General features: G+C 41.2%; 1 protein-coding gene across 2 annotated transcripts; it reads left to right on the top strand.

Annotated features, from left to right (window-relative positions):
• Positions 1-63,436: 63,436 nt before the first annotated feature.
• Positions 63,437-133,562, top strand: LOC111869609 (microtubule-associated protein tau). Of its 2 annotated transcripts, XM_033753499.1 has the most exons (9): positions 63,437-63,538; positions 74,401-77,281; positions 79,239-79,282; positions 88,165-88,321; positions 93,579-93,787; positions 94,721-94,906; positions 103,324-103,365; positions 123,678-123,857; positions 132,614-133,562. In XM_033753499.1, exons 1-9 carry the CDS (start codon positions 63,452-63,454, stop codon positions 132,677-132,679), a joined length of 3,852 nt encoding a protein of 1,283 aa, XP_033609390.1. In that variant the 5' UTR covers positions 63,437-63,451; the 3' UTR covers positions 132,680-133,562. The 2 variants fall into 2 exon arrangements, with proteins under 2 accessions (XP_033609390.1, XP_033609391.1); XM_033753500.1 differs by lacking the exon at positions 103,324-103,365.
• The last annotated feature ends 10,617 nt before the right edge of the window (positions 133,563-144,179 follow it).

Here is a 144,179-nt window from a genome sequence, read left to right as displayed (position 1 = left end):
GACTTTAGAAGCGGCGGTGATCAGTGTTTTAATTACAGCAGCGACAGATGAACGAAAGCTCTTTACTTCGAAGAAATAAAGTGTCCAGGGATATTAAAAGGGGAAGCCATGGTCAGAACTTTCTAAAAACATAAAAATTAGAATATACAAAACTATAATTTTGCCTGTGGTTCTGTATGGGTGTGAAACTTGGTCTCCAACACTAAGGGAGAAACATGGACTGAGGGTGTTTGAGGACAGAGTGCTGAGGAGAATATTAGAACCGATGACACAAGAAGTGACGGGAGGTTGGAGAAAACTGGATAATGAGGAACTTCATAACTTGTACAGTTCGTCAAGTGTAATTACTCTTGGAATGGTGAAGTCTAGGAGAAAGCGAGGGACAGGGCATGTAGTACGAATGAGGGAGAAGAGGGCTGCATATAGGGTATTGGTGGGGAAACCAGAAGTAAAGATACCACTGGGAAAACCAAGACGTAGGTGGGTGGACAATATAAAAAAGGATCTTAGAGAGATAGAATGGGATGGTATGGACTGGATTGATCTGGCTCAGGTTAAGGACCATTGGAGGGTTATTGTGAACACGGTAATGAACCTTCGGGTTCCATAAAATGCTGGGAAGTTCTTGAGTAGCTGCACAAGTTGAGACATGTCAAGAAGGGCTCCTCTTCATGAGTGAGCCATGTTCAGAGTCTTAACGTTCGCTTGAAGGGTCTAAAGAAAGTTGTGAAGAATTTCAACAATGGCAGTTGGCAATACGGCCTAGAATCTAGCAGTTACAAATTCAGAACCTTACAGATGCAACGGATTTTTATTTAAAACTAAGTTTTAAATGTGAAAGTACCCCTATGAATAAATATCATTGTTGTACTTAAAAATATAATATTTATCTCTTCGTCAGGATTCCTGGGATATTTTAAATGACAGAAGGTAATGCAAGTTACCAAGTTCTTCACTCTGATAGAACAACAGAAATAATAAGATTCGAATGTTATGAAATATGCTGCAAAATCTGTAGAATACATAGTGAAGTGGGATGCAGGTTCTGTAAATGCAATGCTCGGAGCCGGACAGAGTGGAGCGGTGAGACATAGGACAGAATTAACCGTCAGCTGACTTCGCTGACCTTCAGCTGTTTAGCATCACTTTGCGAGGGGACTTTAACCAACCTATGGCTTGTTTAACGGCGTCGTGCCAATTAGTCTCTTATTCACTGCTCGTGTTAATAGGCAATGCAAAGAATGAAACAGAAACTTGGAGATAATTGTTTTAGGGTCTCCCTATGTGTTCTTTGCGAGGCAGAGTCCTTTGTAGAGTGCTGTAATGAATATTTATCGACATCTTAATATAATAATTAGCGAATTTAAACTTGACTTTATATGTTCAAATATTTAAAAATAGAAATTTAATTAAAGTGTAATTGACTGTTCTGCTAGAAGTCTTGTTTAATTATAATTTTAATTTTGTGTCCCTTTTATTTTCATTTGACAACCTCTGTGGCCTAGTGGTCAGAGTTCCTGGCTACAGATTAGGAGGTCCTGGGTTCAATTCCCGGCGCTACCAGATTTTCTGAGAAGTAGTGGATCTGGAACGGGGTCCACTCAGCCTTGTGAGGATAATTGAAGAGATATTTCAAGGAACTAGCGGCTCCGGTCTAGAAAACCGAAATTAACGGCCATGGGGATCCGTTACGCTGACCACGTGACACCCTCTATCCGCAAAAGTTAGCACTAACTTTGCCGACAAACAGCCATCTCTCGGTCAGTATAGTTCGCTTGCGGACTACAGGCCACGGATTTTGTTTTAGGTTTTTTTTCCCATTTGATGCGTTCGAAACGAACGGTTGCAAAAATGCGACTGTTAACTTCGCCATATTTTTCTGTCCGTCCTTCCGCATGACAAGTGGAGAACCAGTGAACAGATTTTTATGAAAGGTGATATTGACTTTTCTGAACTGTATTGACATATTCCAGTTTCATTTGAAATCAGAAAACAACAGCGGCTACTTTACATGTAGACCTGTGTGTTTCTGCGCGAAACGTCTCCGTAAGTTGCCAGATACCTACTGCAGCGAAACACATTGCGAGTAAAGCTGTCTTGCCTCATGCCCGATACACTGTCTGCGCAGGCCCTAGGGTTATCGAGATGTCTGAACTGAGGTGAACAAACGCGCTAGCATCTTTACGTTCTACGTATATTTCCTAACTTGTTTCCTTTCCAATTTAATTTCTTTATGTTACTGGCTGCCGGTCACGGTAGCCGAACGGTCTGAGGCATGCACTGTCTTCGCTCGCTCGGAAGCCGAGATCGTGGGTTCGAATCCCACTCACTGCATGGATGTTTGTGTCCGTTTTTCTGTGTTTGTCTACAGGTAGAGGCCTTGCGACGAGCTGATCACTCGCCCAAGGAGTCCTACCGTATGTGTAAGATCTAGAAAAACCGAAGTGAACGGAGTTCATGGAGGTAGGCCTAGGCCCATTGGGGCTGTAGTGCCAAGAAAAAAAAAATGTTACTGGCTCTTTCATAATAATGACGATCAAATACACTCACGTCACTGTCGTCTAGTTGTTAATAGTTCTATTCAACGTTACGTGCTGGCTGCTTCACTGCTTCATGAAACGGGGAAAATATATAAGTGTACACGTATGATAACTGGAAGCAGAGTTACAAGAAATTTGTGGCCCCTCGGACTAACATATTATTTAAATGAAGTTTCTGTGTTGGCAGTACTACCACCATGCATTTTCATACCACACACCAGTAGCCTGTGATGTTGGTTTTGTGTAGAAAATGTATGAATGAATTTAAAGAAATACCATGGCACACTTTCTGTAGTCACTGTTAGTTGTGTAGATGAAACAAGTGCGAGAGCCTGGCTGTGTGTCCGTACATAGCTAATAAGACTTAGTTACCTCTACAGTCAGTGAGATAAAGCTGGTTCTTGTGACCAGCCACTGTATCACCAGATAAGAAAGCCGTTTCCCGTAAGACGACATGAAACGTTTTGCACAAACTTTCTCAAGTCTGTGTTTGTGTCAAGAGAAGAATATCTGACGGCTGTTTAGTTACTTAACTTGATTTTAGGGAGTCCTTCGAGAACTCTTCAGGGAGGTACTCTAATGTAACGAAATTTAACCAGAATCTCTGTAACTTATAATAGTACTCCCAATTCCATGTTTCAACATACGTACAGAGTTGTCTTAATATCCAGGTTATTGGATCCATTTTAACTGCTACCTCTGTATGATGGAGACACCCGAATATTTTGTACAGTGCCAAAGCAACAGCACAAACACACGCATGTCAGAACCAACTTCCATCTGGAGGGGGACCCTAAATTTTAGAAATGTCGGCAGGACGAGTTCTGCCTATTTCTTGTCGTCCAGACAGTCGCAGCAGTTACACGTTGTAAAGGGAAACATAGTGCAACTTAAAATCAAGGTTAGCGGCTTAACTACAGAAGAGAATATAGCGATGAAGTAAGAGAAGAAACCGGTAGGGCAGTTTCATAATGATTTCTCGGTTAAATACTTGTTGGGCTTTCCTTCAGAACAACAGGGCGTTGTTTGTCCAGACTAATTTCAGAGGGACCGAACTGTATTCATAGCTATGTTTTGATACTTACAAAAGTTGGAACGGAAAAACAGATCAATTACGTTGTGAACGTATTGATGTTTCATGACGAAATACAAGTGCATTTTGTAATTTAATTTAATAGATCTGAGTGTTCTCTTTTGTGGTATATTCAAAACAGTTTTGTTTTCGTGAAAGATTTTTTTCTGTTAATTAACACTTTATAAATACTTTATTTACTTCACTTTCCGAAATATATATATTACTGGACTTTGTTGCTGTCTCGTCACCAAAATGCAGGGCAAAATCATGACATAGAGATAGGTAACAAATGTTCTGAAAATGTGGCACAGCTCAGATATTTGGGAACGACGGTAACAAATCAAAACCTGATTCAGGAGGGAATTAAGAGGAGATTCAACTCGGATAATGCTTGCTACCATTCAGTCGAAAACCTTTTGTTTTCTCGTCTGCTGTCCAAAAACTTAAAAATTAGAATATACACAACTATAATCTTGCTTGTGGTTCTGTATGGGCGTGAAATTTGGTCTCTGACATTAAGAGAGGAAATATAGACTGAGGGTGTTTGAGGACAGGGTGTTGAGGAGAATATTTGGACCGAAGAGAGATGAAGTGACAGGAGGTTTTAGAAAACTGCATAATAAGGAGCTTCATAACTTATACTCTTCGCCAAGTATAATTAGAACGATCAAGTCAAAGAGTAAGAGATGGGCAGGGTATGTAGCACAAATGGGGGAGAAGAGGATTGAATATAGGATATTGGTGGGAAAGCCGGATGGAAAGAAACCACTGGGAAGACCAAGGCGTAGGTGGGTGGATAATATTAAAATGGATCTTAGAGAGATAGTTTGGGATGCTATGGATTGGATTGATCTGGCCCATGATAGGGACCAGTAGAGGGCCCTTGTGAACATGGTAATGAACCTTCGGGTTTCATAAAATGCTGGAAAATTATTGAGCGGCTTCTCAAGAAGGGCTCAGCCCCATGAGTGTGGGACTGCCCGTCCAGATTACCAGAAAATTGTTCATGTATCATTTGTGATAGGAAAAGAATGACGAAATGTTTTATGCAATATTCGGCCAAAGAAACCGTTTGTAAAACATTTTCGCAGTTGGAAAGCTCCCTAATATTAGAATAGTGTTTCTAGAGATATATTGTGAAGATGAGAACTGGATAAAGTCAACCCGGCGAGGCGTTTGAGAAGTCAGCGATGAGGTTTAGGGTTCCATAAAAGGAGGGCAATTCCTTGATCACGTGAATAAGTATCAGCTGCTCAAGGGAAATCTGTACTTATCGCCATGAAGGTACGCATTTTATTTGAAATTACTTTGTCGGTGAAGTTGAGGCGAGAGAATCTGCCAAGTGATGATCTACAGACGTGAGTCTATTTAGGGCAATTCCTTGATCACGTGAATAAGTATCAGCTGCTCAAGGGAAATCTGTACTTATCGCCATGAAGGTACGCATTTTATTTGAAATTACTTTGTCGGTGAAGTTGAGGCGAGAGAATCTGCCAAGTGATGATCTACAGACGTGAGTCTATTTAGGGCAATTCCTTGATCACGTGAATAAGTATCAGCTGCTCAAGGGAAATCTGTACTTATCGCCATGAAGGTACGCATTTTATTTGAAATTACTTTGTCGGTGAAGTTGAGGCGAGAGAATCTGCCAAGTGATGATCTACAGACGTGAGTCTATTTCGTTATGGCCGTTTTACGAACGTTTGAAGCAATTAGGGGGAATGGAATTGAGTGGAACACTTTAGTTACTGGTATATGGGGCTGATGTCAAAGTGATTAGACAGAAACATAAGTACCACAAAGAAAGCACGCTTTTGCACTAAACAGTGTATTCCGGAGAGATTCCGATGATTCGGAGGAACATGGGGCCTCCATCTTCAGTGTCGAAGAGGCATGTGGCAAACCAAGCTGTCTGCTTCCACTGGCATCTTGCTTGTCCTACACTTCGACCCTGAAGATGGAGGCATAGTGTTCTTCCGAAACTTCTGGCTGTCTCCGAACTACACGGCGTGGCAACCCAGAAGAACAGCGTACTGTTCGTAGTCACTGCCGTGGGAACTTAGTTCCAGAAATTTTACATTGCGGTCCGTCCTCAGTAAGCCCATGTTTTGCCTTCTACTGCCGCTCTGAGTGCTTCCCATGCTTGCTACTGTTTTGTACATCGCTTACAGTTATGTGTATTTTTTGTATAAACTGACATACTTCACATAATACCACACGCAGAAACTATGTCGTTTACTTATCTAAGTTTATGTCTTCCTGTTTTAAAACTGTCTCCTTCCTTTTTACATTATAATAACAACTTCATATTTCAGTTAATGCCAATGAGTCATTTCATTCATTACTTGTAAAACTGTAAAAAATATATAACTTTTTATTGTCTTTGTTTTTGAGTAAATTCATTGCCGTTGTACTGTTACTTTGTTGGCAGCTGTTGTTTCTTTAACATGAAGTTTACAAAATAATTTTATGTTCGTGTTATTAGCTCACTACATTATATATAAGTAAGGTCCCGACAGTCTATAACAGTAACCGATACGCAGTACAGCACTACAGATCTGCAGGAGAAGAAGCACTGAGGAGGGCAATTATAAGGCCGATACATCTGTGCATGCTGAGAAAGAAGAAAATGTAAAGTTCTGAGGTTATGAAATCGAAACATCGACAGAGTTAAGGAACACCATGGCAATGTTTTTAATTTAAAATTGTTAGGAAGGAGCAGGGCATGTAGGACGAATGGGGGAGAAGATGAATGCATATAGGATATTGGTGGGAAATCCAGGAGGAAAGAGACCACTGGGAAGACCAAGGCGTTGGTGGGTGGACAATATTAGAATGACTCTTAGAGAGATAAGATGGGATGGTCTGGATTGGATTGGTCTGGCTCAGGATAGGGACCAGTGGAGGGCTCTTGTGAACACGGTAATGAACCTTCGGGTTACATAAAATGTTGGGAAATTCTTGAGTAGCTGCAGAATTGAAGGATCCTCAAGAAGGGCTCAGCTCCATAAGTAAGTAAGTAAGTACGTAAGTAAGGAAGAAGGGTCAGTGTAGAAACAGACGTAGGGAAAACTAATAATAAGTGCATCCATGGCTCGTCATCAGATAACAGAACACATACGTGATATAGGCTATAGATCTATAATAAATCCTATGAAAATGTGACAAACAGAAAATATTTGGAACGACAGTAAGAAACCATAATCGTGTTCACGGAACTAATAGCTGATTAAATTCTGGAAATGCTTAATACCATTCAACTCAGAATATTTGATTCTCTCTGAAATCTTAATTTTTAAAAATATACTAATCTACTCGTATAATTTTATTTGTCCTTTCGTATGTGTACGATATTTCGTGTCTCAAGCTAAATAGTGTTCGAGAACGAACTTCTCAGGACAATATTTGAACCTGGAAGGAAGAAGCAACACGAGTTTGGACAGAGATGCATAATAAAGAGCTTTATAATTTGTAGCCTTCGTCAGATACTATTATCATGATCGAATCAAGTACCGGTAAATAAGATCTAAAAGTTTCTGATAATGGTACATCAGTACAAATATTATGTTCTTGACATCATCCATCGTCCTATCTTTATCTAAAAACCATCATCATCATCACCAAGACGATGGATAATGTCCAAAAACATAATATTTGTACTAATGTACCATCGTAGTGTTCTAAAAAAAATAAACAGGGCCGTGTTTTTATATAAAGACAGGACGATGGATAATGTCCACGAACCTGATATTTGTACAAGTACCGGTAACGTCTGATAGGCGGAACGTATATTGTTCGTAAAAAGTGTGAGATATAATTGGAAAGTTTTTCATGGGAAATCAGAATGGAACGGATCTCTTGGGAGATTAGTAGCGTACGTGGGAGATTGTGGACTACATTCTCCTGATTAAGGACGGGCGGACATAAAACGGCAATGAACATTCGAGTTCGAGGAACATGTGGAATTTGTTCGCTACTGAGCCAGTGTTCTCAAGAATGACTGCTTCATGCAGCTAAACAAAAATAAGTCGTGGAAGACGTTATACTGTCAGATTTTAAAATATTATCCAAGGCTTGAGGGGGAGGGACTAAAGAAAACGGCGATGAACCTCAACGGAGAGGGGAGGGTTTGAGCTCGGTGTCTCCCTATACGAGTAATGACCCCTACATCTCACAAAACGGTAATGCAGCTTATTTGCATTCAGGGATATTCGATTAAAACCTAGCCCAGGGAATGGGTATCACAACTCAGTTTATGGTCGTCTCCTCAGTCCTTCGAGGCTAATTGTGCGGTGTACCTTCACACAGGCCACTATCGCCCCCCCCTCCCTCAATCTCCACTCACTGTCATCCTCACAATCTCCCTCACAACGCAGTCACAGTAACCCTTATATCTTGCTCACTCTTAACACGCACATAAAATTTCGAATTATATCTGCATCTCATCTGTTGTCCTCACACGCCATTCATAATCATTCTCACGGCCATCTGCAGTCACCCTTACATCCCTTCTTAAATTTTAAGTTGGTTATTTAGCGGCTCTGTCGGTATCGTGACTAAGATGACTGATGAATGCGAAGCGTTTGGCGGGTTGAGAATTAACAAGGTAAACAGAAGTACTCGGAGAAAACCTCCCCGGTGCCAGTTTGCCAACCACAAATCTCACACGACCAGACCTCAAATCGAAACAATGCTGTCGCTGTGGAAAGCCACCTCAGTTCTCATCTTCAAGTAGCGTTCACACTCGGTATCACATCGCGTTTATTGCTATCCCCACAGACCCGACGCTATATAGTCTGAATTCTGATGGTGTCTTTAAATAATGATCTAGAAGCAATCCGAAACATCCTCACATCTCGTTCATCAGTATCCTCGTATGTACGTATGTCACAAGCAGCCTAATATCTCGGTCATTGTAATCCTCACATACCTTACACAATCATCTTAATGTCTCGTAATATTTTAGGTTTTCACGGCGGTGACTATGAAAAGAGCAGTCTTCTGGGATGTAGCGCCGTGTAGATATTGTGTTAACCGACGTTTCTGAGGAACGTATCGTCTCCATCTTCAGGTCAGAAGATACGTTCCCCCGAAACGTCGGTTAACACAATATCTACACTGCGCCACATCCCAGAAGATTGCTCTCTTCATCTTAATGTCTCATTCATTTTTATCCTCACATAACATTAACCCTCATTCTCACATCTGTTACGATGCTACAGAACTTTGTATTTTATTAAACGAATCAGTGAACGTTCAACCTTCGTCCTAGATTTGAAGGAATTCTAAGGTTCGAACCTATTCTGCAAGTTTCTTTTGTCATCCTACTAAAGGATCTGAATTCTCCGCGCGCGCGCAAATTGTTACGCATGTGTGCTGTTCGTCCGAAGATTGCAGGGTAATGGGAATCGGAACAGCAATGCTCGCTACAGTGACATCTCTGGACAGGGCAGGAACTAGGTGGTGGATGTTATCGAGACCGTGTGAGATTCGATGGGAATTCAGTTTCGGGAAATTCCAAGAGATGGGGCTTGTATACCTAATTGAAGCTTCAAAATATTTTCAGTGTTCATTATGAACAAATTTTTAACCTATCTGCATGTTTACAGTGACAGAAGCAGAGAATATTCTGCCTTGCACTGAACACTATAGCCCCCACCTCACTTAGAACATCAGTACGCCGCGGATGTGTACGATCTACAGTTAATTTCAAGTGTAACGACGGCGAGATTGGCGTGAATCACAGAACTGGCACCTTCCATGTTTTTCGATTTCTTTCCTACTAGTGTGGCAGCTTTTTTAACGTATAAGTTCTCTTACACTCCAGTAAATAGAGTAAATATATATCAAAGTAAATATAATAACTTCGCAAGAAAAAATCAAAATCAGTAACGGAATCAATATACAGAGTGATTGACGAAGTTTTACCCCCTCTTAGGGAGGGCATTCCTGAGGTAATTTGGAACAACAAATTTTAATTGTACTAATGGTATCAAACTCATAATTAAAGAGATACAGTAATTTGAAAACTGGCGAAAAATCTTTTTTCTTCGAATTTCAGTCAAAACAAATTAGAAATACAATACAAGCACTTTTTAAATCGTCAATGTTTTAGGAAAGAAGCATTCTAAAACCATTTTTTTCTTCAATTTCTTAATTTTGCATTGTACAACATTTTTCATCGATATGTAATAAATAATTTATTAATGTTTCACTGGATATGCTTGTTATTATTGAGGTTGAAGTGCTAAAGACCAGCATGCGGAAAAGAATCGTGACATTTATTTTATTTATTTATTCTATCCCCAATTTGAGGAAAGGAGAAATGTTTTATAAGGAAAGACCATGGGAAATATGTCACACACATGTAAGAGGTGACACTGGTCTGGACATATGGTTTGGTTAGGGAAGTATAAATGCACGCAGAGATTTAGTGAGGAAACATCTTGTGAAATGTCTATATACCGAATAGGAGGTAGTAGGATAACACTGAAATAGGTCTTAGGAAGATGGGATATGAGGTTGGGAGGTGGATGGAATTAGCTCAGTATCATGGCCAATGGTTGACTTTGGTAGTATCGGTGTTGGAGCTTGGATTTCTTTTTCTACAGCATTAGTTATATTGGAACCTTCTACATTAAAGCATTACCCGACATATGGAACATGAGTCTTATAGTATTGTTTCAAAATCATTACAAATTCAAAATTTTATACATGAAATTAATTTCCTATTTTCGACAAATTAAAATATTTAATCCGGTGAAATAGCATCTCTCATCTCTGGAAAAGTTGATGTTTGCATCATCCGCAGTTCTTCGAATGCTGGTTGGCACGCCTCACTGCTTGTCGGGACCTATGTCATAAGTGTAGAGTGGTACGTACCACAATTGTTCCATTCATTAGTGAGGTGAATATTTTGTATTTTAATTATCACAACGTGTTCTTTAAACACCAACAGGCGCTTCAGGCCTACTGGACTATGCGTAAAAAGAACGCATTTCGACAACCTTATAGAGGAATATGTCACTGAAATGAATTTCCTAGCCTAGTGGTATATAGCCCCTGGTTTTAGGGTCTCCCGTCCTGTAAAACTGTGTAGGGAGAAGGTTGGACTCCAGTGCGGACGAGGCGAAGCATATTGGTTGTGGAGCCTGAGGGGCACACATTATAGATATCATAAATTGTGTACAAAAGCAAAATGATCATAACAGAAAGCATGGAATACGAAAGTTATTATGTAGCATCAGAATTCCTGTACAGACCTATACCATTTATTGGGCATGAAAAGAAATAAAATTGTATACCATAGATGGGCACGGTACAATTACTTCTGAGCGTATGGATAGGAGTCCGGTTGCCGGCATCTAATAAAAAGGGGGGGCTTACTGCAGGCTGGTACGTCGTTACTTACATTCCTATGAAGGTGGCGGTTTCGCTCGCGTTCAAACGTTTGCCACCTTCAATCAGTCTCGCACTCACATTACACCGTATGCAAAGCACGTTCATCAGACGTCAAGACCTCGCCAATGGCCACTGTTTCACAGAGTCCCGGAAAATTGTGAACTGACCGGTATAGGTACTTTGTTGAATCAGTACAACCAGATCTGTTTTATAGTCCATAATACAACTGTTGTCCTTCATCAACCGCCAATCCATTTTTTATATTTCAGAATTTTTGGCCTACTTTCCTTGTTTTAAGAAATATAGGTAGGCTTATGAAAGCACCATGCTGTCTGTATGTCTGTGAATTTTGAATTTCTGAATCGGTCTCTTTGAAACTTGGTATGTATATCACGGAAACTGAGCCCATCTCAGTGGCTTACTTCATAAATCCCTCCCATCGGTATGTGTGTATATCCCCTTATCGTTACTAGGAAACTTCTCGGTATAAACGTTACTGCGGCAACGAATACACACGCAACAGTAGAAGAATTGTTGGACTTGTCGTTTTTTATGCGGTTCGTGTCGTATCAAAGGAAAGTAGGTGTTCAGTTCTTCCCAGAACTTCTTGTTTAAGTTGTGTACACGTGGAATAATTCGGAGGTATAGGAGAGAGCAAGCAGAACAATCATTATCAGTGCAGTGGTTATCAGATAGCGCAGCGGTATAGCAACTGGTTACATGCTGGATGACCCAGGGATCGGCTTTTGAATTCCGATAGGGTCACGAATTTTCTCTTCTCCACGTCTTCCAGGCCGACTCTGGGGCCCACTCAAACCCTATCCAATGGGTACCGGGGGCTTTTTCCCCGGGGGTAAAGCGGCCGGGGCGTGAAGGTGACCACTCACCCCAAACTAGTGCCAAGGTCAAGAAAATGTGGATCTATACATCCACTCTCCCACCCTTCATGGTATAGTGCTTGATTACTTAGCCACAGGGACAACTTACCTTAGGGATTATTAATGGAAAAGATGTTATTGTTTTGTTAGTTAGTCCAATGTTATCTGAGCATGTATTATTTTCTAATTGACCTCTGATTATCATATATTAAAGGTAAAAACGCAAAGTAGTCCCTGTGCTTAACTAATTAGACACCACACCGTGAAGACGCATAGGGGAGTGGAGGTGTAGCTGTCATTCATGACCACGCATCTGATGGACGTGAGCTGTGAATTTTACGTTCCAGCCGTTTTACCCGCGGAGAAAGAAGGTATGTAGATGAGGTATTTGTAGAGAAGTACCTATCTTCCAAACTACACTTCATCACAACACATAAGACCATATTATGATTGTCTTTTTGGATATTAACAATCGTTGTGTTTTTATTTAATAACCACGCTTCGGAGTCTGGACTTTTTGTGTCCTTTCTCAGAAATCCTGCTCATTTGGGCCACATCGACAGAGCTACCCCTTTCTCCGGAGATAGGGCTGACTATTGTCCTGTCTTAAATTGTCGCGACGAAGTGTAGTTTGGTATACCTCACTTTCCTGCCCATTTACATACCTTAATAAAAATCTGTAGCTATAGTCACTATCTCCGAAAATAAGGAGTTGCTCTATCGATTGGGTCAAATTGAGCATGTTTTTTACCCGAGAACGGAGACAAGAGTCCAGCCTCGAAACGTCGTTTTAAATAAAATAGGACGGTGGATAATGTTCAATAAGTCATTGTATTAATATGCCATCGTCAATAACTTTTAGGTCCTATTTACTGTAATTTTAGAACCCATCACCTTGTGAACATCACATCTCATGCCATTACACATTTGTGTTCAGCAATCCAGTTAGGCTTTGCTGAGTGTTCACACACGCTACAATTTTTTTTTTTATCGTTTTCAGTTTATGTACATAGTCTTTTCAGTCATGGTGCCTTACAGGCGCGTAACCCCATGTCGTTGTGACGGTTGTTGTGTTACGTTTCCAATTATTATTATTATTATTATTATTATTACTACTACTACTACTACTACTACTACTACTACTACTACTACTACTACTACTACTACTATTGCTAGTGGAGTGGGACCAAGTCCCTTTTACCGCGGCCACCTCTGGCCTATTGTACCAGCCCCAGATGATAGGTGAGGGTGAAGGAAACCTGCCCCAGCGCCACTTTGTCCACAAGTCCTACATGACCTGACCCGGGCTCGAACCCTGGCCGCCGCGGTGGGAAGCTAGCGACTAACCGCTTGAGCTATGGCGCTACGTTTCCAATTAGTGTGCTCTAGACATCCCGTCCATTTAGAATTGTCGATATGTCCTTTCATATGATAATTTACAGATAATCAGAAATTGTGGGAACATGATCATATTAATTCACNCCGCCCGCCCCAAATCATAAAATATTGCTGCATTTGATGGAGACCTTGGTAGTAGAGAATTCCGTCACTCATCTGGAAATTTATGGATTTCAACACGTAGTTCACGGCGGTGAACGCCAGGTGTCAGGGATATTGTGTCTAGAGCATTGGCCAGCAGCTGTCCTTCGCTGGTGAGGGAAAGAGAGGGATGAAACGGTGGAGGCAATAGAGACAGAAATGAAGATAAATGCGCAAAATAAGGAGGAAGAGGGAATGAAGAATATTTTCAGTGCATTCTCTGCCGTTAGTCTAGCTGATACATTACGACACGTAAGTTCTCTTCTAGCTCGTGGAAACACAGATCGCAGTGCCCCACTCAAAAGGGGTCATCTCTCTGATGATAGTGATGATGACGGCAATAACAAATATTGTTATGGTGATGAATGTGATGATGGGGGCACGCAGTAGTGTAGTTGGTTGAGGCATTATGCTACAAGCCGAAAGGCAGCGGGATCGGATCCCGATGAGGTGCATTTTTTCAATTTACCTAATCCTTCCAGCCGCAGTATGACCCTGGGCTATACTCAGCCTCTAACAGAAATGAGTACCAGGAATATTTCTGGGGAGTAAAGCGCGACCGGCGCGTAAGGCTGACAACCTCACCGCCATCTGTGACCCGATTGTCTAGAAAATGTGGGAGCCTCAACATCTCACAACCATGTGGGTCTCCACGGCCTGTTACAGGGATACATTTACTTTTTCTTTACTTTTTTATATGTTGATGATGATTATAATAATAATTATAATTATCATTTATAAACTGCTCAGCAGGACCAAAAGAGTCATATAGGCAGATAAAGAAATAGGCTCGCAGTTCAACAGCAACAGCAACAAGTAACATTAGAAGAGTGTACAAATGTACACAATAAGACCTGAAGGAGAAAAAGACAAAAAGAAACCTTAAGCGAAGCAAAAGAAGAGTTATACGTTAGTTAGTTATTGGAGAGGGTGGGTTTCCCCATGCACTGAGACCAGTATTGGTCCATTGTGCTTCCCTCTATGATATTCTACCAGTCTCTATACCCTACCGATACTGGTGCGTACCATCAGTCCCGACCGAGCCAGCGAGTTCGGCCTCTACTGGCTTTGCCGTATCTATAATGCTTCCCCCATCTATCAGAGGTCTTAGAGACTACTGTTGGGCGGGAAATGTCCTTGAATTTAGCTCACTGACCTCCTTTGGAGATATGAGGTTCTTTTACATGCCGTAAAGCTACGACACGGGACCCACGGCTTAAAGTCCCTCCCCGAGGACTTGTTCCCTGAATTTTTCCTCCCTTAAAAATTCCACGACCTCCGCCGGGTTTGAACCCGCGTACCAGGAGTCATGAGGTGGGAACGTTACCTCTAGACTACGGAGGCCGCTGAGTTATACGTTAAATAATCTTTCTATGTTGTCACGTATTAGGGATGTAGTGACTAGTAGTAATGGGTTCTAGATCTGGCGATTGGGTTTAGTGGAACTTGACAGTGACAATACTGAGGACCCACTTGTTCCACACGTCTTCTACTCCTCTATTTGTAGCCCTTTGTTTCGCCAGATTCTTCTGTGATTAGAATTTAAAATAATATTCACATACAATTTTTGTGTCAAATTAAAAAAAACCATTATTGTACAGATTGAACCGAAATGACATGAATAAAAATACACATAGTCCTCGCGTAACGCTGTCCCGCATGGAGTTGTTCCATTATTACAACGATACTATTTTCACGTCAAGGTTCCACACAACGTCATGTTAACTCCTTATGCGTCGTTGTTTATTCAAGGGTTTCAGAAGATGGTCGAAGAGGCGAGTTACTGGCTCAATCAAGTATTTAATGTTGATGAAACCGGAGCGTCATCCACCTTTCGCTCTCTTCATATTTGGCCATCAGTGGATACCTTATATCATGTTAAATCTTAAATAAACACTATTCTAGGTTATAATTGCCTATATGTATAGCCAAGGATATACAAGTGTTTACAGTCGCTTTCGTATTGTCTGTATTTTAATGCATGTTATGGGAGAGGAGAAAGACTAAGGAACATCACCTGTTTATTTCATAAATTTCTTATGGTAACAATTTTCCCCTTTAACGTCGTGTCACGTAACATCGCAATTTACAAGAACGTATACACGACGTTAACTGACGACTTAACTATAGTGATGATATTGTTACACGTATGAGCGACTATGGACGGGGTTTGGATTGATAATTGGATTTATTTAACACTTACAGATCGTAACTACAAGTAACTACAGAGCTAGCACTAATTCACACTTAACACTTCACTACAGCACGTACTAGGTGTTCTCAGTCTGCTATATCTTCACCGGTTTTCGCCTGGTAACGGCTCCATCGCCGTAGCTTCCTCATCTTCCGTGTTCACGTCCTTACTGGTCGGCAACTGTCTCTAAACTAACTAAACTCTAGACTTGTCCTTCTTATAAGATCTCGGGACGGACCGCATAGGAAACACCGCTTCCAATAGTTCTAGCGTTGAGTCATGCAGATGTCTCACAGACCGCTTAGAGAACACCGCTTCCCAGTTCATTGTTGTGTGTTAGGAATCTGTCGAGTAGCAACGGATGTTGTTTACAGGGTCATTTCTTAGCAACAGGTCTACATGCTACAATATTATCACGTATAGGTGGTAGTTTCGGATGATTGGATTTATTAGCACTTCAGTTACAATCTCTCTTGATCACATTTAAATGCGGTGCTATCGCTTATTTACACATACTGGTCCTTCCTGGTAACGCAATCAAACACGGGAACTAGCGCTTCAGATCACTCCAAATATTACACAGGAATAAAGCCTTCCAGTCACACTTCATATGTTGACTTTTTATTCCTCTTCTACGACGAACTTAGAACCCAGAACTGTCACTGTCACTTCTAGTTCCAATTCGCTCTGAACTTACAAAGTCAAAGTCAAAGCCAAAGCCAAAGTTAAAGTAACATTGTGACTGACGGTCAGTCAGCCAGCCAGTAAGTCTGGGTGTCAAGCCCCATCTGGGACACATCACCAGATATTTATTACTGTTTGACAGTTACACTCTTGTTTTTGTGGGGTTCCCTCTCTGACGAGAGGACGGGTCTGTCTTTTGTATTTTTCGTTGCCTCCTACGACTCGCAGGTTCACGGTGGAGGTACTCGACCCCGTATCCACACAGGTAAATTCAAAATCAAGTCTGACTCAAGCTGTCATTATATAACCGCAGCACGGACCGCATAGGAAACACGATTCCATTGTTGATTATATAGGCCGCACAGAAAACACGTCACGTGATATCTCGTCAGTCCACTGGTGCGCTGACTGTCGCCTAGCAACGAGCTATAACATTCGTCTTATTGTAACGCACTCAACTGAAGGTTGTTTAGAGGTCGTTGCCTAAGAACCCTCTGGCCGCCCACGTTACAACGTTTGATGGTGTATCACTGTGATATACCCAAGGACATACTGACACCACAGAAGTTAATTCTGTTAAGCCATCGGAGACCAGTAATGCTTTCATTTAATATTTTCAGCACTGCATATTGAATGACGCTAGTTTTACTTTCATCTCGTGAGATCACTTGATTTTTACACTAGATTCGTTGAAATGGGTGAAGATGTGACCTCTAGACATGCTGTCTAGCTTCTTAGCTTCATTAAAGCTTCGAAGTAGTTCTCAAATCTTTTCTGGAGCACACACACATGCACTGAAGACACCATGCCTCATTTCGAGAGGTCATTTGACTTTTGAAAACGAGATTTTCATTAACGCAATTGTTAGTTTATATTATTATTTGGATAAATGATATGAACTCCGCCCCAAGTGCAAACAATATATTATATGTCCTTGATCTTGCTCTCTTCCACACTACATGTTGATAATAACAACGAAAAGAAGACTGTGTTTTTAAATGTTAAATTTTAAACTAAGTGCAGTGTAACAGCAACGTGAGTGTATACACCTGATGATGGCAGTTTGAGGCCGAAACATGTAGTGTAAAGGAGAGCAAGATCAAGGACATATAATATATTGTTTGCACTTGGGACGGAGTTCATATCATTTATCGTATAGAGTGCAACAGGATGCTTAAATATAATATTACTATTTGGATTTTAATTTGAAGTACTAATTTCTGCGTTAGGCTATCCATAGTTTCCATTTTGCATATATGGATTAATATTATGTTTAGTAAGACGGCATTAGAATATCTGCATTACAAATATTTAAACCAGTAAAATAAGACGCATATTATTCAAATCGTCATGCATATGGACCTAATATTAGATTCCGGTGAGATAATTATACGCGACTGTCGAAATAACTACATTGTTTTTTTTATTTAATTAATTCGCTTAGTGGGGGGTGGAGTCCAACTGGGTCCACTCGGCACGGCGGCCACTGATTGGTCTATTGTAGCCTGCCATGGGTGATTATGACGATGGAGAATTTGGTGGAATGAAGATTGGCAGGGGAAACCGAAGTACTCGGAGGAAACATGCCCCAGCGCCACTTTGTCCACCACAAATCCAACTTGACCAGAGTCGGGATCGAACTCGGGCCGCAGCAATGGGAAGCGACTAACCGCTTGAGATATGGCGCGGCCAACTACATTGGTTACTTTCAATAGGTGGATTGAGTTTAAGGTCAGAACGCCACTGAAACGTCAGGTGTGGTTAGGCAGTTGACGTCGGCAAGCTGCTGGAATGCATGGGGATGATCTCATTAGTTAATCCAGTTTCAACGAGATCAGGTCGTCACTGAAAATCTTGGAATAAGATCCCATTAGTGGAGCTGGATTCAATGTTTTAAAGGCGAAAGTTCTGGATTTCCTGAACGCCGCTGACAGACAGGCTGGCGACTGTTGCCATAGAGACGTGGGACTAGCAATAGATCAATAATCGGGTCCAGGCTATAGAACTGAAAGACGGTTCCTGGTTCGAGCCTAGATCCTGTGCCTATTTCTGTAATGGGTCTTTTGGTCAAGTCGGCTTGCTCCGAAGGTCGTGAAATGAAACAGAATAGGCTAACCGTCCTAATGCGGGGCTTCCCAGCCGTTTTGAATTCAGCTCAGGTTTCTTCATTCTGTGAGATAAGAAATCTATGAAGTGCACGCGAGCAGCGGACAGCTCGATTTACGGCAATTACTTAGGTTTCGCGCACGTAAATGTATAGCTGAGTCGGTACAAAGATGGGTTATAGGAGGAGGGACCGGCGTTCGACTGCCGGCAATGGCAAGAGATTTTTCTCCTCTCCACAGCGACTATACCGGCTCTGAAACCAACCCAGCCTCTTACGCAATGGATAACGGGGGCACTTACCCCGGGATAAAGCGGTAGGGGCTTGAAGCTGACAATTTACCTCCATCTAGTGCCGAGAAAAGAATGGTGGAGCTATACCTCCACTCACCCATATGTCTTTAAGGAATGGTGCTTAATTAATTAGGCACAAGGACAGCTTTATGTTTTTACTGAGACAAGCTCATTCTAACGTGTCGGGCTGGGTAGCATCCTAACCTCCCTAAACTTAACGGTGGAAACATTTTGTATTGTTGCGTGTTTGGTAGGCAACGCGACAAGAAATTGTGCGGGCTCTCGGATTTGAACGAATATTTATTGGACAGTCACTCTTACACTCACACTGACAGTTAACCTCCGCTTATAACGTCGTCAGACGTTTCCTCTTCACTATTATAGTTACGTGCACCGCTGATCTTGGTGAAGTGTCTTCTGCTCAGAGCTCAACTGCCCTTGGGCCCGTCAGATACGAAACTCTCCTATTCTAGTCGGATAAGAACTCTCTCTGCTAAAGTCGAATACAAACTCTACTGGTCTCAAAGTCAAAGTCATATTGCGACTGACGGTCAGTCAGTCAGTAAGACTTGGTGTCGAGCCCATCTGGGGCTCATGACCAGATATTTATTACTGCTTGACCGTTACGGTCTTGTTTTTTGGGGCGCCCTCTCTGACGAGAGGACGGGTCTGCCTTTTATATATGCCGCTGGTCCTTGCCAGTGTAGTCTTTCTCGGGTCTGAGTCCCTTGGGACTCTCGACCGTATTTTACTGTCTCAGTTTTGAGACTTCCCTGTTCGTCGCCTCCTACGACTTGCAGGGTCACGGTGGAGGTATTCGATCCCTCCTCCACACGGGTCTCTACTGGTCTCTGGCCGACGTTGGACTGCTATAACTTGCACTCGGACTGAATAGGGAATACCCTGTTGAGGGGTTAATTTCGCCCTCTGCAACGCAAACAATGCTTCAAACAATTCGTTGTTGCGGGAATACGTGTCTGCCTCAAACAATTCTTTTGTAACGGTGGAAACCCTATTGTTAGACTTTCATTTCCGGGGCAACAATCTCATAGGCTTCGCTGCCTAGGAATTGCTAGCCGTTGTATAGCAATGAATGCGTTCTAATTCCAAATATTCCGGCCCTAGGCGGCACGCCACAGTATTCTGGATATTTCCCAGTTAATGGAAAAGGTGTAACATAATATTCTTACTTTGCATTTCATGTAGACAGCAAAAAGTGGAGCACAAACTGAGACCAACACAGTAAAATAGGCCTCTGCAGTATAATATTATAATATTCTTATAATGAAACCCATACCTTTAGACAATAAGTAAAATTGCTAGACCTGTGAATATTACATAAGTTCTCTCCTTTGCAAGAAATGTATGTAATGACCACGAAATGTAGAAGTCTTATTCACACGGTTAATGATCGAAGTCTCATACATCCAAATCAAAACGTAGTTCAGATCTGGATGCAGCCATCTCAGCTGTTTCCGACCTGTTCCGCATGTATCTGCAGCGAAGTCGAGTGGAGAAGGGAACTTGCATATGCAATGGAGAGTAGGAATCAGTCACAGAGAACTTCGTCTGAAGTCAGGTCTGCCGCTCATTATTCACCTTCTTCTACCTTAATCCTTACATTTATTAACTGCTCGGTGGAGGTTATCTAAGTTTCACAGATTCCTCTGCGCATAAATGAGCCCCAGGAATGTAAGAGTGCCGTGGTGGATTTGTACAACACTTAAAACGCTACAATGTTCATAGAACTGTTAGGAAAATCTGTTTTAACAAGCTAAAAATATGCCACGATGGTGTAGTAATACAATTACTGAGTTTCTGGACATTATCTATCGTACAGAGAAGTTGGTTTTTCGGACTTTATCCATTGTCCTATTTTGTAAGATAACCAAGAAAAACACGACGTTTCTGAAACTGGAGCTGTTTCCGTCCTCAGGTGAGGGAAAACACCTATTCTGTTGGGTCCCTCACCTGAGGACGGAAAAAGATCCAGTTTCCGAAACGTCGTGTTTTTCTTAGTTATCTTAAAAACCAGGACGATGGATAAGCCCGAAAATCCAATATCTCTGTGTGTTATACACCATCGTCAGAATCCTATAGTAACTAATTATCTATCGTCTTTCCGGAGATAGGGACTAGCTCTATCGATTGGGCCCAGCTAAGTATGCTTTTACCCCTGTCTCCGAAGCGTTGTTTTTAAATAAAAGATATGGCAATGGATAATGTTCTAAAACTCAATAATTGTATTAAATCAGTGTTAGTTTAACTGAAAATGAAGTTTGCAGCACTGAAAAATACACCGCATTTGAACAGTACGAACCTTCCCATAATTGAGCCTGTCTGGTTTGCATTGTCTTTTGTATAGTGATTGACCTGTGACACCTTTAACATGGCTACTAAATTGACAGAATGCATCCAATAAGAAGAACTATCTGTGATCCGATTTTTATTGTATGAAAAGTGGTGAAATTTTGTGAAGGAATAACAATAATACGATTATCGTGTGCAGGTCTCTAAAATACTTTCTCTCTGTAATATATATGTTTTTGTTGAGAGGCGCACTGCTGATCTCTTTTGTTTCTTTACAGGTGAGAGCGTCGCGGAGGGACACTGCGATGTACAGTGAGTGTTTTATCACCCTATATCATAGTGCAAGAAAAGCTGTCTCATAAGACTCCCCTACAATACGTATAGTTTAATTCATAGGTTTTCTACCCTGTTCTAATTAGCAATGCCCACGCACTATACACGTATAGTATATGGAATTTGGATTTCATTTTAGCAATAGCAAACCTGGAAAGAAGTGGAGATATGTCGCTAGAAGGCTTATTAACGAAAGAGCGCCATGAGATTCGTTGGAAACACTATGAATGTATTATAGACATTCGACGAACTCTCTTCGTGATCCACGGAAGAGCTCTACTGTACTGTCGAGTTCTTTAATTCCTTATTACATAGTTTGATCAGACTTAATAAGTTGTGCTTACATTGTTCTAAGAATTGTTGTAAGAAATTGTTCCATGAAAGAGCCTCATCGTACCAAATATTGATACAAATATGTGAACACAGTACGCCATACTTTTAAAGTTGTAATAAAAGTAAACAGTATCAGTTCTTTCTTATCAGCCGATACACGTATCCGCAAACTTCTCGAAAGTGGAAAGTTTCTCGTCTGCCTGTGCGTAATGGATTTCGACCTTGAGACGAAAATCGGGCATAAAAGCACCGTCAAACATATTGTGACGCATAGATCTATTGTTAAGCAACGCCAGCAACGCATGCTGCTAGCAATATAGGAGCGGTGTTTTCTGTGGTCCGCGTGGCGACCGTTGGTGTGCAACGTGCGAGACACAAGGCCAAGAATACAGGAGCGGTGTTCTTTGTGGTCCGCGCGGCGACCGTTGCTAGGCAACGGGCGATACACGCGGCCAACAATGTAGAAGTTGTGTTTTTCATTGGCTCCGTGCCGAAGCTGTATAACGAGAGTCTGTAAGCTAGAGAGATTACAGAATTGGATTAGAGAACTATTATTATTATTATTATTATTATTATTATTATTATTATTATTATTATTATTATTATTATTATAGAATTGGAATTGGGAGGCCAGATGTTGTAAGAGAATTGTTGTGGAAGTCAGGGAACCAAGAGAATGGGAATACAACGGAGTACAACGGCGTACAACAGAACTGGAATTGCAATTGCGTAGTTATCGATAGGAGACAGCCACGGGAAGTTAGTAGTTGAAGAAGAATTAGAAGCCAACTTCTGAAGACTTAGCAAGTGATTAGAAGATGTAGTTACAGTGCTACTGCTTTAATTACGTTACCAGGATACGACTAGTGAACAATGGGAATCCTAGTGCGTGTGTAACGGTGAACTTTAAATTGTGTAAATCAGCGATAGCCTTGCGTTGCTTGTAAGTACGAGAGTATTGTATAGGATGTTAGTAAATCCAATCGTCCAATCCAAACCCCTTCTATAGTCACTAATAAATCTGACAATATTTTCAAAAAAGAAGAGCTGAATAGTAGTATACTGATTGAAGACCTGTGACACTACTTGGTCAGTCTTCATGATTTCCTTCTGAACAAATTTCCGATTTGTGTCGTATCCATTATCACTGAAAAAAACTAGTTGATCCTCCTTAGAAACGATCTCTTTGCCTTAAAATTATTATTTTCACTGCTATGGTATGGTATAGTTCCATAGGTTATTACCAACATTTCGGCTAAACTACTGTTTCTGTCTTCGTGACAAGGGCACTCGATAGAGTAGTTGATTGAGGCACAATGCTACAAGCCGGAAGGTGTCGGTTTCGAGTCTCGATGAAGTCATCGGATATTTTAAATTTACCCAATCCTTCTAGCAGCACTATGGCCCTGGGGTCGACTCAGCCTCTAAGAGAAATCATTTCCGGGAATCTTCCCGGGGTTAAAGGACGACTGGCTCGTAAGGCTGACAACCTTACCGCCATCTGTGAGCCGATTGTCTAGAAAATGTGGGAACCTCGACGTCTTACAACCCTATGGGTCTTCACGGCCTGTTACAGAGATAACTTTACCTCTTTCTACCTTTAAAAAGGTGGTTTAAATTCGACTGCAAACAGGAGAAAATGCTTTAGAACAGTATAACTTCCTTCAGCTGGAAGAGCTAAAAACTATTGAACTTCGGCCCGGTGTTTTCATTTACCTACATTCCTCAGTGTTATCCTTTCTGTATAGGTTAGTATATGGATGTTCACGAAATTGGGCCATCTAATTGAAGAGTTATTGGTGGGCGAAAAATAGACAACCCTCATGAAAATATGACATCATAAGCTGCGCTTTCATTATGGTATAAATAAAGTAGGCCAGGGGTGGGTCCTACACTTATTTAATGAGGATTGTGTGGACACACCCTGCCGCCCCACCCATTGGCTGTATGCTGCTGTTTCATACACTAAAGCTTACTGCAACACTGGCAGCAGTCAGCAGCCAGACCTACTGCAGCTCTGCAGACCTACTCATTCTAGTGGTCGATACTTTGGAGGATAGGCCGTTGTGCGACGTCTCTCACCGTTCATTTTTCTAAAGACATTAATCTTGATAGAAGGGTCACTTGAAAAGAACAGAGGACGCTCCTGTAATCTGACAAACTCTGAAGCGATAAACTGCCCAGTTGAACCGTAAGCACTCGCGATAAAAGGACCAAGATGGAAAAGGGCGTTCGTCTGCTCAATAATGCATTAGCACAATTCCCAGCCGTGCTTTTTGCAGTTTATTTAGCTTCATTAAGCTACGTTTATAAGCGGCATTTCAACAAAACACAAACTGAATTAGATAAAAAGGGAACAATTCGTATTTCAGAATATACTAATGCACAACGTCAAATTTCAACAGAATTTTGGAACGGTGTATGATATATATGGAGGTCATTTATGGCCTTGTTTAAAGTAGGCTTCGGTTAGTAAAAGTAGAGGAAAAAAAAGCTATCCCTGTAACAGGCCGTGAAGGCCCATACGGTTGTGAGACGTTAAGGGTCCCACATTTTACCTTGACAATCGGCTCAAAGATGGCGGTAAGGTTGTCAGCCTTACGCACCGGCCGCGCTTCACTCCCCAGGAAAATTATTTAATTTATTCCTGGTACTTAGAGGCTGAGTCGACCCCAGGGCCATAGTGCGGCCGGAAGGGTTAGGTTATTTGAAAAAAACCAATGACCTCATCGGGACTTGAACCCCCGACCTTCCGGCTTGTAGCATAGTACCTTAACCACCACGCTACCGCGTACCCCCATATTCGGTTAGTGTAACTGATAATTAAAATGGCTAGCAAAAATTATGCACAGATCTGTCATGTCGAATTTAACCAGAATGCGATTAACGGTTTTTGAACACATTTATGATCTTGGGTGACACAGGATTTGTTACGGTTCAGTATGGCTGAAAATTGGGTGTGCCCGAAATATAATAATGAAATCTCCAATGTCGAATTAAAAAATAATTCCAAGAATGTTTTAGGCGCCGACACCAGGTGAACCACAGACGAAGAGACATTAACTTAAAAAAAAGCATCCTTTTGTTACCTTGTGAAGAATGCACAACGAAAAGTTACCCAAGAGCTGAGTGCGACGACCGAGCCACGCAAGGGAATAGCATGTGCGATAACTAATTGTGCAAAATAATAATGTTCACATTGTAAAATGCAAATCATGTAAGAACATTATTTCAGGGCTGTTCAATACTATTGTCAAGTGTCCGGGGTTCTGTGACTAATCATAATGGCTTCTGAATTGGATTTATTGTCAATTCTCTTTACAATCTCTTTTAGTCACAGTCAATTTACAATAACTCACAATGAATGAATACCTAAGATTTGTTCCATTCTGGCTGGACTACGACTGTTTTCTCTGTTTTCTCTCTGACTTACGAATGTATTACGAATGAATCACGAATGAATCCTCATGTCCTACTAAAGTGTCCTGAATGTTCTCACATGTCCCCCCCCTCTATAAGTCCTCCATTTTTGCGTGCTTATTCGTTGCTGTGGAAACCTTCCTTGATTCCGCAGCAACGGTCTGGGTTCCACAAGTTTACACCTGTGCGTTTTCGTATCCATGGACACGTTTGTTAAAGACTCAACTATGGTTTGTGTTCACAAATCATATCTCCATGACAACGTGTTTGCCAATTCATTTCCTTGAAACGCCTACATGTCACGCTATATTTTGACAAGACCAAGCGAGCTTACTATAAGTAAGTTAAGAGGAAAATGGCGCTCATGCGTTGTTGCGGAAGACGCCTGAAACCAGCACAGACATATGTGCAGACTGATAAACGCGCATGGTGCACTTAATAGAATAGAACATATCTGATTACTTTGTTTACATAGAAGGATAATGTTATGTGCCAATTACTAATCAATTTAATGTTGTGGATCCACTTTAAGAAGATATATAAAGCCAGGATGTTTATAATGTAACACTATTTGTGCTTCTGCAGCCAACGTAGAAGAAATATTTTCCAGAATTTACCAAGAGACGTTACCTATGTCTCATCGACATATCAAGTTACCTACGTGTATATACGTAAATCCAATAGAATGATTTCCACAGGAAGCCTGGTCACATCAATGACACCTTTATGTTCATAATAGTAATACGATCAGGAGTAGGGGTAGCGTAGTCAGTACAGTGACAGGCTACGGGCTGGACGACTGAGGGGTAGAGTTCGAGTCCCGGTGGTGGCAAGAATTTTCTCTTCCCCAACTGGTGCGGACCGGCACTGGGGTCCACCCAACTTCCTATCCAGTGGGTACCGTGGGCCGTTTCCCCGGGTTTAAAGCGGTAGGGGCGTGAAGCTGACCACTCACCTCTAATTAATGCCGTTGTCAAGAAAATATGAATCTATACAACCACTCCCTCCATACGCCTTCATTGTGTAGTACTTAAATTCGTTGAGCACAGGCACAACTTTACCTTTTATAGTAATACTACGTAGTATAACCTATATGAAATATTGTATTTGAGCTCATGTAGTGTTCATGTAAATTAGTATAGGCTTACGGAGTTTGGAGCATATAACCTATATATTGATTGGGTCTGTATTTAATCTTCACAGTTTACATAAATGTATGTTCTAATACACTGTGGCGTGCCGCCAAAAGGCCGGAATGGTTGAGGAGATAAGAGTTTATATCCTAGGCAACGACCAGCTTTCCCGTTGCAACGCCTTGGAATCCGAATGCTAACAAACCTAAGCAGCGAATTGTTCGAGGCAGCTGCATGACAACGGTTAGGAAAACCCGTAGCGACGCTAGCTAACTAGTGAAGTTACCGCTACAACGAAAAAAAAAAAACACTAGCTACCGGCGGATAGAACACGTGAAACGGGACCCTTGAACACGGTGTCTTCGAGCCCGTCCGACGGTAAGTATAAGGGAAGCTCAGGTCGGAATTGAGACCAGATTACATCGAGATACGAAGAGATTACAACGAGCCGAGATTAGCGGTGCAAGAAGCGTTGTAACATTGGAGAAGAATCGTCTAAAGGACTTTATAAGTGGAATAATTTTACTTGCGAATGCAAAAGTAACCGTCCAATAAAATATTCTTTCAAATCCGAGAACCCACACAATTTCTTTTCGCGTTTCCTAGCATACACGCGACAATACGTTGGTTTAAATGGTAACATGTTTGCTTATATATATGCGAATTCCTCAATCAAATGAGATTCACACAGAATACAGTATTTTGCAAATATTTTAACATAACATCAGTGTAAAACCGTAAGATTTGCGTCTTTCAGACTTATTTAAGATTTGAGGTTTTCACAGCGGTCACCATGAAAAATGCCGTCTTCTGGGATGTGGCGTCATGTAGATCTTATGTGAAACGACGTTTAGGAGGAACTTTTGGTTCCTCGTCGCGGATTTTTCTACCCTGGAGATGGAGGCGATACGTTCCTCCGAAACGTCGCGTCACACAAGCTCTATACGGCACCACATCACAGAAGACGGCATTCTTCTTTGAAAGCTGTTTTAGGTTTGAATTATATAAAAGTATGTCCATTCATATTGGATTAATTACAATTGTATTTTAGCATTTAACCCATTTCAGCCAGTTCCAACATAGCGGTGTTCGCCGCTGCATGGAAATGATATATGCAATCTAATCTCTATTGAAGCCGTATTACCTGGAAAACGAATTTCCCACCGCTTTATGGCATACATCGTAACATTGGTGCGTAGTCGTTCAGTAGAGTATGATTACTGCCTGATTTGTTTTCCGGACGCAGGATACGTATTTCTGTGTGCGAGTAAAGAAAAAGGAGAAATGACCAATTTCGATATTCGTCCTGTTTCGGAGTGTTGACGTCGTGTAAGTGTAGGCTGGCTTATATCTGACCTTTCGGAGATCCCTACTGTCTCCAGCTGCAAGGCGAAAAATTCGTAGAAAACCGTCGGCATCATTTAGGGGTCACACATAAGAGGATCAGCGTGTCTATGGTGCCTGTGCTTGTTGTTGTATCCGGATGTTTTTACGAAACTTGAGAAGTCTGTATTTTGGGTTCAGGATGAATTACAAACAGGTGCTGTTAGCGCAGGTCACCTTAGCGCGTATCGATTGTCGGGACTGAGCGAGAGGGAAACCCGCCATACAATTACCTAATGCGTCACTTCCTGTTTCGTGTTAATCCTACTCGTTGATGCAGTGTAGCGTCTCTCATCGGTCGCATTTTGACGAACAACCGATGTGGAGAGGCTAACTTTGGACACGTGGAGGTATTTAATTTGTCCCTCTTTATTCTGCGGATAAAAGACCGAAAGAACTATGTATTTTATTTCATTTATTTTCTAATTTATTTTGTAGGTTTGTAATCCAGGTGTAGCAGATCATATTTTCTTTTGTTTTCCTGCATGAGTTTGTTCTGCACAGTGAACAAAGTGACATCACTGAAATTAATTACACACTTTTATGAAATATAAAATTAACACAAATATTGATAATAATATATAAGCAAGAGTCCTTTTGGAGAAGCTAGTAGTAGCTCAGCTGTTTATGAAATTTCCCGCCTTTTAAGGAGCCTGAAGATTGAAGAATGCCGTCTTCTGTGATATGGCGCCGTATAGATATTGTGTAAACCGACGTTTCGAGGGAACCTACCTCCATCTTCATGGTAGAAAAAAATCCGCGAACGAGGAACCAGCGTGAGCAGGTGGCTGCAGATTGAGTGACCAGTCGAAACACCCAGCTATATAAGAACAGGAATAGATGGAGATTAGTTCACATGGGAAATCAATAGAGAGAAGAGAGGAAGGGTTTATGGAAATTGGCTAGCATGTAGTAGGACAGAGCCTGCCCTCTCCTTGCTATTGATTTCACATGTGGCGTACTGTACCTCCCTTCCTGTTCTTATATAGCTGGGTGTTTTCGACTGGTCACTCAGTCTGCAGCCACCTGCTCACGCTGGTTCGTCGCTCGCGGATTTTTTCTTTTACGCTGAAGATGGAGGTGATATGTTCTTTCGAAATGTCGGTTTACACAACATCTACACGGCGACACATCCCAGAAGAACGGCATTCTTCATGGTCACCGCCGTGGAAACCTCAGATCTTAGAACCTGAAGATTGATTATCATGTTTACAAGAACCTGCGACTGTTGCTTGTCCAGAGCCTTGTAATTCACATTTTTAACTCCATCTCGCCATTTTGCGGCTTCGATGTGCTTCATGCGCCTTCTCAATAATTTCTTCCTCGTCTGGGTTGTGATTTTCACTGTAGTCAGGTGATCCTATTCGATCTACCTCAGGGCTGAGTAGAGGAATGGCAGTTCTAAGTGCTAGCGTGAGACACTTGTTTTAATGCCATACGAAATGATGAACCCCTAGGCTTTGCTTTACATGCTTATTTAATAGTGTCACATTTTCGAGTGACGATAGACGCGGCTTGGATTGGTAACCGCTTTTATTGGACACTTTTACAGCTCGTGACAGTACTTCACAGATCACTGTCGCATACAGACTAGTGTCCCCAGTCACATTGCTTGGCAATTGCTTTCAACGGCAGATATTCAGCTGCCCCCGGGCTCACGTCCTTACAGGGTTACAGGGTGGCGACCATCTCACTCCACCCACATACTCTGACAACTGGTTTCAGTAGGTACTTCTTTCAGCTGCTAGCGTCAGGGCTGGACTGACTTACAAACTGCCAGTCTCCAACGTCAGCTGTTAATTCTCGACTGGCTCGACGTCTCACGACCCTATGTGCCTTCACCGCCTAGTGTAGGGACAGATTTTTTATCAGGCCTCGGAGTCAGAGTCAGAGTTACTTTACGAGTGGCGGTTCCCCGCCTTCAGCTCGTCAAAGTCAAAGTCAGACCCAGAGTTACTTTATGACAGGCAGTGTAGCTCCAATTAGTATGTCCTGACGCCAAGTTCCTAAACCTCTTATGGTCATAGTCCTTATATAACATCCTCTCTGACGAGAGGATTGGTTTGTCTCATATAAATATGCTTGGCCTTGCCGAGCATGCTGGTCGCACATATAGCATGTTAGTGGAAATTCTTGCTTTTTTACCATGCAGGTCCTCTGTCAGTCCAGGCTTTATAAAGCAGATCTTACCCGTCGTACTTATCTTGTGCTATAACGGCAGCTTAGTCAGTTAAACGGTCGTACGCTTGACCACCGCCAAGTTTAAATCTCTTATACATGTTTTCTGTGTGGTTTCGCCTTCTCCTATACTGCGAACATGGTCATTCTCATGATTTTGTATTAAATATGCTTGTTGCATCCATAATTTTGTTATGGTATGCGTATGGAACGTTAAAAGCTGTATGCAAATCGCGGGTCGATGTACACCTTGGAATATTTCCAATGGTGCGGAGAACCTTGTTTTGCAGGCACTGCAATTTTAAGATATAGGTGTCTGCCGTTAATTCCCAGGTGGGACAAGCGTAAGTCATTACTGATCTGATCAGTGCTTTATATAGGGGTAGTTTAATGTTGACGCTTAAACGCTCGATTTTGAATAGGGAGTAGATTCGAATAAATGTTCTGAAGGCCTTGGCTTCAATCATTTCTATGTGAAGTCTCCATATAATCATCTTATAAAATGATCTAGTCAGAGTCAGAGTCAGAGTCAGAGTCAGAGTCAGAGTCAGAGTTACTTTACGACTGGCGGTTTACCACCAATCAGTTTGTCTTGGGGACAAGCCCCTTGAGTCTCACGACCAGAATTGTTTTCCAATTGAACACCTGCGGCCATAGTCCCTATATAACAGCTTTTCTGACGAGAGGATCGGTCTGTCATTTACAGTTGCTGCTGGTCCTCGCTAGTGCAGTCATTCCCATGTCCGAGACCCGCGGGACTCATGCCACATTTTACTGTCTCAAATTCGAGACTCCTCCAATCTGGAGGTTCAGGCCCCCTTATTTATATTCCCCAGGAACAGGGTGGCCCGGTTATGACCCCAGGCACTGGGTTCCCGTTTCATCGCCTCATACGACTCTCAGGGCTACGGTAGAGCTATTCGACCCCTCCTGCACACGGGTATAATATAATCCAGTACCGTTGGTCCGCATGATATAGACTCTGGACGGACCCTACAGTAAATACTTTTTGTTGCAGCTGCGCAATTGCACAGTTACGCAGCCGCAGGGACGGACCGCAGAGAAAACACCGCTACCGACAGTTCTTGTGTAGTTGTGTGAATAACCATTGCTGCGCTGACGTGGCATTTATTGTATCGTAACCTAGTAACGGACATCTCTTCTGGTTTAACTATTCCGGCTTTCAGACGACGTGTCACAGTGTAATGAACTATATAGGTATTGCGCCTTCAAAGAAGACTTTGATTTTTCTCCCATTCTCGGCACGAGTTTAAATAGTTTCTCAGTAACAGCTAATTAAGTTTCACGAAAAGTATTTTTGTAAGTTATCCGATAGAAAGTGCCAACTTCTTCTGATGAGTTGGAAGTCTTGTGTCCCTGGTGCTAGTGTAACGTCCAATTTCTACATGTTAGTTCAGTGAAAATGTCTGTCGTTACTTACACACCAACGTGCTGAGTTCCGTGTGATTTATATTTTATGTAACGCGGCGTGAGAAAGGCGGAGAAACACTGGCGTAAAGAAAGGTCAACAACAGTAGCATGAGGCTGCCTGTCTGTTCCTACTGACGTAACATCGATATTTTGGTCGTCGGTGTGTATCGATTTCCTTTTCCGTTTTGATGTGTAACTTCATGTAACGTGCTGTAACACCTAAATTGACTTACAGGGGGAATTCCTTGAGCTCATGAAAGGTATACCTTCCTTTAGATCTGTTTGTTTGCATTTGACCCAAATTTTCATCACCGTCATCACAAAATCCCGTCACTGAAGTCTATTCCGCGACACAGTAGGCCTGATGTCCGATGTCCGATGTATATTGTCCATTGTCTCGCGTCTCCATAACCTCACAATGCCCGATGAAGAAGAACACTGTCACTTGTTTCATCCATTTTCCTGTCACATCACCAATTCTTATTGTCTGAGTCTTCGTGATTCGACGCCTTTTCAGCTGCCTAGGACATGTAGCGTCGAATTTTAGGAAAGACTGAATGATTTGGAAGAAAATGGTAGTGGCCTATTAAGGTAGTGTTCCAATATTTGTTTTGAGAGACAGCCGGTCTGCGGCCCAAGAATCGAACCCACGACCTCAGAAACACAACGTATGAGTGTTAATAATCGACTCGGGAGATTGCTATAATGACTGAGATTTATTTTTCTTTCCACTCACTTAATGATTCTGCCTTTCGACGCTGAGGTGCCGACAGCTTCATTAAATTAATCACAAATAAATATATAGATATGAAACCGCCTATTTTATTTTAGGATTCAGTTTAATGTTATCCTCCCGTATACTTATGATATTGCAAGTGGTCGCTACCCTTCAGGTTTCAAAATAATGAATGCAGTTCTTAGCTGTACCACGCGTACTCTATACGTATGTTGTTCAAACGTATAGTATACAGACGTAAATATTTTTATTGAATTATAATACAAATTACTATTTCTTCAAACAGATTATGCTCTAGTGAGCACTTAATTCACAGTGTAATTGTTTCGTTAACCGATTTTTACGCAGTCTGCTTATCGCTTTGAAGTATTTTAAGAAATACGTTCTATTGCACATTGTTGTGATGTTAGCTTCTGCCTACATACGAGTATGTCGTGAGAGCGAAGAGCTATTTCTTACAATTTACCTGTGCCCCCTCCACCCCACCCCCCAACTGCTTCCCTCTGTAAGAGCCAGAGCGCTGCGCTGTGGCAGTGTAGTGCGGGACGGCCTACAGATAGGAACTGCTGCGCGACTGGGGTGAGATGCATGCATTACATTAGTTTTGCTGCAAGGCTGGTGGCACACAAAGAGTTTCAGTTTTAGTGGTAATGTAGTTGTATAGTTTCCAATCTGCACCGCATGCAGACAGATCACTCGCTGGCTTTCACTCTGACGTCAATAGTCATGAAATTGTTCAGATTAAAGATAGATGGCTTTAGGCATCGTTGTATGCAAATCAGTTATCCATTACAGATTTTAGGTAAAGAATTCTTAAATTCTTCATATTTATACAGCACGTAAATGACGTAAAAAGGTAAAGCTTTTACCGTATTACAATGCATACACCACTTTCGGAATTATTTTCAGTTGTATCAAGGAAATTACGTATGTAAGATTTGAGATTTTCATGGCGTTTGAAGAATGCCACCTTCAAGAATGTGGTGCCGTGTATATATTGTGTAAACCGACGTTTCGGAGGAACGTACCGCCTCCATCTTCAGGGTATAAAAATCCGCGAGCAGACTGCAGACTGAGTCTGCAGCCACCTGCTCACGCTGGTTCCTCGCTCACGAATTTTTATAACCTGAAGATGGAGGCGATACTTTTCTCCGAAATGTCGGTTTACACAACATCTACACGGCGCCACATCCCAGAAGACGACATTCTTCGAAATTAGGCATGTTCATATAATTTGAATTTATGCTTTACTACATTTTATACGTATAAAGAGAATTAAGCCTGTGTTGCGTAGTTGACGGAAATATTAAACCAAACTTCGCAAATGTCAGTCACAGATACAAAAAATACTGACAGATTATGGTCATACTAACCAAGGACTAACAATAAAGAGTTAATACTTCGTAGATCTGCACTTATTAACATATACTTCATGTAAGATAATCGCATATACGGAACAAATATCATCCAACCCGTCCTTAGATCAAACAAGACTTTTCCATTTAGTAACATTTCCCAACATTGTGTAATGGATTATTGGTAATATCATTTCAGAAGGCTCTGGGAAGCACACAAAGCAAATTTGACACACACATATATATATTCATGTGAATTGAAGCTCCATACTTAAATATGTTACTATTTAGCCTCCATTCCTTTCTTAAGGAGTGGCATACGGCAGCGTAGTTGGTTGAGGGACTATGCTACAAGCCGGAAGGGCGCGGATTCGATTCCCAATAAAGTCATTGAATTTTTCAGTTGACCTACTCCTTCCAGCCACACTATGGTCCTGGTGTTGACTCAGCCTCTAACAGAAATGAGTACCAGAGATTTTCCTGGAGGTAAAAGGCGGCAGGCGCTTAAGGCTGACAACCTGACCGTCATCTGTGAGCCGATCTTCTAGAAAATGTGAGAGCCTCGACGTCTCACAACCCTATGGGTGTCCACGGCCTGTTACAGAAATACCTTTACCTTTTTACCTTTGTTGAGTAAAGATCAGAGAATCCGTAAATATAAACTGAAAATATTAATTCAGGAATCCTATTTGTTATAGACGCACCGATTCCAGAGAAAGCTAATCCTTATTAGAAGAAATACAAATGTAACTTAGAATGGAACTATTTAAAATATATGACAGAGTATGGAAGCATAACAAAGGGCAGTATAAATTCATATGTACATATTCAGACAATAATTTCGCTGTTAATAATAAAATGTTAAGCACTTTGCTTCAATAATTAAAGAGAAGGAAGGAAAGAGTAGTTATATAATTGAATATATACGTATATGTAATTAGCAAATGAATTTTTCTGTCGACCATGTCAAAGAGGAAGTTCTTAACATTTTTGACGGACTCGTTAAAATGATGCGGGACCTGAGGTTCTGAGGATGGTGACTATGAAGAGTAATAGTACATCCTCTGGGATATAACGCTATGCAGTCATCGAAAGTCAACCGATGATTCAGAGGATCATATCGCCTCCACTTTCAACGTCGGAAAGTGAGACAGTCAAGATGGAGGAGATACGATAGTCTCAATCGTCGGTTTATTTTCTGGACTATACGGAGTTATATATATATATACTCGAATATATGGCTCTTTTGATTTAAATAAGCGTATACCCTATTCTGTAAGGCCTATTGCGAAGATAAATTTTTCAGTGGAATTTGAAGTCTTATCTGATACATAGTTATTCCTGTCTATTTCCCAGTAACACGTATCTACTGTCAAGGTCACTAATGGCATCATGCATACATATACACGACAAACGAGCGAATGTATTATTTGCTTGAAACTGAATTGAGACATATACGGACAGGGTTAAGCTAATCAGGAATAAGTGAATTCAAGTACACCTAGCCGCATTATTTACATAGACCTATCAAGTTGCCTCTCGCATTATCACGTTGATTTAAAACTTTCGGGACATAGTTCATACTAAAAGGAAATTTGGTGTTCGTAGTCGTAGTTGTTTGTGAGTGTCCTGTCATATATTCGCCTTATTTCTAAACAAGTTATCAGGTTTAAATTTACAGTATGTTGGGACTCGATTAACGACTAAAGCGGACGTAATATCATAGGCTCGGATAAAGACTACAAATCCATCAGCACACACAACATACCCAACTACGATCCAACGCCAAATATCAAAGTATAAACAACATAAGGGAAGACCCTTGAGAAGCCGCCAGTTGCGCAGCTACTTAAGCACTTCCCAGCGTTTTGTGGAGCCTGAAGTTTCATCACCGTGTTCACAAGAGCCCTCCTGTGGACCCTATCCTGAGCCAGGTCAATCCAGTCCACACCATCCCATCCTATCTCTCTAAGATCCATTGTAATATTGTCCGCCCACCTACACTTGGTCTTCCTAGTGATCTCTTTTTCTTCTGGGTTTACCACCAACATCTTACATGCATTCCTCTCCTCCCCATTTCGTGCTACATGTCATCCTCCTTGGCTTGGTCATTCTAATTATACTCAGCGAGGAATACAAATTATGAGGCTCCTCATTATGTAGTTTTCTCCAACCTCCAATTGCTTCATCTCTCCTAAGACAAAACATTACTGAAACCGGACCCATACCAAACGACAGGTGTGCACTCTTTTTAGCCACGTGATCCAGTAGCCTAGCTTCATTTCTATAGCGCTGTCAGTTCACAACGGCGAAATTGATTCTGACATGACCTTTTTACCTTCAGAAGCTCTTCACCTTGGTTTTATTTGAATGAAGAGTGAAAACACAAAATAACAGACACCTGACCGCAGGAAATCCATATTTTATATGCAAACTTCACTCCATTGCACAGTGAGTTAAGTAATCCCCTCTCGAGGCATGGATGTCTGTCTGCGTTTCTTCTGCGTATAGGTAGCGGCCTTGCGACGGGCTGATCCCCCGTCCAAGGAGTCCCACTGGCTGTATGTAAGGTTCATCGTTTCACTTATAGTCTATCAAATGTTCCGTCTTTAATGCAACATCGTTTCAGAATTATGGGAACAGGCCGGAGTGCCTAGGCAGTCGAGACAGAAGAAGAGAGATGAAGTAAAAGAATTTAAAGAGGCGTGCTTAAGTTTTAAGTAATCATTGTGTATTTAATGTAGATGCAGCCTATGGAGCAGACGTTAGAGGACTAAATGTCTGTCGGCATGGAGTCCGCTGCCTGCTAATTGCAATCCGGAACTCAACCAGGTTATGAGGTTTAATTTGTCGATGGATTGCGTATTTTTAACTCACTGTATAAATGTTTAGCTTACGGCCCTTATTAAAAAAAACAGGAGGAAACTTATGAGATCACCTTGCTGTCTGTCCGTCTTTCTATGTATTCGCCTGTGTCTGTATGTCCCCCCCGATTTTTCTTTAGGAGGCTTATGAGATCACCTTGCAATGTATCTGTGTAATCATTTCATTTTTTGGTTTTCTGTGCGGTCCATATCATATCAAGGGAAATTAGGCCATTGATTCCTCCCTAAACTCCCTGTTTTATTCATTTTTATGTTGGTTATATAACGACGCTGTTAGTATGTAGATTATATATTATTAATGTTCAGATGATTTACAAATCATGAATTTTAAATGGTTAGTGTGTGTAGTATTCATAACAGAACAAATGATGACAGTAATTTGATGGAAAATATCGCCGAATTTATATGACATACATGTACGTAGGTACTCCTAGTGAGATGATACATTTGTTGTAATGAATCCTAGGTAAACTGGTTCTCTGAGTCCAAATGGGTTTGGCTTTTCTCCACTTAGGGTGGGATAGTGGTCAAAGTTCCTGGCTACAGATCCAGAGGTCTTGGTTCAATTTCCGGCGCTACCAGATTTTCTGAGAAGTAGTGGGTCTGGAACGGGGTCCACTCAGCCTCGTAAGGATAATTGAGGAGAAATTTCAAGGAAATAGCGGCTCCGGTCTGTAGTGGGTCTGGAACGGGGTCCACTCAGCCTCGTAAGGATAATTGAGGAGAAATTTCAAGGAAATCGCGGCTCCGGTCTAGAAAACCGAGATTAACAACCGTGGGGAATCGTTGCACTGACCACGTGACACACTCTGTCCGCAAAATTCGCCGACAATTCGGCGGTCGCTCGGTCGGTATAGTTCGCTTGCCACGGAGTTTCAGTTTTGTTTTTAAGGGTTCTGTTACAGGTGTTTATGCTGACGGAGATTAAAATTCACATATAATAACAGGAATTTTCTTAAACTGTTATGTCTTACGATTATACAAGAACAGCGATAGCAGTGAGTAATTAACTTCTGCTAAAACATTCAGAACTATTTAAATGCGCATCGTGGCAATCTTATCAACACAGCATAGCAAAGCGCGACGTGACTTGCCCGTGCGTAGTGATGCTCTTGCGTTCCTATGGTGGACACGTTACCTCTGATCAAGTCTGTTCGGAATCATCAGAAAGACTGAACGTGTACAAAATAAATAGGATCTACTTAGTTTAATTAACATGCAACCACAGTTTCTGAAATGAAGGATGCGGACCGACGTCCAAACACCACCGTGTCATTGTGCACTAATTATATGCTATTTATTCACAGAATGCAGAGAAACGTGTTATATTAAGAAGTAAAATATTGGTCTGAACGCACATAATCTAAATATCCGGTTCATTCGCCGCAAGAGTTTTCACTCGAAATACGAGTATGTGTGACTATTTTAATAAGTTTCCTTTGCAATTTTAACTTGTTAAAAGGCACGATTGGTGAGTTTAAGGGACAGAATGTCGAGGATTATTATATTTATGCTCCTGCTGTATGATTAATGTGATTACTTGGTTTATTCGAGTTTTATTGAAAGTAACCTGAAAGTAAATTTGATTTGTTTCATTCTGGTCCGTCACACTAACAATTATAAATACAAACCACTCCGTCCAATGTGACATGCAAGTTTTTACTACATGAAAACTTATCTCCCTTACACGTTTCGGTCGTTATTGACCATCTTCAGAGGGAACCTCCTTACGAACTGGAAACTACCATCACAATATATTTCATGTAGTAAAAACTTATATGTCACATTAGACGGAGTGGTTTGTATTTATAACCTGAAAGTACTTTTAGGACGTTGAAGGTAAAGGAAGATGACACTTGAACCTAGACAGTATTTCGTAAATTGATTTAAGGGCCTTGGCGTAAACTGATAACGCATGTTCTCAATTTAACGCAATGGCAGAACGGGGACACCTCGGACTGCTTTTGAACATTGCCAGCAGGTATCATGGCACTACATAGTAGCATCCTTATTGAAATCATCCGAGTCCACGAATTATAAAGCTTCACGAAATGTATATATACGAGTATTTTTTGTCATTATCGTCTGCACCATAGTGCACATCACTAAATTCCATAAACCTTCGAGCTATAAAGATCAGTCGCCGGTCATGGTAGTCGAGCGGTCTAAGGCATGCACTGTCTTCGCTCCCTATGAAGCCGGGATCGTAGGTTTCAATCCCACTCAGGACATGAATGTTCAGTGATTGTGTCCGTGCGCGCGCGTTTTTCTGTGTTTGTGTACAGGTACAGGCCCTGCGACGAGCTGATCACCCTCTCAAGGAGCCCTACGGAATGTGTAAGATCTAGTAAAACGAAGTGAAACGGAGAGTTTCATGGAAGTAGGTCAAGGCCCAAATTTGGGCTGTAAATTAGGGCCAGTCAGTAAGGTCTTCTGCTTTATTCGATTTATTATTTTCGGTAGTCTCTAGATCTCAGACCGCCCTATGGTCAACCACTTTTAATTTCAGCGTCAGTTTGGTCGAGACAGCTTCTAAATTCAATCAAAACAAACTGGACATGATGAGATATTACATATAAAAATACAACTCCCGGAGGATTAACCGCATAAGTTTTATATCTCTACGTTTTTAGTTGCTGAACGTGGAAATTTAAAATTTTGATAGAAACGCGTGCAAATGCCTGTGGCGACGGGTGTAATGGTGATAGGGACCAACTTTCCAAACTCCCAGACAGTAGGTTCGTGGGGTAATGACGTGAAATTTTCGTGTGTCGTCTCTATTATTCTGTTTGCAACAAATTGTATCCGACGAAAATATGTTAATTTTATTTGACGACAGTTCTCTTGAATTGAAAACGGTTGAACCCATATATTTAAATCCTTCACATGAAACATTTCATTCACTGATTTTTTTCAAGACATTTATCGATAGCCGCAGAGAAGTGTCACCGTGAATCAGAGAAAGGGGTTGTGTTCATGGCAACAACAACAACAACAACAACAACAACAACAACAACAAGAACAAGAACAACAAGAACAACAACAACAACAGGCAATTTCCTCTAAACTCAAGTTCAAGTTATGAATGGAGTCACGCACGGAAAATTGTTTCTTAACTGTTCTGACAAATTAGGTCATGAACATTGATTCAGGCGTCATCACGAGACAAGCCCTGTGCCCGACGCACCCTTTTTTCATTCTCTCATTTTCTTACTTCCATTATCGTTCCTTCTCCCTCTCTTTATCTTCTTTATTCTTTTGTAAGGAAGTCGTCGAAGTCGAAGGTATTGAGTGAATGTTTTCTGAACCAGAGGTCAGAAGTCAGGCTGTGGGAGGTACTAAATCTGTGCAGAGAATTTCCTTGTGAAGATGATTAAAATTCTTCGGAAATTTCCTTTCCAAGAATTAAAGTGTCCATGGTTAAAAGACTGTTCACAGTTGTTCCCACTGAATGAGTTTGTATATCAATAAACAGGCCCAAATGTAATATATTATTATTATTAAGTCTGTTAAAACAGCTAGAGATATTGACTTTATTGAACTGGCACTTCTTTGCTAGGTCAAACCGCTTTCGAAAAATACATGAATGTGTTTCCGCAAGTCCGAAGAAGGAAGCAATAATTATTTTTTTCAGTACGTTATAGTTAAAATTTGAACCTAGTAACTCATTTTCAGAAAACTCAATACGAAAATCATTTTATTTATTCTAAAGGGTTCTGACGATGGTGTATAACACTTAGAATTACTGGATCTGTTTCCGTCCTCAAGTGAGGGGAGAAGACACCTACTAAGTTGGTTCGCTTAGAAAGAGCTGATCTCAATCACTGGGTCCAGTGATTGAGATTAGCTCTTTCTAAGCGAACCAACTTAGTAGGTGTCTTCTCCCCTCACTTGAGGACGGAAACAGATCCAATTTCTGGAACGTTGTGTTTTCTAGTTTCTAGAATACCGGACGATGGACAAAGTCCAGAAACCCAGTAATTCTGCTCATTTTAATTTATCACCTCCCAATTGCCCGTTATTGACAGTTCCAAAAATGACCACCGTACGAGCTTGCAAGACGGGAGCAACCCTGGCTTCATACATTGCGGGATCTAGCTGTATCTGTGGAAAACATTTAGAGCTGAAACAAAGAAGTGAATAAAATAACGACCAGTCAGAGGCAAGGAAGTTTTTATGCCACCACTGTGTCCAGATCGACTGTGGCCCGTCCAGCGGCCTATAAACTGTATACCGAGAGTGGAGCTGCCCGAGAGTGAAACTGTCCAGTCACAGCCACAGAATCCAGAGAAAAAGAACATGCGGAGTGTTACCTCCACAGACTTCTGCACAGTAGAATCATTATGAATGATTGTTTCTCAGTGGTCTAGTGGCCAGAGCTCCTGACCACAGATCCAGAGGTCCGGGTTCGATTCCCAGCACTACCAGATTTTCCGAGAAGTAGTGAGTCTGGAACGGGGTCCCGTACTCGTGAGGATAATTCAGGAGCTATTTCAAGGAAATAGCTTCTTCGGTCTAGAAAACTGAAATTAACCGCCTTGGGGATTCCTTGCTCTGACCTCGTGACACCCTTTATCCGCTAAAGTTGGCACTAACTTCGCAAACAAGCCGCGGTCGCTCCGCCGGTATAGTACGCTTGTGGACTACATGCCACGGAGTTTCTTGTTTGTTTGTTTTGTTACTCAGACATTTAAACACTTGACGACTACATTAATCTCGATTTGTGTCCGAGTTTGATGTGATACTTGGTGAAATATGTGCATCTAGTATGGAATATTGCGAACTCTGATAGAGATTTTATTGAAACAGTTCTCTCATGAAGTTCTCTGTTTCTTTGCTTGTATTTGTGCATACTTAAAATTTAATACACAACGACGAAGAAAGTATATGACGGTTGTGTGATGTTTGTCTGTAATACTAATCTTTATAAGTTCAAATTGTTTATGAAGACAGACCCATATAATTTATCAGTTACCTTTATAGGTCCCTATTCCTACAGACAGATTCACTGAAAACAAGGGAGGCTGTTTTTGTGACTCCCACATAGAAGTAAGAAATAAGTATGCAAATTTCAATAGATTTCCATCTCCGGTTTGCAGGGAGTCGTTCTTAGCTCTCGGGGATTGGAACTGACACAGCGCTGAACCCGTTCAATACCATACTTACGTCACGTGTTTTTGTGAATATCTGTATAAACAGAATTCCATATGATATTCGCGGAAAGGTTATTTTGTTTTCATAAATTTTCATCTCTACATGATGTGGAAAACATGACAAGCCACAGTCACTTAATCTGAAATAATCACTTAACAGTATTACTTTAAAATGTTCGCCAACGGATTAAGTTGCATTCCGGAAATATTTAGTTTGTTAAAATGATCTTTACAACCTGAAGGATGTTTAAGGACTATTTTTCCGAAATCATAATGTACCAAGGTAACTGATATTTTGGCCACTGATTGTTCTTTGGGTCTAATGAATTTAAATTATAATGGAATCAATCTATTTCGACAGTCTATATGTAACAACAGGGAATGAATTCAATTAATGTTATCATTTATTGACATAATTTTGCCTTGCCTACCTTTATCTTCATATTCAGGAGGTCAAGCATTTCAATCTGAGCATGGAGGCCGGCTCTCAGGACAGTTTTTGGTTCTCCTCAATTCCATCGTGAAAATTTTCGAATGTTATTTCAATACAGGTCAGGATCTCTTCCTGCTACATCTCATGTAGCTAGATAAGCTTTGTTAAATATCCAAAAGATCAGTTACTACGAAACTAGCCCACAGTTTTTTATTCGGGTTGGCCACGTTATCCTCTCTCAGTTTTCAATATTATGTCGAACAATCGGACACAAGGAGAAGGCAAGTATGTCTTTGTTCTTAGTTGTCCTGTAATTGCTATTATGGCTCTACAGCCCTTTGCTGGCCTTGGCCGTCCCCCCCCCCCATACGGCGGAACGCGGTGGCGTATTTGGTTGAGGTACTCTGCTACAAGCTGGTTCGAGCCCCGCTGAGGTGTATTTTTTCAATTTACCTAATCCTTCCAGCCGCACTATGGCCCTGGGGGCAACTCACCCTCTAACAAATGAGTACCAGGAATCTTCGGTGGGGTGTTAAGGGTGGCCGGCGCGTAAGGCTGACAGCCTTGCCGCTATCTGTGAGCCGATTTGTAGACAAAATGTGGAAGCCTCGACGTCTCACAAAACTGTGGGCCTTCACGACCTGTTACAGGGATACCTTTACGTTTACCTTTAACTTGAGCCTATACACAGTTGGTAATACTCCTTTGGAAGGGGATCAGCCCGTCGCAAGGCCGCTACTACATAGGACAACACAAGAAACGCTAAGAAACTAAAATAAATACGTTGACGAGTGTTAGTAGTAATAATTTATTAAATTTTTCTTGTGAAATCCGACAGGGACATCGATGTGGACATATTCTTTAGAAGGACGCAAGCAAAAGAAAACGGATGTATGATTTATAACCTCAAACGTCAAAAGTTACTTCCTTCTTCTTTTTCTTCTCCGTATGTTGAATGAATGAATGTATGAGGGGTAGGCCTCCTCGGCCCTTGCACCGCGACCTACAGTGGTCTATTGTGCTTTTACCTCACGTTGCTCCCACTTGAAGCATAAGGCGTCCGTGAAACGCTTTGTTTCAATCCAGTTTCTTAATCAAAGACACTCGGTAGGACTCCTTGGACGCGTCGTCATCCCGTCATAAGGTCGCTACCTGACACAAACAGAATAAACACAGAGAGACTTCCATGCCTTGAGTTGTATTCAAACGCACGATCCCAGTGTTCGAGCGAGCGAAGACATTTCATGCCTTAAACCGCGCGGCTACTCTGATCGACAGAAGTTGCTGTAGGGTATCTTAATTAAAGTCAGTGGCAAGAGGATTAGCAGAGTTTAATTTAAATTTAATGGGTTAGATTGGCCGGGGTGATAGTAAACCTGGAGAGAGTTATTAGTTTATGTGAAAAGCTAACGATAACCATCACTTGGGGACTGGGTGTTTCATATATAATGGGGGTCAAGTTAATATTTAATAAGGCAATCATTCAGTTAGACTGTGCATATATCAGGCATGACAAAAATGAGCGGTACGTATAAAATTTCATTCGGAAAACCTAAAGGGAAGAAAGTGTTTGGTAGACATACGAGTATATGCATATAACAGAAGAATATGAAAATAGATTCAGAAACTAAAATGTGAAAGTGTGAACTAGATTGAACTGACTTATGGTATTGTCCAGAGTCTGATTCTTTTGAGCGCGATGTTGAAACTTCGGTTACCATCAAATCCATAAACTACGACTTTAATTTTCGCAAGCTGCACTCAGCTCAGAGGACTCAATTAGGTTTAGGAGACCTTTTCAAAGCCCTCAAAATGATCTCATCTCCCATTATAAAATTGTTCGTATAATAGCGATGAAACAGTATTTTCGGCACAAATACTATGTTTTGGACATTATCCATCGCATTGTCCTTATCTAGAAAGGTCCTGTTTATTTTTATAACACAATGTTTCCGAGACTGGATTCTGTATCCATCTTCAGGTAAAAACCTACACAGTTGGGCCCAATCGATAGAGCTAGTCCCTATCCCTAGCTCTATCAATTGGGCTTAATTGAGTAAGGTTTTATCTGGTTCGATCCTGGGTCTGGTCAAGGGGGTTTTGTGGTGAACAAAGTGGCGCTGGGGCGGGTTTTCTCCGAGTACTTCGGTTTCCACTCCCAATCTTCGTTCCACCATCATCATAATCACCTGGGGCAGGCTACAATAGGCCAATTAGTGGCCGCCGTGCCTAGTGAACCCAGTTGGACTCCCCACCCCCCCACTAAGCGAATTAAAAAAAAAGGTTTTAGCTGAAGACGGAGACAGAATCCAGTCTTCAAAACGTTATGTTATGAAAAGTAAACGGCGCTTTTAGATAGAGACAAGACGATTAATAATGTCCAAAAACACAATTTGTACTAATGTACCATTGTCACAAACTTTTATATCTTTTTAGTTTTTTCGGCAGTTTCATAAGCTCTGCCTTAAGTTTTGACTGTACGCTCGGGCGACATTCTTACATTTGTCCATTTGTGGCTCGAAAACACTTAGAATAAAATCCATCAAATCCTCAAGCAATGAAGATATTAATTCGGCACCTAGATTACTGGCTAGCAGTTCGAGTGGGTCAGATTCTCTGTTATAAACTCACAACACTGAGAATCCCAGTGACCGCAGGCAATAGAGGTTCACATTTGGATTGCTTTACTGTAGCAAATGGGCCGTGTCACTTGAAATATAATATGCTATATGTTTATATGAATGTGAACTGTAATTCTGAAATGATACAGGAGCAAGGATGTGTGTTACAAAGTATGATCATGAAAATTTCCATCGTGTTTTAGATTATGTTGGTAAATTGAAATGTCTACTTTCTGCGTAATTTTTAGGCTCGTGATTCTAGCAACATTCTGCGTCCAAACTGAGGCACGTTCAACGAAGACTTGGCGCAGTTAATGACTCAAGAAATTACAGCGCGATAAATTGTTACTGAAATCAGTAACCAATTTAGTATATTACAAACATTTAATTGTTTGTATCTTAAACGTTTTAAAATAGAACCTTGTTATGGTCTGAGGATCATAATTCCAGATTTATGTTCGTGAGGTGAGAGGATTATTCTTGAAGCTTTGTACTATCTGAAATGGATCTTAGATCTCTCGAAAAATGGGCATTACCCAAGACGTAGTTGCAACGTATACAATGTATTTTTTAATCCTTTGAAACATGAAGTTATTCTAAATAATACGTGAAATGTAGTTCGTACGTCACAACACACTGAACCTCCATTACTTAAATAAACGTATTAATGCTGTTTAGGAAAATAAATTATGTTTATCCTAAGAATCATACGAACTATATATAATCTCTTTTAGCTAAATGAAGAATTGTGATTGTTGAACAAGTGGTGTTTATAATTGTCACTATGCATGAAACAGCCGGTCACAATAGCCCTGCATTCTAAGGCATGAGCTGTCTTCGCTCGCTCAGATGCTAGGATCGTGAGTTCGAATCCCAATGAGGGCATGGATATTTGGTGTGTGTATGCGTTTATTCTGTTTGTGTTGTCGTGTGTATAGGTAGCGGCCTTGCGACGGGCTGATCACTCGTCCGAGGAGTCCCACCGTGTGTGAAAAATGATTACGGAGCTGAATAAGAGGCCAGAGCCTTGAATGGGCTGGAAGAGTAAATGAAGAAAAAAAAACAACTATACATGTAATGGTTAAATAAACATGGGAAGTAGCGCAACATGACTCATATCTGTGAAAGCACATTCAGTTTTTCTGCTGCGGTGCGTATGCCCATTGATTAGCAGGAATTTCACAGAGAAGCGAAAATCCATTTCGACATTTCAATAATACTGCACCGTGCTAAAATAAGGTAGTCGATAAATTAAACGAAGTGACTGAGACATTGTAAAGACTGGGCGATGTACGGTCCATGAATACTATGAATACAGTGTCATTTGTCAAACCTCTATAGTCATTGGACGTAAACGAGTCAGTGAAAGTAACTCATGCGCAAGAGTTTTATGGAATTTACAAACGTTCGTCCTTTAGCCATTTCGAAACTTAGACTGCACGAACTTATATTATTGTTTCCCTTTGCCAGATAAACGACTACGGCAATGACGATAATGACGTTAGCTGTAATTGTAATAGGTCTTCGTCTAACAACATTTCCTTCTTATAGGCCTACACTTCGATTGAAGAACCCTCCCATCTCTCAACTCCTTTCCTTCTTGTTGTTGGTGTCTTATACTGTGCTTGCCTAGCTGAACCATGTTCTTCTGCGTCATTCGAAAGGTCTGTTTTCTTTAAATTGTAACTCTGGTACTCTTCCCGATACTTTTGTTGTATCAATTTTCTTTGTATTTCCAAATCATTGTAGTCATTCCATTATGAACCTTCTTCTTCTTCCTCCTCCTTCTCCTCCACCACCTCCTATTCGTGTTGCTCCCACTTGGAGCATAGGGCATCCATTAAAAGCTTCATTTCATTTCAGTTTCTTAATATATGTCTGTCGGTAGGACTCCTGGGACGGGTGATCTGCCCGTTGCAAGGCCACAACCTAAAGCCGGGTCCAGACTTGTTGCGTATCCCTGTATCGTATCTCCGTTGCGTATTGTCCGATGCAACGCGACAAAATTTTGCGTCCAGACTTATTGCGTATCTCCGTTGTGTATCAACCGATGCAACGCGCTAAAATTTCTCCTTGGCAACGAAGAAATGAATCTCAGTCTCGAGCCAGATTTCAGTCAGGGATGACTACACCCAACCTGACGGTAGCAGCGGCCGCGTACATCTATCTTCGCTATAAGGGAAGAAGAACAAAATCACGACGTTTGTGGATATCACCGATCTATGCCAGTAGGAAAGTATACAATGGGTCCAATCTTTTGGCGGACTTAAATTTTCAGTCAGTCAGTGGGATGTACAAAAATTTCACAAGGATGCATCCGTCAGATTGTAATGTTCTGTGTTTCGGGGATTCCAAATAACATCCCTCTTTTTATATTCATCAATTAAATATATAATGCTCTCCTTACTCCACTCCATTCAGAGTATATAAACAGAGAATCACAAACAGAAGAACGTACACTGGTGATGACTTCACTCCAACTGTCTGGAGCTGATAAGCGAAGCGCGATGCAGCCGCCTATACGTCCAGACTGGCACCACTGCAACCCGAGTCGTCCCTTTGATGCGACGGGAAAAGACCGCCAAGCGAGCGAACAGCCCGTTGCGTATCATTTTCCAACGGAAGGATGATACGGGGTACCGTCCACACTGATACGGTACGGAGATACAATACGGGGATACGCAACAAGTCTGGACCCGGCTTAACACGAACACAGAATAAACACAGATATCCATGCCTTCAGTGGGATTCGAATCCACGATCCCAGTGTTTTGAATGAAGACATTTCATGCCTTAGACCGCGCGGCCATGTGAACCTACTGATGAACTAATATTTGGGCACCAAACAGGAATAACCAAGAGTGGGAAGATGCGCTACTGCCAAAATAGACATAGAGTAGTTTCCAAACTCCTTGTTTCGAATAGCCCATTGCTCTTCACATACTGCAACATTCACAAACAAAGCTGGTGTTGAAAAAAACAATGAACATAACAGGCGTTACACTGCTTGACCTTGAAGCGAAAGTTTAACTTAACTAAGCACTACGCCATGAAGCCGTATGGGGAAGTAGATGTACAGGTCCACATTTTCTTGGCCTCGGCACTAGCTGGAGGTGAGTGGACAGCTTCACGCCCCGGCCGCTTTACCCCCAGAAAAAAACCCCCGGTACCCATTGGATAGGAGGTTGAGTGGACCCCAGAGACGGTCTGGACGACGTGGAGAAGAGAAAATTCTTGCCCCACTATGACTCGAACTCCGACCTCTCGGTCGTCCACCCCGTAGCCAGTCGCTATACTTACAACGCTATCCCAGCTAGAGGTAAAATTGATCTTATACCTTAAGCATCGAACTGCGAAGATGTATGGGGGAATTTGAGGTACTGAAACACAGTTCAACTGCGTATTGATACAAGGGAACCTGAAAATATATGCGAGAAGAAGGGGTATTGTATGATAGTAATCGAGGTAATTGAGAAATAATAGCCATTAATCATTTATAAAATGTCTGTCCGTGTTATATTCATCTGAAAGACAGATTATACTACCACCGACTGTTACGATGTCACAAAGAAATGCTTCTCTGTTTTCAATGTTGAATTAAATAATGGTCATTTTGATATGATAGTGTCAGTTGAAGAATACGGAAGGTTTTCACGGGGTCTGTTCTTATAGACAGCTTGCAGCACCGCTTAGTGCAAATTATTATTCCATGAAGTTAGAATCTCTTGATAAATGGCGTTCCATGTAGTTCAAGTTTGACTCTTCGGTGACCTGTAGATGGGAAGTTGATATTAAAATAGATCTTAAGGAAATACAATGAGATATGTGGGCTGGAACTTAACTGATTCGGACTGGAGACCTGTTGGTGGCTGTACCGAACACAGTGATGGACCACCGGGCTCCCTGTAAGCGTGGAATTTCTGATGAAGAGGTTTGCTGCACAGAGTTAACTCAGTCTAATAGGCCTGTACTTAATATTTGTTGTCACCCTGTAATTTCACCAGTTTGTCGTGTATGAGTGCGAAAGTTAGGGTCTCATCCTAACTGCAGAACCTGGACTAAGAGTGTCTGAGAACGCTGTGCCTAGGAGACTAGATGCAAGAGAAAAGAAGCACAGGCAACTTGACGTTTCTGAATATAGCATAATGAGAAGATTAATAATTTGTTCTCTTCACTTCGTTGCGCTGACCTCGCGACACTCTCTATCCGCTAAAGTTGGCACTAACTTCGACGACGAGTGGCGGCAGCTCGGTCGGTGTAGTTCGCTTGCGGACAACAGGCCACGGAGTTTGTTTTTTGTTTTGAGATAGACAGGGAATATAGCACATTTGGGAGAGATGAGAAAGGCGTAGAACGTTTTTTCTGGAGACAGCTTGGGAGACCTGGACGTAGTTGGTGGATTAACACTGAAGATCTTAAAGGGTTGTAGGCTGGATTTATCTGACTTAAGATAGAAACCGGTGGCGGGCTCTTATGAGCAATTTTCAATGTCTTAAAGGGCGGAGAATTTCATGGCTACCTGAACAACTATTTGTTTCTCAAGGGCTCTTCTCCATTGACTTAATTACTTATTCCTCCAATAACAATGTCACATTTTAATACAGGTTTTGTTAAGTAACTGCTAAGCGGCCTCCGTAGTCTAGAGGTAACGTTCCCACCTCATGACTCGTGGTACGCAGGTTCAAACCCGGCGGAGGTCGTGGAATTTTTAAGGGCGGAAAAAATTCAGGTAACAAGTCCTGCGGGAGGGACTTTAAGCCGTGGGTCCCGTGTAGCAGCTTTACGGCACGTAAAAGAACCTCATATCTCCAAAGGAGGTCACTGAGCCAAATTCAGGACATTTCCCGCCCAACAGTAGTCTCTAACGCCTCTGATAGATGGGGGAAGCATTATAGATACCGCCAAGCCAGTAGAGGCCGAACTCGCTTGCTCGGTCGGGACTGATGGTACGCTCAAATATCGGTAGGGTATAGAGACTGGTAGAATATCACAGAGGGAAGCACAATGGACCAATACTAGTCTAAGTGCATGGGGAAACCCACCCTCTCCAATAACTAACTAACTAACTAACTGCTAATATCACATCTTCTGTCAGTTCGTTGTTAAGTCAGTAAGATGCCTAATGGTATTTTCGCAGATGGTTAAGTATTTATTTGAATTATTTTATCTCCGAAGCCATTTTTCGTTTTGGTTGTTAGACATCGCTCATAATGCTTTAACGTCCTCTCAGGTTTAAGACTCTTCTCGTTGTTCGGACCGATCAATACGCGGTCTAGACTGCCGCAGTGCTGCCCCTACAGTCGTTCCCAAAACTCTCCACCTCTGCTCCACAAGATATGCTGCCTGCGGCCAGACGTCATCACCTGAAGCCGAATAAAATGGAAATACGTACAGAGTCAAATTGAAGGTTTGGATGGATGCGGATAGTGATACATTGATTAAAAACCTTGGTGAGGTCTTTGATATTAAGCATTAATAGAATTTCAGAATTGTTAACCATATTGTTAGTTTCTTTTTTTTAAATTCGCTTAGTGGGGGGTGGAATAAAACTGGGTCCATTCGGCACGGCGGCCACTGATTGGCGTATTGTACCTGCCCCGGGTGATTTTGACGATGGAGAATTTGGTGGAATGAAGATTGGCAACCGAAGTACTCGGAAAAAACCCGCCCCAGCGCAACTTTGTCCACCACATAACCAACTTGACCAGAGCCGGGATCGAACCCGGGCCGCTGCGGTGGGAAGCCAGCGACTAACCTCTTGAGCTATATCGCGGCCTACATTGTTAGTTACTTCATTTATTAAAGTTTCAATAACACTTGGCTGTCAAGGTTAACGTGTTCGGATTGTTACTGAATTCTGGTGAAGTTATCCAGTACTAAGTTCAGGAGTTGAGGAATTTAGAAACGCGAATTAAGATCGGAGGTTTCTGTAACGGTGATCTTAATTTCCTATGTTCATGCTTCCATTTTATTGGCAAGGAGTTTCCTAATTAACCATAAAAATGTAATTTTTAATCCCTTGTCATAAAGTTAGCAACATGGCTGCCATAGTACTTTTATAGCCACAAAAATGTAGGTTCTTTAAGTTTTATGTGATAGGTGAAGATATCCCTGTAGTCCGTGGAGGCCCGTAGGGTTGTGAAACATCGAGACTCGCACATTTTCTATACAGTCGGCTCACAGATGGCGGTGAGGTTGTCAGCCTTTCGCGCAAGCCCCTCTTTACCCCCAAGCAAAATTTCTGGTACTCATTTATGTTAGAGGGTGAGTTGTCCCCAGGGCCACAATGCGGATGGAAGGCTTAGGTCACTTGAAAACTCCAGTGTCCTCATCGGGACTCGAACCCGCCACCTTCCGGCTTGTAACATAGTGCCTCAACCACCTACGCTACCGCGTGCCCCTTGTGTTCTAGTATGATTTTTGAAAAAAAAAATTTAAATTCTTGGGACTAAGTCAAAAAATATTCCTCAAAACTACGTACGTTCTCACACATTCTCAGTTTAAGGTGAAAGATGTAGTTTGTTTTAACAGAGTTGAACAGGTAACACATCTTTCATACCTGTATTAGATGGCGACTAACCTCTTGAGCTGTGGCGCGGCCTTTGTCCCATTACGCGTAATGATCTCAAACTTGTTAGTGTTGGCAATCCTGCGGAACCCAGTGAGTGCATTATTCACACATCACCTGGCAAAAGTACACATTCCTATTTATAGCGCGCGGGCAGTTGCTTGTGGCAGCGGGATATTTAAGCTGTAGATATAAAATCAATATTTTCATAATCGCTTCTCCTATATTCTGTGACGTATCTGAGATGTCCATTTTTGTGGGTTTATCTATTAGTCGCGTTCCATTCATGTGACATTTCCGTGAAATAAGGTCACTCTGAATTGTTGAAGGTTCTGAGAACAATCGATAGTTTTAGGGGTTGTCGACCGATCGTTAACCGCGTTGCTCTGATGTACGCCAGATGTTCAGAATCCTGAGATATTCTATATTTTGAACGGTAAATGTTTTTATAAATCAAGGAACATGTGGTGGGCAGAGCATGTAGCACGAATGGGGAAGAAGAGGAATGCATATAGGATATTGGTGGGAAAGCCAGATGGAAAGAAGTAGTTACTACAGGATTCTGACGATGGTGTATAACACACTGATATATTGGGTTTTTGGACTTTATCCATCGTCCTGGTTTTTAAGATAACTAATAAAAACACGACGTTTCGGAAACCGGATCTGTTTCCGTCCTCAGGTGAAGGAAAACACCTATTCTGTTGGGTCCGTTAGAAAGAGCTAGCCACCCAACAGAACGGGTGTTTTCCTTCACCTGAGAACGGAAACAGATCCAGTTTCCGAAACGTCGTGTTTTTATTAGTTATCTTAAAAACCAGGACGATGGATAAAGTCCAAAAACCCAATATAACAGATGGAAAGACACCACTGGGAAGACCAAGGCGTAGGTTGGTGGACAATATTGATGGGGTGATACGGAGTGGATTGATCTGACTCAGGATAGGGACCAATGGAGTGCTCTTGTGAACACGGTATTGAACCTTCGGGTTCCATAAAATGCTGGGATGTTCTTGAGTATCTGCAACAATTGGCGGCTTCTCAAGAAGGGCTCAGCTCCATGAGTGCATGTGTGTGTAAATATTTTTATTATTACATACAATACTCAAGCCGACTGAAATCGAGGACACAGAAAGAGTGCCTGTACTGTACAAGTAAATTTTACCGAAACCACATACCATTCTGAGATATCCAGAACATTTCATGTTGCATATTCGATTAGACGTGGACTGAGCCATTTGTTTCATACGTCAGAAGATTAAAAACGTTAAACCGGTTATCCTGTTTGGTTGTCAGTTGGCATAAGAATTTTCTTGGCTACCAAACATTGCTTGATTGAATACACAGCGGATAATTTGTCTGGGCGTCTGGTAAGGAACAATTAATTTATATAAATGTTGCCATAGTTCCAACTTCTGAGCGTAGTGACAGCAATGAAGTTCTGTCTTTCGTCTACGTGTAAAAATCCTGTTTTCATATTTTAATCCTAATCCTTAAGAAATAAAAATTTTAGAAAATAGTGTTTACGATTCCCAAGCTACCCATTTCTTTAAACGGAGAAAATCATTTCTGCATTTGATAATGTTCCTTAGAGTAGTGTTTCCCAGTGTAACTTGACCTCCGAACGCTTTGGCTCTCGAAGAACTTCTACGGAACGTCTGATAAATTTCTTACACAAGAAACTAAAANACCAAATTCTCCATCATCATAATCACCCGGGGCAGGCTACAATAGGTCAATCAGTGGCCGCCGTGCCGCGTGGACCCACTTGGACTCCGCCCCTCACTAAGCAAAAAAAAAAAATTAGTAGGCCTGCTGATATGGATGAACTATGACGAAGTGGGAAGGTAGTGGCAGGATAACTTCGGAGATGTAGGACTGATCCAAGAACCGAGCAGATGTTCCGTTATATAGTCGTTCACCCAGTCTCGTGTGGGCTCGCTGAAGGGAACACTTCTGCTTTGGGCTTTCAATAATGAAAGGCGTACAGATACAGAATGCTACGCAGCCATGCTTGGTAACCACGGCAACTGATACCGCAGAAACTTCTGGCTGTCTCGACATAGACAAAAGGAAACTGCAGTCTGTTATTTCCCTTAGGAAGACGTGATGGCACAGTTTACAATGAAATGATGCTTTAATACGTTTGAAAATAGGATAGATAATATTACAACCACTGAACGTTTGCCTAATTATATTGCAGTAAAGTCGTGTGTTGTGGAGGCTAAGGGATTAGCGCTCATGCTTCTTATTCCGCAAGTCCTGGCATCGATACTTGGCAGGAGTCCGGTCAACCTGACAGACTTGAATTGGTTTCCTAAGTCACACCAGGCAAATATTGAGATAATGAATTGGGATTAAGTTTATACTGCACTACAATCGTTGCTCTAGTATAGAAATAATCTGTCGAGACAACGGCCGCAACTTTTTTCCGTCACACCCTTATTGGTGTATTCACTCAGCCATCCATTAAAGAAAGAGTGGGTTCATTTGCGGTAAACAGTCACTTTTTCTATCCTATTCTGACTAAACCTAAGACTATACCTGGCAACTTTCAAACTCCACAGTGACGTAATCGTTGGCAGGACTGAAGCCCAAAAATTCTACTGATACTTGCCAAGGTGAATTTCATGGTCTGCGAAACTATTAACAGTATCTCTGAGTCGCCATATATAACGCTTCTTGTTTGACATATATTTTTAGAATAAATATTTATATTCTGCAATAAGGTGGCTGGTGTGCTCCCTTTCCTATGAAAAAACTGCTAATTACCGTGGCAGTGTAGTTATTTCAACAAATTTCAGATTGACAGTCGTATTAAGTAAAGTTTTGCTTGGATTCCTGAAGCAGTGATTATAGAATAAGCAGATTTTCAGTTAAAATGTATGAAACCGACGGCTCCAGGAACATAAGGCCCAAAATATATGTGACAAATCGATGGGTTACAATATTAAATAATAATTTTTTTTCTTTTTGCCTGTGGATCGTGTACCAAGAATGTAGGGATCTACCGGTCTCTTTTTTTTTCTTGACACTACCTCCATAAGCTTCTCCGTTCACTTCGGTTTTTCTAGATCTTACACATTCGGTAGGAATCCTTGGGCGGGTGATCAGCTCGTCGCAAGGCCTCTACCTGTACACAAACACAGAAAAACGCACACACAAACTAAACATCCATGCCCTGAATGCGGTTCGAACCCACGAACCCGGTTTCTAATCGAGCGAAGACAGTACATGACTTAGACCGCTCGGCTACCGTGACCGGTCTCTTACATTTCCTATATTTTAGTTCGTATAAAATTAATATTTATTTTCTCTTATTAAACTGATTTGCAGCCTATGTCTTGCAGTTCATATCAGTCTGGCCTGGAGTGGTGGCTCGCCGGTTCCTTTGGTTAGTGTGTTGTGTCTTCATTCCGTTACGGAAATGGATTACATATCCCTCTCAGCTCGGAGTTCTTAATTAAACCCTAGCTCCCCAATTACGGTACTTAACACGTGCGATTGAAATGGCGCTATTAAGGAAACTTAGAAATAAAGGTGCAGTACATTGTAGAAAGTTGTGTTCTTGTTGACTTCAGAACTGATATCTTGTTCTTGTGCGTTAAATCACGTAGATTGTCACGTATTAAGTAATGTGTCTGTCTCCTGAAGATGTAATTTAGGTTACTGATAGTATGAAACGAAGTTGTTAGAAAAATATTTCGTTGTACGCGGTAGCGTAGTTGGTTGAGGCACTATGCTACAAGCTGGAAGGTCGCGGGTTCAAGTCCCGATGAGGTCATTGGATTTTTTTTCAATTGACCTAATTCTTCCAACCGCACTATGGACCTGGGGTCAACTCAGCCTCTAACAGAAATGAGTACCAGGAATTAATTAAATAATTTTCCTGGGGAGCAGAGCGCGGCCGGTGCGTAAGGCTGACAACCCTACCACCATTTTAGAGCCGATTGTCTAGATAATGTGAGACCCTCAACGTCTCACAACGCTATGGGACTTCACGGCCTGTTACAGGAATAGCTTTACTGTTACTTCACTGTAAAGTGTATAAAATATTTGCGGAGCAAGGGACATTACAGATTAAGAAAAGTGGTAACTTTGCCTCCTTCCTGTCTCATGATGGTTTCTTTCTTGATCGATATGTTCTTCCGAAACGTCGGTTGTTTTCGACGAACTACACGGCGTTCTATTCCAGAAGATAGAATCACCGCTGTGAGAATCTCAAGTCATTCAGACTTCTGTGCCTTGCCTAGTTCTGCTGATAGCATAAAGATAGGAAGATGCGATAGGCTAGACATGGAGTTTTTTTTTAATTCGCTTAGTGGGGGATGGAGTCCAACTGGGCACGGCGGTCAGTGATTGGCCTACTGTAGCCTGCCCCGGGTGATTATGATGATGGAGAATTTGGTGGAATGAAGATTGGCAGGGGAAACCGAAGTACCCGGAGAAATCCCGCCCCAGCGCCACTTTGTCCACCACATATCCCACTTGACCAGACCCGGGATCGAACCCGGGCCGCCACGGTGGGAAGCCAGAGACTAACCGCTTGAGCTATGGCGCGGCCGCTAGACATGTAGTTTTGCTTGAAGAAACAAGAAATGCATATGAAATATTTTTGGTAACGCTTAGAAGTAAACCACTTGGCCGAGGCTATTTATTATAATTTATTTAGTGACACTGTCAGTATGCCAGTCTATATAGCGTCGAATCATTAAATGATAATGAATAATTAATTCAGGATATATTGGCGGAAGCTGTCATGACCTAGTTTAAGGCACTATCAGAGCATTTGCCTGTATGGACCGAGAAAGCCAAAAAGAACCTCAGTCAGATTTGTGTTCCTGCCTAGATTCGACAGGGTAACCTCCCGAACACAACTCTGAAGCCATCCCACCTAACTTGAATAACCGTGGTTGGTATAAGCGTTGCTGAAGTGTCAGAGCAGGCCAACAGTAAGTGCAGACAGACATGCAGACGGACAGACTCGGAGATTCTCTCTTCATTTTGACACATGCTCAACCTTAGTTTTCTTCAGTATTCACCGCGTTCTTATCCGATGGTTTAGCCGTTCTGGATCGATGCTGGATGACTCAGAAAACAAGGTAGATAAGGTCCAGTGTTGTACGTACTGTGCACAGCAGTGTGGACCTTAAGGATACCGTCTGCCTAGAAAAAGAACAGGGTCATATTGTTGACGTGCGTGCCACGCTTATGACTGATTGTGGAACTGGGTCGTACGAGACAGCAATAGTGTTTTGTTTGTATATAAGTTTCTTTGATGGATTAACCCGTATGTAACAGAGTTATTTTTGAGAAGCTAATAGTAGCTCAGTTGGTTACGGATTTTTATGTCTCCCAAAGGTTTGCTACCTTGTTCCGTATTCTGAACAAAATAAATGCAACCTACATCTTCAAACCATATTTCCTTTCGCTTCACTAACATCTACGTTGAGGTCTCCCAAGTATTCTCTTCCTTTTAAGTTTACCAACCGAAATAATGTGTGCATGCTTGCTACACATGCCCCCCATCTCCTTCTCGTTGATTTCATAGCCCCAATAATGACTGGAGAAGAGTGTAAATTATGAAGCTTTTCATTACGCAGTTTTCGCCGCCTCTGGGTTTATTCTTCTCTCTTAAATCCAAATATTCTCCATTCGGATTTGTTTACACATTTTCTGCTCGTTTCTCTTAATGTACACCGAGTTTAAGAATGTTTCCGGCAACAAACGCGTAAACACGGAACATTTCTGCTAGGCTTACGAGTATATCTGTCCCCGGGACGTCAAATCTGTGGTCTCGTTCCTGTGTATCTGGGGTCAAGCAATAAAATAAACTCACCGCGGCGACCTGGGTTCGTTCCCAGGTAATGTCATATGGCATTTTTGGTGGACAGTGTAGTGGTGGGGGGAGTTTTATCCGAGTACTTCGGTATCCACTACCAATTTTCATTCCATCAGCTGCTACATATTTTATTAATCATCCTATCTTCAACGCAATAGCGATGCTTAAATAAGATAGAGTTATCCCTGTGCTTAACTAATTAAACACTACGCCATGAAGACATGTGGTGGAGTGGATGTATATACCCAAGTTTTTATACCTCTGCATTTGTTGGAGGTGAGTGATCACTTTCACGCCCCGGCCGCTTTACCCCTCAGGAAAAAGCCCCTGGTACCCATTGGATAGGAAGCTGGGTGGGCCTCAGCGCCTGTCTGGAATACGTGAAGTGCGAATTCTTGCTCCCACCAGGATTCGAATTCCAACCCCGTGCTCATTCAGCCCGTAGCCATTCGCTATTAAATAACAGAAGCAACTAAAGTAAAGTAAAGCTATCCCCATACAAGGCCGTGAAGGCCCATAGGGCTGTGAGACGTTGAGGGTCCCACATTATCTAGACAATCGGCTCAAAGGTGGCGGTAAGTTTGTCAGCCATACGCGCCGGCCGCTCTTTACTCCCCAGGAAAATTATTTAATTAATTCATGATACTCATTTCTGTTAGAGGCTGAGGCCTAGTGCAGCTGGAAGAATTAGGTCAACTAAAAGAAATCCAATGACCTCATCGGGACTTGAACCCGCGACCTTCCGACTTGTAGCATTGCTCCTCAACCACTACGTCATCGCGTGCCCCCTAACAGAAGCAACAACAGTAGTAAAATACACGCTGTATAGCACCCTTAGGAGCAACTAAACGATCTTCGAATACCAGTTACACAAATTTAAATGCACGAAACTTGTATGCACTACGGTTACTTCCTGACAGGATACTGCGCGAAGTAATTGCGCTGACCAAAATTTCTTATTGAAGAGGGTCATAATTTATGCTCTTCAGTACATATTATTGTGATGATAAAGCCAGGGAGAGTAAGTTGGGCGGTGCATGTAGATCTCATGGCAAATATGAGAAATGCAGACAAATTTATAACTCTGCAGCTTGCTCGGAAATATTATTTGGGCTACGGAGACTTAAGATGGATTTATAGGCGCGTACTAGACAACGCTGGAACTCTGAAATCGCGTATTCAAATCTCACCCGTCGCATGGATGTATTTTTTTATTGCTCCTCCAGCTTAGGGGTTAGGCGTGGCGCTAACAACTCTTCACCGTAAAAAATAAGTATGTTATGAAAATGAACACAAAGCCTCGGACCTGGACGGATTCCTTGGATAAACGACCTAAGTTAAAGAAAATGGATAAGAGATCTGACACTTGGGATGTTCGAAGTTTATACAGGGCAGGTTCGCTCGGGGCAGTGGCAGAAGAAATCTTAAAATATAAGTTAGATTTGCGGGAGTACAGGAGGTCAGATGTGATGGAGGTGGCATTGCACCAGCAGGAGACTGTACATTTTTCTATGGAAAGGAGAATGAAAATCATGAATTAGGTACAGGTTTTTTCGTACATAAGAGAATCGTATCAGCAGTTAAAAGGGTAGAGTTGGTTAGTGATAGAATATCATTGTTATGAATGTTCACGCCCCAACAGAAGATAAAATTGATGACATAAAGGATAGATTCTATGAAGAACTATAATATGTATTTGATAAATTCCCGAAGTACCCTATGAAAATTTTGTTAGGAGATTTCAATGCCAAAGTATGGGGGAAGACATTTTCAAACCAACGATTGGGAATGAGAGTTTGCATGAAATTAGTAATGATAATGGAGTTAGAGTAGTAAATTTTGCCACACCAGTAAATCTTACTGTCAAAAGTACAATGTTCCCACATCGTAACAGCCATAAATTTACTTGGACATCTCCTGATGGGAAGATACACAATCAAATATACCATATTTTGATAGATAGGAGTTGGCACTCAAGTATACTTGATGTCCGATCATTCAGGGCAGCAGATTGTGACACTGACCACTACCTGGTGGTGGCAAAGGTTAGGCTAAGACTGGCAGTGAGCAAACAAACAACACACAGAGTTTATACGGAGAGGTTCAATCTCAAGAAATTAAATGAGGTAGAGGGTAAAGAACACGATTGTGTTGATATCTCAAATAGGTTCCCGACTTTGGAAAACTTGGAAACGGAGGTGGATGTTAATAAATCTTTGGAAACTATTAGAGAGAATATAAAAATGTCTGCCAAAGAGGGTCTAGATTATTATGAACCGAAGAAGCATAAACCATGGTTCGATGAAGGATGCTCAAAATAATTGGATCAAAGAAAGCAGGCCAAATTGCAATGGTTACATGATCCAAGCGAGTTAAATGGAGATAATCTCAACAATATAAGACGTGAAACCAGCAGGCATTTCAGGCACAAAAAGAGGGAATATCTGAGAGACAAAATTGATCAGCTTGCAATGAACAGTAAGAAGAAGAACACTATAGACCGGTATAGAGGAATAAATGACCTTAAGAGGGGATACTAGCCTAGCAGTAATTTAGTGAAGGATGAGAATGGTGATCTGCTTGCAGATTCCCACAACATTTTGAATAGGTGGAGGGACTACTTCTCTCAGTTATTGAATGTACATTTGGTCAGTGCTGTTAGGCAGACAGAAATCCATACAGCTGAGCCGTTAATACCTGATCCTAGCCGTTTTGATTTTGAAGTGCTATTGAAAAATTGAAACGGTATAAATCGCCAGGTAGTGATCAAATTCCGGCAGAACTTATTGAAGCAGGAGGTGAAATATTACATTCTAATATCCACAATCTAATTACGTCCATTTGGCATAAGGAAAAATTGCCTGATCACTGGAAGGAGTCTATTATTGTACCAGTTCACAAGAAGGGTGATAAAACTGATTATAGTTTTTGTCGGGGTATATCATTTCTATCAACTTCATACAAAATGTTATCCAGTATTCTTCCCTCAAAGTTAAGTCCATATATAGATGAAATTATTGGGGATCATCAGTGTGGGTTCCGACGTAACAGATCAACTACAGATCAGATCTTTTGCATTCGTCAGATATTGGAGAAAAAATGGGAGTACGATGAGAAAGTACATCAGCTATTCATAGACTTCAAGAAAGCCTATGATTCAGTTAGGAGGGAAGAATTGTACAATATTCTAATAGAGTCTGGGATGCCCATGAAACTAGTTAGGTTGATTAAAATGTGTTTAAACGAAACTTATAGTAAAGTCCGTGTAGGTAAATTTATGTCTGATAAATTTCCTATCCACAATTGTCTAAAATAAGGAGATGCTTTATCGCCACTCTTTTTCAACTTTACTTTATAATATGCCATTAGGAATGTCAAAGGAAACCAGGTGGGACTGAAATTAAACGGAACACATCAGCTGTTGGCCTATGCCGATGATGTGAATACACTGGGTGATAACGTAGATACCATAAAGAAAAACATACAAACTTTAATTGACGCAAGTAAAAAGGTTGTTCTAGTAGTAAACACTGAGAAAACTAAGTATATGTTGCTGTCTTGTCACCAAATGCAGGGAAAAGTCATTATATAAAGATAGGAAACAGATGTTTGGAAAATGTGGCACAATTAAAATATTTTGGGACAACGATAACGATCGAAACTTGATTCAGGAGGAAATTAAGAGGAGACTGAACTCGGGTAATGCATGCTATAATTCAATCCAGAAACTTTTGTCTTTTCGTCTGCTGTCCAAAAACATAAAAATTAGAATATACAAAACTATAATTTTGCCTGTGCTTCATAACTTGTACTCTTCTCCACGTATGATTAGAATGATCAAGTGAAGGAGGATGAGGTGGGCAGGGTATGTAGCACGAATGGGTGAGACGAGGAATGCATATAGGATATTGTTGGGAAAGCCAGAAGGAAAGAGACCACTACGAAGACTAAGGCGTAAGTGGGTGGATAATATTAAAATGGATCTTGCATAGATAGGATGGGATGGTGTGGATTGGATTGATCTGGAGCAGGATAGGGACGAGTGGAGGGCTCTTGTGAACACAGTAATGAACCTTCGGGTTCCATGAAATGCTGGGAAATTCTTGAGTAGCTGCAGAATTGGCTGCTCCTCCAGAAGGGCTCAGCTCCATGAGTAAGTAAGTAAATAAGTAAGTAAGTAAGTAAGTAAGTGGGGTGCGACCACATCCCTAGTGTTGCGGCCACTTCTGGCCTATTGTGCCAGCCCCAGGTGATAGGTGAGGGTTATTATGGAGCAATTGGTGGAATGAAGATTGGCAGGGGAAACCGAAGTACTCGGAGAATACCTGCCCCAGCACATTTTTGTCCACCACAAATCCCGCTTGACCAGACCCGGGATCGAACCCAGGACGCCGCAATGGGAAGCCAGCGACTAACCGCTTGAGCTATGGCGCGGCCCGTCGCATGAATGTATATCTGCCTCTCTTCTGTGTTTGTGTTATCCTCTGTAGATACAGAACTTGTGATTGGCTGACCCCTGTCCAAGGAGTCACACCATTTGGCTATAAGATTCAGAGTTGCTGAGACTAATTTCGAATGGGAGTAGACCAGAGGGCCAGATCCATTAAGAAAAGTGAAGAAAAGGAGGATTGGTGACAAGTTCTGTTATGCGAAGATAAAATGTATATAAAAAAGGAATGAAATTTGAGGATTTATTATACTATTGTAGCAGCAGCTACAAATTCGTGTCACGTGTAGGTATTAATAAGGGATGCAGTACGATGCTCTCGCATGTAATTTTGACCCTTGTTGCAAGCTTATTTGTTTATATGTGCTTTGTTTCCCTTCTCACAAATAGAATTATCCACATAGGAGCACACTTCCACCATTACGTAGATTATATGTTGAGTTTGCATGGCAGCGAGTTCATTGTGGGTCTTCAATTTGACGAGATATGTAAAATGTACGAGTACTTGTACATTCTTAAGTTGCTGATACAGGACATCTAATAGAGGAATGATCTCAATATCATTAATTTTAGTGAACTTAAAATATTAAATATAATTTATTAATAAATTTAAAAGTCCAGTATGGCCGTCAGTTTACTTAAATAATTATCTGAAATACGAAGTTATGGAATTGAGTATTATGGCTTATTTTGTATTTTTTTCATTAATAGATATTCTGAAAATGCAGTTCCCACACTGAGTTTTTCTTTATTGTTACTAAACCCTTGTGTATGCCACCCTCACATTATGTTTGCGTATGTAGGTGGCGATAAACTGAGTTTCTGCTTCCGTTATCTGTAGATCGGGTACGTGGAATGAATAGTTCTAACTTCGCTGTAGAACAGACACAAGGGGAACTTAAGATAAAACATGATAGTCGTAATGCTAAAAGCAAAAATAAATTTCTTCTCATTTTTGACACACTTGGCATTTATTAGAACGAAAAGAACTGGATCGGTCTTTTACACGGGATTCATTTTGGACTCACAGAATTCGATATACAGAGACCCGACAAAGATCTATTCATATTCTTACGCCAGCTGTGTTTCCAGTTGAATAAAATTAGCACAAGTATGTCCACTGAAGATACTAATAAACTCTGCAACTATTAAAACTTTGTTAAGGAAATGAACGTTGATCATTGAATATGTTTTGAAAAAAACCCTGTTAGAGACGTAGTGTTAGGCTACCTTAGCACGCCATGAGACTTTCTGGGCACTCAGCTTGGACACGATCATTACAAAGATCTGAATTTTCTACCAGCACTTCTCACTGTGAACATAAAATCTGCACCGGCCGTCGAATCACCTAGGAACAGAAACAAAGCTTATCTTGGTTACTGCGCATGTGCGGGAGTTTTATATGCTATTTCGATTCTAATTTCAATTGGTCCACTTTCATTTAGTGAATTACAGATGGTTTTATCACCTCTTTCACCGCCTCTGTGGTCTAGTGGTCTGAGTTCTTGGATACAGATCTAGAGGTTCTGGGTTTGATCCCCGACACCACCAGGTTTCCTGAGAAGTAGTGGGTCTGGAACGGGGTCCACTCAGCCTCGTGAGGATAATTGAGGAGTTATTTCAAAGAAATAGAGTCTCCGGTCTAGAAAACCTAGATTAACGGCCATGGGAATCCGTTGCGCTGACCACGCGACACCCTCTATCCGTTGAAGTTGGCACTAACTTTGCCGACAAGCGGTGGTCGCTCGGTCGGTATAGTTCGCTTGCGGACTACAGGCCACGGAGTTTTTTTATTTGTTTTCTATTACCTCTTTTCGATCAATGAAGCAGACAGGACCAAGATGAGCTCTTGTGATGCTTATAGTATTTCAGCACTAGCTCATCGTTCCACAGAATCATTACGCACAGTCATCACAGAAGGATCTGTAGACGGCAACGAACAGTAATGCCTCCAGCGTAACAGGGCGGCTTGCACTTCCGGTAGTAAACGCACTTCCGGTAAACCGGGCACATTTCGAGTTTATGAATAACAAGTAAAATTAATCACACAAACATGTGTTTATTTGTTTACAGTAATACAAACATTAACCAAATAAAATCCCTATTTAATAATTATTTCGTGATCGTCATAAACTAACTAGAAGTGAAATATTAAACTTAATATTATAAATCGGAGAAGGCCATGCAGCAAGAAGAAGTGCGACAACCAGCGCCACAACAGTTGTTCGGGGCCGGAAGTGACGTCACACCATCCGCGACGCAGGAAGGGGTAAGATTTGTGAGGATAGTCAGGTCACGGTGCTTTATGTGGGACTTACAGTTGAATGAGGTCAAAAGGTCAGCATTATTGCGTGTCTTTTCTTGTTCATCAGACCTAGGCACGTGTTGCATTAAGGGCAGGTTTGAAATTTTCCTTTTCCTTCTTAAACTAGATTTTCTGTTCGTCAAAGATAAACAAAACACTGGCAAGAAAGGTGCAATGAAAAATAAANCAGAATTGTTACACTTATAATGTGAATTGTAACCCTAATTGAGATTACAATTGTCAAGAAAAAATTTATAAAATTAAATAATTTTAAATCTATTAGAAAGTCATTACAAGAATTAAGTATAGTAAATTGCATAGGACATAAAATCAAAGTTAAACTTTAATTATAATTCATATCTTGGGGTCAGATTCAGTCTACTTGGTACGACGGTCACTATTGGGCCTAAAATTAAAACTTAATCTCATTATATCCCCAACTTAAATTTAATATATTGTACATTTCTCATTAATTACGATTTCAAATATTCATCTACTAATTATCGTTTAAATCAGGTCCTTGATATTAAAACAAAATGTAACCGCGTCAAACCATTTAAAGAATTATCTTTTATTTATTTGTCATTATCCGTAATTACGGTGAGAAAGGAAGAAGCACTTGCGAAAGGAAAAAAACATAACTACTCTTTTGGAAAAGTGATAACACTCATCTCATTAACATTACGGGGATAATTATTCAATCAATTTTAAGTAACTGGTTTTATATGCTTGACGCACAAGCTGATTGTCTCCCACCCTTGTATCTGTTTTAAGGAAATGACGTTATTTTATTCCAACCAAAGGAAAGTACCGGAGACGGAAATGAAAGTAAGTATTGCCTTTTGTTGTTTGTTATTGATGATTGTTGTTGATGATGATTATGATGATGACACAAAAGTTTCATCCGAGAGGAAGCTGTTTACTGAAACAGAAAACTTCAGAATTGTATATTTTATTCCGCCAGCTCAATACGTAGTACGGTCACATCATCGATACTTACAGCGTGTTCCGGCTCGTTAAGCCATCGTGAGGTTTTTACTTTCTCTTTTTTTCCCCCTTGGCACTACAGCCCCAGTGGGGCTAGGCCTACCTCCATGAACTTCTCCGTTCACTTCGGTTTTTCTAGATCTTACACATTCGGTAGGACTCCTTGGGCGGGTGATCAGCTCGTCGCAAGGCCTCTACCTGTACACAAACACAGAAAAACGCACACACACAAACTAAACATCCATGCCCTGAGTGGGATTCGAACCCATGACCCCGGTTTCCAAGCGAGGGAAGAAGTACATACCTTAGACGGCTCGGCTACCGTGACCGGCTTTTACTTCCTTACATTCGCCTATATTTATTAATAAAATTTTATACACAACAATATGACCCAAAAATGTTATGTATCATGACTAATTAGTCTTTAGTTCTGAACCTCTACATCTTGAAATGAGCAACGTAATTTCAAATATATTATCGCTCAGGGAAATTCGAAAATTAAAAACTGTTCGAAGTGTAAAACAGACTAGGGAAACGGTTCTGCGAATTGTACAGTAATGTTTTCTAGACTAATAATTGTATAAAGTTTATGAAAATGTTAATTGCTTGTAACATATTGTCGCGTGTTTGCTAGGCAACGCAACAAGAAATTTTTGTGGGTTTCGTATTTGAACGAATTTTATTGGACGGTCACTTTTACACTCACTCTGGCAGTTAATCACATCTTATAACGTCTTCAATGTTACGACACTCTCGCACCGCTATTCTCGGTAAAGTGTCTTCTGTTCTCTTACCTAATACCAATTCTACTCGTCTGAGGTAAAATACAAATTGAACTAGTCTCCAAGTCCAAGTCACATTGCGACTGACGGTCAGTCAGTCAGTAAGTCTTGGCGTCAAGTCCCGTCTGGGGCTCATGACCAGATATTTATTAGGGTTTAACGTTACGGTTTTGTTCTTTTTTTTGTGGGGCGCCCTCTCTGACGAGAAGACAGGTCTGTTTTTTACATGCTACTGGTCCTTGCCAGCGCAGTCTTTCTTGGGTCCGAGTCCCTTGGGACTCGCGACCGTATTTTACTGTCTCAGATTTGAGACTCCCCTTTTCGTCGCCTCCTACGACTCGCTGGGTCACGGTGGAGGCATTCGACCCCGCCTCCACACGGGAAATCTCTTGTCTCTTGTCGCAGTTGGACTCTTATAACTTCCACTCCGACCCAAAAGGGAATACCATTTCGAAGGGTTAACCTCGCCCGCTGCTAACGAAATGCTGCTTCAAACAATTCGTGTGTAACGGTGGAAACGCCACTGTTACGAAGATTGCTAGCCGTTGTATAGCAATGGATGCGTTCTGATTCCAAGCCGTTGTAGAGGGTACATCGCTCGTTGCCTAGGATATCAACACTGATCTCAACCATTCCGGCTTTCTGTCGGCACGCCACATTACATATTCCGGTATCTCTTATTTAAAGCCTTTTGATGCAGTTCGGTATATATTTAGCAATATTAGAGGAGTGACTCTGTTTGCATTTGTGTAACATGTAGAAGCCCACTTTAAAAAATGCCGAGATCCTAGATGTACAGAGAGGAATTCTACTAGTTGTAATGTATGGATGTGAAACGTAGTCTCATACTTTTAAGAAACAATGTAAGAGCCTTCAGCAAAATTTTTGGGCCTAGGAAACAAGTAGGCGGTTTTGAATAGTACTGTTGCATAAAACTTCGTGATTTGTACGGATGAAATTAAGGCTACTCCGATGTTCTAGGTATGTGACTATTATTGATAGTGGGATGGGACTAAGTTCATTGTACTGTGCCCACTTCTGGCCTATTGTACCAGCCCCAGATGATAGGTGAGGATAATTGTGGAGCAATTGGTGGAATGAAGATTGGCAAGGGAAACCGAAGTACTCGGAGAAAACCTGCCCCAGCGCCACTTTGTCCACCACAAATCCCACTTGACCAGACCCGGGATCGAAACCGGGCCGCCGCGGTGGGAAGCTAGCGACTAACCGCTTGAACTATGGCGTGGCCCAGGCATGTGACTAGGAGGCAGTGAATGCGTTCGGAACTTTGGGAAACCTGTTTTAAAACATCCACTTGGAATACAATTCAGAGATGTGATGATACGAATATATCACAGAAAGTAGGTTTAAAGGCTGAGAAATGGCTGAGACCGGCTCCGAATCTTGTTCAGTGGCGGGTTTTTGTACTTATGGTTGCTTCTTTGAGTAAAGTGTATATACTAATGGATAAATGTAATGAAAATTTAAATCAGCTATACAGTTTCAAATGCAGATGTGAAATATCTAAATTCAGAATAGGAGCGCACTTTCAAAATGGATGGGCATGCTCCCATATGATGATCTTCTGTCACATAGACTTCAAGTAAGTAAGTAAGCAATACACGTTTAAGAAGGAAAAAAATTATTATTTAGCAAGTGTAATTATAAATCGATTGAATGAAAATGATTCCATCAAAATAAACGAACTTAAGCAAATAATCACACTGCGGTATAAATCAATGAAGTTCTCAAAACGTACACAAGGTTTAAAAACAATGAAGGCTATATAAATCATTGAGCTAAAGAGAAGTTGCTTTGAATGGAAGCATTCCGTTTGGCTGTTACATACAAAGAATGCGACGTATGTACATATGCCCCTATGATTCTATCAAACAATAGCTTTAAATATAGAATAAAGGTTACCTGTTTCGTCGTCGAAGTCAGAATGCTATCAGAATATGTCATTTCGAAACAACAGTAACAGTGAAACACTGCTTGGGCATAGGTACTAGGCCCCATGTACGCGTATGTGGACTTTCTAAAATGTTTTTCTTAACTCTCACAGATGGTATATGCTGTGTTTGGTTTATACTATCTTGTATTGGTGTTGGTGTCGGGAGATAGGGACTAGCTCTGGCAGTTGGGCCCAACTGAGTAAGTTCCACCTGAAGACGGGGAAAGAATTAAGTCTCCGAAATGCTGTATTCTTTAAATAAAAATAGGATGATGGGTAATGTTCAGAAACACAATAACTGTATAAAATGCAGCTCATTTGCATATTCTGATATGGTTTCACGAACCATTTGAAAAACAATGAAATCTCAGATTTCTTCGCGACTTAGAATATTCTTTGTACATATCTGTGAGAGGATGACTGCATTCAGCAAACGTTTATCCTATTGTTTTCCTTGGAAAGAACCAAAACGGGAAGATGTTAAAGAGAACGCAATGTTTGCATATCGACTGAATGCGATTCATTGAGCCTGTAGCTATCCTTCACTGCCAGAACTGCGTAGAGAAATGATGTTTGTTTCGCCAGTCACGTGACCGAGTCCTCTGTTGCCCATCTTAATGTGATCAGTAGGCGGGCCGGTGTCAGTCAGTGCCGCTGGTACCAACCTCGCAGTCACGAAATTCGTGTCACAAAAAAAGTATTTAAAAATCTTTTGGATTTATGAGCACTGCGGGAAACGTTTCAATGTCATGTTTACTGCAGCGAGAGGAGGCACAGCGCGTCGTGGTTTTATTCGGTTCCTTCGTATTGGTCTAAACGTGACTATATTAATTACAAAATTCTTACGAGTTTTAAAAGTCCAAAATAACTCCCAGTTCCAATATCTCTATCTTGACAGTAATCCTACGCTCTACTACATTCCGAATTTTACCTAACTAAGGGTTGAGCGGTGTCCTTTATGCGACAGAGAGTTAACGTGCCAACACAGTAAGGAAGAACAGAGACTGAGAAACTTTGAGAAGAATATTTGGACATGTACAGAGGGCATAACATGACAAAACTGCATAATGAAAAATTTTACAATTTGTACTCGTCACCAAATATCATTGGATGGTAAAATTAACAAGAATGAGGTGGGCAGAACATGTAGCTGCTGGGGAGGGGGTAATTGATATATCGGAAGCATGAATAAAATATTCATTTTCGTAACGAATCTTTTATTCATGCTTCAGATATATCAATCCCCTCCCCCCAGCAGCTACGTGTTCTGCCCACCTCATTCTTGTTAATTTTACCATCAGTGATATCTGGTGACGATTCACACAAACTTTAATTGACGCAAGTAAAGAGGTTGATCTAGAAGTAAACACTGAGAAAACTAAGTATATGTTGCGGTCTTGTCACCAAAATATAGGGCAAAATCATGATATGAAGATAGGAAACAGACGTTTTGAAAATGTGGCACAATTAAGATATTTGGGAACAACGATAACAGATCAAAACCTGATTCAGGAGGAAATTAAGAGGAGGTTCAACTCGGGTAATGCTTGCTAGCATTCAGTCCAGAACCTTTTATCTTCTCGTCTGCTGTCCAAAAACATAAGCATTAGAATATACAAAACTATAATTTTGCCTGTGGTTCTGTATGGGTGTGAAACTTGGTCTCAGACATTAAGGGAGGATCATAGATTGAGGGTGTTTGAGAACAGGGTGTTGAGGAAAATATTTGGACCGAAGAGAGATGAAGTGACAGGAGGTTGGAGAAAACTGCATAATGAGGAGCTTCATAACTTGTACTCTTCTCCAAGTATAATTAGAATGATCAAGTCAAGGAGGATGAGGTGGGCAGGGAATGTAGCACGAATGGGGGATGCGAGGAATGCGTATAGGATATTGGTTGGAAAGCCAGAAGGAAATAGACCACAGGGAAGACCAAGGCGTAAGTGGGTGGACAATATTAGAATGGATCTTAGAGAGATAAGATGGGATGGTATGGATTGGATAGATCTGGCTCAGGATAGGGACCATTGGAGAGCTCTTGTGAACACAGTAGTGAACCTTCGGGTTCCATAAAATGCTGGGAAATTCTTGAGTAGCTGCTGATTTGGCGGCTCCTCCAGAAGGGCTCAGCTCCATGAGTAAGTAAGTAAGTAAGTAAGTAAGTATGAATAAAAGATTTGCGTTTTTCACGGCGGTGAGTATGAAGAATGCCTTCTTGTTGGATGTGGCGCTGTGTATATTGTGTGAACCGATTTTTATACTCTGTATATGGAGGCGATACCTTTCTTCGAAACGTTTTTTTACACAATATCTACGCGGCGCCACATCCCAGAAGACGGCATTTTTCATGAATAAAAGAGCTCACATGGAAGCCGTAGACATTGACTGTCTAACAGACTGAATACTTAGGCCAAGATGAGGGGTATATGTTAAATGAATCTTAACGGAGTAGCGTGGGAGGTTGGGCACTGGATTCATCTGACACAGCACAGGAACTTCGTGGCGGGCTCTTGTGCACATGATACTGAGCCCATGAGTTCCATAAAAGTCGGGGGATACGTCTAGCCGAGCTACTCTCTAGAAGGAGTGCACTCCGTGCAGTTGGTTAGGTAGGTATATAGGTAGGTAGGTTGTTTAATAATGTCCGTTTATGAGGTACGCGGTAACCCAGTTTGGGGATTCTTGCCTCAGACGTACGTTGGACACTGGCTGACCGCGGCCACTTTCTCCAGATCAGAAATCTGATAATCATCCTGAAATTGCTAGTTTGACGTCAGAGATAGCATCAGCAACTAACGCTGCGTGACGAAATGACCTAGTGGCCTATGAACAAAACTTCTCATTTATATTTTTTGTCCCTCTAGTATCTGCTTGTCTTGAGAAATATTTTAGACTTAGAATATAAAGTAGTCTGTTATAAAGAATATTATAAAAATATTGCAGGCTTACGTTGAGAAATTATTAGATTTCTGGCGAGCCTTTCGTAAAGTGTATATTTTGCACATATAACATGTTACTGAAAAGTCTTCATTTTGAACTACACACAAGTTCTCTGTCAGTACAGGCTTTGCAGAGTAGATCATGCCTAATTCTCTTAGTGGGGGGTGGAGTCCAGCTGGGTCCACACGGCACGGCGGCCACTGATGGGTCTATTTTACCTGCCCCAGGTGAATATGATGATAGAGAATTTGGTGGAATGAAAATTGACATGGGAAAGCCGAAGTACTCGGAGAAAACCCGCTTTGTCCACCACAAATCCCACTTGACCAGACCCGGGATCAAATCCGGGACGCCGCAGTGGGAAGCCACCGACTAACCGCTTGAGATATGGCGCGGCATAGATCATGGCTAACTTACATATGTTATGCTACAACGGCAGCTTAGTCATTTGAACGGTCGTAAGCTTCACCACCGCCAAGTTTAAGCCTCTTATATCTTCTGTGTCTGGCTTCACCTTGTCCTGTACCGTGAACATTCTCAGGTGTACTCTCGTTCTGTGCCCTCTTATAATTCCTCGGCACGGACGACACGGAAAGCACCTATCACGTGTTATCAAGAATGCGTAGTTATTGGTTCCTTATCTATCAATGGATGTCCTCATGTTGAGAGCGTAATTTCGGGAATGTGTTTACCGAGTCGTTGCCTAGCAATGGACATATGCGCCACAATAATATGCGATATACATCTCCAACTGTCTTCATTGCCACCATGCACATTTGTATAGTACTGGCGCTTCAGAGTTCTTTTCGTTTTGTACACGGTTCGGATCCATATTCAGATTGTTTTCCTTTTCCTCGGTTTTCCTCAATAGTTAGCCTTGAAACACGGCGCAGCCGCTTCCATGCAATGGCAATTCCAGTAGAACTTCTTCACCCAGAACGGATTTGAATTTGATAATGATATAAGGCATATGGAAATACAACTGACAAGACCGGAGAAGTTCATGGGCAGGTCTCCACTTTAGATATCTGTTCTTTGTATTTGAAGGTACAGCTTTTTATTTGAGGAGTTTGCATTGCGACTTGGAAAATTCCTTGGGAATAAGAATAGAGCTTTCCCTACTTTGTGTTAAAAATATACTCTGTCGATTCGTGCGCCATCTCTGCTAGGAATCGATAGCAATCGATCGTCGTAGTTGTTACCGAGGAATATGACTAGTAGAGACAACATTCGTTCGAATGAAAACGGGAAATAAATCACTAGAGTAATTGCCCATTTTAAAAAGGAAGAAAGTTTGGCAGTGTTGTCATTCATACAAGATGACGCAGTATACCAAAACATGTGAAAGAAATCACTTTAAGTAGCACAACGTGAATTAATGAAAGCAGTCGTGAAGATTCTTGTTCATTGCTATGGAAATTTCGATAATTCTTACATTATAATTGATTGAAGCAGGGTCAGATGGACGAGGCATGCAGCATGAGTATGGGAAATGGGAAGTTGTGGTAGGAAAACTTATTAAGAGCTGTTGGTAGACATACAATTCTTCTTGAGTATAACCTTATAGTAATAAGATATGAATTTATGGACTGGATTCAACAGTAAGAAGCCGAAATTTGTTTTTACTGGCTTGAAAAGCAAAAAATAAAAACACTTAAGTGTTTCTTTCCTTTTACGGTAATGCTGTATAACATTACGAGTTTAAAACCTGTATTAAACAAGTGTTTTAATTTTCTTTAATGTGTGTATGCTCGCAAGTAAAAAAAATTAGTTATCTCTATAACAGACCGTGAAGGCCTATAGGGTTGTTTATAGACAGTCGGCTCATAGATGGCAGTAAGGTTGTCAACCTTACGCGCCGGCCGTCCTTTACCCCCAAGAAGATCCCTGGTCCTAATTTCGGTTAGAGGCTGAATCGACCCCAGGGACATAGTGAGGCTGGAAGGATTAGGTAAATTGAAAAAATCCATTGACCTCGTCGGAAATCGAGCCCGTGACCTCCCAGCTTGTAGCGTAGTGCTTCAGTCAACTATGCTAACGCGGTGTATTTTTTTATTTCTAGTGGGGTGGGGCTGAGTCCCTTGAACTGCGGCCACTTCTGGCCTATTGTACCAGCTGCAGATGATAGGTGAGGGTGATTGTGGAGCAATTGGTGGAATGAAGGTTGGCAGGAAAAACCGAAGTACTCGAAGAAAACGTGCCCCCAGCGCCACTTTGTCCACCACAAATCCCACTTGACCAGACCCCGGGATCGAACCCGGACCGCCGTGGTAGGAAGCCAGCGACTAACCGTTTGAGCTATGGCGCGGCCCAACCCCTCGTATGCTCACAGTGAACAACGAAATCCTAATGCTGGTTATGAATTCGTTCAGTGTATGGTTTTGACTTCTTGCCAAAAAGAACAAATTTCAACTAAGAGTAGATAGTTGAATGTGAATGTCATGTATGGTTATTACGGAGGGAGAATTGGTCGTACTCTTTATGAGTTCGGCTAAAGCAAGGCGCTGCCTCACTTCCCGTCCCCACAATACCTACTTTTACTGCGAGTTATTTGAAGACCATGCATATTGACATGCCATTTTTAACTCCTCCTGCAGATTGAACTTGATGAGCGTACAGTGTAATACTTTTACTATTCTCTTATTCTTTGTCACATTTCACGATTTTAAATTTCAAGCCACTTCGTCGTTGATATCATGCAGGGTTCCACAGTTTTCACTGATGACACATTTTGTGATCACTTCTCTGCAGTGTCTCCATGATGGTCGCTAGGAGAACGTAACTCCTCGCCGCTTTTTCTTGAATTATTTTCCTCTTCGGTGACATTGTCTTCTGTTTAGTTTGCAGAGTATTTGAGATTCTTCTGATGTCACCTCAGAAAAATTCGATTCGGAGTTTCAGTAATATTTGTATGGGTCAGAAGCCCTTCTAACTAACGGAGTATATAAGAAGTGATTTTTGCTGAAAATAGCTGTAAATATAAATTCTCTAAATCCGGTTAGTTATTTTTTTGCCAACGACTGCAATTATTTCCACTTGTTAGAAAGCAATCCCTGGTGAATTTAAAAATAAACAATTCTGTAAGTTAACCATACCATATTTTGCTTAATTACCGGTATTATACATTTTGATTACAGAAACATTCTCTGTTTTACGCTTTCGCTATTCAGGCCTGTGTCATTTTGAGCACATGCAATAAAAATCATATAATCGATGGTTGTGGCAAACCCTATATGCCTATGTAAGATTTGAGGTTTTCACGGCCGTGACTATGAAGAAAGCAGTATTCTGGGATGTGGCGCCATGTAGATATTGTGTTAACCGACGTTTCGGAGGAACGTATAGCCTCCATCTTCAGTGTAGAAGAAAAAGAAGAAAACCCACCTGTTCGGGCTGGTTCCTCGCTCGCGGATTTTCTTCTTTGTTCTTCTACCCTGAAGATGGAGGCGATACGTTTCTCTGAAACGTCAGTTAACACAATATATACCCGGCGTCACATCCCAAGTGACGGCTTTCTTCTGTATGCTTACTTTCAGACAAGGCTTGTACTGATGTTAGGGAAATACAACATGCGGCAAACAGTAACTTCTAGCCTATGCAGAGAAACATAATATCGGCCTCCTGATTCTGATATAAGGACCGCACCCACGTATATACCCACGAACATACACGTCCGTGGCACTGCCTTATTCCGGGCACCGAAGGTGTTATCGTAGAGATACTGTTCCTAACTCATATTCGGGAGGTGTTCACTTCGAAGATCGGCCTGGACATCGACTATCCTGGCTGAGGTGTTTCGTGGTTTTACTCTGTCCCTCCAGGAAAATGCTGGAATAATGCCTCTCTTAGGCCTTGAACGCTTCCTTGCAAATCCTTTACAATTCATCATTAATCTGTTATACATCCACTCGACGCCTTATGCTGTAACTAATTAAAACGTAAAAATATAAGAAAAAATATTCCAGGATTAATTATCAATAACTTCAGGATTCTGTATTCATATCGTCGTTGGATGAAACCGTTCCATTAGTAAAGATACAACTGGGAGTAAAGTAGTTTATCAGTGTTTTCTGTGGACTCGTGCACTTTCCTTTCTCGCCTAAATTGCATGCACTTGCTGGGCTCCTTGTCGGTTACCATTCACCCAGTAAACCTGACCACAGGTAAAATTGGTGACATCAGAGCCCCCACCGCCGCATCTACGCAGAAGCGACTCCCGCGGTGCTCTGAACTTGGTGCGCCCTCCTCTCAGACCGCCAGTACTGAGGAGAAACGACAGCAGGACTTCGATAGCTCCAGGACCCTTCCAGCAGCCACGACCTTTGAGGCCCCCCTTCATCCGGCCCCCATTCAATGGCCCTCCGCCTAGAGCTCTCGAGCCTGGTGTTCGTCCCCCTCCGCCTGGAATAAGACCGCCGCTCAGACCGCACTTCGTCCAGCCACCATCCAAGGATGGCTGCGTCACCCTGGTAGGCGGTGGTGATATGGGCGGCGAGGCGTCCCAGCAACAACAGCAGGGAAGTCTCAACAATTACGAGCAAAAGAGCCTAGACCCGGAGCATAGGCAGAAAGCGCTGACCTTCTTTAAGAGCAGAATCCACAGCATGGAACACCAGAATCAGGCAGGGGAATTTGATCGTCCCATTTCTCGCGCAGGCGTAGACACTTTTCCGATGAACGGACATTTAAATGGAAGTGTGTCCCAGCAGAAGTCGTCGGAACCTCAAAAGTCGGATAAGATAGCTCCAGTGGCACCACCGGAACAAAAGCCTCCTCTACATACCTCGAATGCACCTTCGGACCCCCAGAAGGCACCTCCATTTGCAGCAAATATGTCTCCAATGATTTCTTCAGAGCTTCAGAAACTACCTTCTGCAGCACCCAGTGTAGGTGGAGCTGAATTTCAGAGGCCGGTACCCACGGTGTCTAATGTGACTGCTGCTGAATTTCAGAGACCACCATCTGTCGCACCCACTACGATTGCTACTGAAGTACAGAAGCCTTCATTGGCCTTGTCAAATGTGATTTTAGCAGAACTTCAGAGGCCTTCGTCAGCTGCATCCAGCGTGATTACATCCGAACTTCGGGGCCCTCAAGAAATTATCCAGAAGCCGGAATTCAGCAAGGTCATGAATGGCGTAGCTATGAAGCCCGCCCATGGCCTGAAGAAAGGCCACGCAGAGGGCGCGGGCAGAGACGAAGAGGATGACGACAACGACGTAGTCATTGTGAGCCCTCCCGATGCCATATCATCGTCATCTGACGAAGTTGTTGTTGAAGGGATGATCCGAGGATCAGCTATTAATGGGGTACAAACAGCAAGCAAACCTGTAATCCCCGAGTCACAACTTTCGGGAAACATGAAGTTCGAAACCATGATCACCACGCTAGGTGACACCAAAAATTCTGAAGGAAAAGAAGAATTTAAGGAAACAGAATGGAAGGAAGATCCTTTGAACAAAACAACAGAAGATAATAAGGCATCTGGGAAGGAAGGAAAATATAAGGAGGATAAAGAAAAGGAATCCCCAAAGAAGGAACACGATAAAGATGAACAAATTGGGAAGAAAGCAACAGAAATTGTGGAATCGCCGGAGAAGGGGCAAGAAAAATTAACTGAAAAGGTTGAAATTTTATCAAGTAAAGGTATCACGAAAGAAGACGCAAAGAAAGAAGAGTCGCCTAAAACATCAGTAGATACCACTTCGAAATATGCACCAATTCCAGGGGGAAAACCAGGAGAAAAGAAGGAAGAAAAATCACTTAAAGATATTGAATCCGTTGTAAAAGAGATGCCAGTGAAAACGGAAGAGTCGATAAAAGGGGAAACTGGAAAAGGAAACGATATCAGTACGAGTGAGAAAGGAAACGACAGGAGAGAAACAATGTCATCGAAGAATAATCTGTGTTTGAAGGAATCAGAAATCGTTTCGCCTGAAAAGGAAGCAGGGATAAGTAAGAAAGAACCCATGAAGAAAGAAGAAGAGAATAAAATCGAGATAAAAGCATCATCCAAGATTGGAGAAGACAAGAGGGAATTTCCCACAAACGAACAAAGGAAAGAATTTGGAAAGATGGAGAGCTCAGCTTCAAAGGACACCACAGTAATTAATAAAGAAACACAGCGAAATGAAGAAGCAAAAAGGGCTGAAAATTTAGCAGGTTCTAATAAGAAACCGACTGATGAAATTCAGAAAGGCCTTCCAGTAAAAGAGAAAACTAAGGAAATTGAAATAAAGGAAGTATCGCCGAAAAATGAAACAGATAAAATAAAAATGTCTCACAATGCCGAAGAAGTGTGTCCGAAAAACGAAACAGGCCATGAGAGCAAAAAATTAGAAATCTCTTCGAAAGAGATGACGGAGAACGTCAAGAAAGAGTTTCCAGTAAAGGAAAAGCAGAATGAAATAGAAAGGATAGCAAAATTCCCCAAGAAAGATTCTGAAGGCGGTAAGGAAGAATTGCCAGCACAGGCAAGAGACAAATTGCTTGGAAAACAAGAAGAATTATTTGAAAAGGGCAGTGGTGAAATTAAGAAAGAAAAAACAGATATCGTTAAGAAGGCAGGATCATCGACGGAAGAAAGTGAAATTCTGAAACATGAATTGCCGAAAAAGGAGAAGCAGCCCGAAAGAGAAGAATCTGTCGAAACAAAGCTGACGACGAAAGAAAAAGAACAAAAATCAGAGGAATGTATTGCACTCAAGAAGCTTCCGGTGACGGATATAAAATCAACTTCTCATGGAAATGAAAACAAGATTATTCCTCCAGGGAGCGAGTCTGCAGCTCTCTCGAAGTCGGCTGCACCCAAAAAGTCCAGAACGACCTCAGAATCTGAATTAGATACGCCGAAGAAGACCACAACTACACCAATGGAAACAAAATCCACGTCCAAGAAACTGGCTGCTAAAACGACGCCTGAAGCCGAAGGTGAGAAATCGCCCAGAGCGAGGACTCCGAGAGATCGGGATGAACCAAAACTCAAAAAGAAGCCTTCGAAGAAGCGTGAGAAGGAATCGTCGAGAGACGTCTCAAAGAAACAAGGTAACGGCACTGCAACCAGCATAACACATTTAAAAGCTTTCTTTGTCTGACATTACTTCTGCCGAAACTGAAAGCTGTTATTTGCTCTGTCGGCAATAATAGACACTGGTAATAATTGTAAATTATTTATTATTTCATTAAGTAATGAATTTAATGTGTGATTTTGATCATTCCTCATATTTCAGACTGGTTTTATTAACAACTAGATTGCTGGAATGTCATCGTGTTGATATCGAAAAGTATTTTGTATGTTGTTTGTTAATCAAACTTGTATGAAAGGCATTCAGATGTGGATTTTGGATTTATCGAACTATGCGCATTAATGGATCTATGGTAAAATGCTTTCCACACCTGGAATAATTAATAAAGAAATTATGATGTACGCTGCGTAACAATTGCTCGATTCGGAAAAGAATCAGAGCATTAATAATGTTGTGTGGAAATGGAAATTATGATTTGTTTTTTTGTTTATTTGTCACACAGCAGGTGCTGAAGAGTCTTCATTGTTATAGTTTTTTGTTGAGAAATAAGTAATCGCCCAAACGGCATTATCATATTACTAAGGTTTAATTTTAGATCGTTATACTTTAACTAAATATATTCAGTGTTGTCAGTTACCCAAATTTCAAAGACAAGCTCGGCCTGTAGTTGAGGACGGACTTTGATGTCGCTGTTACCAAGAAAATTGATAGTTCAGGATTCCGCGATTTCTGAAAACATTGTTTTGTGTGTGGAAAAACCTATGATTATTAAGGAAAAATAACTCGTGAAACTTCTATAAATATTTAAAGGAATTTTGAGTAATTATGTACTTTTTGTAAAGATTTAATATACCTTCACATGCCATGTCACTGAGAGAAGTGTGACATTTCAGTATTGTATCTAGCGGACTTTTACCGCCATTTCGAATGCTTTAAACATGAAAGCTAAATTTCTATTGTGATCTTCTAGTAAAGTGACGATAATATTTGCTTCCAATTATCGTAAGTAACAGCTCATATTTAGGACCCGGGATAACGTAGTCGGTATACCGACTGGCAACGGACTGGAGGACCGAGGTGTCGTGGTTCGAGTCCCGGTAGGGTCAAGAATTATCTTTTCTCCACGTCGTCCAGACCGGATCTGGGGCCCACCCAGCCTCGTATCCAATGGGTACCAGGGGCTCTTTCCTCGGGGGTAAAGCGGCCGGGGCGTGAAGCTGACCACTGACCTCCAAGTAGTGCCGAGGACAAAAAAAAATGTGGATCTATACTGCCACTCGCCATACGCTTTCATGGCATAGTGCTTAATTAATTAAGCATTGGGGCAACTTTACCTTTTACAGCTCATATTTAACGCCATATTAATTCGCCAATTAGACCGCTTCTGTGGTCTTGTGGCCAGAGTTCCTGGATACAGATCCAGAGGTCCCGGGTTCGATTCCCGGCGCTACCAGATTTTCTGTGAAGTAGTGGGTCTGGAACGGGGTTCACTCAGCCTCGTGAGGATAATTGAGGAGCTACTTCAATGAAATAGCATTTCCGGTCTGGATATCGAAATTAACGGCCGTGGGAATCCGTTGCGCTGACCACACGACACCCACTATCCGCTAAAGTTAGCACTAACTTTGCCGACAAGCGGCAGTCGCTAGGTCGGTATTGTTCTCCTGCGGACTACAGACCACGGAGTTTTTGTTTTTGTTTTGTTTGTTATTTGCAAAGTTTCGAAGTGAAAATGTTTACTTTATAGTAACTGCAATGTGCCTATCACATAATTAAATACGTACAACACGGACTTTGAATATTTTCTTTATACTCATATATAGGTCTATAGGTCTATGAAATGCTTTGCTGACAACACAAAGGGGAAAAAAGATTATGCTGTAACGTCACCATGATACGTATTGTAGAGGGCAGTGTAAGGGACAGCTCTCCATTCACGTGGCTACTAATTTAATTCATGATTCTCTGCTCCACAGAAGGTGATCACGACAGCGGAGTCGATGAATCGACGCAGGGAAACGTGAGTAAATACATTACTTCAAGGATTTACATGGCTAGTAGTAATTTTTCAATGACAAAACCTTAATATTACAGAATATGTTTTCATTTAAATGTTGTTGTAGAACATGCAAATAAGAAAGTTGAAACAATAAAAATGATAAGAATTACTCGAATATTTATTAGGTAGAAATATAAATAATCGACATAAATGAAATGACATTTGTTCTTGCGTCTTTAGTAAACCGCTGGAAGAAACCATAATTTGTCATTTTGAAATACCGACACGTAATTTGATGTGTGCCAAAATTCAAGTACCTGGGGACAGATGTAACGAGTTGCATACATTACAAGAAACGGGTATATTAATTTCCGAAATTCTTGCAACGTCGAATTCACTATCATTCATCATTTCTCTTATTTTTTTGCCAAGAGTAAAAGTTAAGAAGCCGGTCACGGTAGCCAAGCGGTCTAAGGCATGCAGTGTCTTCGCTTGCTCGGAAGCCGGGGCCGTGGGTTCGAATCCCACTCAGGGCATGGATGTTTGTGTGCGTTTTTCTGTGTTTGTCTACAGGTAGAGGCCTTGCGACGAGCTGATCACTCGCCCAAGGAGTTCTACCGAATGTGTAAGATCTAGAAAAACCGAAGTGAACGGAGTTCATGGAGGTAGGCCTAGGCCCACTGGGGCTGTAGTGCCAAGGAAAAAAAAAAGTTAAGAAGCCTAAAATTGCGCTTCTACTTATTATGTTATGTAGGACCGAATTTTGGTCTCACGCCAATGGATGGACAAATATTTTGAAGAATTTAGGGGCGCAAGAGTTAAGTTAATGTTAGGAAGGAAGTATATTTAAAGACAATCTTTGTGCAGGATGGGCTGCACTCACCTCCAACTAGTGCCGAAGTCAAGACAATATCGATTTATACATCCATTCTCTCATTCGCCTTCTTGACGTATTGCTTAAGCCCAGGGACAAGTTTACTTTTTGCCTTTACCTTTATGTTCTCCCAGTGATGGCTGTAAAGCTTTCTATCTTCTGGGATACAACGCCGTGTAGTCAGTTAAAAGTCATCCGACGTTCCGGACGGCTAGATCTATCGATTGGGCCAAACTGAGTAGCTTTTACCTGAAGATGGAGACAGAATCCAGTCTCCGAAACATGTTAAGAAAAATAAACATGACGGTTTTTAGGTAAAGACAAGACGATGAGTAATGTCCAAAAACACAGTAATTGTATTTTTCCTTTAGTTTCATGTTTGAAAAGTAAACCACGCAAGAATAGAATGGAACAGGCATCAAACGGAACTTCTTTGCTGACTTCTTGTGTGGCTTACTCTTCAATCTTGAAGATGGAGACTCCATGTTTCTTCGAAACTTTGTTTGACTTCCAACTGCTTTCAGCGTTATATTCCAGAACGCTGAACTCTTGAAGGTCTTTATTAATTACACTGCCCGTAGAGTAACATCAGGATGCTTCAATTAAGATGTGTAGAATTGCTTGAAGTATGTGCCCAGCAAAAGGGGCACATAATTTTGATTGAGATATTTTATGGAAAGATCCAGTTGGGAGGTCAAATCAAAGGTTGTGGAGTAATATTAAACCAAAAATGGATCTTGGAAGAGTATATTGTGGGGTGTAAACTGGGTAGTTAGTTAGTTATTTAGAGAGGGTGGGTTTCCCCATGCACCACGACCAGTTTGATCTATTGTGCTACCCTCTATGATATTCTACCAGTCTCTATACCCTACCGATAAATGGTGCGTACCATCAGTCCCGCCGAGCAAGCGAGTTCGGCCACTTGCTTAGCGGTGTCTATAATGCTTCCCCCATCTATCATAGGCCTTAGAGACTATTGTTGGGCGGGAAACGCCCTGGAATTTGGCTCAGTGATCCCCTTTGGGGATATGAGGTTCTTTTACGTGCCGTAAAGTTACGACACGGGACACACAGCTTAAAGTCCCTCCCGGAGGACTTGTTCCCTGAATTTTTCCGCCCTTGAAAATTCGACGACCTCCGCCGGGTATTTGAACCCGCGTACCACGAGTCATGAGGTGGGAACGTTACCTCTAGACTACGGAGGCCGCGTAAACTGGGTAACTGGCATGTGTAGCGATGAGAGAAGCAAGGAGAACCTTACTAAAAAACTAAATGCTGGATCATCTAGCTTATATTCTGGAGATGAACAGTTCGAATCTCACCCGGAAAACAAAGTATCCTGACTTGAGATTTGTTCGTGATTTTCTCCAATTCTCCAGGCGAGTGTCAAGATAGTACCTCACATTAGGCTACGACCACTTTCTTCTTCATTGCTTTCAGTTTATTATTCGTTAATGATCGTACCCTCTCACTCCATATTATCTGAGAACTTGACAGCGTCGTTAAGTAAGCCGCAAATAAACAAATAAGCGTGTCGACCAGTTACATGTGTATCGCCTGCTGAAGCCTATTATTAGGGTTTGAATTAATCGTGTGGCGAGTCTTTCTTTTGATCTGTTCGACTTCTGTGAACTGTGAAAGAAGGAACTACAAACCGGGAAACAGCAGGTGTGGAATTAGGGTCAGAAATCAGGAAACTGCTGTGAAGGCTCTTATCTAGATTGTGTTTCGTCAGTGTTGTTTAGCTGGAAACTTCGCGTGTCTCAATTCATTTTCAGTTTCATTTATGTCCGAGCCCAATAATGGTGTGTTGCTGATGTCATATTTAGGTAACGTATGTTTATAAATCAACACAGAAATGCAATTAATTTTATAGCGTGTTGAGCTTATGAGCATATGTTATAAGATAGAACACTTATGAAACGAACTCCTCTTTATTTCTTACATCTACGAATTTGCTACGTACAGAATAAAACCCTATATTATTATTGTTATTGTTATTACTATCATAATTTCATTTCATTTTGGTGACAAAACTTCTTACTTACTTATGAAATTCGGGCTAAATCAGATATTTCAGATATAATTTCAAAATTTCGCACCTTTTCCATTGTAATTTTTTGACATATAACAATGATTTAATACATAATGTGTATAATTATTTCTAACTTGTCTTCATACAGTATTTAAAATTCATAGTTCCATAGTTGCATTAATTAAGGCAGTGAAACTGACAATTTACAAGTTTTCGCTCTACAATCGCGATGTTTTATATCCTGCAAAAGAAAATACCTTAATTGAAGTTCCATAGTACCCTAGATACATAGTTTCAGGATCTTACATTCAGTGTCAATAGTGTTGCTCTCACCTGATAAGTTTGTACGTCCGCTATGTTTTAATACTAATTGTACGAAATTGAAAGTAGGAGGTTGGTGAGGCCTATACTGTCATAACGTTGAAATCAAATTTAGTGAAATGAGATCAGGCGTTTCAAAATTGCAGAGAGGGGCAAAGAGAGCGTAGTGGTATAATGAAGTTGTTTTTCTTTTTCTTTATGAAAGCAAAGTAATGCATTCTGCATTAAAAATTCCGCTGCTACAAAAGGGCTTTGTTCTGCACTAGTGAATTGATCGTTCATAAGAATACAAGAAATGTCATTTCCTTCTAGTAGATAGCCAGGCGGTCCGATAAGTTTTCTAAATTATCATTTAATTATTGGTCATGATAAATAATCTATCGTGTGAGGCTTATAGTTTTGCGGCAAGGTATTTCCATAGAGTTGTACACGCAATTGAAACGTAGAGTCAAATGAATATGGTGGAGTGTGTGGACTTCATCCAGTTGATTCGAGTTAGAATGCAGTGGCGGCTTGTCGTGGCAACGGTGGCGAAACTTCTATTTATATAAAAGACTAGCAATTTCTTGGCCAGCTAAGAAACTGTCAGTTCCTTAAAACTTCTGCTGTGTATAGCCTACAGGCCTATAGATGAAGGTTCAAACGGTTGTGTTCATCCGAATAAAAGAAATGATTCAACTATTTGGAACTACATTAAAATGCCTCTCAAATTAATGTGAGAGAAAAACTGCCTCAATCTTGTGAGGTTTAGGAGCGATCGTCCTCAGGGTTTCCTTAAAATAAAGGCAACATGTTCCTCCAAAATTTCCGCAGCCACCTGCTCATTCTGGTTCCTCGCTCGCGGATTATTCTACCCTGAAGATGGAGGCGATACGTTCCTCCGAAACGTTGGTTCAGACAAAATCTACACGGAACCACATTCCAGAACACGACATGCTTCAAAGTCACCGCCGTGAAAACGTCACATCTTACTTGACGAATTTTGTATACCTCTGGAGAAGTGCAACAGAAAACTGCTCTTCCTCCAGACATAAGAGAACTCAGTGCGAGAGAAGTTAAATAAGCCTGCGTAAAAAATAAATTGTGAGACGAGCATCTCACCTTCCATTGGTACGTCCAACAGAACACTAAATAACACTTAAAATAAAACTTTCAATGATTTTCACGATATGGATTCGTATGTCGTTCGATGAGAAAGTTTTTCCGACTCTATGAAGGTAGGCCGAAAACTCATTGTGAGGAGTTCTGTCTTCTGGGATATAACACCTTGTAGGCTGTTGAAAGTCATCCGACGTTTCGGAAGAGCCTATAGCACCAATTTTCAGGGTTGAAGATTAAGCCAACAAGAAACGAACTTGAAGCAGGCAGCAATCAAAGCTTTCAGGGGTGTTTTTGATGAAATAAATAAATTTAATTCGAAGTACCAGTATATAATCTTTGGAATATTTCGAGTGAAACGGAATTGACTACTGTGATTATTGAATATAATAAAGGAAGCACTGCCTCATTGTGTTATATCGTGTTGTATGAGGTATGTTAGTTATGTGGTGACATCACGCATGTATGAGAGAAGAACAATTTTATTTAAGCATGGACATTCATTCTGTAAGAAAATGAACTCTCACTATACTGCTTTCTTAATGTGGCTGTTCCAGTTCTGTTAATACAACACCGTCACATAAATAAATGATAGCATATAAATTGGGAAGTGTATGAGTATATGGATACATTGACTCGTTACCATTTCCGACATTCAGCAAATGTTTTCGCTGTGAAGAATATAGAATCCACATTTGCTCATCACCGTTCCCAAAGTCTTCGCCTAATTTCTCCGTTCTTTTCTAGCTTGTGCAGCTGCAGTAAGAATACGTGGGCAGTGACTAATACGGTAAGCGTTTTAAACAAAACATCCAAAGCCGCTAATACCAACTTTCGATATGAGACACGATCCTGACTCGTCTCCAAAACTTACGAAAAATCTCCGTTCTTAAATGTTTGTAACAGAGAAGACTTTTACGATGAAAATGTTATTAACCCTACACGAAACCCCCAAGCTGGCGAATCTCCGCCCCACTGTCTACTCACTGTGAGTAATTATTCGGAATGTTCGATGGTACCCTCCATATCCAGAGTTCTCTTCCACCCACAGCCTGAAGCTGCCCCGTGCAGTGGTGACAAGGGGCGCACTTGAGGCGGAAAGTAAATGTAAAGTTTTCTTTGTGCTTAACTAATTAAGAACTACGCCATGAAGGCATATCGGGGAATGGATGCATAGATCAGAGGTGATCAGCTTCACGTCCTGACCGCTTTATCCGCGGTATTCATTGGCTAAGAGGCTGGGTGCGCCCCATAATCGGTGTGGTCGATGTGGAGAAGAGAAAGTTCTTGCCTTTTCCGGGACTCAACTCCAATCCCTCGGTCATCCAGCCCTTAGCCAGTCGCTGTAACCACTGGGCTATCCCGGCTCCCATGTGAGCCGGAATGTTTAATAAAATATAGAAGTTAGCGAAAGCAGCAGTCGCTAACTATGTTCTGAGACCATGAAATGATCCCGACTGAGACTGATTCAGTAACGTCTCATTTAAGAAGTTTAGACAGAAATTGATGTGACAGTGACGTGCTTTCCATGTTACTTCAGAACTCGTTAAACTTTCTGCTACTGCGCTGATCTTATATTGCCCTAATCTGCATTGCGCCGACTCGTAACCTAAGTGCTGTAACTATGTCACTCGTATGAAATAAAACGGAGTTGAGCTCGTCGATAATAAAGAAAACACTCCTTCGGAGCCATGAATGTTCAGTCGATGTTGACGCTAATTTACAGGGCTAGATGTTCGGATTTGATTTCTGGCAAGGGGAAGGCTCAGTCTCCTCTTTGTCATGTCAGAGCGTCTCCTATCCAATGGTTACTGGACGAAATCAGCAACCTACAATGGTGGGGCTTTCATGTTAGCAATGTTAGCCCTATTAACACTTCGAAGAATGACATAAAAAATTTACTTTCGTGGTTCAGTGGTATTTCACTTACTGGCAGGGTAAGCGGTCACATAACATATCGTCTTCCACCCCCACTCAGACTATCAGAGGCTTGTTAGCCAGTTCCTCGCGACTTAAGGCACGTCCACATTACTCGTGTTCGCCAGGCTTGTGCTCGTCGGGAGACTCGTCTGGCTTTTACTTGTGCTCGTAAATCTTCGTCCGCACTACTTTAGTTGCTCGCCAGGCTTCGGCGCGTGAGGATCCGTATATTTACTCGTAGTGTGTATAGGCTGTAGTAGTATTTTAATTTATTGGCTATAGTTTTTAAATTAAAAATAAAAAATTTGCTTGTCTCGTGACTTGCTATATCGTCCACATTACTCGCGAGTATAGCGAGTCACACGAGCGCCTTAGGCTACCATGTTAGCCAAACGAATAACGGTAACATACTTAGTTCTTTGGCGCTTACAGAACAGAATTTCGGGCTAGGTAACAACGAATCACAGCGAATTAGAACGATAGAAAAAAATTCATATCGGCTCTTGTACTATGAAATAGCAGACACTGTGAAATGACAGTTCACCAATCGAGTCTCCGAAATTCTCAGTATAAAGTTTGTTTCACTTAGAGACTTTGGCAGGGAGCCAGGATAGCGCAGTCGGTATACTACGTAGTACTCGTAGTTACGTTCTCGACGGCCAAAGAGTCAGAGTTTCGAGTCCCGATACGGGCATAAATTTTTCCCCTCTTCACGTCGTCCAGACCGGTTCTGGGGCCCACATAAGGCCTCCATTCGTTACTTCACAACAACGCCATTACTCACTCATTGCACATAACTTTACTTTCGGTTTCTCTGTCTGCACTGAGCAGAACACTGACTGACTCCCTGACCCACTCGCTCTCTTTAAAGTCGTGTCGTCAGTACGGAAGTTTATAGCATTACCTGAACCTTACTCATCAGATAAGCGATTTGCCAAACTTTCACGAGAGGCGCACACAGACCAGGCAACGCTTCCGCCTCTAGCTCAGTTCCTGCCACAGTATGTTTGGCACGAATTTATAGTAGACTTAGGGACTTAAGACATTAATACTGATATTCTACTTACTTGAATTAAGAATTCCGACTATATTTCCTATGAACATCTTTATATCTTAATGATTTTTTGAATATTAACGCCCTGTTTTTAATTTAAAAACAACGTTTCGGAGACTGGCCTCTGTCTTCATTCACAGGAATAACAAAACAGACTACATGGCCTGTAGTCCGCAAGCGAACTATTCAGACCGACCGAGAATAATTGAGGAGTTATTTCAAGGAAGTAGCGGCTCCGGTCCAGAAAACCGAGATTAACGGCCGAGGGGATCCGTTGCGCTGACCACGTGACACCCTCTATCCGCAAGAGTTGGCACTAACTTCGCTGACAATCGGCGGTCGCTCGGTCGTCCTCAGGAATAGCCTACACAATTGGACCCAGTCGGTAGAACTAATCCCTGTCTCCGGAGAGTTGGCTTTTACCTGAGGACGGAGACGAAGTCCCGTCTCCGAAACGTTGTTTCTAAATACAAAACAGGACGATGACAAATGTTCAGAAATTAATAATTTTATTAAAATACCATTGTCACATACTTTTAGATCTTATCTTTGTATACATATTCTTGCCCCCGACTTGTTTTAACAGGATGCTGAAATATAATATAATATTGTTTTAACATATTTGTACGTACAGACCTAATTCTCTTTATAGCACAGAGTACTACCTGCTTTAACATTAAATAAAATAATTGTGTCCTGTGCCAACAGATTTTACTCTATTTTTGTTGCATATAATTCCCAGAATTAAGAGCGATTTTCTTCCTAAGTAGCATTAACTAGTTTGTCTTTGTCATTGAGAAGAAATGTTTTCCTGTGAAGTAAGAACTGGATTTTGAATATCGTTTAGATAAATGTCGTACTTCACTGGAGTAAACTTTTCATCCCATAAATCATCAGTGTTTCCGTCATGGCTCGATAATTTACAATAGGTCCGTCCACAAAGCGGCAGTCTGCATTTAAATAGGTTATACAATTTAGGGCAAAATGGCAATTGTCTCATACGTGTACTGCTGTTAATTGGAGAATAACTGACCGACCCGTCACACGTGATATTAGTTTCTCGTTTATTCTGCCAACCGAAAGCCACTGATTACTTTGTATAACTTGCTTATAATAATAATAATAATAATACTAATATTGTCATAAGGTACTTGAATTTCTGCACACTTTCATGTTATTAAATAACTGATCCTGCTTTGAAGAATGCCATCTTCTTGGATGTGGGGCCGTGTAGATCTTGTTTGAACAGACGTTTCGGAGGAAAATATCGCCTCCGTCTTCATAGTAGAAAAATCCACGAGCGAGGAACCAGCTTGAGGAGGTGGTTGCAGACAGCAGTCACCTGCTCAAGCTGATTCCTCGCTGGCGGATTTTTCTATCCTGATGATGTAGGCGATATTTTCCACCGAAACGTCGGTTCACATAATATCTACACGGCCCCACATCCCAGAAGACGGCATCCTTCATAGTGACCTCCTTGAAAACCCCAGATCCTACATAGTAGTTCTGCTTTATTATAAACCTTGCTAGATTAATGGCTGCCCTGAGTGGCGCACTTGATTTTCTGTCTTTAATTCAATCAGTCATTCCACACCTTGCAGGAACCCACCACGAATGGAGAAATCCAAAAATCACCTTCCAAAATCCCGAAGAAACAGGCGGGAGGTGTTACATCGCCCCTCAAGTCGCCAGTCAAGACGAGTGCCAAGCCCAAGACGCCCGACACCGCAGGTTCTGCAGCACAACAGGAAAAGAAGAGTGAGTGGTTGCTTCTCACGAAGCATGAACAGGGCAGTCTCCTATTTTATTAATGTTGGGTTAATTCAGACAGCGGGAGAAATGTTTTTCTCCTCAAAATACGAGTAGGACATGTTACTATTAGAGTATTCGGGAAATGTTTGCCACAGTTCAGAATCAGCAACATTTCCGTCTCTTGCATGAAGCCTTTACGATTTACATGTATGCGTGTATATATAATTTTATGCCTTGTTGATGTGTACGTGAAACGTGTCGTATTACATTAAGTAAAAAACATATTGAGAGTGTCTGGGTAAAAACGTGCTGCGGAGAAAGTATGGAGGTAAAGAAAGGAAGTAACAGGAGAGTGAGGCCGCGCCATAGCTCAAGCGGTTAGTCGCTGGCTTCCCACCGCGGCGACCCGGGATCGATCCCGGGTCTGTTCAAGTGGGATTTGTGGTGGACAAAGTGGCACTGGGGCAGGTTTTCTCCGAGTACTTCGGTTCCCCTGCCAATCTTCATTCCACCAATTGCTCCACAATCACCATCACCTATCATCTGGGGCTGGTACAATAGGCCAGAAGTGGCCACAGTACAAGGGACTTAGTCCCACCCCACTAGCAATAAAAAAAACAGGAGGGTGAAGAATACTACATATCGCAAAGCTTCAAAATCTGCACTCTTCGTCACGTGTTCTTAAGATGATCAAATCAGAAAAATTAGACTGACCGGACATGTACCACTAGAGGGAAAGATACTAAAAGAATTTTAATTCGGAATATCTGAAGGGGAAGAGCCCTCGTAGGAGACGAAGTGACCTAGGTTATTATGAAAATGGATCTGAGATGTTAGAGTGTAGACTTGATCCACATATTCAGGATAGGGTGCAATTAAACGAAAAAGCAAATGTACGTAATTTGCCGGTGATGTTCATAAATCACTTTTATTTACGCTAATCTTTCTCCTGTAGGTCTACATCCATTCGTCTAGCAATAATCGTAATTACTGCCCCGTGCTGGGAAATCAGAGGAAAACGAATTACTGCATAACATAACACACACATCAACTAACACTGAAATAGCACAAACCCAAGTGTCAGCCACGAAACCCATCATATGAGACGATTTGTAGTCAGTTCCGTCCACCTGCCATCCTCACAACCTGCTTCCTTCTTATCCCTTCTTCTGTTTCTCGATATGCCTAGAGGTTCATTCTCAAGAGGCCTTCCCACCAGAAATCAGGATATATTTTTTTTGTCCCTCGCGTCGCATGTCACCTAACAAGCTGCTCGGAAGCCGGGATCGTGGGTTCGAATCCCACTGAGGGCATGGATGTTTGTGTGAGTTTTTCTGTGTTTGTCTACAGGTAGAAGCCTTGCGACGAGCCGATCACTCGCCCAAGGAGTCCTACCGTATGTGTAAGATCTAGAAAAACGGAAGTGAACGGAGTTCATGGAAGTAGGCCTAGGCCCACTGGGGCTGTAGTGCCAAGGGGGAAAATATATATATATATGAGAACAACTTGGCAGAAGCTTCACTGTTGATTGGCTTTGTGAGGAATGGAATGTGTGAAGGGACATTGCTTATTAGTCCTGGACCTAAGTTGTATACGTAATGAACGTTAATGAGTACTGATGGGGAATGCAAATCGCAAAGAATACATTTTAAAAATATACATTCTGAAGTGTACTCTACCTCTCCAAGTCCCGATGAAGTCATAGAATTTGTTTCAATTGACCTAATCCTTCCGGCCGCACTATGGCCCTGGGGTCGACTCAGGCTGTAACAGAAATGAGTACTAGGAATATTCTTGGGGGTAAAGGGCAGCCGGTGCGTAAGGCTATAAACCGATTATCTAGAAAATGTGGGAACCTCAACATCTCACAACCCTATGGGCCTCCACGGTCTGTTGCAGGGTTACCTTTACTTTACTCTGCCTGTCCAGTCTTGCTGTTTATAATCCATTCACTGTGGACTTGTGCGGAGGGACACCCAGAAGCTACAGAGAAATACTCCTGAAATGAAATACTCCAAGGGTTCTAGATTTATAACCCCGATCGCAATGGGAATGTTTATATGCGAATTCTGAGCAGTGGAATTCTGTTACATTATTGATTAAAGAACTAAGGTAGCGTGTCACCCATTCGTGACTGTATACATGACAGTGTGAGTAATGCAAGAGCAAATGTAGCGTGGATTCTTGCATGTTGGGTGTTGCCCCTGACAGTGCCATGCCGTCGACGTGCTTGAAATCAACAACACATACGTTTTCGGATTAAAATTGCAGTAATCTTTTGTGAATTCTATTATAATACAATTCCTGTATACAGGATAACCACGTCCGCTGTTCGTGTCAATACAAAGTGAGTGTTTTTACTGCTTGCGCAGACTCAGGCGGAAGAGTCGGACGCTCCTTTTGCCAGGTTGGGCCGACCCATAACACATAAGTTGGCTTCGTTGTTGTTCTGTATAGGAACCATTTGTATTACATGATCAACGCCTTGTTCATGACACAGAAAAAAATGTAATACAGATTTATATACAGAACTTGTTTACCTGTTTTGTAAGGGAAGGATGATCCAGTATAGCTCAGTCGGCATTGCTACGGGCTGCGGGCTGGACGGCTGGGGTTCGAATCCCGGTAGAGAAAGAGATTTTTCACTCCACAACGTCCAGACCGGCTCTGGGGCCTACCCAACCTCCTATCTAATTGGTGCCAGAGGCTCTTTCCTCGGGGGTAAAGTGGCTGGGGCGTGAAGATCACCACTCAGCTCCATCTAGTTCTGAGACCAGGAATGGTGGAGCTGTACCTCAACATCCCATACGTATTCCCACAACATTTTCAATAGGTGGAGGAACTATTTCTCTGTTATTGAATGTACATAGGGTCAGTGCTTTTAGGCAGACAGAAATCCATACAGCTGAGCCTTTAATATCTGATCCTAGCCCTTTTGAGTCTGAAAGTGCTATTTCGAAATTGAAGCGGTATAAATCGCCAGATAGTGATCAAATTCCGGCAGAACTTATTCAAGAAGGAGGCGAAATATTACATTCTAAGATCCAGAATGTAATTACTTCTATTTGGCATAAGGAAAAATTGCCTGATCATTGGAAGGAGTCTATTATTGTACCAGTTCACAAGAAGGGTGATTGTCGGAGGATATCACTTCTATCAACTTCAAATAAAATTTAGTCCATTATTATTCTTTCAAGGTAAAGTCCATATACATATATAGATGAAATTATTGGGGATCATCAGTGTGGGTTCCGACGTAACAGATCAACTACAGATCAGATCTTTTGCATTCGTCAGATATTGGAGAAAAAATGGGAGTACGATGAGACAGTACATCAGCTATTTGTAGACTTCAAGAAAGCCTCTGATTCAGTTAGGAGGGAAGTATTGTACAATATTCTAATAGAGTTTGGGATACCCATGAAACTAGTTAGGTTGATTAAAATGTGTTTAAAAGAAACGTATAGTAAAGTCCGTTTAGGTAAACATTTGTCTGATAAATTTCCTATCCAGAATGATCTAAAACAAGGAGATGCTTTATCGCCACTCCTTTTCAACTTTGCTTTATAATATGCCATTAGGAAGGTCCAGGGAAACCAGGTGGGACTGAAATTAAAGGGGACACATCAGCTGTTGGCCTATTCCGATGATGTGAATCTACTGGGTGATAATGTAGATACCATAAATAAGAACACACAAACTTTAATTGACGCAAGTAAAGAGGTTGGTCTAGAAGTAAACACAGAGGGAACCTAGTATATGTTGCTGTCTCGTCACCAAATGCAAGGAAAAAATCATGATATAAAGATAGGAAACAGATGTTTTGAAAATGTGGCACAATTCAGATATTTGGGGACAACGGTGACGATCGAAACCTGATTCAGGAGGAAATTAAGAGCAGATTGAACTCGGGTAATGCTTGCTACCATTCAGTCCAGAACCTTTTATCTTCTCGTCTGCTGTCCAAAAACATAAAAATTAGAATATACAAAACTATAATTTTGCCTGTGGTTCTGTATGGGTGTGAAACTTGGTCTCTGACGTTAAGGGAGGAACATAGACTGAGGGTGTTTGAGAACAGGGTGTTGAGGAAAATATTTGGACCGAAGAGGGATGAAGTGACAGGAAGATGGAGAAAACTGCACAATGAGGAGCTTCACGACTAGTACTCTTCTTCAAGTATAATTAGAATGATCAAGTGAAGGAGGATGAGGTGAGCAGGGTATGTAGCAGGAATGAGGGAGACGAGGACTGCGTATAGGTTATTGTTGGGAAAACCAGAAGGAAATAGACCACTACGAAGACCAAGGCGTAAGTGGGTGGACAATATTAAAATGGATCTTGGAGAGATAGGATGGGATGGTATGGATTGGATTGATCTGTAGCAGGATATGGACCAGTGGAGAGCTCTTGTGAACACGGTAATGAACCTTCGAGTTCCATAAAATGCTGGGACATTCTTGAGTAGCTGCAGAATTGGCGGCTCCTTAAGAAGGGCTCAGCTCCATGAGTGCGTAAGTAAGTAAGTAAGTAAGTAAGTAAGTAAGTAAGAAAGTAAGATACTCATATACAAGAAAATCACTGTCATGTATTGAAGTATACTAAATGATTGCTATTGCAATATATAATGAAGTCAATAAAATGGAATATAACGACCTGGGGAAAAATGAAAATAGGCAGTATTAATTAATTGGTATTTCGGACTTTTGACTTTGGTCTTTAGAGGTAAGGCATTAGCTGTAATGTACGAGTAACAGTTATACACTTAGAGCGCAGAATCAGTGACAGATGGTGAGAATCAGATCACTAAACTCGCTCGGGCATAAGCTGTTTATCTGCTAATATGTTAACTGAATTCTGGAAAGACTGCGCAAATTAAGTAAGCCTTGAAGAGTTCTGTCTTCTAGCATATCACGCCGTCTAGTCTGTTAAAATTCAACTGAAATTTCGAAGGAACATATCGCCCCCATCTTCCCGGTTGAAGATTATGGTAAGCAAGAAACGAGCATGAAGTAACGGCCACAAAGTAGAATCCGTCCTAACCACCGCTTCTACCTTATTTATTACCTTCGGTATGATATGTCTTCCCGAACACCTTCACCTAACAATGATTACAGGAGTGCAGAGTCATGTCCCGAGCGATAACTGAATTAGCCGGGCGGACCAACAGCCCACGCGCAATTACGACTCAGAGTGTTTTGTTTTCTCACTTAAATGATGAAATGAAAAATTGTATACCAATAAGAGCGTTGGTCTGTTGCAGAACTTCCCATGAACAAGGTGCAGGTGGGTTCGGCGCCGTCCCCTAATCTTAAGACGGTGCGCTCCAAGATAGGGTCTCTGGACAACGCCAGCTACAAGCCTGGCGGCGGCAATATTAAGATAGAGAATCGAAAAGTGGACTTCAGCAAGACACAGCCCAAGATCGCTGCCAAGAATGACACATACATGCCCGGAGGCGGCGACAAGAAGGTGAGTGTCACGGAGAAAAGAAAGTGTGTGCTTCTGTGACAAGTGGCGTGATTCAGGAACAAGCGAGATACGTGACAGGCTGAGGCTGTGACCCTGTGAAACGTAGCAGGTTCAGCGCCACAATTTGTGGCGCCACCTACCTCTTGGTCTTCCTAGTAGTCTCTTTCCTTCTGGCTTGCCCACCAATTTCCTATATACGTTCCTCTTTTACCCCATTCGTGCTGCATGCCCGGCCAACCTCATCCTCCTTGACTTGATCATTCTAATAACACTTGGAGAAGAGTACAAGTTATGAAGGTCCTCATTATGCAGTTTCCTTACCTGCAATGGTAAGCTAAAGATATGAATTGGAGTATGAACTGGAATTAGTGACCATCGTAATATAATAGTAAACAAGTGCCCACAACAGTCAAGTGAGTATTGCATGTGGTGTGACACACAGTCATGTAAACCTACAGCTTTCCTTTTGATACGTTATCCGGATACCGTAGCAGTGATTTATATGAAGTGGTAAAGTGCATAATGATTTTGTAAACCTTTCATTATTCATAATTCTGTACGTAAGAGATTAATTGCAAGTCAGTACGAAGCCTACTAAATGTATTTTCCATTATGCACAACATAAACAATTACAGCAGTATCTTTTGCATTACTGTATTTATCCTGATAATGGCTTTCAGAGACGAAATACGTAGTTGTTAATGGTAAAACTAGAATATACGTAATAACTGTACGAGGTATACCAGGTTATGCGTGATGGTGCACATATGTGAACCGATTAAAGAAGCACGACGTGACTCGCAGATGTTGAATGTGGATTCACACCTCCATCATTGTTATCACTGTAGTAGATGTCAGGTCGTGACGTGTCATGTCAACAGCAGGTCACGTAAGGCAGTGCAGGAGTCACTAACAAAAGTGTGCCTCTTACAGATCCAGCAGGTGAAGTTGGCGTGGAACGCCAAATCCAAGGTCGGCTCCCTGGAAAATGCAACCCACAAACCGGGGGGAGGCGACAAAAAGATAGAGTCGGTTAAACTTGACTTCAAGGAGAAGGCGAAGCCCAAAATTGGATCCAAGGATAATGTGAAATATCAGCCGGGCGGCGGTGCCGTCAAGGTATGCATCTTGGGAGTAAGAAATTGTGCCAAATATTTCCTCTTGCTCTGAATTCGGCAGCAGACTGAAATTAAATTGGTAGTCACAGAATGTTTAAAGCTAGAATGGAGAAACTTAGCCAGTGTAACACCCCTGGATTTACAGTCCTGAGACACACTGCCCCAATCAATTTTGGCTTGGGTTCTAGTTTACATGGCTTTAAACCTTTACAGCAACTTTATGCAGGAAGTATTCGCTGGCGATCAGCCGTGTGAAGCTGGAGATAGTACCCAACGTTTCGGATACAGTCTCTCTCTCCATCATCAAAGTTTGATGTCAGTATTCAGACGGTCATCAGTCCCTGAAACATTGAATTCTGCGTGTAGCCTGGTCACCCATCACATCAACCTCTGATGATGGAGGAAGATGACTCTATCACACTTCTGATCTCCAAAGGAAACTCAACTGCATAATTTCCATGTGTTTTCCTGCAAGTCGTTCCCAGGAAAATATCTCGAAACATGTCATGTTTCCTCATTTTTGTTTTCTTGTCATACGTGACCGGTTTCCTAGCTCCCAAAATAACTGTTGACGTTGTAACATTGCCCTCAGTAACCTGCCCTTAGGAATTTCAAAACCATTTGAGAAAACTGTAGTCAGGGAAGTGAATCGAACTGCAAATGTCTGTTCCTAGAATGATCGTAAAATATCTCGAAGTTGGTAACTTAAGTCCCTATAGCTCTGTCTTCCATGTGCGGGAGAGAGGACCGTACAGAGTAGCTTGTCCTGTAAAACAACCATGGCTGCCGCTTAATTAGCTATTTCCATGGATCAGAGTACTTCTTCAGGAGCCGATAAGCACTCAGGGAGTAAAGAAATACTCCGCCTTTCATAGAACCTGAAGATTCAGTACCTTGAAATTTCTGTCCTAATTCACATGAATCGAGTGACATTCTCACATCCCGTCTGCCTCTGTATGTGAGGTCAAAACAGGCTCAGCCTAATTCGCGGAAGACGATCTCAATTTCTTTTATTTCTTTGGAGCTAAACTTTTCTTTGCTACCTTTCTTAACCACTTGGTAACCATAACTTAATTTAGAATCTCCTTCCCCAACCGCGTGGACAATAAAAAAAATATTTTCATCCATTTTCTTTTTCCAATTTCTTCGCCTTTTTTGTCATTACCACGTAGTCTTCTAAACCACGCCCACTATCTCCTGTCCTAAATACGGGATCGCAAACATTTTCTACCACTTCTCTTCCAGACCTATGATCCCTCCTTTCCTCAACCACGTCGTGCCCTTATTGGGTAGGACACTGAAGCTCGGGTTCGTTAAATAATGCTGTCACTTACCATTCATCCTCAGGACACAGGATGCATTGCAGCCGGCCGCTCGACCAATCTTTATTTGCTCGGTGTGGATCCCTGTCTGGGTTGCGGACCACATTTTGACGCCCAGCAGACCCTTGCGGGTTTTCTCCATTTTGGCGCCTCTTATGAGGGGGGAAGAGGGACTAGACATGTCGGTGACGCTGTGTGCCGCCCGTACAATGAAAGCAGTTTCTTATTTCATCACGATGAGCCCGTAGATAGCCTTCCTAAGGACGGTGAAACATTCATCTTCTGTTTCTGCTGACTTCAGGGTCGCTACGGTTTGCTGCACTGCGCTTATCAGCGTGTCCACGTCTGTATCAGCGCTGTGTTTGCTAGGTCCTGGTTCCATCCACTGTCACATCTATATGAGGGCTTCCGAACAGCCTTCCCCCTCCGAATTAACCGAGAAACTGGCAACTATAATGAAGAAAGCCGTCTTCTGGGATGTGGCACTGTGTAGATATTGTGTTAACCGACGTTTCGGAGGAACGTATCGCCTCCATCTTCAGGGCAGGAGAAAATATCCGCGAGCGAGGAACCAGCGTGCTGACAGACTAATGTCGGGTCGAATAAACCCAGCTGTATATCTACACGGAGCAACATCCCAGGCGACGGCATTCTCCATAGTCACCCATGTGAAAAAACCTCAAATCTTACCTGGCAACTGTAATGTTTGCTGAAGCGGAAAACTTCAATATTCTGTGTGGTTGTTCCCGAAACTTGAATTTATACTGCTGTAGCTGAAGTGAAGTTTCAACGTCGCCAATACTACAGCCCCAATTTGGACAATGGCCCTTATTTAGTTCCACCCACTTTTCTTTATCAAAATGTATCTTCGTAACATTTATCTTAATGTTCTCTTCGTCCTCTCTCAACGTCTTCTAGGAAGACGGCTCCCAAGAGGTTTTCACACAAAGAAAAATCAACAAATTCGTTGTTTCACTAAAATACTTTGCCAAATGCCCAGCCGATCTGGTTCCGCGGGATTTCGCTATTCGAACAATAAGTTTAACAGTTACAAAGTTAAAATTGTATATGGTAAATCCACCACTGTATCACATACAGTATTCTGGCTTATCCATCGGCCTGCTGCCGTGTTCCTAATGAGAAGTCGACATAACGTGTTATATTCAATTTCTGATAACCATCAGTCTGCATTTCAATTACTCATTAAGAGGAAACTTAAAAAAAAATAGTTTTATGTTTTAATTTTCTATGTAAGCAGGAGTTTCAGGAACCTACATTATGTATGCGGCTAAACGAGCTGATATATATTAAGACTGAAGTATCATCTGGTTTTCGAAACCGCAGTGTCAGGAACTCTCGCTCCGCACTGCCATGATGGCTAGGAGACTGCGTATAGCAGGGATATTAAGTTGTTTTGTTGGTATTGCTGGCAACGTAATCAAAGGAGATTGGCGGTATAGCGATCCTGGGGGTAGGACTTCCCTCTCAGATGGTACCACAACGCCTCAAGCATCTTGTGAAAGGTACAAAGTTAAATGGGAGGCCAGGTTTAGGCCTAATATGTATGCATCCTCTCGTGTAGAACAGCCTTGTTTCATTTGTTACTTCCAGGTGGAGTCTTCATAATTTGGATTTTTAAAATCATTCTCTCGAAAGTTGGTTATCTAAAAGAAATATACGCCCCCAACATATTTGTTCTGAAGAGTTCCACAGATGTTGTGAGCTGTAATACAACTGAAATATGGCAGAGTATGAGCGACATTTTCCGCGCCTACAGAAAAAGGATTTTGCGAGAGTTCACACATAATCTCAACCGCCCTTTAACCTGGCCCCACGACCCCAGGAGTGCCATCTCGTGACGTAGCAAGTGCACTAAATATTCCAGCTATTGTTCGATCATCGTGTGAAATAATGAAACACCTTACAAATAAATTTATTATTTGTCTACAGAAATTCTTTGAGGTTCTCACGCCGGTGGTTATGAGGATTTCTGTCTTCTAGGACATCCCAGAAGATATAAATCTTAAAAGGATAATTAAGTATCTGAAGGCGCGAGTGAAGTGGGCTACTAATAATATCGAATCGAAGACAAAATGACGCTGACTGGCTTATCTTCTATCATGTGACACTTGCAACGTCATCATCTTTGAATCACACAGTAGATTCACCTTTTAGAAAGATACCGTTTCATCAAGCGTTATGAATGTGAGACCATTTTTACATCTTTGGCACTTACTGATTTATTTTTAGTTACTTTTATTCTATTAAAACGACTGCAGTAACATATTAAGCGAAAAACGATTGCCCTAAAATATTCCTACCCATCTGTAATGAGCTATGAAAAATAATGAGAATGTAGGACATGAGGTTCTCTTAACAGTAGATCGTTACCAGCGCATAGGGGGAATCTGCTGCCATCAAGCTGGAGGCTACAGGGATCTCCTGCATGTTTGTAACAGTTTACCAGAATACATGCTGTCACATTTCAGACGATAGTAATATCAATAAATGGAAAATTTAAGTTAAAAATATACAACATGTCGGGGTTGAGATAGAAGTTAACTATTCTGTTTTTGAGTAGCGTAATTTAATAATTTGGCGGGACCAAGGATTACAGCCAGCTAACTTCTTTATTTCTAGAATCTTTGTTCATTTTCCGCATCATCATAATTTTAGTAATCCCATGGCCTCCAGCCTCCTCGGTAGACGCTCAGACTTTCTTCAGGAACCATGCATCTACATTACAACTTCGTAAAATTTACGGTAACATTGTTTCAACAGCGACTGAAATCCCCTCTCTACCTTCAAGGAAGTGTCATAGTTTGGCCAGTGTAGGTTGGTGGAAACAATTGTAGCATCTGAACAAATGGTATCTATATTTAATATCACACGGCACCATAATATTATATAATACAATAACATTAATTATGATTATAGCCTTCTGGAATATGATGCGATGTGGTTCAGTAGAAAGGCACATTCCAGATGACAGTAATATTAATTTAATTAATTTTAATGGACAGTTGATTCAGTTGTGTGCAAGACATCATCCTCTGTAAATTATACTTTGAAGTGCATGGCATAAACTTCCATTCTGCTCAATAAAACGTGGGGAATTTATTGATCTGTATTTTCTTTGCGTTATTAAACGTTAATATTGTAATACATATAAATATTTTTGTTGTCAGTAATATTGTCTAAGCCACTGTTATGAGTACCTTTGCATTTTGGGATCTGAAGTGAGGTTCCATGGGTGTAACTCTGAGAACCTGATGGTGCTGACTTGCTACAGAAGTTGAGACAGTGAGAAAGAAAAGCATGGCCTGCCTCGTTAGAGATACTAATACTTTATGTACGTTTTTATCATTCCTAGTTCCAGGGGGCCAAAGGACGTACAGGACGATCCAGTGGTTCTGGAAATAGGCGTATATCTGATGTAAATGTCTACAGGTACCCTCATATCGATTTTGTAGTAAGAAAACTTAAAGACTGGTAATTTTCGTTCATTGCAGTAATCTATAAAATATATTCATCAGTCATATAATAAAACAGCAGCATTCTTATGTTTTAAAAGCGTCACTAAGAAATTAAATGCAGTTTGCAGAGGCTAATATCTTCCTCAGCCAAACTTGGAACGCAGTGTCTGTTGTGGAACTCAAAGATTCACTGTTGTGATCGCAAGACCTACTGTATGTATTTCCTTACCAGTTAAACTGTAGTTTGTATTTGTACTACATTTAATCAAAAAGTCATAAGAATTGTCAATAGAAAATTTGATGGAAATGCGATAATATATACTTGATAAAGATAAGTTTAGCTCGTAATTCCTGTGGACAGTGTTAAGATGGACCCTATTTCAGGGTTATAGCACCATATAAGATTAGATACAGTTGGTACTGGCATTGTTTCAGAGATCTTTGCTGTCCGTCTTCGTAACGAAGTTACTATCGAATGGTCCATGCCAGTAGTTAAGCATGTGGATCTGATTGTCGAGTGATAGTTGGTGATCAATAATATAAACGAGGCTGTAAATTGTCGATCACTTTGGGGGTGGGGGCTGAATAAGAAGAAATGTGTGGATATGAGGAGAGAGGCCGAATTTCGGATAGCCATATAAAGCCGAACCAGAGAAAGCGACTTGGGACAGATGTATCAGAGTTGAGGCTTCTGCTCTACTTCTTCAGAATTTAGACGATGGTTCTTTTAACTGGGCTACACTAGCCCCTAAACCACTGAGCCATACTACGTGTTCGTGTTTTTAGACGCAAGCAGTTATTTACTTAATCACTGCGAAAAGAAGACAAGGTCTTCAGAGTAAAAAGATTTTATTAGAAAATCAAACGACTATACACTTATATACTATACTATATATATACTATACTATACTATACTATACTATACTACATACTTGTATATCGAATGCGTCCAATGTGTTGTAGTAATCATATTCCTGGAAACATACGTGAGAAGTGTCCCTTTGTTACCCTCGCGGTTTTACCCAAGGAGAGTAAATGCTAGTAGTTAAACAAATGACCGTGTATTCGGCTGCCTATAGAAAACGAATTACATATTAAACTAATTCAGTTGTTTTCTAATGGGACTAATGAAATTATGTGACCGTGTCCATGGCTATTATTAGGTCAATTTCCGGTTTTAATGTCGTAGAGACAGTACTCTGTTACAAATGTTTAGCTTGAGACGCCTCCATTTTCATGTTTCGCTTTTATGTAGGCGTAAGTAGATCGAAAGAGATAGAAGTGACTGATATAAACTGTATATTCTAGGGGCTGTCATTAGTTTTAGAGGGAGTTTAGTGGGTTTTCTGTGTTTTGGAAGTGGTCCGCTTGTAAATCTATCTTTGGTACTTCATATTGTGCTATGGGCAATGTGACGTATTCATGCAATCGATCTCCTTAGAGGTCGTGTCCCTTATTTTGGAATCGAAAACCTGACGTCCCCAACACATCATCAAGTCGAATGCAAGCCCTTTAGTGTAAGAACTACTTCTCCCCATATGAACCTACATTATGATGTCGGTCGCTCCAGAACCACTTGGTCTTCCTTGGGCATGACTCGGATAGCATCCATATTATTGCATGATTTTTAATAGATTTCTATAGTTTTTTGTATTTTAATTATAACGCACCTTTTAGTTATTTTTAACTAATTTTAGAAACCTACATAATTGTACTTACTAATTTGTTAGTGATATGTCATATATTGCACCATCTCTCACTCCAGTAGTTTGCCGTCCATTCACAATGACATAAGGTCATATCTGCCATCTGGCGGAGTAAATATGATCAACGTCGCTGCAGATCAGTTCACAATAACTTAATGGCACCACAAATCTATATACTGAACTTTGAGCAACTATGGACTGTTCTCGTAAAAATAAACGGTAGTTTCTCGCGGTTGCGTCAAGGTGCAGATTCTTAACAGCAAGCGGAATGTGCAAACAAAACTACTCATAAGTAAACACTATCAAAATTCCACTTGGAGCGGAAACTATACAATCATGTTGCTTAAAGTAGGTGATGGACATACGTATCTAACATAAGAAGATACAGAAAGTGAAAAGGGGTAAAGCTATCCCTGTAACAGACCGCGGAGTCCCATAGGGTTGTAAGACGTCGAGGCTGCCACATATTCTAGGCGGTTTGCCCACAAATGGCCTTGAGGTTGTTAGCCTTTCGCGTGGGCCGCCCTTTACCCCCAGGAAGATTCCTGGTACTCATTTCAGTTAGAGGTTGAGTCGACCCCAGGGCCATAGTGCCCTGGAAACATGAGTTCAATTGAAAATAATCCAATGACCTCAACGGGAATCGAACCCACAACCTTCCTAGTGCCACAACCAAATACGCTACCCCGTGCCCCCGAAGGTACAGGAGGTACATGTAAAAATTTATGTTGGCCCTGGAATTCGTTTATTATAATGATCCAAACTAAACCAGTGGCAAGGAAACTCGATAAAATGTGCTGTTGTGTGCTAGCATACCGAGTGTACAGACCTGGTTGGTTTAGCAATAATGCTCTAGTGTACATTCGGGAGCTGCCAGGATACGGGCTACCCTGAGAGGCTTTTAGTGGCGTTCGTAAGCCAACCCAGACAAATTATGGGGTATTTACACACGACAGCTTCCTTCCCAAACCTTTCCAGTTCATTATTCACCAATCTACCATTCGACAGTAAAGACCCAAGCTACTTACAGGATCATTACACACCGAGCTTCTTCGAGATCTGTCAGTGAGTTAGAACCTCACTGTGCGAACGCATACTCGTAGATCGATGTGACCAAATTAATTAATTATTTTTTGGTTCCCTCATTTCGAATCTTTGTAAAGATGCTTTTGCTTCGCCACTTCTAGCTTGGTTTCCTGAGAACACTCAGTAGCTCAAGAACCGCCAAGTTCTTTGCATGATATTTGACACTGCGTAGTTTTACTACGGTTTGTCCAAACATTTCTGTTTCGGTTGAAATCTGACGAAAAAATCTTACCTTTTATATCTCGGGAGTTAACTCGAAACGAAGAATATTTCGAACAGTATTAGGAGAGAAGAATTAAACGCGCTGTTTGCTCGAGTCTTGTGGTTTCAGATATAAGTGAAACAGTGTCAGGTGACGGCACCAGAATTATTACGCCGTGCATACATTTCCTTGGATTCTAAAGGGTCCTGACGATTGTGGATCACCCAGAATTACTGGGGTTTTGGACTTTTTCTATAGTCCGGAATTTTAGGTAATAGAGGACACGACGTTTCGGAAACTGGATCCGTTTCCATCTTCAGGTGAGGAAGGAAGACACCTACTCAGTTTAGCCCCTTAGAAAGAGCTAATCTCAATCACTAGCTCTTTCTAAGGGGTCAAACTGAGTAGGTGTCTGTCTTCCTTTCTCACCTGAAGACGGAAACAGATCCAGTTTCCGAAACGTCGTGTCCATTGCTACCTAAAGTATTTTCTGACCTCTGCTCCTTTCCACGCAGCCAAGGATATTTATGTCATTGTGAATTTGACTGGTTCAATAGTATCCCTGTACCAAGTTTATAGTTGTCATGGCGGAATGACTTTCGTTTGCTGTTTGTTTGATTGTTTAGACCACATCTAGTTCCCAAGAGAAGAGAGGCTCCACCGGTGACGTAAGTATCACGTAAATACGAACTATGATAATTGGAGTCCACAATCAATATAACTATACCACGATACAGATCGCTACGAGCCAGACTGTTGTTGAAGTCATTTGTAGCTCATTTATGACAGGTCTGTATAAACAAGTTCAGGGGACCTTAAATGATAAAAATACCTTCTCTTTCATCTTATTTATAGCTTCGTATACTTCTCTCATGGTCTTATCTTAGTTTTATAGATAATTGTCCTCTCTTTATTTTGATGGAATTCGGTACAATGTACAGAAAATTATGAATTGTGAATGTACACGCAGCTTTCCTGTCTAAATGTAGCCTCAAACTGAAAGAAAGATAATTTGTTTCCCAGAAAGAGAAGTGTTGTGGCGTATTGCTTTGTATGTTTTATGGAATCAAATATATTAGCGTTTTTCAACTGAAATGTAAACAATCTGACATGCTTCTTTATCTTCTAGTGTCGTTAGTTTTTCCAAATATTGTTGAAACGAAAGGGATCATGCGCACAGAATGGGAAGGCATGTTAAAGTGAAGGGTTACTTTAAATAAATCCCTCTAAAAATAAATGATATGGTTTCCAAAACACATATATGAGGTAATTACATGAACCAGTCACTTTTCTTTACTCTGATATTTCTGTTAAGCGCGTAGAATGTTATACCTGTCAGAGATAGTGTTAGATAAGACAAATAGGCCTATTTATTTTACTTCTATCCACACTTCGTTATTTTTAAAGTTTTTTTGGCCAACCTTAATGTACAATCTTACAAAAAGTATTTGCTAAAGTTCTCTGCGCCATTCGAATTGTTTCAGTTAATACACGAACAGCAGTGAAAGCTGCGCGCTGTAAGTTTTTGCTGAAGTATTCGCGAGAGACTGGGAAATTTCGTGCGTAATCGACATACCTGGCATACTGAACCGGTTCCGGTGGCTCAAAGCATTGTCACTGACCATGTCCACAAGTTTACTACCTGAACTGAAAGCATTTTCTCCTCTCGGTGGATCAGGCAGTGAGCGACAGAAGCACCTGACTACTTTTGAGATCGATTAAGAAGATTTATGCATTCTTTTTACTCGAAGATTATTCATATTGTCTGTTCAGGTTAGTGCGTTCTGTAAGACACTTTTATGCCAACATGAAGTACTGTTTTCGCTTATTCATTAATTTAGCTCAAATTTTCCCATACAATTAGTAGATTTATTTTTTTTATTCTCAGTCGTTTGTCTCACATAACTTCAACAAATTAACGTACTTTAAACTTTTCTAATTCGTATTCGTAGCTTCCTCCAACTTACAGTATTCGCCTGTAAATATATCTATAGCTGCTTGTAAGGTGGAATTTCGAAACAAACAGAATTCTTTTAAAAGCCGCAGGTATTTTACTTTGCTTTGATGGAAATGACTTCCGAATCCATAAATGACATTGGAAAAATCGTCTTTCTCAACAATATCTATAGATATTGGGACGGAAGTAGCATTTACATCCATTTTCCATTAGCACTGTGTTTTAGGAGGGGCACGCGGTAGCGAAGTTGGTTGAGGCACTATGCTACAAGCCGGAAGGTCGTGGGTTCAAATCCCGATGAGATCACTGGATTTTTTTCAATTGACCTAATCCTTCCGGACGCACTATGGCCCAATATTCCAAGAATATTCCTGGGGGTAAAGGGCGGCCGACGCGTAGGGCTGACGACCTTATCGCCATCTCTGAGCCGACTTTCTAGAACATGTGGGAACCTCAACATCCCACAACCCAATGGGTCTCCACGGCCTCTTACAGGGATGCCTTTACTTATACCTTTTTACTTTACTGTGTTTTAGGAAACAGCGGGTACTTTGTCAATTGCTGCAGAAGTAAAAGTGTTCCTCAGAGGAAAATATGAACGTTAAGTTCCTAACGCCTTGAATTAAAATATTTCTATGATTTTAAGAAAAATCATAAATATTCTATTTTCATAATAAGATATCATATTTTAACATAGTTCACAAAAAATCCAGTCGAAATTTGCGTTCACTAAATATTTTAAATAACACTTTGCTGATGATAGTGAACTCATAATTGTAGTTCGAAATAATGGAACGCTGGCCCATGTCTAGACGGTGTTGTACTCATGATCGTGCACGGGTTTGCGTCTTGGTTCGCATGACATAAACTTAAGTAACATGAACACAATCCCATGCAGTATTATTGTAATTCCGTTGGTGGCTACTTATACTCATTAAGAAAACTAGAGAGAAAGTGACATACATCTGGACTTTGCAATTTGATTTTTGTTATTAACCACTTATTTATGTGTCTGTTTGAGAGAGCTGGGAGACATAAAAAGCTACACTGCAGATAAACACCATAACATGCACCACACATCAGGAAATCCTGTGGATTCATTTCCACGTATACAGAAATCTCATTCAGTCGGCCCTTTATCATTTCTAATGTGCATTCTGTACTTCGCCATCTTCGTTCAAATACGCATTTTGCTGCACCACTCAAATGCTCGTTCGAGTGAAGTCTATTCTAAGTGTGATGGAATTATTTCCTCATTACGCGTTTGCATCGTAACATATTCACTTAGGCCTATAATATAACCATATAGCATTAAAAGCAGCAGAATATTGGTATTAAGCTACAGGAACTAGTAATGTCACTCATATTACGAAAAGTGGCACACATCAGGGGACAAGAAATATAATTGATTGAACATCATGTTTTGTTTTAATTAGATAGTGTTTGTTACATTATATTTTCCAATATCCACAGGTGTTTTTGTTTCTTGTCACTAACTTTATCAGTCTGGCCGCACCATAACTCAAGGGATTAGTCGCTGGCTTTCCACCGCGGTGGCCCGGGTTCGATCCCGGGTCTGATCAAGTGGGATTTGTGGTGGACAAAGTGGCGCTGGGCCGGGTTTTCTCCGAGTACTTAGGTTTCCCTTGCCAATCTTCATTTCCCCGAATTCCGCATCATCATAATGACCAGAGGCAGGCTATAATAGGCCAATCGGTGGCCGCCGTGCCGAGTGGACCCAGTTTGACTCCAACCCCCACTTAGCGAAATGACAAAAAAAAACTTTATCAGTCAGCTGTGCATGGATTTTCGGTTGACCGTAACTCTTCCAGCGTCTTCGCATTCTGTGTGCGTGTGCGTGTGTGTGTGTGTGTGTGTGTATGTAGTGACGGCAGTCTTAGGGTAAAGTTGCTATCATTGGATCAATTTTCTGAAACTCTGAAAATCATAATTCTGAAATTAATGTGAACTCTATATTCGTATACAAAAACTCACTTTCTAAATTTAAAATTATGGAAAGTATATCGGGTTTGTATTTAGTGAGAAGTGCTCCAGTGGCGGATATCTTTCTCCATGCATGGTTAGCCTGGCATGAATTATTACAGTAAATGAGTTTGGGCGAGATAGTGTGAGGAAATTGTGTCATTAAGAGAAATAGCAATAAAATGAAGTTTAATCATTTTACTGCCAGTATTTTATTTTGTCCAAAACATGACCGCAAACTGGCACTGGATAGAGGACCGCCCTCAATGAACCCGCAAAACATTTTTGTCTGCGTTGTATTAACACGAAGTTGCGGCATTATTGCCCAAGATTCGTGAGGGGGATTTAGCACTCCTGTATTTTTTTGTGTGTGTATTAATGTCCATCGAGAAGAAGAACTTCCCTCTTCTTTGTACGATTAACATTTGAAATAGAATGATGGATCCATACTACAAATACTCCTTTACTGGTACACACGCTTCCCTAGGAGGGGTGTAACAGCACTTAAGTTCTTATTTAGCGCTAACATTTTGAAAATAGATAGAGTGTAACGTAGGACTACTTTCCAACAGCGCTAACAAAGCATCCGGTCTAGAAAGTAACTGCCGTGGGGATTCGTTGTGCTGCCACGCGACACCCTCTATCTTCTGAAGTTGGCACGAACTTCGCTGACAAGCGGCGGTCGCCCGGTCGGTAAAGTTCGCTTGCGGACTAAAACCTCGGAGTTTGTTTGTTTGCTTACTAACAAAGCAGACGTCTGTTGTTGTTACAATCTACTCGCCACTAGAAATGTACCCAGCTTTATGATGGTCCTTTTATTCTGTTACTTTCCACATCTTCTCTACATCGTTATATACCACTTTTGCTTACATTAAAATTGCGAGTGGCGTTGAACTTGCGTTCATAAACTATTTCCGCAGGCCCATCAAGGAATTCAGTAACTTTTTTCTTTATTAAAAACCAGGTAATCTAGCCAGTGGCTTCACTTCCTGCTGCCTTCTGTCTTCTCATAAATTCATACAGATATTTCTTACTTGAATTTTATCAATTTTATATCAGATACATGTGAAGCTTGGATCCTTTTTAGCCTTCTCAGTTCATTTATTTTAACTCCTGACGAACTGTGTTTTATTTCACCACACGCTGGAGACTTTATCTTCAATATCTTTTGGAATGCCACCAGCACTGTCGACAGTTCCTTCTCTTCAATATTTTTCCCGTGTTCTTTTTACTTCAGAGTAGCTTGCGGAATATTGAACTGCTTGGTTCCTCAGTTCAAACCACCGTCTCTGCTTTTAATGGCTCATACATTTAGCTTCATCACTTCCTCCTACAACGTGACATATTTAACACCTTTGGCACTATGAATATTAAATCACTTTCAGAGAAGTATGTAAATATAAAACACCGTAAACAAATAAATAATTTATATTATCCATATTGCCATCCAGAGAATGTATACAGTAATATTTATAATGTTGAAAATATGCCACTTGTCTCTTTGAATTAAGAACCATATTGGAATTGCCATGAGTAGACCAGCAGTCCATTTATGGATCCTGGGCCGATCCAACGGAAGAAACTACAATGTCATTCTAAAAGACTGCGCAGTAACAAGTAGACCGGCTCACCGAAACCCATTATATAAGCAAAATGGCGGGTAACCCGGCCTCTCTAAAGGTACGATTTACAAAATTTCAGCCGAGGAATAATTTAAAATAATTCATATTTTATGATTGAAAAAAAAAACATACAATTTCGGAAAACAGGCCGGAATTTGTTGAATATCCAACTGATATTAGTGCTGCCCCGAGCTGACATGCAGAAAATTCCCGCAATAGTCGATCATACACTACGGCCAGATGTGTGTTCAAATGAACAACAACGGGATATGAAGAAGATCCATCGGTAGTGCAGGTCCAGTGGTAGCAGCTTTCCCTTATCAGTCGAAGGACTATTCTAAAGTACATTATAAGAACATTTTAAACAAAACAAAAAGGATAGATTTGAATATTAGTTTATGTAACAGCAGGATGTGTGAATGTCGCTTTGTTTCCTTCTGATTATGCTATAGCCTAATTTACTAACGCACTGAATAAATTTGTTCCATATAGTTAACAAAATTAACTTTAATAATTTTACAGTAACAGTAATTAGAAAGACTATATAAATTTTGATACGTAATTTGGTGATATTTATTATTCACCTTACTTTGCACTATCCTGAAGCCCAAATAAAAATATCTCTTGTTATGATTTGAAGTACAAAGAAACTGAGAATTTCCGTTTAGATTTGTTTTATTTGGGCATGTAGAGCTTTGAATATACAGAGGTGGTGTCAAGTACCTAGCATTCAGGTGATGACTTTATATTTTGTTCGATCAAGAGAATATTTTAGTTGTAAGAAGAACATGTGGCTTATGATGTCCTGGTGCCACTGTTTCATATGTGGTGTAATTGTATGCTTAATGTTACTCAGGTGGCAGCACTGCACTATATTCAAATGTATCGTTGTGTCTATAGGAATTAAAGCTGTGCTGGCACGTATGCTGAGTGATTTATAACACAACCCATCCTCACCCAATATCTACACTTCCTGCGACCGTGTCGGCTGAAATATCGCTATGATTAAGTTACGTGAAAGTTTGTAGATAGACCGGGAACGCCCAGCAATGTAGACACCCATGTTGTAAGACGATTTATCCTTCTATCCAGATTTCCTCTTATATACGTCCTGCGCCGCTATACAGGACTATAAATACAGTTCAGTCGCCAGATCAAAACAATAGTCTATCAAGAGCGTCCTTTCGCATATTTTGTCTCGAAATATAAACACATTTCTTGCGTGAGTTTTTGTAGGCCTAACTAGAACAACCGGGGTGGAGACATCTGCAGCAGAGTTCAATGAAGTAAGGTGGAATGGTGAGTAGCATTGCCTGAAGCATGTGCACAGTTGCATCTGTTTTTATACTTCTCTGTAGTGTAGTGTTTTGAATGTTCTTGCATTTCACAAACTTACGTATGTATGGCCGCGCCATAGCTCAAGCGGTTAGTCGCTGGCTTCCCACCGCGGCGGCTCGGATTCGATCCCGGGTCTGGTCAAGTGGGATTTGTGGTGGACAAAGTGGCGCTGGGGCGGGATTTTTCCGAGTACTTCGGTTTCCCCTGCCAATCTTCATTCCACCAAATTCTCCATCATCATAATGACCCGGCGCAGGCTACAATAGGCCAATCAGTGGCCGCCGTACGGAGGGGACCCAGTTGAACTCCACCCCCCACTAAGTGAATAAAAAAAACTTACATATGTGCCCTCATAATCAAAATATTTGCAGAAAACGGTCAATTTTTAACGTTACTCTAAGATTATGAGTATACATCTTCAAGATGTAAAAAAGAGAATATTTTAATTGAAGCATGTATACTTCAAAAACGTATGTGGTGTATATATTCTAAATTTATATTAGAATCTGCTAGGTTTTTTCACAACTAACATAGAGACGAACAATTTCCCATTTCTCTCCTTGCATTTAAATCTCCTTGACCTTGACTTCATGACAGTCGACACAATAAAGTTCACAAACTATTGCGTAGGTTAGCTGTTATAAGTTTTGAATAACAGCACCGAGCAGCTTTTTTTTTATTGCTAGTGGGGTGGGACTAAGTCCCTTGCACTGCGGCCACATCTGGCCTATTGCACCATCCCCAGATGATAGGTGAGGGTGATTGTGGAGCCATTGGTGGAATGAAGATTAGCAGGGGAAACCGAAGTACTCTGAGAAAACATGCCCCAGCGCAACTTTGTCCACCACAAATCCCACTTAACCATATTCGGTATCGAACTCGGGCCCCCGCGATGGAACGCCAGCGACTAACCGATTAAGCTATGGCGCGGCCACCGAGCAGGTTAGTATTGCGGTAATGCACAAAAGTTAGAGTCGGGATGGAGACATGTGCGGCAGGATTACCTGGTAACCTCATAGATTTTCGGTGGTAGTTTTCCCTGTATAAGCTATCCAGTAGCCTTCCCTTTCACTACACTCACATAACCGTAGATGTCGATAGAGTGTTGCAAATGGCCCAAGGATGTTAAGTAAACCATAGTTCATAACACTAACAAATCATGCTACCGGGCTACTGAAATGATTCTTATAGACCTCAATTTTGTTGGACAGCACAGGTTTTGAATATTCGTATTCTACAAGGCGTCTTTGTTCACGTTTCGAAAGTGAACATGGTTGTGAATTTTGTTTCGAAATTAACAATACTGAAATTCACTCCCACAATTTCGCGCACAGAAACGTAAAGGTAGTTGAATATAATCTTCCCTACTTTGATAGTTCAGGTAATTAATGTTGCGGTCGTAAGGGAGTTTGTGTAGGAATTGAGTCTCTTCCAGGATAAACGCCTTTAATTTTCACAAGGCTAGGCGGCGTTATGCCCCAGAAGGCACGACTCTTCACGAGGGAGACCATGTCACGAATGTCCTTGAGTGCAGTGTTTGTACCATCCTAACACATGTTTTCGACAGTGCATCATCATAGAACTGTACTCTATAAATGGCAGCCGATTTTTAAAACTATTTTAAACAAGCTTTCATTACACAGCGCTTCCTGGCCTACTTTCTGTCATCTAGTCGCGCCGCCTTGTGCTATGTGCGCAGGGACTGTTAATGCGTGCGGGAAGGACATAGAGGAAAAAAATGGCATCGATTTGCAACATTGTTGATAAGAAACAATGAAAATTCGAGGTCACATTTGAACAATGTGTGTACATGACGCGAAACGGCGTTCTCTCGGGGATTAATCTCTGTTAGGAAGATAAATTTTGTACACTTAAAAAGAATAAAGTAGAAATTAAAACTGTATGGTACTATATTTGCTAGAAAGTTCAAAGCAGCACGTGTTTTCGCATTTGTTTCCAAGTTCACCCATCAAATATCATATACCCTGTTATCTCTTATGTAATTGCTGTATGAAGATCGTTGTTATAAATGAAATTACGGTGCCATTTTTTCACTTTATTGCTGAATCAAACGAATTTACCGTACATATTATATAAATTTTTATGAGAATTTTAACTTTGAGTATATTTAAATTCGAGATTACAACTAAATAACATTGAATCTGAAGTATTTTATTTACAAAATTACATAGCGATTTCAGTGCATTGGACAGGACGTTTGATATCCTGACCAAGGTAGGCCTCAGATTCACTTGAAATTGAATGCGTATATCTGATATAATGAAGACGGGGTATATTTCTTTTTTATTATTCAACAACACACGCAGATTATTGTCAAACAATTGAAATAAGCCTATTATGGGTTTATTGCAAGAGATGTGTGGTCATACTTCAGCGCCTTCTCACCGTAGTTACCGACTTATGCTAAAATGGTTTTGAGTGTCCGCGCCATAGCTCAAGAGGTTAGTCACTGGCTTCCCACAGGGGCGGCCCGGGTTCGATCCCGGATCTGGTCAAGTGGGATTTGTGGAGGACCAAGTGTCGCTGGGGCAGGTTCTCTCCGAGTACTTCGGTTCCCCCTGCCAATCTTTATTCCACCAATTGCTCCACAATCACCCTCACCTGTCATCTGGGGCTGGTACAATAGCTCAGAAGTGGCCGCAGTACAAGGGACTTCGTCCCATCCCACTAGCAATAAAAAAACCGGCTTTGTAGACTAGTTAAGTATTTCTGCACTGTTCTTTCTTGCATTCATGAAAGCCTTTTGCGTGTGTTCACCTTCTGCTTATACAGCATCTTTGAAACATCTCTAACATAGCCTAATCACTATTTATCACGGAGTATGTTCTCTAGCATTTCTAGTGCTTTGTAATTTTCTACTCTTAAACGGTGAGCTCTTGTCCGTCACAAGCTCAGTTAGAAGTGTGGAATGGGCATCACTGAGGGGTACCATTCCCTGCTGTTAAGTTAGGTGAGGTGAGGTGAAGTGAGGTGAGGTTACGTGACGTTACCTGACGTGCCTTGACGTTATTAGTCGTGACTTGGCTTGACTTAACATGACGTGACTTGGCGTGACTTCGCGTGACTTGACGTAACTTGGCGTGACTTGGCGAGATTTGACGTTACTTGGTTTGACTTGACATGACTTGCCGTTTCTTGGCGTGACTTGACGTGATTTGACATGAGGCGAGGCGAGACGGGGCGAGGCGAGGCTAGGATAGGCTAACTCAGGTTAGATCATTTGATGTTAGGTTAGGTTAGGTTAGGTTAGGTTAGTTCAGGTTAGGTTAGGTTAAGTTTACGCAGTAGACTTGTGCACATCAATCAGAGACTGAGGGGTACGATTCCCTGCTGTTAAGTTATGTCTGGTGAGGTGTGGTGAGTTGAGGTGAAGTGAGGTGAGGTTACGTGGCGTTACCTGACGTGACTTGGCGTGACTCGCCGTAATTTGACGTTACTTGGCTTGACTTGGCGTGATTTGACGTCACTTGGATTGACTTAACATGACGTGACTTCGCGTAACTTGACGTAACTTGGCGTGACTTGGCGAGATTTGACGTTACTTGGTTTGACTAGATATGACTTGAGGTTTCTTGGCGTGACTTGACGTGATTTGACATTAGGCGCGGCGAGACGGGGCGAGGCGAGGCTAGGCTAGGCTAACATAGGTTAGATCATTTGATGTTAGGTTAGGTTAGGTTAGGTTAGTTCAGGTTAGGTTAGGTTAGGTTTACGCAGTAGACTTGTGCACATCAATCAGAGACTGAGGGGTACCATTCCCTGCTGATAAGTTAGGTGAGGTGAGGTTACGTGACGTTGCCTGACGTGCCTTGACGTTATTTGCCGTGACTTGGCGTGACTCGCCGTGATTTGACGTTACTTGGCTTGACTTAACATGACGTGACTTGGCGTGACTTCGCGTGACTTGACGTAACTTGGCGTGACTTGGCGAGATTTCATGTTACTTGGTTTGACTTGACATGACTTGCCGTTTCTTGGCGTGACTTGACGTGATTTGACATGAGGCGAGGCGAGACGGGACGAGGCGAGGCTAGGATAGGCTAACTTAGGTTAGATCATTTGATGTTAGGTTAGGTTAAGTCAGGTTAGGTTAGGTTAGATTAGGTTAGGTTAGGTTAGCTTAGGTTAGGTTAGGTTAGGATAGGTTAGGTTAGGTTCTGTTAGGTTAGGTTAGGTTAGGTTAGGTTAGGTTGGCGCAGTAGACTTGTGCACATCAATCAGAGACTGATGGGTACCATTCCCTGCTGTTAGGTTAGTTGAGGTGAGGAGTGTTGAGTTGAGGTGAAGTGAGGTGAAGTTACGTGACGTTACCTGACGTTAATTGGCGTGACATGGCTTGACTTGACCTTAACTTGCCGTGATTTGACGTTACTTGGCTTGACTTGGCGTGATTTGAAGTTATTTGGCTTGACTTAACATGACGTGACTTGGCGTGACTTCGCGTGACTTGACGTAACTTGGCGTGACTTGCCGAGATTTGACGTTACTTGGTTTAACTTGACACGACTTGCCGTTTCTTGGCGTGACTTGACGTGATTTGACATGAGGCGAGGCGAGACGGGACGAGGCGAGGCTAGGATAGGCTAACTTAGGTTAGATCATTTGATGTTAGGTTAGGTTAAGTCAGGTTAGGTTAGGTTAGATTAGGTTAGGTTAGGTTAGCTTAGGTTAGGTTAGGTTAGGATAGGTTAGGTTAGGTTCTGTTAGGTTAGGTTAGGTTAGGTTAGGTTAGGTTGGCGCAGTAGACTTGTGCACATCAATCAGAGACTGATGGGTACCATTCCCTGCTGTTAGGTTAGTTGAGGTGAGGAGTGTTGAGTTGAGGTGAAGTGAGGTGAAGTTACGTGACGTTACCTGACGTTAATTGGCGTGACATGGCTTGACTTGACCTTAACTTGCCGTGATTTGACGTTACTTGGCTTGACTTGGCGTGATTTGAAGTTATTTGGCTTGACTTAACATGACGTGACTTGGCGTGACTTCGCGTGACTTGACGTAACTTGGCGTGATTTGCCGTTTCTTGGCTTGACTTAACATGATGTGACTTGGCTTGACTTAACATGACGTGACTTGGCGTGACTTCGCGTGACTTGACGTAACTTGGCGTGACTTGGCGAGTTTTGACGTTACTTGGTTTAACTTGACACGACATGCCGTTTCTTGGCGTGACTTGACGTGATTTGACATGAGGCGACGCGAGACGGGACGAGGCGAGGCGAGGATAGGCTAACTTAGGTTAGATCATTTGATGTTAGGTTTGGTTAAGTCAGGTTAGGTTAGGTCAGGTTAGGTTACGTTAGGTTAGGTTAGGTTAGGTTAGGTTTGCGCAGTAGACTTGTGCGCATCAATCAGAGACTGATGGGTACCATTCCCTGCTGTTAGGTTAAGTCTGGTGAGGTGAAGTGAGGTGAGGTTACGTGACGTTACCTGACGTTAATTGGCGTGACATGGCTTGACTTGACCTTAACTTGCCGTGATTTGACTTAACATGACGTGACTTGGCGTGACTTCGCGTGACTTGACGTAACTTGGCGTGATTTGACGTTACTTGGCTTGACTTAACATGATGTGACTTGGCTTGACTTAACATGATGTGACTTGGCTTGACTTAACATGATGTGACTTGGCTTGACTTAACATGATGTGACTTGGCTTGACTTAACATGATGTGACTTGGCTTGACTTAACATGATGTGACTTGGCTTGACTTAACATGATGTGACTTGGCTTGACTTAACATGATGTGACTTGGCTTGACTTAACATGATGTGGCTTGGCTTGACTTAACATGACGTGACTTGGCGTGACTTCGCCTGACTTGACGTAACTTGGTGTGATTTGATGTTACTTGGCTTGACTTAACATGACGTGACTTGGCGTGACTTCGCGTGACTTGACGTAACTTGGCGTGAGTTAGCGAGATTTGACGTTACTTGTTTTGACTTGACATGACTTGACGTTTCTTGGCGTGACTTGACATGACTTGACATGAGGCGAGGCGAGACGGGGCGAGTCGAGGCTATTCTAGGCTAGGTTATGTTAGATTATTTGAGGTTAGGTTAGATTAGGTTAGGTTAGGTTAGGTTTGGTTTGTTTTGGTTAGGTTAGGTTAGGTTAGGTTAGGCTAGGCTAGGCTAGGTAAGTAAAAGCTAGGTTAGGTTAGGTTTCCGCAGTAGACTTATGCGCATCAATCAGAGACGGATTGGTACCATTCCCTGCTCTTAGGTTAGGTGTGGTGAGCTGAGGTGAAGTGATGTGAGGTTACGTGACGTTACCTGACGTGCCTTTACGTTAATTGGCTTGACTTGGCTTGACTTGACGTCACTTGTCGTGATTTGACGTAACTTGGCTTGACTTGGCGTGATTTGACGTTACTTGGCTTAACATGACGTGACTTCGCGTGACTTCGCGTGACTTGACGTAACTTGGCGTGAGTTGGCGAGATTTGACGTTACTTGATTTGACTTGACATGACTTGACTTTCCTTGGCGTGACTTGACATGACTTGACATGAGGCGAGGCGAGACGGGGCGAGGCGAGGCTATTCTAGGCTAGGTTATGTTAGATTGTTTGAGGTTAGGTTAGGTTAGGTTAGGCTAGGTAAGTAAAAGCTAAGTTAGGTTAGGTTTGGTTTGGTTTGGTTTGGTTTGGTTTGGTTTGGTTTGGTTTGGTTTGGTTTGGTTAGGTTAGGCTAGGCTAGGTAAGTAAAAGCTAGGTTAGGTTAGGTTTCCGCAGTAGACTTATGCGCATCAATCAGAGATTGTTTGGTACCATTGCTTGCTGTTAGGTTAGGTGTGGTGAGTTGAGGTGAAGTGAGGTGAGGTTACGTGACGTTACCTGACGTGCCTTTACGTTAATTGTCTTGACTTGGCTTGACTTGACGTCACTTGCCGTGATTTGACGTAACTTGGCTTGACTTGGCGTGATTTGACGTTACTTGGCTTGACTTAACATGACGTGACTTGGCGGGACTTCACGTGACTTGACGTAACTTGGCGTGATTTGACGTTACTTGGCTTGACTTAACATGATGTGGCTTGGCTTGACTTAACATGACGTTGCTTGGCGTGACTTGACGTGACTTGACGTATCTTGGCGTGATTTGACGTTACTTGGCTTGACTTAACATGACGTGACTTGGCGTGACTTCGCGTGACTTGACGTAACTTGGCTTGACTTGGCAAGATTTGACGTTACGTGGTTTAACTTGACATGACTTGTTTCTTGGCGTGACTTGACATGACTTAACATGAGGCGTGGCGAGACGGGGCGAGGCGAGGCTATTCTAGGCTAGGTTAGGTTAGATTATTTGAGTTTAGGTTAGGTTAGGTTAGGCTAGGTAAAGTAAAGCGCAGTAGACTTATGCGCATCAATCAAAACCTGAATTCCCTGCTGATAAGTTAGGTGAGGTGAGGTGAAGTGAGGTTACGTGACGTTATGAGACGTAAATTGGCGTGACTTGGCTTGACTTGACGTGACTTGGCGTGATTTGACGTTACTTGGCTTGACTTGGTGTGATTTGACGTTACTTGGCTTTACTTAACATGACGTGACTTGACGTTTCTTGGCGTGACTTGACATGAGGCGAGGCGTGGCTAGACTATGTTAGGTTAGGTTAGGCTAGGTTAGGTTAGGTTTACGCAGTAGACTTGTGCGCATCAATCAGAGACTGAGGGGTACCATTCCCTGCTGTTAGATTTGATGAGGTGAGGTGTGGTATGTTGAGGTGAAGTGAGGTGTGGTTACGTGACGTTACCTGACGTGTCTTGACGTTAATTGGCGTGACTTGGCTTCACTTGACGTGACTTGCCGTGATTTGACGTTACTTGGCTTGACTGGGCATGATTTGACGTTACTTGGCTTGACTTAACATGACGTGACTTCGCGTGACTTGACGTGACTTGACGTAACTTGGCTTGATTTGACGTGACCTGGCTTGACTTAACATGACGTGACTTCGCGTGACTTGACGTAACTTGACTTGATTTGACGCGACCTGGCTTGACTTAACATGACGTGACTTGGCGTGACTTCGCGTGACTTGACGTAACTTGGCGTGATTTGACGTTACTTGGCTTGACTTAACATGACGTGACTTGGCTTGACTCAACATGACGTGACTTGGCGTGACTTCGTGTGACTTGACGTAACTTGGCGAGATTTGACGTTACTTGGTTTGACCTGACATGACTTGACGTTTCTTGGCTTGACTTGACATGACTTGACATGAGGCGTGGCGAGACGGGGCGAGGCGAGGCGAGGCTAGGCTAGGCCAGGCTAGGCTAACTTAGGTTTGATCATTTGATGTTAGGTTAGGTTAGGTTAGGTTATGTTAGGTTAGTTCAGGTTAGGTTAGGTTAGGTTAAAAGCAGTGAAGAATTGTATGCTTGCACTACCAGGTTACCGGATTGGTTGGCCGACACGACTGACCTTGTAAACATCGCCAATGCGTGCACTCATTGGCGATAGTCGATTGGCCGGGGAAGGTCCACCGTTTTCGTACGTGGACGGACATGTGGTGGGTGTGTTGATGGATCGAATCATCAGTAAGTGGGGAATGACTGTAATTGAACTGTATCATTCATGGACTCTGGCCGAGGGAGGAGGGAAGCCACACAGCTGTTGCTTGTGAGACTTGATAATGTGGACCAGAGGATAATAATACGGAAGCACAGCTTCAGAAAAGGGGGGGGGGCTAAATTCGGACTGGATTCAGTTGATTCAAGAGGTGCCTACGGTGGGCACTGTGAACGCGGTAATGCTCTTTGAGTTCATTGGAAGACAGGAAGTTGCTTGGCAATCCGCACGACTGTCCGCCTGTACAACAGGGCGCAACTGCATAGAACTAGTTGCCAGTTACTTAGTTATATTTACTTACTCATTTCGGCGACGAAATCTTTTCTTGTGAGATTAGTGTTCTGAGTTCTGTGTCTGAATTCACCGCAATGTTCTGTACTGGGGAAGAGTAATTGTTAACGTCACATGCTCCATCTTCGCCGACAAATCCTTGTCAAAATTAGCCTGCTCGTAAACAGTATAATAGTATTTAATTTTGCCTGTATCACACTTATTCACTCACGGAGCTGAACCCTTCTTGAGAAACCGCCAATTGTGCATCTACACAAAAAATTCTCAGCATTTTATTGAACGCAAATGTTCAGTACAGTCTTCACAAGAGCCCTCCACTGGTCCCTATCCTGAGCTAGAACAATCCAATTCATACCATACAATTCTGTCTCTCTAAGATCCATTTTAATATTGTTCGACCTCATACCCCTTGGTCTCTTTCCTTCTGGCTTTCCCACCAATATCCTATATGCATTCCTCTTCTACCTCATTCGTGCTACATGTCCGGCCCACTTCATCCTCCTTTATTTGACCATTCTAATTATACTTGGAAAAGAGTGCACGTTATGAAACTCATTTTTCGCTTTTCTCCAACCTCCTGTCACTCCATAATTCTGTCTCTTAGAGGAATATTTCATACGAATAATTCAGTTGGACACTTTCAGGATAAGAACTCGTGACGGCATTAAATTATGTTTTATATGTGGTATCAAATATCTCGATCGAGAGTTGGCAATCCTGTTTCTTATTCGGAAGGCCCCGCGTTCAAATCAGAGCCCAGAGACTGGCAATGCTGACAGAATTTTCATAGGTTCCTCAATCCTCACAAACGCCGAAACATAAAGCCATAACTTCAGCCCTTGACGTCCTTTCTTCTTGTTTGCTAACTATTCATCCTACCGTTTGAATCTTTATTTGCGCATGCGCTACTCTCATCGTCGTTCAGAATAAACAAAGTACACTACGGTGTGCAGAAATGGAAACAGTTTTCTTGCCGATCCCATATATTTAGGCGTCACTGGATCGTACCCCATTCAACCATTGATAGTTCTCGTCCGTATAATTTTGTGTCATAATGCTACAGTCCTTTTGATGTGCTGAAACCCCACGCAAGGTATCGTGTTGGCCGCGCCATAGCTCAAGCGGTTAGTCGCTCGCTTCCCACGGCGGCGGCCCGGGATCGATCCCGGGGTCTGGTCAAGTGGGATTTGTGGTGGACAAAGTGGCGCTGGGTCAGGTTTTCTCCGAATACTTCGGTTTCCCCTGCCAATCTTCATTCCACCAATTGCTCCACAATCACCCTCACTTATCATCTGGGGCTGGTACAATAGGCCAGAAGTGGCCGCAGTACAAGGGACTTAGTCCCACCCCACTAGCAATAAAAAAAAAGTATCGTGTTGCATGAGTAGGCCTATTGAATTCAGAATGAGAAGAGTCTAGAATACCTAAATCTTGAAACTCTATGAATAGTCTTCCTTAAACATAAATGTTAGCTTTTAAGCACAGGCTGATATAGATTATGAAATCATGTTTTTCAGTTCTTGAAATTCGAATTAACTAGCTAGAATTTCCGTTCTTCGTCCGGGTCTTAACGTAAACTCTACGCAAACTAAATGTCTTTATTTTTTTGTGTTGCAGTCTTGTAGTGAGCTCTAGGTTCTTCTTAATCTTCGAGAAATGCATTTATTAAACTTCTTAATCCCTGTGAATAATAACAATCTACGTAAACAGCCCGTGAACATTAGTGTACCAAAAAATACTGAATAATCTTTACTACTCGTTTCTCTCAACATCACCTAACATTAGAACATGATCTCTCTTCTGTAAATCTAATGGGGTGTCGTGAGGGGGAATAGAATTTCACCAAAGTAATGAAAGATTGTGATATAAAATTTTAATGGATTTTACTTTATTTTATTTTATTAACTGTACTACAACGTTTGATTTTAGCGCATATTAATGCAGTGTAGCAGTTTTAATATGTTGACATGCCTGAAGATGGACATCTAAGGCCGAAACTTGTTCTGTTAAAGTGAAAGTGGAAGAAAAAGGAACAATTTGTTGCATTATTGACGGACTGTGTTATACATAGAAGTTTTAATATGGCTTGCAACAGGTTGCTTAAATACAGAGTTAAAAATACTATGCAGTCAACATTATAAACCATTAGGAAGACCGTCACTTCATCTAACTTATATCAACTTAACGTGTCTTCTGGACTTAACAGTTTTAACTACTTAGCCTAACATTCACAACTAGCACAAATCTCATCGATATTTTTTTTTGTAACAACTTACGTACAATATCGACGTATGGAATGTAAAGCTGATTTGCCTCTTCATGATGGCCACTAATGATTGAAACACGTAAAGCCAAAACAAATAAAATCCGTGGTTTCAGTCCGCAAGCGAACTTATACCGACCGAGCGAAGTTAGTGGCAACTTTAGCGGAAAGAGCTTGTCGCGTGATCAGGGCAACGTATCCCCACGGTCATTAATATTTCGGTTTTCTGGACCGGAGCCGCTATTTCCTTGAAATAGCTACTCAATTATCCTCACGAGGCTGAGTGGACTCCGTTCCAGACTCACTACTTCTCAGAAAATCTGCTAGCGTCGGGAATCGAACCCAGATCTCTGAATCTATAGCCAGGAACTCTGACCACTAGACCACAGATGCGGTCGCATGTAAAGCAAAAACCTATTAGTTATTTAATTATTAAATTATTATTATTATTGTTATTATTATGGACTCTCATAATAGTGTCAGGGTCAGTAATACCTGTTAATCATCACAGTATATTCTGAAAGTAGCCCTCATCTGTAATACAGTCGCTGATTCTTCCAACCACATTTCGAATCACGCGACGACATATTTATTGATACGTTAATGGGTTGCATATTGAAGTTATTTCTCTTAGCGACTCCAGTGTTCACGGAGGCGAGAGTACAATTAATTGTGATCTTACGAAATAAGCACATTATAAGCTTTTCTTTGCACTTTTTAGGAATAGTGACATGTTAGTAGCTTGAAGTTATTGCAAAATAAGAATGACATTTGAAATGCGTTGTTTATTTAGGTCTATGTATTATTTTGTAGTTATGTAAAAATTGAAGTTCGCTTAATGGGTGGTGGAATTCAGCTGGGTCCAGTCGGCACGGCGGCCACTGGTAGGCCTATTGTACCTGCCCCGGGTGATTATGATGATGGATAATTTGGTGGAATGAAGATTGGCAGGGGAAACCGAAGTACTCCGAGAAAACCCTTCCCACCGTCACTTTGTCCACCACAAATTCCACTTGACCAGACCCAGGATCGAAGCCTAGCCGCCGCCGTGGGAAGCCAGAGACTATCCGCTTGAGCTATGGCGCGACCTTGTAGTTATGTAACTGTGCTTTCAGCATAGACACAACACAAAATGTTCCAGATATACGTACAGCTTCTGTGGCAATGCGAGATTAATATTTTGAGCATCACTGTTGCCCCCCAGAATTATTACCTCCTGTCTCTGGAATGTAAAACTACACTTCTAGCCCAGTTTGGGGGAATTTCTTGAAGAGTGCTCGTTTTGTTATTGACAATGTTTACCTGAAAATTGTTTAACCCAAGCTGTACACTCTTATGACATTAAATCTACTTTTGAAATTGAAGTTCTACTATTCTACTGTTAGAGGAAACACCACGAGGATTGTATGTTTCACTGCTGAACGGAGAATGTGGTAGTGGCGAAAGAAAAATGGTCTTTGACATCGTCCAATGTAAACTCTGGTTGCCTTCAGAAGTGTCCCTGGCATATGTTTTTCTGTAACCACAGCCCTGGTACTACTGCTGCCTGAACGCCTTCGAATGGCTGTACATTGATACAGAAGCATTTACAGACCCAAGTTTATGTGAGATAATTTCACTGCATTAGGCCATAGTACTCGTGTTCACGCTCCAATATTGTGTACTTATTTCTGGGACACGCTGTATAGTGTCCAATGTTGGGATTAATGATCGTAATGATTTGGAAGGAAGCGGCCTTGGTCTGATTGAGGCAATGTCTCAGCATTTACCTGGAGAGACTGAGGAAAATCAAGGAAATATTCAGCATATCATGTCACCCAGCCGAAATTCGAAGCGACTGCCCATCGAATACAAGCTTAGAACTCTGCCTCCAGACCGATCTGTTCGGCACATATTATTTTTTAAGTAATGGTATCCCTAAGGCGAACTCAACATGGTTCATTGACTAAAAGAGTCGAAGAACCTGGCACTTATTCACTCGCTCTGTATTATAATTAATGTTGCTCTCTCTGAAGCATAGGACCCGGGATAGTGTAGTCCGCATAGCGACTGGCTACGGGCTGGACGACCGAGAGGTCGGAGTTCAAGTCCCGGTAGGGTCAAGAATATTCACTTCTCCATGTCGTCCAGATCGGCTCTGGGGTCCACCAGACCTCCTATACAATGGGTACGGGGGCTGTTTCTCTGGGGGTAAAGCGGCAGAAGCGTGAAGCTAACGACAGCTCTAACTAGTGTCGAGGTCAAGAAAATGTGGGTCTATACGTCCCCATACGCCTTCATGGTGTAGTTCTTAATTAGTTAAGCACAGGCACAACTTTATCTTTTATCTTTATCTTCTGAAGCATAGGGTTTCTTTGAAATGCAGTTTCACTTCATTTTCCTTAATATTATAGACAGTCGGTAGGACTCGTTGGAAAGGGGGATCAGCCCTGTCGCAAGGTCGCTACCTGCACAGAGAATGGACGGGGACATCCATGCCTCGAGTGGGATTCCGAACCCACGGTCCCAGTGTTCATTGCATGACTTACCCTGCGCGGCCACTGTGAGCGGCTATTCACGCATTTGCATCTCCTGAAAACAGTAATCTGATCTAATGTAATCAGTAATTGTCAGTAGGGCTGTGTAACTCCACATTCGTATTATAATGGCAGGGTAGCGTTGCAGCTTTTCGTGAGCCTTCGATCTCAGAAGAACCTCGTTACATTGGAGACAATGAGGATCAGTCGCTCTGCAGCGCTTATAGCGAGCCTTCGTTACATTGGAGACAATGCGGATCAGTCGCTCTGCAGCGCTTACAGCGAGCCTTCGTTACATTGGAGACAATGCGGATCAGTCGCTCTGCAGCGCTTACAGCGAGCCTTCGTTACATTGGAGACAATCCAGATCAGTCGCTCTGCAGCGCTTACAGCGAGCCTTTGTGTGTTGCAGATCGAGAACCAGAAGCTTGAATTCAAGGCACAGAGTAAGGTTGATTCCCTGGCCAACGTGAAGTACAGACCTGGCGGTGGTGACATCAAGATCTTCGACGATAAAATCTATCTAAAGCAGATCAGTGGCGGGGCTAGCAGCATCGCCAGTTCCGAGGAGGGCCATGTTTCTGGCACACAGGTGAACATGTTACACAGCATGTACAACTTAGTATCCAGAAATGTTTGTGATTAAGAAATTATTACTTATATGATCATTTGAGTGAATTGCCTTGAAAATACTTACTCTGGTAAAAATATCCGATAACACGCAACGCAAATAGCAAGAGTCTGCAGTTGTGTAGGATCCTTAATCATTGTCATTTGTTCTCATCTCTATAGCCTCTCTCTAAGACATATCTTAGTCTTATTCTCCCGTCTCTGTCTAGGGTGTTCAAGTAGCCGTTTTCCACTGCTGCCTCATGACCCACATAGTTCCTCGTTCCGCACTCGTACAGAACAGCTGGCAGAATATTTGCTTTGTGCAGCATTATTTCAGTGTTGTGGGCCGTATGAAGGTCTATGGCAGTGTGGAGCTCAGTAATAGCAAGAATTTCCAGAACCGAACGTTCTCAAAAATTTTTTGTAAACCTCGTGTTCCTAACTACTCAAATTTTTTAAATTCTCAGTTGATTCATTACATATGGTAATATTATTCCAAAGAATTTTTTAATATTTTTGATTTTGTGACATATTCCCCTTCATATATGCATATATATAGTTTTGGCCACATTTTATTCCGGACAGATTTTTTGCCTGTGGGAGAATTTCTGCATTATTCTTTATGGTATTTACACTTTCCATCAACAGATTATCATAATAACATGAACGGATGAGCAGCTTGATATAGTATTTCAAAACACTTTACTGGATAGAACAACCGATGACGTGTCTTAAGCAAGAGCTTCAGAATTATGACAAATTTTCCTGCATTTTGTTTGTAAGACTTTTTACCTATTAAACGTTCCGCAATTCATCTTTATCATCACCACCTCCGTCGTTGTCATCTCTATGCCCAGAACTGAACACAGCTGGGGGTGTATTTGGTTCTTCCTGCCGAAGAAATGTTTCCCATATGTCGGTCTAAAACCGAAGAGATGCATTTTTTAACAGAACTGTGGAAGATGGGACACGCATTAGCGTAGTTGGTTGACGCACTATGCTACAAGCCGGGAGGTCGCGGGTTCAAGTCCCGATGAGTTCATTGGATTTTTTCAGTTGACCTAATCCTTCCAGCCACACCATGGCCCTGGGGTCGACTCAGTCTCTAACAGAACTGAGTACCAGGAATTAATTAAATAATTTTCCTAGGGAGTAAACGCGGCCGGCGCGTAAGGCTGAGAACCTTACCACCATCTTTGAGCCGATTACCTAGGTAATGTGGGAGCCTCAACGTCTCACAACCCCATAGGCCTTCACGGCCTGTTACAGGGATAGCTTTACTTACTTTTTTACTGTGGAAGATGTTTGTAACTTGCTGCTATTTTGTCAGACATATTAGAATTTTTTTCAAGTGCGAATTTTGCTGCAAAATGTTTTTTTAAGAAAAGATTGATTTTTGAGTGATAACAAAACGACGCATGTCGAATGTTTTGACGTTGATTGACAATTGGCCCTATACAGAAGTTGCCTTGACAATAAAAATTATGTAGAGTGTGTAGGGTCTGTATAGTCCAGTTACCGAGAATAACTTTGAAGCACTTACAGAAGGAGAAACCAAAACTCAAATCAATAAGTATACATAGATTCGCCATTTAATTTTACGAATGTCTTCTTTTTGGTGCATTCGCAACGAGAAGTTAGCAAAAATGCTTGATTAGCTTCGCCATGTCCTTCTGTGTGCAGGTAACATCTATAGAACCGCTGAAGCCTTTCATAAAGAGCACATATTTATGAAAAGTTTTCCAAAAAATGAACGCTCTGAATTAAATCCAGAAGTCGACTCTTCTACAAAAGTTTGGAAAGGGCTCCCGAGTTACTACTTCCCACATATGTACGTCCAGCTCTTGAGAACCTGGCGCAAACAATCGGTGGCAAGCTTCCCATAGACGGTCTTCCAGCGTTTAAAATGCAACCAAGAGATTATATTAATTTTTACTTGCATTAATACCAAATAATTTTTGCACCTTAAGAACCCAAGGAAAAAAAATTGTTGATAAAGTGTAACTTTCACTGTTAGAAAGTAGGACTTGGATTAGACTGCGCGGAAGGCTTTGAGATTTTCAAATGGATCCTCATACAAACAGGGCCGCTGCTCACTGCCTTACATGAAGAATTACATAAATTTCTAAGCACACCTCGAGTACTGGTCGTGCAAATCGCGAAATATTTATCGGAGTTTCGAACAAAAGTAGCAGAGAAGGATACAATGCAGATTTTTCCACACGTCTTGTTATTTTCGAGATAATTAGAAAGCAGAGTGAATTGCCTGCAACTTTCATACTTTGCTGCATTTTTAACTGTTCATGAGATCGGACTGGTTGTGCATCCCAATAATGATTCCCAGTCCCTGTTTACACGTTTCTCGGAATCAATATTTGTGTCCGAAATGAATGAAAATATTTGTCCGGTGTAACTTACAGAAAATTAGGTCGCGTACAAAGGAAACGTGTAAACAGTGACTGTAAGGAATGTAGTCAGCACTGGCAACACTGCACCCTGTGGTTCGCTTGCAACATTACAATTGCATTGGCTGGAATGAAAGCACTGTGTGCACTTAATGTTTTAGAATAAGTATAGACATTAAGTAGGCACAAAACGGGGGGGGGATACTGAGGCTTGTCACGTTTCTGCTCTCCATCGAATTCTAAAACTGACAAAGCATGAGGGCTGCAGTATGCTAAGTTGCCTTGTCGTCCTACAGTAATGGTCAAAATCAGGAATCTGCAGCGGCGTGTTCCAGCTGTACGACAGAAATGCTGCTGCGCATTATAATTTATGAATGAACGAGGTGTCGTGTTGTAATACATTTTATATTTTCCCCAAATTTATTTCCTCTTGTGACAGATCTATGTAATCACATTTTATAACTAAGATCTAAAAGTTTGTGACGGTGGCACATTGGTACAAATATTATGTTTTTGGACATTATCCATCGTCCTGGCATTATCTAGAAGTCATCATCATCATCATCATAACCAAGACGATGGATAATGTCCAAAACCATAATATTTGCACATTTTATAAATTTAAAATAATTGTTCGGTTTTCGAGGCACAAACCTCTGAGGCTGCCGCAGTCTGACGACGAATATGCAATTCATAAACTGACTCACTTATTCGGTATCATTTGATTCTCTTTTCCTGGGGTATGAATTGTGATACCTAGTCTGCAGCGACGTATGATAACGAGATTGCATTAATTTTAAGTGAATTCATACACGTGACTTGTATCGTACCCATTTTCTCACTTTCTGGTGTTAAATCCACATTAGTTCACCGCTTGACAAGTATCCTACCAATATATCTTATCATGTGTCATTTCAGGCAGTTTCACGCAGTCATAATTTATATTCACAAGATCCTTATTAATACTTTCTTCCTTTCTGTGCCTTTGTCTTTAAATATGCTTCTGTTCACACAAATTTTGACCCAGCAGGACGACAGTTCTATTAACAAACGACCTCCATACAATTATCCTACAAATATTTGTCGAATATTATATGAACCATTGAAATTCTAGTTTTTCTTTTAATTTGTTCCTTTCATCAATTGGGTACAAGTTTTCTTTTTGTTACTTGAGTTCCAAATATACTGGATACCAGTTCCACTCAATTCAGCTATGTCTGCCCCCCCCCCGGTGTAGATCCGCCTCCTTTGGAACGTGCATGCAGTCCTGTAAGTATTGATGGAGCCCATTGGGAAGGTGCTATTGCACTGAAATGATGGCTAATTTTGTGAGATTAATAAACGTGGTTCTGTAACGTCCGTTCCAAGATTTATATATAACATAATTTGTCTAAACCAGACACAACTGAGCGACTTGTGTTACGTTGACAATTTATTTCATGACTGTGACAGAGTTTTTCGTTCCGACTAGGATGTAGGAGGGTTATTCGGAAAGTAACCTCCGGTGCCCTGTTAACAAAACATACTTAAGCTACTTCTTATCCTAGTCACCTCCGGAATTGAGGCATTTGTCACATCGGGGAATAAGTTTCTGAATGTCTGTGTCAGAGAAGATTTTAGCCTGTGAATTCAGTCACGTACATTTTGACGCCTTCCACGAACTCCTCATTACTGCTGAACTGCTGTGATCCCAACCAGTTCTTCATGGAGATGCGACGAAACAGGCGGTTGTCGCTCGTAGCGAGTTGAAATGCTCCAGTAGTGCTCAAGTACGATCAGCTGTATGCGGACACACATTGTCATGAAGAAGCACTACACCGGATGTCAGCATTCCACCCCTTTTGTTCTGAATGGGTCTACGCATTCTTTTCGCGTTACACAATACACTTCTGGCGTAATTGTAGTCCCTTGTTGCATGAATTCCACCATCAGCACTCCTTTCCTGTCCCAGAAAAAAGTTGCCATCAGCTTTCTTGCAACCAGGCATCGTTTCTTTAAACTTCTTCATCTTGTTTGGTGAATGTGTGTGCATCCACTGCTTTGACTGCTCTGTGGTTTCAGCATACACAAATTAAGCCCAGGTTTCATCATCTGTTACTCGTACGATGTGGTTGAGAAACTCATCGGCATCTTTATGGTATAGCTCAAAAAGTGTCAAGGTGTAAGGTGTTCTCTGCGTTTTGTTCGCAGTCGTGAACACCTTTTGAACCAATCTTGCTCATAACTTGTGATTGCCTAGCCTAAATGTAATAATCTTGTAGAGAAAATGCGTGAAATCAGTGAAAATTCACACGAAACTTCTGAAATAATGAAATTGTCTTTCACAAATTTTTGGTCAGCACTTTGATCAAGATCATCACTCACTACAGGTGGCCAACCGCTTCGCCCTCTCATCTTTAAACATTCTACACCTTTGTCTTACATTTTGGCAGTAAACCGCCCCGTATAATTCACGATGGATTTCTGCAGCACTCATGTTTTTAGCGTGAAGAAACCCGGATAAGAGAACGAATTCTGCAGCTGGCGGGATTATCAGCCGCGGGACACTTCATAACTTACTGTGTGGAGACAAGAACAAACACCAGGTGACCAGTTTTATGGTGGTTTACAGGCCAATAAATCATGTGGCGCTACCTCGCATGAGCGAGCTCATCCCCGCTCCTACATTTGTTGCCTAAAATAACGGAGGCTACTTTCCGAATAGCCTCCGTATGACACAAGACATGCGGTAGGGAGGTGCTGAATGCACTGTTCCCAATACTTCGCTCCCTTAAATGCAGGTACGACTTAAAATCTTGCTACGAATGCGTATGGGTTGAAATGCCTGCTTTGGACGGTCTAAGTTTCTCCTTTGGCAACCCCTATTTCCCNTTCTACCCTGAAGATGGAGGCGATACGTTCCTCCGAAACGTCGGTTAACACCACATATACACGGTGCCAAATCCCAGAAGACTGCTTTCTTCATAGTCACCGCCGTGAAAGCCTCAAATCTTACATTCCTGGATTAGTTTAGAAACATGTTTCTTCCGAACTAATATTTTTACTCTGGCTTAAGGGGGATGCATTCTAAATCTCCACGAATCTACGTAGCGTACATTAGTACGTTAATGCTGCAGGCAGTACTGCGCTACACTCGATATTTTCTAACTTAAATTACTTCAATATTAGTTTCGTCAACTCTGGAGTTGTAAAACCTGATACAAACAACACCCTTCTCTGTTGTCGCCCTTCCTATTGTGTATCCTTCTCTAGGTTTTTGACTGCTCTGATATGTATGATACCACCTCTGTCGATGCTACTGTCTCCAGCCTCAACACTATTGTCCGAGAAGCTATGGAACAGGCAGTTCCACGTGATTACACCAGAAAGTCAGAATTCACATACTGGCATTTTCTGGTTCTTTTAGGTATTACATTAGGAAAAGGTATTATTTTGACAGATGTTTTAAAAGGAAGAAATACGACTGTCAATACAATTAATTTACATTTTTCGTAAGCTAGTTAAAGCAACTATAAATCAGACAATCAGACGGTTGAAGTCCACTGGTGGTAATTTAAAGTCGCAACCCAATCAGTTCCGGAAGTACTCAACTTGGCCGCTTGTAGGAAAAGTACTTCAGCTTGTATTCAGCTTCAGGTAGATGGTATTCATTTGGTGGAACCTTAGGAAGTTGCTGATGAATTAGCTAAACGCTTTAAATCAGGCTATAATAATCCTTGCTCAGGAGTCTTCTATTCCCATTTGCTGTATTTTGAATTTTATCTGTAGCTCCCATTTCTTATTCGGACATTTTAAGGCCTTTAAAAGTCTTAGACCATCTGAATTTATCGAATTTGATGACACCCCTGGCTTTGTTATTGGATATTCTCATGTCTTTGTACCTGCTCGGAACATATTTTAAATATAAGCTTAACTCAACAGCATTTTCCTAACTTCTAGAAAGAAGTGACAAATTTTCCCGCCTTTAAAAGATAACGGCGCCTCTAATATCCATTACAGATTCATTTCTGTAATTACTCATTTTTCCAAATTAGTTTAATTTGCTGTTCATAACAGTATTTTACATTATTTAAAGTTTGAATTTAATCTCCGCGTGTGTGGTTTTATTATATCAAAATTTACCATCGCCAGTTACGTAACTTATCCTGATTGTATTACCCCCTTTAGTGTGCTTTCATCTTCAAGTTTTCTCCATTTATTTCGAGCTTAGCAGTGCATCTTACCTTGTTGCTCACACCCTGCTTCTCCATAAGCTAAATGCTTTCAGACACTGATGGTTATGTTAATTAGCTTTGTTCTTGCCTAACAAAAAGATAGTACCTGGTCCATGTTCCTGGACATCTTTCATCTCCTTTGGAGTAATGCTCCTCAAGGATCTGTTTATTAATGACTTATGTGATGCATAGAACTACTCTAGATAACTGCCTTTTACTTATATGAAAATCTACGGTGCCATTAACTCTCTTAAAGAATTAAATCTGCTACAGTCTGATATTGATTCTATATGAGGTTCGTACACTGCTAACTAAATGAAATTCAACATTATTAAAGCTAAAATTGTATCCTTATCAAGAAAACTAACATATTGATTTACGAGTAACATTTTTTCAGTCTTCTACAACATGCACAGACTTCATTAAAGATTCTAGATTCTAAACTTCGTTTCAATAATAATGTCAGCTATATATATTCTCATTATAAATCTTTTGGCCTTCAAATCCCTCGAATGTCTGTACGTACTGTATATTACCCTAGTTATATAGTAGTTGGCTATGCCTCCCTTATTTGGAATTCTGTTTTATCACTGATGACAGAAAACGGGAACGCATGCAGCAGAAGTCTGTAGCTTTCTGTTTCGATCATTTCTTTGCCCATGTCCATTGCAGTTATTCTGCTTTAGAGCGGTTTAAATTTCCTTGTCCTAGCTTGGCTTCGCTATAAATTCTGTCCTCTTTTGGAAACTCTTGATCTGCCAGTCCCTGCACGGCATAGCAGAGAATTGTTTGTGTTGACTGCTCTTCCAGTAAAAATTAGCCTTCTACTGTATACACTTCAGCTGGTAAGGCTGTTTCTAGGAACATTGACATATCTGGAACCAAAACTATTTTTCTTAACCATATTTTATGGTTTTACTTGTTAATAATTAGTTATTGTAATGTTCATTGTACGCAAGATTAATTTTTCATGAAATATCTCCAACGGTTCAGGGCTGAAATTCTGAAGCGCTTGCGTTGGCAGCACTGTTGCAGGAAGCGGGGAGGTCTGCCCGATGTCTCTATCCTCTCCGGTGCGCCAGTTACTAAANATGATTAATTTTATAATATGTGTCATTTTAGGTCAATATTAAGCCCTAGATAAGTTACTGGAATTACAGTCCAGGATTTATATTTTGTTATAAATTTGGATTTAACGGAATTCGCATAGAAAGAAAACTATTTCAAAATGTTCTATTGGATTTTACATTAAAAAGAAAAACTGTACACTTAGGTACGCTGATATATTGGGTTTCTGGACTTTATCCATCGTCCTAATTTTTAAGATAACTAATAAAAACACGACGTTTCGGAAACTGGATCTGTTTCCGTCCTCAGGTGAAGGAAATCACTGGACCAGTGATTGTGGCTAGCTCTTTCTAATGGACCCAACAGAATAGGTGTTTTCCTTCACCTGAGGACGGAAACAGATCCAGTTTCCGAAACGTCGTGTTTTTATTAGTTATCTTAAAAATTAGGACGATGGATAAAGTCCAGAAACCCAATATATCAGCGTACCTAAGTGTACAGTTTTTCTTTTTAATGTAAAATCCAATAGAACATTTTGAAATAGTTTTCTTTCTATGCGAATTCCGTTAAATCCAAATTTATAACAAAATATAAATCCTGGACTGTAATTCCAGTAACTTATCTAGGGCTTAATATTTATTTAAAATGACACATATTATAAAATTAATCATGATACAAATGTTAAGCATGTACTCTCTTTTCCTCTGATTATGTCCGAAGAAACGTAGATCGAACGGTGTTCAAGCTTCTGACTCCTTCCTTCTTCATAGCTTTCAGTACACCAGAAATACAGAATGAATATTAAACTACTATCCTTCAGCATCTTCTAGGCATACCAAATATTTTTAAAATGTTCATGGTACGTATTCAGCATCACTTTCGTTGAATGCGTACTTATAAAAAATATCCGACAAACAGCCTAAACTGTAATTTTCTCATCATCAGACTTTATGAGCGTAATTTTTTCCCTTCTTGCATGAAATTGCCCTGCTCTTTGCTTCACGTGACAAGCATTGCTAAGGGAGTGACATTAAGCATATTGTTTGCAGAGCCCAGTGCCCCACTCTCCATCCCAGGCGGTCTCTGAAAACGACTCGCGCCACGAAGACAGCTAAAACAATCCGAATGGCGGCACAAGAAGCTGCTCTAGATCTCGTTCCTTCTTCGATTGTGATTGGCTGCTGTCCAGTGACGTCCGTTTCAATAGGAACAATAATGAGAGTGAAGGACTGAAACCATCTTTCAGTAGCAACAAGAGTTTTGTTGGAACGGATAAAATCCACTGCTCTTCGTTTTGTGTTAATATATAACCCCGTTCAGCTTGACATAAAGGGTCATGCATCATTGAGAGTGGAACAGAAGGTTCGTGTGTGAAAGTTGGTCATACTAAATATTCTACTTCAGAGGCTGCGTACACATATGTACGTTATGTTTGGTAGTTTATAATAGTATTGCATCTGACCATAGTCCCGTTTATAGGTGGAAAATCTCAATTAGACTAACTTAATACAAGTATGACCAATTTTCAGAAGATGGGAGCGGCTGGTTTGCTTTTGCAAATAAATATGAATTGTTACCAACTTATGGGGATGTCAATTGAGGCAACAGTGTGTGTTTATATTGGCAGTGTTAACTTATTTCTTATGAACTTTTATCATCATTATGGAAACTTATGGTCAGTCTTATCAACCGTGAAGATATTATCTAGATAAAGGTGACGCTTTTTGAATTGTTGTTTATATTTATGACGCATGGCCGTATCCGCTTTTCTAGTATTTCATGTATGTGTATGATATAAAGAGCCCAGTTTATATGCTTTAAGTTTGTGATATAGTATATAGTACATAATACGTCACTATATTAATTGCGTCTATATAAAAGGCCATACGAAATAAAACAGCACGGCAATGTAAGTTTGCTTACATTCAGTAACCCTTATGAAAAGCAGTTAACTTTGCATTAAAATATAATTTGCTAATGAATTATTTCGTAAAGCCACTAATATCATGATTATTGTTACTCTGTGTGGTATGCGTCACTCTATTCTAAAAATATATTCACGACAGTTCATTGTTGCGCTTGCAGAACGTAAAATCGGTTCATTACGCAACAAAATCTTTCCCAGTGTATGCTTGAAGGCACTAAACAGTACATCCCAGCACCTAAATAGACTGTGTGCATATAACCTTACACGTGTCTATATTTCTATTGTTACGCCTGCTTTTTACAGATGCTAATCATTCCCTTCATGTGCTGATTGTCGTGGACGTTATCGATGCGTATTATGAAGAAGTGAGAATAATTATGTCTTAAGTAAGTGCACATAGAATCGTCTCATGAAATGGAAAAGTTGGTAATTCTTGCAGTGAATATAAAACTGTGTAGCAAATAAGAGCAGACGTGTTTTCAGTATGGCTTTCATGTGGTCGGTGAATCCTACATTTACGGGATTTCAGGCAGATATTTATATATGGTTTTAAATTTTTTTTTAATTCTCTTAGTGGGGGGTGGAGTCCAACTGGGTCCACTCGGCACGGAGGCCACTGGTGGGCCTGTTGTAGCCTGTCCCGGGTGATTATGACGATGAAGAATTTGGTGGAATGAAGATTGGCAGGGATAACCGAAGTGCTCGGAGAAAACCCGCCCCAGCGTCACTTTCTCCACCACAAATCCCTCTTGACCGGACCCGGGTTCGAACCCGGGCAGCCGCGGTGGGAAGCCAGCGACTAACCGCGTGAGCTCTGGCACGGGTTTATGTATAGTTTAACATTTATTTTGTACAGATACGCCCCTCTGTAGGCTTATTGGCAGTACCTGGTCTTAAGTTTTCACGAATTACTGCACAAAAATTCTGCTCTAGTGGAAGTTGCTAATCAGAAAGTTTTTGAATTGAAGTACTTTTTCTGTGAAAATCCTGCTTTAATGATACTCTGCATGTATAGTTAGTGGAAAAGCTGCTCTTTCTTATTCGCGAAGGAACAGAGAGACGTTGTTAATTTGTTACTGACGAGGTTTCGACATAATCGCGTGAGTTACGTGTCTTGGGTAGAGTGCATTAATATGATTTCTGAAACCTGTTGCTGTTCCCGATGGAACAATCATGAACTGCTTTCCTAAAATCCATCGTTCTAAACGAAGTTCCAACATTAATAAAAAACTGCATAACTTACAAACAGTATCTCTGGACCCTATTTCTGAACTGACGACTAGTTTACCAAAATGTTATTTTGCATGAAGTACGCATTGCTTATCAGTGAAATTGAACAAGAAATCCAACGTTTTAGTTAATTCGCCTTAACTTTCATTCTCAATTAAGTCTCATCAACTTCAAAAGTAGATTCGCGTTTTTCGATATGTTGGTTCTAATGAGTGTCAACAGTAAAGATTGAATAATAAAATAATAGTCATATTTGATATGGCAATGATCGTGACTCTATAATACAATCCAGAACTTGCCATTCTAAGAGCCAAAGAAAGTGTTTGGGAACGGATGAGGTTTCTTAGTGCAGTCTGCTTGTACCGGTTCTCACGGTCTCTTCGCTTGCGGATTTCTTATTTTTCCTTCTACCCTGAAGATGGAGGCGATACGTTCCTCCGAAGTCGGTTAACACTACATCTACACGGCGCCACATCCCAGAAGACTGCTTTCTTCATTCTCCCTAATTGTTCATAAACTACTGTGTAACGCTAAGTTTCAAGGGTATTGCAAGGACGTTGTAATTTTTAATATTATGTATGGTAAATATTACTCACATTGTTCATGAAAGCGTCGGTAAAATTCCCTCCATTTTCCACAAAACCGGCTGAATTTTCTTGTTTCCTAAACTACTTCTCACCTTCAGGTTTTTTAGTCCTTTCTTGCGAGGACTGGCAGACTGTCGTGATGACGGCCATCTTGGCAAATGTGTAAGAATTTATCTTTCGTAAAACCTGATCTTTGGTATATTACGGCATAAAGAATAAAGGCATTCGCCTCGTTTTCACATTCAGTTATATTAACTTCCCGTTAAGATGCATAATGTACTATCGTTGACACACAGGCCACTTCTTTCGTATGTGTACTGTTGAATATTGTCCAGGATCGGAAATTGTTAAGTTTATATTTCGGTTTATTGTAATTTAACTACGTTAAGAACGTAGTATAAGAAATTGGACATTAACCATTAACATCTGCGCTCCATCGAAACTTTTCCAAAAAAGGAAATATATCCATCTGGGCGGCCATTTTATATTGTGTACTTTCAGGTTATGAGAGCAGCATTGCGCATGTATAGAAAACCCTCACGAACAGCTGAATATCGTTGTTTCAGTCTTAAGCTTACACTATCACTGTGAACGACCTGAAGCACGTGAATGATTAGTATCTGTGCAATACTGATGAAAATTGTAGTGTTGTAGTGCCATGTTAATGTCTATTTTGTAGTGCTAATAACTGCAATAAATGTCACCCGCACTTCACTATTACGTCATAGTGCTTCAAATTAATTCCACAGCTGGTCCATCACATAATCCTCACCATTCCAGATAGTCTATGGAAGAATGTTTCTCTTTTGTGTATAAAAGCATACAACTGCAAAAAGGAAGCTGTAAGACGCCATTAGTTTTATATATTTTCCATTACAGGCATCTGAAAAGCAGGTAAGCGAAACGTTTGGTTTAATTAGTGTCACTCCAGTGTAACATTTCCACTACTTTGAATTTTAAATAGTATAGTATAGTCCATTAGTGCCATATATTGCTTCACCATTTCATATGATATATACATATACACTATATGCCTGCATAATATTGTATTTAAGCATTCTGTTGCATTAATACGAGTATATCATTTATTTTATACAATATACTTATAAACATGTTGTGAGAAGGAAAAGGAAAAGGAAAATTAATTTGCATTGGAGACGGAAATATATTGTATGAAATAAATGCCTGCATAAGCTTTCTTATAAGTATGTTTGGCACTTTAATTTTATCAGGTTTTTGCACCCTATTTTATTATATATAGGGCTATCAATAAAAACATATATTTCACTTCTTTATGATCATCAACACAACTACCTTTCCTGGTGTGTCATACATGTTTTATTAAAACTACTTCCACAACATGTTTCGACAAGTATTACAAGAAATCCAATTTACCATGTAATACTAAAATCTTTAACATGAATTTCAATATATATATACACACACACACATCAGAGCAGCCTACACAAACAACTCTATCTGATTACACCACCACCACCACCACCACGTAAAACAAAATAAGGAAAACATGGCAAACATGCAATAGAAAGGTCTAAGTGCATAAATAACTATTAGTAATTAATTTTCACGTTCAGTTACAGAATGCGCAACATAGAATAGGAAACAAAGAACCCCAAAGAATGCACCATAAAGACGCCAGGTAAGACGTAAATATAACATACATCCTATCGTAATTCATCTTCAACTACGAAAAATACCGCACACATCAGAGGTAACAACAATAATAGATAACAATAAAACACAAGCATCAACATCAAGATATCAACAAAAGTACTATATCCGTTATTGCACGTCGGACACGGCTAATTCCCAAGTAAGCAATAAAAATAAAATCGCTACAAAATATGATATATTACATATATATATATAAACAATCAAGACAACGACTTCAAGCTCCAGGCTAAGTACCAATAAGACTACCATATTAGCTGCTGTAACATCATAACTTTATAAATGCTCATTTTATCATCTAATTTAAACGTCTCATATAATATACACTTTAATACTTTCAGAGACTTATTTTCATAAATTAATATTTATGTAACTTATGTAAAAGTGGCTCCAACTTTTTCATCAAGACAGTGAGGTGCATTCTAATTCACTAGTCTGCTTGTGATATAGTAAGCACATGTAGACGACAAACACAGGTCGAAATATGTAGGGGAAGTAATTTTAATAATAAAAATATGCGACACCAAGAAAGGTAGTTTTGTTGATGGTTACATTATCTTAAACGTACTTTTTACCAGTAACGCTCTAATTATTCTGTTACAAATTCTGTGTCCAATGGTTCATCTGTTATCGCCAAAAAATTAACTTTAAGCACAGTAATTTAGATATTTACTTTCTATGGAAAATATTTCGTGAGACGGTTAGTTTTAAGACTTGACAGAAACTAAAAGGTTTATATTGAGACGTTTTACGGAAATCATATAAATTACAAGGACTGAAGGTGGATGGAACTTGCTCAGCGTCATGTCCAGCGGTGGATTTTGTAATAGCGCTCTTAAAATATACCACACACTAAGTTACTACGTTAATTAGTGTAACTTATTTAGACATATGTCATAATTATCTATTCTGTATGTCTTCTCAGTAATATACATTTAAGGCTCAGAGGTGAGCGCACTTTTCCGCCAGTAGAACATGTAGCTACAGTCCACAGAAAATTCTTACTGTCCCGGTTATATCATTTTAATTGCTGATGTTAGAGACAGTCTCTGAAACGTCGGACACCAACTCTACGTTGACACCGCTGATCACCCGAGAGGATTTCGCTTTTTTCCGATAAATTTTCCGCTTTCAGACAGTATTTTCGTGTCATCAAGGACCCACCATATAGTTACCGAATAATAGGTGAACATCATTAATTCTACGGATCAGAGTCCCTTGAAAGCTGATAATAGCTCAGCCTCTATGAAAACCCGGAAGTTTATTGCCCAGTTCGTAAGAGCCAGACACTGGTCCCTGTCCTCAGGCAAATTAATCCAGTCAACACCCTCACACTCCAGTTTCACGATCCATCTTAATATTATTCTGCCACATTTGCTTGAGCTATACATGTGCAACATTCCTTCAGGTTTTCAGGTCAAATTTTTGTGTGCCTTTTTTCAACTCCCTAGCCGTACTAATGCTACTCCTATCTAATCCTCCTTGCTTATACCATTCTAGAAACATTTGGTAAGAAGTAGGCATACAAGTAATGAAGCCCCTCATTATGCAACCTCCTCCAGCCTCCTGTTAATTCCTTCCTCCAAGGTCCAAATATTCCAGCCAGCACTAGGTTAGGCCCTGTAGACCTCCATTAAATAATAGAGCAATAAGTTTGCCGATAGATGTACCTTTCAGCATAGTCTCTCTTTAGGCTTTTCTTTTGCTGGAAAATGTATTTAGAAGAGGTAACTGATACCTGTATATTTTATTTTCCTCAGCATTGAATGTTATAATTTCCACATTAATGTGTCTTCGTTACAGTGTTCTAGCATATCGAAAAATTCTTTTGTCACAATATGATACCTTGGCTTCTTGTTTAGATTACTTCAACTAGCATTTTTCTGCAGGTAAAATTATGTTTATTAGCTCTTCTCTTTCCCAGAGAATATAGACATGTCAGTAGCCGGTGAAATGCCTGCGCCAAGAGGAATACAAACATGGGTACCACAGGTTCCATCCTGTCGCCTACACTGTACAGTATGTATAATGATCGTGTCCCTACCCCAAAAAGAAATTCATGAATTTAACTAGCCCGCTTTTATGATAACCATGTTAAATGCATTCCTTTTCACGACGATACGACGCATCCTGAGTTGCGGAAGGAGGAGACGGCCTCCAGACATGGAGTGTAGCTGCGAATATATTTAATAAGCGGTCGCGAATAGCCAGCAGGAGGTGGTCCCCCAGCTTGGGGATTGGGCATGAGTTAACAACACTTGTAAAACTAACCTTGTTACGAAATCTCACAAAGGGCCTCTGACTTTGGCGGATTCTTTGGATAAAAGAACTGAACTAAGGAAAATTGACATAAGATTTGATACATGGAATGTGAGAAGTCTGTATGGGGCAGGTTCGATCATGACAGCTGCGAAAGAAATATCAAAATATAAGTTAGTTTTGGTGGGACTACAGGAGGTCATATGGGACAGTGGACGAATATACATTTTTCAGTGGCAAAAGTGGATGGGAATCATGAAGTATGTACAGTCTTTTATGTAAATTAGGGAATTTTATTAGCAGTTAAGAAGGTAGAGTTTGTTAGTTGTAGGATAGCATACATATTACTAAGAGGTCGGTGGCGTGACATCATTGTTCTAAACGTTCATGCCTCAACAGAGAATAGACTAGATATGAAGGACAGCTTCTATGAGGAATGTATTAGATACATTCCATAAATACCATATGTAAATTTTGTTAGGTTTCAATGTCAAAGAAGCAGGGAAGACATTTTCAAACCAAAAACCGGGAATGAGAGATTACACGAAATTAGTAATGATAATGTAGTAAACTTTCCAACATCCAAAAATGTGACAGTTAAAAGTACAATGATACCACTTAGTAACTTTCATAAATTCACTTGGACTTCTCCTGATGGAAAGCCTCACGGTCAAATTGATCATATTTTGAAAGCAAGAGAACGGTATACAAGTGTTCTTGATGTCTGATCATTCGGGGCAGCTAATTGTGATACCACTCTTTGGTTGTGGCAAAAGTTACGAAGAGACTGGCAATGAGTAAACAAACAACGCACAGATTTCATATGGAGAGGTTCAGACTCAAGAAATTATATGAAGTAGAGGGTAAGGAGCAGTATCTTCTAAGATCTAAAATTAGTTCGCAGTTTTGGTAAACTTAAACGCTGAGGTGGATATTAATAGAGCTTTTAAAACTACTGGAATATCAAAATTTCAGGTAAGGGAGTCTAGGTTTTTATGAATTGAAGGAGCATAAGCCATGGATGCATGAAGGATAGTCAGAACTATTAGATCAAAGGAAACATGCCAGATATTAATGATAACATGGCCCAAGCCAAATAACTGCTGAGAACTTGAGCATTATAAGATATGGAGCTAGCAGTAATTTCAGGAAAACAGGAGGGAATATCTGAAAGATAGAATTAAAGCTTGCAACGAACACTAATAACAAGAACATTAGAGACCTGCCTAGAGGAATAAGTGAATTAAAGAGATGTTACCAACCTAGAACTAACTTAATGAAGGATGAGAATGGCAATCCCCTAGCACATTCCCAGAACATTAGGAACAGGTGGAAGAACTACTGCTCTCAGTTACTGAATGTACATATAGGGTCAGTAATGTTAGGCAGACAGAAGTCCATACAGCCAAACCCTTAAGACCTGATCCTAGCTCTTTTGACGTCAGAATTGATATTGCGAAGTTGAAAAATTATAAATCGCCAGGTAGTGACCATATTCCGGCAGAACTATCCATAAGCTAGTTACTTCTATTAGACATAAGGAAAAATTGCCTGATCAGTGGAAGGAGTCTGTTTCTGTGCCAATTCACAAGAAGGGTGAAAGAACTGGCTGAAGTAATTATCGTAGGATATCACTACTATCAACTTCATACCAAATTTTATCCTATATTCTTCACCCAATGTTAAGTACATACATACAGGAAATAATTTGGGATCATCAGTGTGGGTTCTGACACAATTTATCAACTGCTGATCAGATCTTTTTTTTTTGCATTCGTCATACACTGGAGAAAAAATGGGAGTAGAAAGAGTACATCAGCTATTCGTAGACTTCAAGAAAGCCTATGATTCAGTAAGGAGAGAATATTGTACAGTATTCTGATAGAGTTTGGGGTACCCATGAAATTAGTTAGGCTGATTAAATTGTGTTTAAATGAAACGTATAGTAACCATTTGTGTGGTAATTTCCTATCCAGAATGTTCTGAAACAAGGAGATGCTGTATAACCATTGTTTTTCAACTTTGCTTTAGAATATGCCATTAGGAAGGTCTAGGAAAACCAGATGGGACTGAAATTAAATGGGACACATCAGCTGCTGGTATATGATATTGATGTAAATAAATCTATTGGGAGATAATGTAGATACCATAAAGAAAAACAGGGAAACTTCACTGGCTACAGTAAGGAGGTTGGTCTAGAATTAAATGTATAGAAAACTAAATATATGTTGCTAACACCGTCACAAGAATGCAGTGAAAAATCATAACAGCTAATAGATCCTTTGAAATTGGAACACAGTTCAAATATTTTTGAACGAAAATAACAAACCAAATTTTTATTCAGGAAGAAATTAAGAGGATATTGATTTCGGGTAGTGCTTGCTACCATTCAGTCCAGAAAATTTGGTCTACCCTCTGCCGTCACTTAAAGCTACAGTTTTGCCTGTGTTTTGTATGGTTTTTAAAGTTGGTTTCTCTCATTAAGGGAGGAACATAGACTGAGTGTGTTTGAGAACGGTGCTCAGGAGAATTTTGAACCGAAGAGAGATGAGGTGAGAAGAGGTTGAAGGAGACTGCATAATGTGGTTCTTCATAATTTGTAACATTCGCCAGATATAATTATAAAGACCAAGTCAAGGAGGATGAGATGGACATGGCATATAGCACCTGTGGAATGCATGTAGGATATTGGTGGGAAAACCAGAAGGAAAGAGACCACAGGGAAGACCTAGACATGGGCGGGAGGATAACATTAAAATCGATATTGGAGAGATAGGATTGGATGGTATGGGCTGGTTTGATCTGGCTCAGGATAGGGACCAGTAGAATGCTCTTGTGGACACGGTAATGAACCTACGGGTTCAATAAAATGCTGGGAAATTCTTGAGTAGCTGCAAACTGGAGGCTTTTCCAGAAGGTATGATCTCCATCGAGTTAGATTTTTGATGGTGACTTCTGTATGTACGCGATAGATCGAAGGGAAAGTTATGTTCTGAGAAAGCTGCAGCGCCGTCTCAGTTCACTGGAGACGTGTTATGAGCGCGGGAGCATAAAAATCGATAGAGGCAGAATTCAAGCTACGCATATGCTTCTCTCGTAGATTTAGGGCGACTGAGGTTCATCTTGCGTTGAACGGACAGAATATCTTCGTTAATCATGTAAAGCAACCTCTGATCCAGGTTTGCATTGAGACTGCTTATAGAAATGATCAAAGCCAAAAAATTAAGAACACGTAATCTATTCCCTATTCATGGGCTTAACACCAAGACACACTGATTGACCTGCGTTGTAACGTGACTTTGACGGTGACCATTGCCACGTCAGATCCTAGTGATGGGGTCAGAGGTGGTTCCTGAAACATTGATGATAATTAATCAACTTGAGGTCTTACATGAATTTTATTAATTAATAAATTATCTTACATTATTGTTCGTAAAACGATTTTGTCGAAGTTTTGATGCTTCCTACTCCAAATCAGTAGCAAGTGACTGCGCCTGGCTGGCTCAGAGCTCTCCCCCTTAGTAACGAACAGTAATTTCCTGCTATGGATTCGGCGCTTCCACGCGATTGAATTACGAACTTCGTCTCTTCGAACACACGTTATTGATTGTGTAATTGCTCTATGACTCCGATTTTAGACACCACATGGAAGGCACCTCCCACACAACAGCATCATTATTATCTGTCAGTTCAGTAAGGGCAGATGCAATATTTTAAACAACTTCCGTGAAATTATTTTATGCTGGAAAATTATATTTCACAGCGCGTCAACTCATTGGAATTTTGCTGAAGATTTATGTCATGTATCCTATTTACGATGAAAGATATTTGGAAATCACGTATTCTCGTGGAAGAAGAACACAGTAACTACAAAATATATGGAGGATATCATCCTGTAGAAAGGGAGCTTTTTATAATTCTCCAAAGGCTGTGCCTAGAGGCCTGCTGCATAGGGTAAAATTAGGTTAATCAAAGAGTTCCGCCGGTCACGGTAGCCGAGCGGTCTAAGGCATGTACTGTCTTCGCTCGCTTGGAAACCGGGATCGTGGGTTCGAATCCCACTCTGGGCATGGATGTTTAGTTTGTGTGTGTGCGTTTTTCTGTGTTTGGTGTACAGGTAGAGGCCTTGCGACGAGCTGATCACCCGCCCAAGGAGTCCTACCGAACGTGTAAGATCTAGAAAAAAACTTAAGTGACTCTAGAAGTTCATGGAGGTAGGCCTAGGCCCACTGGGGCTGTAGTGCCAAGGAAAAAAAAGAGTTCCAGGGCGGGAGTTCCGGTTCCGGTGTCGATTCTGGAATAATTCCATGTCAGCCTAAAGCAGACTCCAGCCTACTTGCCACATTCTCCTGAACATACCACGTAGGCCTATATGAAACACAACCCAGCTCCTATCCATTTGACATTCAGATTAAGTTTGAAAACTCTCAAAGTAGTATGTGATGGCACCCGCTTATTGCTGCAGTGAATAAACACTACCACTGAAATATAATTCCACGGGACGGAGTCAAAGTTGAGAAACTCATAATCACTCAGTTTATCAGGAAAGTACCTGACTTTGATGGAAGCCGAAAGTTCGTTACCGTTTCCCCAAATCAGGCACTGGAATTTACCTAAGCCAATTGAATTCCATTACAACCCCGCTGACTGACTCTTTAAGATCTGTTTGAATATTGTCGTCTCATCTGCGCCTGTATCTCCTAACTGTTGTCTTTCCTTTCATACTCGTATTTTCCGACTAATCTGTTTTCATCGCTTGCATGCGCGTTGCATGTCTCGCCCGTCTCTTACTTGATGTCACTCTGTTAATATTTAGCGAAGAATTGGTATTAAAATTAGGGATACTGATTTTTGGGTGAGCATTAAAGAGAAGATAAGACATTCAGCTAAAGACAACCTCGGTTATTGCCAAATAAATAA

Source organism: Cryptotermes secundus, unplaced genomic scaffold, assembly GCF_002891405.2.
Source record: "Cryptotermes secundus unplaced genomic scaffold, Csec_1.0 scaffold557, whole genome shotgun sequence".
Classification (NCBI taxonomy): Eukaryota; Metazoa; Arthropoda; class Insecta; order Blattodea; family Kalotermitidae; genus Cryptotermes; species Cryptotermes secundus.
This window is presented reverse-complemented; position numbering and strand designations above follow the sequence as displayed.

Bases quoted from the DNA above. Each gene is read 5' to 3' on its own strand.
- LOC111869609 (XM_033753499.1), top strand. From the start codon at position 63,452: ATGCAGCAAGAAGAAGTGCGACAACCAGCGCCACAACAGTTGTTCGGG. The intron at 79,283-88,164 runs GTGAGTAAATAC...CACACCTTGCAG, and splicing joins ATGAATCGACGCAGGGAAAC to GAACCCACCACGAATGGAGA. The intron at 103,366-123,677 runs GTAAGTATCACG...TGTGTGTTGCAG, and splicing joins AGAGAGGCTCCACCGGTGAC to ATCGAGAACCAGAAGCTTGA.